The sequence below is a fragment of the Vulpes lagopus genome, chromosome 1 (genome assembly GCF_018345385.1).
Source record: "Vulpes lagopus strain Blue_001 chromosome 1, ASM1834538v1, whole genome shotgun sequence".
Classification (NCBI taxonomy): Eukaryota; Metazoa; Chordata; class Mammalia; order Carnivora; family Canidae; genus Vulpes; species Vulpes lagopus.
The window spans coordinates 140,763,546-140,893,552 of record NC_054824.1 but is presented as its reverse complement, the minus strand read 5'-3'; the positions used below and the strand labels follow the sequence as shown (position 1 = coordinate 140,893,552).

Genomic DNA, 130,007 nt, shown 5'->3' with positions numbered 1-130,007 from the left:
CAGAGGTCCCTGAGGCCACCACGACTCGCTGGCTCCCCCAACTGGGCACCTATGAAACCACAGGGTTCCCTGTCCTGGGGAGCACCCCCTCCAGCTCCCAGCGCTCAGGGGGTGTGCTTCTGGGGCCTGCGAGGGAGAGCAGAGGTTGGGGGTCAGGATTACAGTTCTGAGCATCAGGGAAATCTCCCCGGTCAAATAAGGCAAAAATAAGCTCCTAGGTTACCCTGAAGGAGAAAAATCAACCATAAGAGGAGTCAAGTCAGAGGGCCCCGTTTGAAAAGGAAAGGAGCCACACCAGCTTCCAGAGGTTCATAGCACCAGTAATGACCGTGACAAGAAGGGCACGAGCGGTTGAGGGTTCACTCTATGTGCCCATCCCTCATCCAACCATTGCCAAAGTCCGGGGAGGGTAAATGCCATTATCCCCATCTTACAGAGAAGGAAACTGAGGCCCACAGAGTTTAAATAACTCGTCCAACGTCTAAAAGCAAACTTTGTACTTTGACGTCCTCCGCACTGTTCCAACCTTCCCAACCGCGGCCCCTTGTTTGCCTTTCACTCACCGACTAACTTAAGCCGCCATCCGCAGGTGGTTAGGGACCTGGTCCTGAGACCACCTCCCTGCGGCACCCCTGCAGCCTTCTGCCTCAGTGGCCCGGCCAGGATGGAGTCTCAAGTCTCCTGGGCAGAAGCCCCTCATCCCCCCTCGCCCCCCCTCGTCCCTCCCCAGCCTCCCTGCTCGCAGAATGCACCCTGCTAGGCGCCGTGGACAAGGTAGTGTGGGCCCGTGGGCTTCGGGGTCAGCCAGATCCAGGTCTGGTTCCGTGCTTGGTCCGTTCCTAGATGGTTTCCCTTGGGGATGTGAGCCACCCTTTCTGGAGCTCAGCCTCCTCGCTGCAGGAAGGTGGAGGATGTGAGGGGGCTCGGCCGCGATGCACGTGAGGCTCTGCACCTGACCCACGCAGGCGGCACCCTGCCCGGCCCAGCCATCTCTAGTGGGGTTGGGTGGCCCGTGAGCATCTGGGGAGCAAGCGCCCTTCCCAGCTTGCACCAGGGGGGCGTCTTCCTGGCCGTGACATGGGAAGACACGGAGTGATGAGCATGGAGAGGACTGTTGGGTAAGAACGCTGGACCAGAGAGGCGGCTGACCAAGCTCCCTAAGTTCCTGCGCTGTAAGGGTCCACTGTGGCCCATCACTGTGGCTCTGTAAGGACCCCCTGAGCCGGAGAGCAGAGGGACAGTGGGGCGCCCAGTGGGTGCATACATGAGTTCATAGGTGTTTTTAAACCCTTGTTGATAATTCAGTGACTTCCTCTCAGTTCTTTCTTAGGCAGCCCTTGCCATCACTTACGGCCTTTCGCTGAGTGTTTAAGCCATGACACTGGTTCCGTACCCACCTCCCCTGAGGTCCCCCCGGCGCCTCCCCTGCTGTGTCCTGTCTCTTCTGCTGGCTCTCTGAACTTATCAGCCAGCCTTCAGTCTGGTTCTATCATGATGCAACCTATGCAGAGCTTTCCCTCCTCTGTGCTTCTCCTAGAATTTCTGCCCCTAGAAACTTCTCTGCCCCCTCCCTACCCACTCTGCCCACACTCTCACACTGGGCTTTCGTTCCTCCTCTATTTGGCTTTCCCAGCAGGCCACTATGTAGGTTGCATTCTGGGGAGCTTACAGCCATTTATATCCCTGCTCCTCACTGGACTGGCCGCCCTACCCCCTGGCCCTGCAACAGCTCTGGTATTGGCTTTTTATTTATTTATTTTTTAAAGATTTTATTTACTTATTCATGAGAGACACAGAACGAAAGAGGCAGAGACACAGGCAGGGGAGAAGCAGGCTCCCTTTCGGGATCCCAGGACCTGGGGATCACACCCTGAGCCAAAGGCAGACGCTCAACCACTGAACCCCCCGGGCATCCCCTCTGGTATTGGATTTTATTTTAAAATATTTTATGCTGCATCATCCCACTTGGGCCTGGAGATACTAGACGATGAGCTCAGGATCTGATCGTTGTCATTATTCACGACATACGGGTAGCTTGGCTTTACGCGTAGCTTGCAGCACCAGCGTTAGCTAGTGCCCACACTCGAGAAGTGTGCAGGTGAGGACCCCGTGAGTGTCTTCTGCATCCCAAGCAGGGGGTTTCTAAATGGAAAAGAGAGTGGGGAAGAAGCTCATTCTCATTCTTCCTAGCTGCCCCCCACCCCCCCGGGAGATAGAGGCCAGGATAGCAAGCCCAGGACACAGCGTTCCTCTGCAGTGTGTCCTGAGCCCACAACGTCTTCGTTTCCATTTGGTAAACAGTCAGACAAAAGGCATCAGACGGGCGCCTGATCTCCCAACTGGCCCTGTGCCCCTCTTGGGGGCCCCCTTTGTGGGAGGCCTTCCCTAGATGAAGAGCCAAGAGGCAAACTGGCCCACAGTGCAGCGTCTCTCTCAAAGCTTCCCGGCTTGCCCTTGCCAGGGGAGCTCGGGGGTGGATGGTGGCAGGAGGCAGTGAGGCGCCTGCATTTCTAGCCCTCGAGTGCAGTCGTGCAATTATTCAGTTCCACTGAATAGCTGGTTGTCCCTCCTGCACACGCAGAAGGTTTAGAGAATCTCTGTCCTAACCTATGACTTTTCTCAGCTGTCTTCTTTCCATCTTTTTTTTTTTTTTTTTAAGATTTATTTATTTTAGAGAGAGAAAGAGAGGGAGAAAAGAGACAGTGCAAGCAGGGGGAGGGACAGCAGGAGAAGGAGAGAGAATCTGAACCAGATTCTGTATTCAGTGGAGCCCGGTGGGGGTTGGGGCTTGATCTCATGAGCCTGAGATCATGACCTGAGCCAAAACCAAGAGTCAGCTGCTTAACCAACTGAGCCACCCAGGCATCCCCACTTTTTTCTGGTTTCTAATGTAAACTCAGGCCAGGTTAGGTTCCATCACGTAGGTCTCTGGTCTCCACAGCCAGTGTTAAAGATGTGCAGGTTGTGCCCTGCACAAATGCACTTTGTCTAAAGGGTACCATTAACATCCTAGTATTTATTGCAATGAAACTCTTGCAGGTGGCACTAAAATCTCTTGAGGAAAGGGGAGTCTGGCTGTCTTTGCACTAAGGAGCCATATTGGCTAGCAATGGTCCTGCTGGTGTTTTGTTTCTTCAGGATTAAAAAAAAATTCCCATTGAGAGACAATTGGGAAGGGGGTGCGGGGGGAGAATCTTTTCAATCTCTTCTGAGTAGACTGAAGAAGGGATTGAAGTGTTGGGGAAAATGAAAGTTGGAGAGTGGCATGGCCCCGTTTCCTTCTTGAGAGTAATTTAAAACTCATTCCATTGTTTCTGTGCCATTAAAGATAGTATGATAATGGCTCCAAGCTTAGGGAGTTGAGCTTTATTTAATAATTGAGCTGGGAAAAGAATGTGGGATGGCCTGGCACCACCATTGCCAATGGGGCTCTTGGCAAAGACGTCAGCCACCCCAGTTTGAGTGGGATGGACTGAGGTCCCTCCTGGGATTACAGGTACTCACTGGAAAGCATCCTGGAGAGACCTGGCAGGAATGCAAGGGGTGGGGTGGATGTGTTAAGTGAGGCTGCCCTCTGGAGCTGGGGAGGTGGCAGCTGGCTCCAGCTCCTCATACATATCCTAACCGAAGCTTGCTGAGTGCTGGCTGCACAGTTTTGTGGTTATCAGAAATGCTCCAGATCACCATCCTTTACTTAAAGCAACTGGCAGCCAGGAGCTGAGAAGGATTCAGAATCTCCTGGCCCTCACCCATCCTTCTATCTTCCTTGCCTCTTCTTTCTCTGCTGTTGGCATTGGCCAAGGCTAGGCTGGTGGCCAAAGGCAGAGCATCCTGACCTAGAGAACAAACTAACGAACTATTCATTGGTCAACCGGTGCAGAGGTGGACCATGATGCATCCTCAAGCTCTGGAGTTGAGCATCTCCTTCATTCAGCTCAGGTCATGATCCGAGGTCTAGGGATTGAGTCCCACATCAGGCTCCCCGTGAGGAGTCTGCTTCTCCCTCTGCCTATGTCTCTGCCTCTCTCGCTGTGTCTCTGATGAATAAATTTTAAAAAATTAAGATATAAAAATGGCAAGAAAACTGGAAGAAGGGTTCACAATTAATCACAAACTCTTGTTTTTAAAGAAAATGTGACAATTCCAAACACCTTTGCAAGCCTTAGTTGGAAAAATGCCCCATTGACTTTATTTCCAAATGGAAGAAGCCAAGTTACGACTCTGCTTCTTGGGACTAATGGTACCTTCTTCCAACTGAGATGTTAATTGTGGGTCCTGGGGATATAGAAACATGGGAAGAGGTCAGATTTTCCATTGCTTCATCCACTTTGTTTACCTACAGTCCTTTCTCCTCTCAGATTATTTATTTTCTCCCAACACCTGGATCAAGGGACATCTTTGAACAGAGGGCTGATATTCAGTTATGTCATGGGGCATGTGCTGCTATGTGTGAAGTCACAGAGTTGATTCCTGAGTAGGCTGGTTAGCTCACTAGCCCCCAAATGCATGACACACTGGACACCAGCCAGCCATACCCAGTGTCAGCCAAGGTCACCAAGTGGGCCAGGGGCATGTGGATGCTTGCAGAGAAGTCCCTCCTCCTTGTGGAGGAACATCTAAGACACAGCTCGGGCAATGTCATCTTTGAAGACAAGGGTCTGTGGGGTCATAATTAAACCCACACAAGATATTGATGATGAATAAATTAAACACTGTTGAGTGAAGGAAAAAAAATCCAGTAAGAAACTTAAACAAACACTCTGACAAGTGATGAGCAAAGCAATATCCCCATGTGGATTCTTAATGCCCGACATCACCCAGAGTTTTGGCTCCTCCTAACTCATGTTTTTGCAGAATCTGGGGCTTACAGAACTTCAGAGATGCTATGTAAGGCTGACCACTGATTTCTCAATGGCTTCTCACCCCTAATATTTGAAAGGGAGAAACTAGCTTTACATTAATATCTATTACAGCCTTGGAGGGAGAAAAAAGTTACCCAGAGGAAGTTTGGGGGCAGGTGGAGGACCCAGAATTTTGCTCGGTTTAGGATCTGAGATTTCTCTTTGCAGGGCTGGTGGGCAGCCTGAATCTTTCATCTTGATTATGGCAAGACATGAAGCACTACGTCTCTAGAAGAGCTCCAGGCTTTTTCTTCGCCTCAAATGGATTGCTTCATTTACTTTTTCCATTTGGTGCAGTCCATCCTAATATTAAAAAATAACCCCAATCCTAAAAGTAAAATCCCCACACATGGTTTCCTAGTGGACCACTCCCTTTTGTGCTGGTAGCTCTATACTAGGTAGAGGTCCTTTCTCCTATCATTGACCTTACCCTCAACCCTAGCGTGAGCCCCATTTCTCTGTTCAACTTGTGTTCCAGATCTCCTTGTCTGGGGGACCCACCCCATCTTCCTGGTTCCATCCATACACTCATCTATCCATCACCTCACAGATGCTAAGATGACTCAGCGATGACTAAGATGTTCTAATTTCAAGGACTTCAGTGAGCTGAGTTTTTCTCTTTCCCAACGAATCTTCCCCTCAGCTTCTATGTATATAGTGCCTGTAGCATTGGCTGACGCTTACGGCTCTTTTCTATGTATTTTTCCCTAGCAGCATCTCCATCCCACACCCTGTCCTATCCTGTTTCACCCTACTACATGGTTTGTGTTTAGCTGGTTTCTGGGAAGGAGTCCCTGAGGAAGAACTGAGAGGTACTGGTTCCGATGAGACTGGACTCCATCCATCAGCTACTTAATTGACTTAATTTACCAGAAGGGGAGCTGGACTCACTCAGTAACTCCCAGTCTTGCTTGCACATTGGAATTCCCGGGGGAGGGGGCTTTACAAAATGCTGATAGTAGAGCATCTGATGTAATTGGCTTGGGCTGTGGGAGTTTTAAAAGTCTTACTGATTCTTACACGCCAGTGAGGTCGAGAGCCCCTGGACTAAATCTAGTTCTGCTTCCTTACCCTCCAAAGCAAGGATGTGTGTCATAGTGAGATCAGCTGGATTTTGGAGTTTGATCGACAGGATTCAAATTCCAGCCAGCTAGCCCCCTCTGGGGAAGATGACTTCATCTTTCCAAGCCTTAATTTCATTACGAAATTAATGGAGATCAGTAATACCTACCTTGCCAAATCCAGAGATGAGACAAGATTGAGGCACATGATAGGCATTCAGGCACAGGTGATCTTTATCATTATTCCCATCTAAGGCACTTTCTACCCCTGACTTCCTTATTTCTGCTGGTCTTTGCCTCAGTTCTTAGGCTCAACGAATGGTTACTGAGTGGCTGATGGGTGGTGGAGCTGCCTCTCCCTCTCAGCACTTACTCAGAATAGGGAGGGTTTAACTGCGTTCACTGTTGGTGTCCTCAAGTCTGTAAGGCGTCCGCAAACTGGCAGCCTTGGTACCCCTGGGAACTTGTTTCAAACATGAAGCCCCACTCAGACTTGTGGAATCAGATTTTGCATTTTAACCAGATCTCCAGGGGATTTGCGTGCTGTTAACGTTTTGGAAGCACCCTCTCAAACATCCCCGTCCTTGAGACTTGGTGAAAAGGGATGGATTCAAATCCCCGGAGTGGCAACAGTTTACAAATTCCAATGTCTTGCTTGGAAACTCCATGGAGAGCCCAAGTGAGCCCTGTGGTGTTCCAGCTGGCAGCCCAGAGCGTGCTGTCACATGCTGGGCCAGTCGCCAGGGCCGCCTCCTGCAGAAGCCTCAGCATCCCCTGAGACTCTGGCAGGCCGCACCCTCTGCCTGGGGCGCATCGCTCCCCGTAGGCTTGGTGAGGGCCTCCGGGCCCTTGGTCCTAAGACAAATGATCACGGGGCTTGAGAGGGGGATGCTTGCAGGCACAGGGGCAGTTTCCTCCTGCCCAGGGAGCCCAGCAGCAGTACCTGGGGTCCAGCCAGCAGCATCCTGCCCGCCCGCAGGACGAGCACCCCCACACTGCAGGTGCAACCCCTATCCCCCCAGGGCTAGGGATCTTCCCTGAGCATCTTCCTTGGGGGCCCTCGCTACTTGGTTCTCCATCTGGGATTCCACCTTTTGACCCTCAGGGCCCTGCCATAATCCTCCCCTCTCCCCACCAACCCCGCTATACAAGTTCTGTGGCTAAAAGGCTAAACCACTTGTGTTGAACTGTATTTTTTACAGCCTACCTTACAGCAATAGACATGTACACCTTACCAACGACACCCGCCTTTCCATTTGCTGTCCCTCCTACCTGAGGGCAGAGGCGGCTAAATTGTCCCCCATTCAGACTCATTGTTTGCAGGAAGGTGGCTCTGTGGGCCAGGACTGCACTCCTTGGCACACGTCTCCTAGAGTGCTTCTCTCTTCTCTCACCACATTGCCCAGCATTTGTAATTACATAATTGTGCAAGCATATGCTTCACGGGGTTTGCCCACCAGACGGCAAGCTTCCTGAGGGCAGGGTAGGGGCTGGTCTTATTTGCTGCTATAGCCCTGGTTTGGGGCTCCGTGTCTGGCTCCTAGGGACCCTCACTAGCTATTCACCAAGTACACGGATGAATAAATGGGTAAATGACTCTGTCACTATGGCAGCTTGGAGGGCTAGGGTGATTTCTTGCAATGTACTGAGATAGATGCGTGTGTCTTTGGTGTGACACGGGTGGATTTCCCCCCAATATGGCCCTCAGAGCAGGGTACTACGGCACTGTGACTGGTACATGTAGTCCAGGGGCAGGGCCCCACCACCTCTAACACACGTGGTTGGCCCTTGATCATCCACAGGTCAATCGACCACAGGCACCAAACAGTCAGCACTCAAGCTTACAGGTCAGCCTTGTGGTCAGAGGCTCTGGCTGGCCTCTAACACTGTCCTAACACTGGGGAGGATTGAGCCCAGCTTCAGGCATGCAGGCAGGCTGGCCGGTCCTTGGAGCATGGAGTCATCCTGAGTTGGGTGAGTAGAAAGGAAGCCTGTGTCTTCAGGGCTCCATGGTAGAGGTCAGTGTGAGTGATCTGGGATGGTCCCAATCCTAGCTCTCAACCAGGCCTCACCCTAAGCTCAGGAAGCCTGAGTTCTCCAAAGATTGGGGGTGGAGATGGGGGTGGGGTAGGACTGACTCCTCCCTCCCCTCTCTACATCCCAGATCTTAGGCTGTAAAGTCACCATGCCTTCTCCAGTTCTCGGTCTTCCTGCTGACCTGAGCCTCAGCATCTTCTCTCAGGCTACCTAGGCCGTGCTCTGAGGCGCCCCTCTGCCTTGAGTTAGCTGCCATTGATTCATCTGCACTATCCCACCCCACTGTGGATGCAGGTCAGTCCTCGCGGCTGTAGTGGGTGGCACAAAGTATAAGATGGCTCTGTTATCTGGTGCAGCAACAAGACACAGGGAAATGTGAGTGCCAGGGCGAGGCTCTATGTGACCAATGGTCATGCTATGGACAGAAAGGCACTTCTTCCTTAGCACAGAAGGGATGTGTAAGAATCATTAGCTTACAAGGAAGCCAATCATGCAGTCTTCCAAGGAGGGACAGGATGCCTGTCAAGTTTAATAAAAAATGGGCATATTTTCGGGCTCTCTTAAATAATACAAGATGCTGTGCAATGAAGTGCTAAATTGTGAGCAGACACAGTCTTGGGCTGGAAGAGTTTGGATCCTATCAGTGGTGTCTGGAGTCGGGAGAGGGAGCTTCACCGAAGATACAGGCCTCGTAAGGCCTTTGACATCTGACGAGCACTTTAGTGAAGGCAGGAAAAGCCAGGCAGCCTTTGAGAAAGAAAACTGAGTGTCAGCCAAGAGAAACATGGCATCTTTGTGGGCTGTGAACAGCGTGCTGTGGGTCATGGTCTATCAGTTCAGCCCCCATGCAGGTTCACAAAGAAGGCAGGGTCCCAGCACACTTGTGCAAGGCATTTTGGGCTAACGCTGCACTCTGACATTTGCTTCCCTGTGATAGGATATACTAAGCAGGCACTGAGTCTCTTCCAAAGGACTCAGCATCAGAGGAAGTACGGGTGAGAAACATGCTACATTATGAAAGAAAAGATGTCTATGAACCCCTCTGGCCATTTAAAGTTGCAAAATCATGCTCTAAGCTCTAAATATGGGCAATATGAACTGTAGTATATTGGGGTCCCTCATGTAAAGAATACAAGTAATAACTATAATAAACCATAAACAAATAAGACACATTTTTAGCCTTTTTAAAATTTGGGAAGAACAGGAAAAAAAAAATGCCTGCTTCCTATCTCCCCGGCAATTATTTGTGATTCTCTGTAATGATAAAGAGCTTTCAAAACCTTTCTATTGATCAGAAGCCTCCTTAAATGTGGTGGCTGCTTGAGAACCTGCCCCTGAGGAGGATGTTTTTCTCACTGAGAAGTGCTTTTAAAAGCAGAGCCAATCTGGAATTTCTATCCACAGCCCCTCACCTCTCCTTCCAGCTCATATCCCAAGCTCCGCCTGCTTTCAGATCAAATAAAAGCTACCAGCAAATAAGAAGTGATAGTTGTCACTTTAAGAAAAGTCACAAAAACACCTGCTAAATCATTTGGATTTTTTAAAAAAATCCTTTATAATTTGGAGTTTCTCTGGAGACAGAGGTGCTGGAACAGGTTCTCTAAGGCTTTGCCAACACGAACCCTGTCCAGCCTGGGGGTTTCTTCCAGAATGGCTAACAAAGAAGACAATTACCCTGCCAGACAAGCAGACGTCCCAGACTTACAGGGCTAGGGTCTGGGACATTGGAAGTCACCGCAGGGGAGGGATGAAGGAACATCGGGGCCTAAGGGAGACATGGGGTCTGGCTTGATTGTTGACTAGGTTTGCAGACAGTGTCCAAGGCCAGACAGATGAAAAGATGTGGCTCTAAAGGAACAGGAGATGAGGAGCAATTGAAGGTTTATGCACAGAGCAGAGTGACAATTAAAGCAGCATTTGGGGAGATTTGCTGGGAGGGGTTCTCGGAGCCCGAAGGCCAGAGCTAGGCAGGTTGGCAGAGTTCACACTGCCTGCACTGGGCTGGGCCAAGGGGAAGGGGCTGCACACATGAGATAATTTGGGAGGACAAAGGGACCCAGGTAGGAATGGGGTGAAGGATGAGTGAATCAAACATGGTGTCAAGTGTTGGCGAGTCAGTGGAGCAATCAGAACTCACACCCACTGCTGGGAGACGCATCCCCATAACCACTTTGGAGAACTGCCCGGCGGAACCTGCTAGAGCGGGTTTCTGCACACCCCAGGGCCCAGCCACTCCCTCCCAGCAATATGCACAGACGAAGTACCTGCATCCATCACACCAAGAGACAACGCGCCATGAAGTCCAATATAGTCCGACCCCAAACAGCCCCAAATGGGAAACAACCCAATTGCTCGTCAGCAAGCAGCATGGTGGATAAATACTGATTTATCTGTACAGCGAGGGAATGAGTGCCCTACAGCCGCAGGCAATGGTATGCACGCATCTCAAAATGGGGAGCAAAAGAAGCCAAGCACAAAGGAGTGTATAGATCATACACTTCCAATTATATGAAATTCAAACACAGGCCAACCTGGAAGAAGTCTGTAAGTCAACCAGCACTGGGAGGGGGCCCAGGACTTCTGGGGACTGATGGTGTTCAACGTCTTGATCTGGGCACTGGTCACCTGGTGGTGTTAGTTTGTGAATATTCACCAAGCTATGATTTACGATATGTGCACTCTGGTGTAAGTCTCTTACACTTTACTAATGGTTTTGAGACGACAGTATGAGGTAGAGTAAAGGCAGTTAAGGCCCACTTTGTGACATGGAATTTGAGATGTCTAGACAGGCAGGTGGAAATGCCCAGCTTGCCGTGGGAGGTGCAACACTCTGGTCTGGACAAGAGTCCAGGGCTGGAGACATAGAATTTGGGGGTTCACCCAGAAGTGATGGGGAAGATGAGAGCCTTGTTATATTCTGGGGCCATGGGGGCTGTTAGAAACAGCATTAGGCCCCATGAGAAGGCAGGAGGAAGATGGGGGGTGGGGAGAGCCAATCATCAGAAGCCTACTCAGCACTTTGCTGCACCAGGACCCTCTGCTTGACGCTGGTAGCCATGACTTCTGTCCTTGAGGGCTTATATTTTGCTGGGGTGGGGGGTAGATTCTTTTTCTTTTCTTCAGGCAGCAAAACCTTTTAAAAGATAAAAAAGCAGAGGAGGGGAGAGGTGGGCTGTTCAGGGCTGGTGAGCAGTAGAGCCAGGCACCAGCCAGGCCATCCACCTGTAGGGCACGTCGTGCCTTTGACACCGTGGCTGCCATTAGCAGAGGGCATCAAGCCATCCAGGCAGGTGGAAAGTCCCGCTAGCAGAGCCTGGAAGGTCAACCCAAGGGGGTAGCAGGCAACACGCTGCCCACTACTCCTCTCTAGGCTACAGGGGCTTCTCGACATAAGAGGAATTTGTGCACACACACACGGAATAGCCACACAGGCTTGTGGCCCCACCGCCTCTCATGGGATGCTGGGCTTGTGCTTTTCCTATAAGCACATTAGGTTAGAAGGTCACGGTATCATCCCAAACGCCTCTGTGATGCTGGGGGCCAAGGTGATACATCAATAACAGAGCCAGTACATTTCCTCTAATGGCAAATACCAGATGGCAAATGGTAAGGCTTACCAAACACACTGACGGGAAACATCAAGACATTGGCAGAAATGTAGAAGAAAAATATATATTAAGATCACACACACACACACACACACACACACACACACACACACACACCCCAAGGTCCCCACCGTGACTCTTAATCATCACACACAGAACGGCAAGAGGGGCAAAGTAGCTGCTTCAGGCAAGTGGTAGTCCTTTCTCTAAAGCTCCTCTACCTATATTCAGGGCCCTTCGTCTGTAATAGGGTGCCACTCTACCCCTCCATCCGTAATTCTCATCACTCCTCAGTGGGATGACACATGGGTATGTCAGTTCTCCAGTGTAGAAGTGCCTGGGATGAAAGGTCCTCATTCCTACCCCAGTTGGCTTTGCCCTTCTAGAAAGTCGTTCTCAAGAGTCAGTGGATTGAAATCCTGGTTCTGGGGCTTTGAGGCATGATGATTTGAAGATGTGGGACAAGTCCCATTGGTTCTCTTCAGCTCCTTCTTCTTTCAAGTGGGGACGACTCTCCCAATGGTATCACTGGGAAGCCCCAACACAGGCGGGCACAGAGACGGCAGGCAACCAACAGTAGCTGTTCTCCAGCTCACTTCCATTAACCTGTACCTGGAATGTCCTTATAGTCAACGTGACCTTGTTCTTCAAACGTTGCTAATGGTTTCACTCCCTTAGATGGTGAGCCTGCCTCCTCTAATCCTGGCTCAGCTCCGAGGCTCAGGAGTGCCCACTGTGGGGTTCAGGTTAGCCGACGGCCTGGATGTTGCTCTGGAAAGGAACACAGTGTCTCCAGATCCCCGGAGGCTTCCTCAGGGGGCATTTGGCTTCTGTAACTTCTAAAATGTCTTTGACAAGCTTGTAATTACTCGCATATTTGAATCTTGATAGCTTACTTTTAAAATTACAAGTCTAAATAGTTAGAAATGCATTTTTAAACTGGATCATTGAGGGGCTTCTGGATGTTGCTAATATTCTGTTTCTTGGTCATAGGAGTACGTTCATTTACTGGAAATTCATTCACGAAGTGTTCACTTATGATTTTTTCACGTTTCTGGATATATGTTAAGAGAGTAGATTCGTTGTAGGCCGTCTGAGCTCTGCCACTTGACCTCATGGTAGGCTTTGCAGACTGAAGTGGAGTGACTGCTGGCGTGGCATGAGGGCAGTGGGTCAGAGCCTAAGATCCTTGGACGGGTCCATTCTAAGGCTGCTTCTTGTGGGCAAGGAGACCCCATCAACCTGTTATATAAGACAGATCAGCGATGTTGGAGCTGAGGCATGCACAGAATACCATGGAACTATTGAGGAAGGACACTTAGCTTTGCCTTAAGAATCAGAGAACTCCACATAAGATGCTGGTGGTACTTGAACAGGATATTGAAGACTGAATGGGAGTGTTTCTGGTGGGAAAGGTAAGGAAAGCATGATAAGATTAGTATGAACGGTCTCTATCGAGTAAAATAAGGTTTAGAAGCCACCCTAATGTGGAGGAGCTTAGTGAGTGTGCGTGCATGTGTGGTTGGTGAGAACAGAGGCTAGAGAAGTAAGGGTTCCCTCCAAGGCCCATGAACATGTCAGGACTGCTTGGAGGGACAAGGAGCAGAGGCTGACAGGTGCCAAGGACCAAGACCGCTCTTCCTGCCCCTTCTTCCTTTCTCATTCCCATCTTCACTGCCCACCAGTTTTGTCAAAGCCAAACTTAGCTTTGTTCATAATGAAATTAAGTATAAACAATAATAAATTAAATAATTTCATGCACATTTTATAAAATTCATGTTTGTGGTCACTTACATATCTCCAAAAACCTAACTGGTTTTAGTAAATAACAGTTTTTCTAAAACACAATCACAGTGTACCTAATTCTGAGGTAAACGTCCTGAATCCATTCTTTTGAGAATGGTTTCAGCAGGGTCTCTCTGAAGTGGGTTGTGTCTACCGAACGTCAAGTTCTGGTGTTCACATGGGCTGGGGAAAGGGCAGAGATGATCCAAAATTTCATAACTGAGTGTTCCTTGTTTGGCTCTATTAAGTTAATGTATATATATATATTTACCATTCAAGCTTCCCGCTTTCCTAGCAGTGCAGATCACTGCCTATGGTGGAATAATAGTAGCCAGGAGCTGATTGAGGAGCGTTACCTCGATGATCTCTTTTAACCATTAAAAGCAGGACAAGTAACAGGTTCATATATTTCCTTGTTGGGGTGAGAACCGCCCCAGAGGCATTAGACAAATTCTCCAGGGCTCACAAGTAATAAGTGCTTTTTGCTTTTTCCGCAGAAAGCATCCTCCTGGGGCCCAACATCCTTCAGAGGATCAGTGAGGTGTGAGATAGGTCTGAGATTGGAAGAGCACTCTGAATGGAGAGCCTGCCGGGGAAGGGGAGACGGCTTCGCTTTGGAGGTGCTCTGGCGCTCTCTGGTGACAATCTGGAGGTAGCACAGGCCAAGGAGCACACGGGGGAGCTTCAGTTCTGTGACCGCATTCCCTGGATGTGTCTACATGTTGCAGGGCATGGAGGTGGGCAGTGAAGATGAGGACGAGAAAGGAAGGGACGGGGAGAGCCGTCTTGGTCCTGGGCACCTGTCAGCCTCTGTCCCCCATGTCTCCACGGACAGCTTGGCTCTGTCCTTCAATCCAAGGACGAGCAGCAGTTCTCACACTTTGGGGAGCACGAGAATCACCCCAGAGCTGGGTGTGCGGCCTCTGGGGTCCAGCTCCAGAGCTCCGGAGGACTAGGTCTGAAGGGGCCCCGGTGATCTGTATTTTTAAACCCCATCCAGGTGATTCTGATGCAGGTGGTTCATGGACCACACTTTCAAAAAACAAAACAAAACCAAACCCACTGTTCAATATTAACATTGGTATTAAAAGTAGAAGTAGTAGTGTTTACCTAGGGGTTAGGAGGAAACGGGGAGTGATTGCTAGCGGGTAAGGTCTCTTTTTGGGACAATGAAAACGTTCTAAGATCGATGGTGGTGGAGACGCTTGCCCGGTTCTGTGGAAACGTATCCCTCCAGCGGGTGAGTTGTACGGCGTGTGAATTTTATCCCGATCCAGGCGTTCTAGAAAAATTCCCATAAAGTCTTTCCTCCCGAGAGGCCGTGGGAAAATCAGAGCAATTGTGTAGGAAAAGAAACCTTTTTTATTTCATTTTTATATTTTTTTCAATGGAGTCTTCCCCCTGGAAGAAGAGCTGCTGGCTGCCGGAGCCGAGCCGGTGCTCGGGACACAGCGGTTTTTGCCAAGCGCGTCCGGGAGAAAAGGCGGGGGCGGGGGCGGGGGCGGGGGCCGGGAAGGAGCCGGGAAGGAGCCGGGAAGGAGCCGGGAAGGAGCCGGGAAGGAGCCGGGAAGGAGCCGGGCCGCGCCTTCCAGCTCGCGGGGCGCGTTCGCACCGGGACCCGCCGCAGCCTCCGCCGCCCCGCAGGCCCGGCGAGCGCGCGGGCTCAGGGACAGGAAACAGTGGCTCGGGGGCACGATCACAAAGAAGAGGCACCCGGACAGGCCTCCGGCCTCCGCGTCCGCCCGTGGAAGCTCTGTTTACAGCTCGCGGCTTCCTCCCATTGTCGGGCCGGCCGCACCCCCGGGGCCCGCGGGCGCTGCGCGGGGCTCCCGGGCCGCCGCCTCCTTTGTCCCTTTCCTCCGCCCCCGAGCCCAGGCGGGCGGGCTGCTCTCATTGGCCCCTCGTCTGTCTGGCCCGCCCCCAGCGGTGACACCCACCAATGAGCGCTGCGCTCACGCTCACGCGCACGCCCCGCCCCGCTCCGGGGAGGGCCCCTCCGAGCGCGGCCGCGGGGGTTCGGGCGGGAATTCCGGCCGCCGGGGTCTGCGGGGCTGCGGCGCGGCTCGGCTCGGCTCCTCCGGTCGGCGGGCAGCCCTTCGGCTGGTGGTCGGTCCGACGGGCCCGAGCGGCCGCTGCCTGTAACGGGGCGGTCCCGGGAATCTGGGGTCGAGGCCGCGCCGCCTCGAATCCCTGTGCTGCTCGGCTCCCCGGCTCCCGGGTGCAGCACCTCTTCCCCGCCCCAAAGCGTGTCTCCGAGCACACGCAGTGTGGCCGCCGGTTATCTTCCGGTGAGTTTCCTGGTGTCACGTTCTAAAGGACTGTTCGTCAGAGTGTGGCCCTGGGTTACAGAGTGAGGGTCAGAAAGAGCTGGCGTTTTGTTTGAGAGATCTAGATTTAACTGAATCAACACCTCTTGGGGAGGCAGGGGTGAAAAAGAAAGCTCTTTGTAGTGGAAAACCTGAAATATGCATTTTCCACAAGCACTCCACTCTCCGTGCCCCCCCATTCCTATATACACAGTAGCTGGTGCCCCCCACCCCCCACCCCAGACCTGAATTCTAAGCAGGTAGAGACCAGGGGGGTTCCAGGGTCTTTGCTCCTTCCCACCACATCACTTAGGACAGCGTTAAGCTCCTAACAGGTTCTTAAGTCAGTACTCCTGTGATTGAAAAGAAAGCGCCGTGCTGAGCCGAGTAGTTCTCAAACCCACCTGCATCAGAAGCATCTGGAAGGCTTGTTCACCCAGATAGCTTGTGCCCCCCCCCCCCCCCCCCCCGGAATCTCTGAGTCAGTAGGTGCGAGTGGCACCTGAGGATCTGCATTTCCAACAAGTTTCCCTGGCGGTGCAGATGCTGCTCAACTGGGCAGCACACGAGTGTCTCCCTAAGAGTTGGGCGGCGAGATCGGAAGCTTCAGGATCACTCAGGGACTTGCAAATTGCAGCAGCTCAGACCCCACCCGGGTCCCTATTGACACAGAGCGGGCATCTGATAAGATCTTCAGGAGACCTGGGTGCACGTTCAAATGCAGGAAGCGGCACAGTTTAGTCCATTTGGACGGACCTAGGGGGCACCGCTACCTTTATTCTCATTTCATAGGTGAGGAAACAGAGGCTGTTGGAGAGAGTGCCTGAGGCAGTCACGTGACAGGGCTGGGCTTGGACTCGGCTCTGCAGACACCCAGCCCTCACCCTTAGCACTCAGTTTCCCTCTCTCCATGGAAGCCCTCCCTGCGCCCTCCTTCCTTCAGATAACAGTCCTAAGAGCCCAGACGACCGAATCCAGCCACAAGGAAATCCTGTGCCCAGCCATGTGCTGTGTGGTGTCCACATAATTAGGAGATGAGGTCCCTGGCCTCAGAATTTGACACCTTGTTTTGGGACTAAGACCCACCCAGACGGAACTATCAATACCAGACAACATAAAATTAAACCGGTAAGTTGGACGGTCAACATCACAGCTTATGTAAAAATTAGTTTGCCTAAAGAATATGGAGGCTACCAAGACATTTTTGCCAGATTCAGGTCACTGGTGTCTTCTGGCTCATTCCAGACCCTGCACCATGGAGCCCAGGGGTGCTGGGCCTCAGAATGGCAGGTGCCACCTCTCTGTGCGTTTGCCTCCTTCCTTGCATGTGTACCCTTCTCTTCACAGAATGTCACGTCGCTGCCTACACTGCCACGGGTGAGGGAGGGGTACGAAAAGCAGCGGGGAGCTTCGATGCTGTCGCTGTGGCACAGAGATCTCGGGGCTCCAGCGAGACATGACTCACGTGGCCCAGTGCAAAAATCAGTAAGGGTTTTGAGAGGGTGATGGAAGAGCATGAAAGCAACTGTGCAGCCCCTGTGACTGCACAGGCCCTGTGAGGTTGGCCCTGGCTCTGCGTGTGGGGGCGGCACAGACCCTATAGCACCTTAACCCGTGCATGGCTTGCCTACCAGGGGCTGGGGTGGCCGGCGGGAGAGGAAAGGGGGTAGACCTGGGGGACAGGAGAAAGTGGGGGTGGCAGTGCTGCGTGTCTCTCTGGGGTGACTGTGTCTGCCAGTGTCTCACTCCCCTGCACATGCAGACCCCGGCTCCCCCTCCGCGAGGGGATCAGTCTATTCCTGTTGAGGTCCTGGGGGCCAGGGTCAGGGGGCCAGGGTGGTGACCCAGGAGAGCGGGAGGCTGGGGGCCCAGGAATGGCACTGGGTCTCTCTGCCACAGCCCTGGGCTCCTCGTCCTGCCCCCCGGGTCCTCACCTCAGTCCTGGGCCCCGTGTTCCGGGGTGCCGAGCTCTGCACCAGCGCTGCCAGAAACCAGCCGCACCCCAGTGTCTCTCAGTTCGGCAATCAGATGGGCCCAGTACGATCCCACAGCTCCTCCATGCGCCGGGAGCACAGTGGAAATGTGTCAGCTCCAGGGGTTAAGAATTGCGTGGAAATAGGCGAACTCTGACCCCGGGGACAGGATACCCTTGGGTGACAACATAATGCTGCCGGGGGCCGGGGGGGCTCCACCTCATAACCCTTTAGGGGACCTGGTGCACCGCGGCTTCCCTCACCCTTGTTATCTGCTAGGGCACCCGTACTCCTGGCACGAGTGCCCCTCTCCACCTTCCGCTGCAGGGCGTCCCTCCTTGGCCGCACCCCTCAGGGAGCACTGATGGCTACTCCTGCCAGTGCCCCCCTCCCCAAGATTCTGGTGGTGTCGGCCTGGCCCCCTGATCTGCTCCCCTCACCCCCACGACCCTGCTCCCCGCATCAGCTCAGGCCACACTAGAGGTGATGCTCTCTGGAACATTCTGGTGGGGCCTCCTGATTCAGACAGACTCCTCCAGAAGCCAGAGCTGGGGAGAAGAGTGACAACTGGCCCCTGGCCCTGGCCCTGGCCGTTCACTGAGGGGAGGAGCCTCATGCCAGAAGCGACACCGCCCGTCCCTGGCCCCTTCCTGTTATGGGACTGCCTGGCCTCCCGCCACCTGCTTCCCCACGTTTCCCTGTGTTCTGCTCTTCTGTCTCTGTATCTTACCTCAAACATCTACCTGGCCTGGGCTTCCCGCACGCAGGGCTCGCCTGCCCACCTGTCTGTCTACCTGCGGCAGGACCGACTGCTCCTGGCCCCTTCCACTTCCTATCCCCGGGGTGGGGGGCTGGGGGAGCCCTGGCCCGCTCCGTACCTGCTCACACAGCACACCTGCCGCTTCTCACCGTGCCGCTCACTGAGGCCAGCGCTGCCCGTGCCGCAGGGCCGGGGGGACCCCTGCCTGAGAGCAGCAGCGTGAGCTGGGGGCGCCGCTGACCACCCAGCTGCTCCAGTGGCTTCCTTTCTAGGGCCCAGGCTGCGTGCCTGGCAGGTTTCCGGGGCCAATGCAAAACCTTGCTTGTCTGCTCAGCCTCCTGGGCCAGATGTTTCCTGTTTAGTGGTTTCATTTTTTTTTTAAATCTAGTCTCCTTTGGGGTGCAGGGCCAGGACCCAACAACGTGGAGGAAGAGGCAAGCATCACTTCTGAGGATTCTCTGTGCTTCCTGTGCATACCTCTTCCGCATCCAGGCACCTTGCAGTGCTTCTCGCTGCACCCACGGCGAGCCTACTGCCCCTTATCAAAACCCACTGGGGACTCTAGGATGGCGGGGGGCTCAACAGCCTCTAGAAGTGGCCCTGATTGGAGACCCTGGCTGCACAGTAGAATCCCTCTGGGAACTTTAAAACTACCTGTCCCCAGGCCCCTACTGACCAGTGTGGTCCGGGGTCAGGTGATTTGAATCCAGTCCCGGCTGAGCACCACTGTGCAATGATCTCAAAGTCTGGACCTTGACCCAGCTGCATCCGTATGATCTGAGAGTTTTCTAGAAGTTCGGATTCCTGGTTCCACTCAAATCTACTAAATCAAAATCTTTGGGGCTGAGGACCAGGGATCTGTGTTTTCATAAGAACAGTTGGTGATTCTTATATGCATGAAAGTTTGCAAACCAGAGCATTACAACCGGCAGAGCAAGGGGAAGGGATGACGGAGGCAGCACCATTTCTAAGTCTACACTGGTGATTTTCAAAGCACAGTCCTTGGTCCAACAGCATCACGCTGGAACTTGTTAGAAATGCAAATTCCCAGGCCCTCCCTGCCTCAGACCTGCTGAATCAGAATCTGGGGGTCAGGCCTAGCACTCTATTTCCCAAATGCTGTAGGTGATTCTGATGTGTGTTCAAGTTTGAGGGCTACTGGTTCACCATCCACCTCCCCACCCAAGACCATTACATGGTCTGGATCCAAACCCTGGAGGCTCTCTAAGGAAAGGATGGTGGCAAAGGACCTTTGTAGAGGCTTGACATTACTACCCATCAGATGATGACGTGCCTAGGGCTGGATGAGGGGTCTGTTCTAAAGAGTGCCCTCCCTAAAGACTATTCAGGGAGTGTATGTTGGGAGGTTTGGGAGGCAAGATTCAAGCAGCTGGCCTGCCTGAGATTCTGTGTATCCATCATGTGCGGGTGGATATAGGCATGCAATAGATCTCAGGATCCAGCCAGTGTGAGCAAATGGGCTCCATAGAGGGAGACTGAGTGGAGACAGGAGGTGTTTCCATTCCCCAACCAATTATTTCCCCAGGGCCACTAGGTGCCCATCATGGCTAGTTCTCGGAAGAGACACAACAACAAATACAACTGTGTGTGTGTGTGTGTGTGTGTGTGTGTGTGTGCAGATGTACTGATATATGCAGGTACATAAGTATTTGTGGTTTCTGTCTGCACACGTTTGTGTGTCTACACAGGTGGGTACATCTCTGTGTGTGTGCATGCATGTAACGTACTCCTGGGATAGCATGTGTGTATGTGTGTGTGTGTGTGTGTGTGTGTGTGTTATCTGTGTGGGTGTGTATACTACAACCACTATCCTCCTAGGACTTACAATCTAATTGGAGAAAAGACCCACATAATTGAAGCAGAGAACAGCTGTGTGGTATGCTCCATAGTGGTGACCTTAAGGGATTAAGGAAACAAGGGGCCTCTGGGGAGTTCATTTTGAGAAAGTTTTCCTAAAATATGTGAGGTAGGAGAGGAAGGAAAGGTCCAAATGGTGAATTGAAGGGATGCCTTGGTGCACCCCGACTTGGGTCACACCTGAGCTATGACCAGTGTCCAGCCAGTCCTTTCCTTAGCATTTTAAAGCTAAGAGGAGGTTCTGATCTGGCCCCTCTGGCCTGAACCTCCGTATTTTATTTTATTTTATTTTATTTTATTTTATTATTATTTTATTTTATTTTATTTTATTTTATTTTTAAGAGATTTTATTTATTTGTCAGAGGGAGAGAGAAAGAGAAAGAGAAAGCACAAGCAGGGGCAGTGGCAGCCAGAGGGAGAAGCAGGCTACCCACTGAGCAAGGAGCCTAAGGCAGACACTTAACTGACTGAGCCACCCAGGCACCCCTGAGCACCCACATTTTAAAGAACACCTATCATATCATGTCTCGGCCCTTCTGGGCATTTCTGGTCACTGGGACTGCCTGGGAAGTAGGGGTAAGACTGTGAGCTCCCCTCCCACCAGCATCGCACAGTGATGGACCCTGGCGTGGACTAGTCACATTCCAGGGATCCATATTTAGCGCTATATGAACACTGATCTTGGGGGGCGGGGGGGAGACGTCATCCTCATTTTGTAGGTGATATGCTGCAGGTAAGAGATTTACCCCCAGCCAGTAAGGAACAGAGAAGGGCTGGATTCAAAACCGGGGCTGTCTGATTTCAGAGCTCAGGCCTCTCCACACCTAACCTCCTGATTGACTCAGCCATGAGGTTTGATGAGCGTGGGAGGTTATGTGAGCTCCAATTTATTATCCCTGAGGTCCCCACTCTTTGTGAACTCAGCTGATAGTCTCCATGCCACTGCTGTCATTCTCGACAACCACAAAATTTCCCTTTCCCTCCACATTTTATCTGAGATTCTAAAACATTCGAAAAGCAGAAATATATAACATTATATACAACATTACTGTTGTTACTCTCAGGATTATGATGGTCATCTAATTTGGAGGCAAAGCACAGAATTATGTTAATATATGCAAATTATATCTAATATATAAAAATATGCACTTAAAAGTGTGGCCAGGGGCAGCCCGGGTGGCTCAGCAGTTTAAGTGCCGCCTTCGGCCTGGGGTGTGATCCTGGAGTCCCTGGATCGAGTCCCGCATCGGGCTCCCTGCATGGGGCCTGCTTCTCCCTCTGCCTGTGTCTCTGCCTCTCTCTCTCTCTCTGTGTGTGACTATCATAAATAAATAAAAATTAAAAAGAAAAAAAAGATTTTCTTCTGGCCGAGCTGAGTTACCCTTGCGGTAGTCCTTGCCCGCGATCGGCACGGGCCCAGGAAGGCTGCCTGCCTTGAACCTACAGAAGGGAGCATATCTTTTCGTTTTTATACTCCACGGTCTTTTCTCTTTTTTGCTTGTCTGAGGGCTTGCAAACTGTATTGTTGTTTGAAATGCGTGCGTTTTTAATTAATGTACGTGATACTGATCATAAATGTCACATTTGTGTTTTTAGCTCAGTACTAGGTTTTTATTTATTTTATTATTTTTAAAGATTTTATTTATTTATTCATGAGAGACACAGAGAGAGAGAGGCAGAGACACAGGCAGAGGGAGAAGCAGGCTCCATGCAGGGAACCCGACGTGGGACTTGATCCCAGGTCTCCAAGGATCACACCCCGGGCTGCAAGCGGCGCTAAACCGCTGCCCCACCAGGCTGCCTGGCACTAGGTTTTTAATTAAGATCTTTCAACATTGCTCTGTGGTCCTGAGCGCGGGTTTGCTGCGGGGGCTCCACTTTGCCTTCGCCTTCTTTGGCTCTTGCGCCATGGGGAATGCGGGCAGGAGTAGCCGTCCTGACGGCCGCTATGGAAGCAGGCAACACTTCTCCTGATGACCGTATCTGCTTGGGGAGGGGAATTTCTAGGTCACAGAGGGTTGTGTGGACTTAACGTGACTGAATACTGAGGACCTGCTCCCTGAGTGGCTGCACTAGGCAACTTCCCACCAGCATTTTGTGAGGATCCCAAGCTTGCTTTACAGTGTGATACGTGGCCTATGTTGTTAATTCTCTAGGGGTGCTTGAGAAAAACATGTGTCCCCTGCTTGTTTTTTTTTGGAAGGAGGATGTTGAGGGGGCAGATTTAGAATCCTACATGTAAATAATAACTCACACTTGCTAATTCCATCGTTCATATCTCTCATGTCTCTATTCATTTTTTGTTCTTTTGATGTATCAGTTTCTGAGGTTTTGGTAAAACCTACAATAATTGACTTGTTTATTTCTCCCTGATGTCCAGCCAGTTCTTGCTTGATGTGCTTGAGGCTGATTGTGTACTATATGTGTTTGTGATAATCTTGTACTCTTGTCCTATTGTTCCTTTCACATCATTCTTTCTTTTTTTTAATTTATTGAAACTAAACAAAAAAACACTTCACTCATTTCTCCCACCCCTCACCTCTCAGCTCGGGCAACCATCAATGTGTTCTCTGCTTCTATGAACTTGCTTTTTTTTTTTTTTTTAAATTCATTTATTTATTTTTGGATTCCACATATAAGTAAGAATATATGATATTTTTCTTTCTTGGTTGGACCTATTTCACTTAATATAATCCCCTTGAAGTCCATCCACGTTGTCACAAATGACAAGATTCCATTCTTTTTTTTATAACTGAATAATGTTCTATTGTGTATCTGTGGCACATTTTCTTTATTCACTCATCTATCAGTAGACACTTAGCTTGTTTCTATGTTTCAGCCTTGTAAACAATGCTGAAGTGAATGTGGGGGTGCAGCTATCTTTTTGAGTTAGTGTTTTTGTATTCTTTGGATACATACCCAGAAATGGGATTGCCTGGGTCATAAGGTAGTTCTATTTCTCTTTTTTTTTTTGAGGATCCTGCATACTGTTTTCCATAGCAGCTGCACAAGTTTGCATTCCCACACCAGAGCAGAAGGGTCGTTTTACCCCAGGTCCTGCCAACCCTTGTTGTTTCTTGGCTTTGATACTAGCCATTCTGATGGATGAAAGGACATTTCATTGTGGCTTTGATTCATATTTTCCTGATGACTAATAATGTATATATTTTTTGTTTTTTGACCTTTTTTTGCCTTAAATTTCACTTTTCAAGGTATTATGGTAGATGCCCCGAACTTTCTTTTAGTTCTTATTTATCTTATTGCATTATTATTATTTTTTTTGTTTAAACATTTATGTCTTTCTTTTAGATGTTCTTTTTGTGAACAGCAAATTGTAAAGCCTTTTTCCAAAAAAGCAACCTGAGGGTCTCTGCCTTCCAGTGGTAAATCTAATAGTTAACATTTTTTCAATTATATTATATTATTATTTAATAATTATATTATTATATTATATATTATTATAATTATTTAATGATTATATAATAATATTATTATTATATTAATTACATTATGTTATATTATGACCAGTTTCTACCTTCTGTTTATTTTTTATATTTACTGTCTTTTGAGGGATGGCTTATTTTTCCTCCTTTGCTATTCTCCATTGGAAAGATGGGACTTTCTTCTAGTTCAAAAATCATAATTCTAATTTTGTTTTCATGGTGAATGCCCTGATCAGCCTTTTATTCCTCCTTGTGAACTTTTTAAACTTACCAGTTTTTGTATAAGCCAAGTACTCTTACAGGCTCTCCGGCCTCTTTTGTCCCCCTCTCCCTCCTAATCATTTAATAGTCCACTTTAGATTGTTACAGGTACTTTCCTTCTATTTTTTTTCCCCTTTGGTCCTAATGAACAACAAGCATCACCGAGATGTTCAATCTCCCTGCACTTCTTGTATCCCTGCAACATTTCCTGGATTTGTTCTATCTGGATGCTTCCACCTGGCGTGCTTTCAGTATTAGACTTGCTGGGTAAGTCTTCTGAGCCTTTTTTAATGCCTGAGAACATATTTTCTGTCCTTGTAGATGCCTCCTGTATGTGGGATGGCATCTATGTGGTGTTGTTGCATTGAGCATTTCAGCCTAGTTTCTGAACTTCTGGTCTGGAGCCCTACAACAGTTCTCTTTCTTTCCAGCCAAACTGCCCTGGCCATGGTGTGCTGGGAAGCCGGCTATCTGGGTGGAAAAGCACACATTTGTAGTTTGTTGATTCTATGGTGGAAATATTACCTCCACAGCTGATTTCAAGCCATAGGTGTGATAGGAGCGGTGCACTCACTTGCACAACCAGCTCTCAGGGACTCTCTCCTCCGTAGCACCTAAATAAGGTGCTGATAAGACTTTTGAAATCCTGTGGCCTTCATACATTTTCATAGGTTGAATTCTTTTATCCCATCTATTCCCACCTTGCTCGATATCCTGGGCCAACTCAATTTGCTTTATAGATGAGGATTTTGAAATATTTAGAACACCTGAAGGGATTTGTTAGCGGTCACTAAGCAGAATGGTATGCGTGTGGAGGATTTCCTGGTCTTCATAAATTCAGATTATAATACTTTGGTGGAAAATGCACAGAAAGTGCTATTTTAATGGTTCGATGTCATCACTTAAGAGTTCTGGGGCAGCTGAGTGAGCTGTGAGCAGAAACAGCCATCTGGGGAAATCCCTGGTTGCTTGATCTTCAGAGAGCCACAACTCCATGGTCATTAAAATATAGCCTGAGACCTTCTTGGCCTCAAGGTGTGATCACAAACTCAGAGGTAGCCTCTGGAGTGTGACTCATTCCCCTTTCCCATATGGGTTTTGCTTCCAGCAGGAAGTATTCCGTTTTCCTGGAGAAGTCATAATGGCTAGATATGACCTGGTGGAGAAAGAGGCACCACAGTGCTCTTGGGCCGACAGAAGATGGCTGGGATCTCAGGGCAGACAGAGGAAGGAAAAGATGAACATAGACACCAGCTTTTTCCAAATGATGGATTTTGGTTAAATGTAATTCTTTCCTTAAAGCTGCATTTCTAGAGGCTGTGTCTCCTGCCCCTGGCCTTCTTTCCCCATCTTATGTCCTCATCCCACCATGCTAAATTGAGAATGTGGAAGGGTGTGGAGGGAAGGGTGTCCACTGAGGCACTGGAGAGGTTTATTCCTGTGCTGTGGAGGCGGGGTGGGAGGGCTGAGCCACATGGATTCCCACAAAGGGGTCCTGTGAGTTAGGAGCTTAATGCTGTAACCAGAGTAACTAAATAACAAGAGTTATTGGCCATTCAAGTATGGCTGGGTTTGTAATTTTGGAGTGCAAGACTAAAAGACTATTCCCTAAAAAGTGAGGTGTGTTGTTAATACCTGTGCTTCTACTGAAACAGAAAAAACAAAGACCTTGGTCATTTCAGTGTAATTCTCTCTGTAAGCAAATCAAACCATCTACTGATGATTTTTAACTTTCCTCATCTCTTGTCAGACACTTGCTTGACCATGAAAATCCCCTCAAATGGGCAATGTGTGAACAGGGTAGGTGAGCTCCATTTCAAGAAAACCCTGATACCACCTTGTGAACTTAACCATTTAATAAGAGAATGCTTATCTATGCTACAAAAGAAAACACATTTGTTTAAAACATGATGTGAGTGTTGAAAAAGATCGGTTTTCATCTTATGACATTTCCAGAAATATTTCTGGTATGTAAAGGAAGGCATGTTGGCATTTCCAGTGAGTTTAGTTTCCTAACCCCAAATCTGGAGAACATCTTCTCATGACCCAAGAATAAATCTCAGAATATAAACATTTTCCTGCCTTGTCTCCAGGTAAGCCCTCCATCTATTATTTACTGTAATTATTTGATAGTCATGCTCATTTTGTCAGTTTATGGGAGAGAGAGAAGAATCAACACTTCTGTGGTAGGAGGGACTGTAGAGTCCCTCCCTGTCATGAAACTAATAAGTCGAGGCTGAGAGCAGGGATGTGCTCACCCAACATGGCAGGAGCTCATTAGAGGCAGATCTGGGACAGAACCACCCCATTGCCTTCCAGGCTGAATCATGTACCCTGGCACTGTGCATGGCTCCATGAAATGACTGAGTTGGAAGTGCATGCCACCAATCACTGTCTCCTTGATGAGTTCTCTTTAGTGACATGGCTTATTTTGCAGAAGAGGGAAAATCCCCTCCAAGGGAGCTCTTCTGGAGTGAGCTATGGCTATGGAGTCTAAACTATTGTATCCTTGCTAAACGTTGTGCATCTTGGACCTGAGAGGTTCCTAAATGGTGACTATACATGCACGTCCCTATGCAGGGGAATAACTAGGGTGTAGGCTTGCTTGAAGGGAAAATCACAAAACAGACAAAAAGGGAAGTTGAATGGCCTTCAGCCTGGGAGCCGGGACAACCTGCTGAAGGCTGAGTGTTTTGGAAAAGGCAGCCTAGGAGACATCATAGGCCTGGTACTTTGTTATGGTTGATGCTCTTCTGTTCTTCTCCTGGGATAGGTAGTAGATGCGGTTGGCCTCTGGGTAGGTGACTTTGCTGAGTGGAAGCTTGTAGATGGCGGGGTTGTTGGTCGTCAGGAGCAGGAAGGTGAGTGCTGAGAGGCAGAAGGGCCAGGTGCACGGTGGTAGTCCAAACTGGGTGGGGGGCAGGGGAGACACATAAGAGAAGCCTTGGTTATATCAGATGCTTGTGCCTGTTTTGTCAGCCCTTATCAAGCCCCTCCATCCCTGGGTAGACGATAGATCTTTGTGAGCATTGATAGGAATAATACTTAATTCTTGACCAGTATAAATAAAATCATGTCAGTGCTCTCTGTCCACATTGTAGCAGGTGGACACACATTCTTCAAAATGCAGCCACTGGAACTGTATTATAATATGGAATGTGGGTTTATGTAGAAACCATGTTTTGTCTTGGGCTGTCTGGCCAGGCTCTACCTCCAACTCTAGGAACCATGACCATTGCCTGTCTTTTCCCATAGCCCCTGTTGAAGGAGTGGCTTTGGCAGCCATTTTGTAGCTCATGACCTTTTTCTCTTTGGTCACAGCTGATTGAACTAGAACAAGGGACTTGACTCAAATGCAATTTCCACAGGCAGATGGCCTGGGAACTGAATTTTCTTTTGAGGATTTGAACTAAGAGAGGTTGAGGTCTTGGTTTGAAATGACTGGAGAGCCAACCATTGCTGGGTGGCCACTGGGGCACTGTATGCAGCAGAAGAAACCCACTGCGGAGAGACACGGAGATAGAGCAGACATTTGGAGAGAGGCAGAGACGTGATCTCCTAGTCCCAGGGGCTGGTGGTGGAGGGCAGGAACCTCTCTTCTCAAAGGGATCACCCATTCCCAGCTTCCTTTCTCATGGGGTTGACCTGTTTTTTTATTCCTTAAGATGCCTTGAGCCTTTCTGATGTGCCTTCCCACTCTTCCTTGAGATCACTTGAGTGGAGAGCTTGTTGACAGGGAACCTGCAGACTCAACTGTGAGGCAGACCAAATCACGTTCCGTCAACCCCCAGCCCCATTTCATTTTAAGCAGTAAAGACCCTGGGTAAATACCATGGAGATAACAGTGCCAGTAACGTGTGTGCTCAAAGATGGCACTGCTGGATGGGGCCTGAAGAAGAACTATGGCAGCCAGAACTGTGGCTGTAAGAATATCAAGAGTAATGAATTCCATCCCGTGAGTCTGCCTAAAGCCCTGCTCACACAGCACAGTGTGTTTAGGGAAGCACCCCCTGGAGCCCTACAGTGGGAGACGATGTAGGTCTAGAGTCCCACAGGCCCAGATCCACATCTCAGCTCCAATCACCTTGTTAAAGGCATTTCATCTGCCCGAGACTTATTTCCTCGAGAGTAAAGTAGGGCTAACAGTGTCTACTTAGAGAGTTGGTGCCTAGTACATACTGAGGACTCCATAAATAGCCCTCAGCACGTGGCCATGAGTGTCAAGTAGAGGGTGGCATTGTGGAAGGCACGGGGCAGTGCATACAAGTGCCAGCGAGAAAGCAGAAGGACACAGCTCTTAAGTCCTCTCGTGTGTGGAGGGCTTGGATGGGCTCATAAACATCACTCGACATGTTGATCCCCTGTTTCTCGAGAAGATTGGAAATTCCTTTGGAGTGAGTCAATAGCCTGCACTTTTTTGTATCCCTGAGAGTGATCAACACAGCATCTTAAACATCTTAGGAATGCAGAAAGTACACTTGATTTTTTAAAAAAAAGCCTAAATTGGGTGGTATCACCTCTGACTCATCTGCACACAGAAGAAAGGACCAGCCATCCCTGAACAGAAGCCTCTGGTTTGGCTTCTCTTTCAGTACCCTGCCTGAAGAAGGCGCATGACACCTAGTCACCGGCTGGACAATCAGAGGTAAGGGTGGGTACCACCAGCAGGAGGGGAGGGCCTGGAGCACACAGGAGCCACAGAGCCCAGACTCCATGCTCTCCTTACCCGTCTGTGTTTCGAGGGCTGACCATTCAGCCCCAGCTCTTATGTTCCCACGGTGGCAGCTTGTGCCTTTAGACTTTCACTCACTCCTTCAGCATTTCTTGTGCACCTGTCAGGTGCTGGGTACTGCAAAAGGTACTAGAGCTAAAGACTTGACTATGACTGGGCCCCTGTTCTGAAGGAGCACACAGGCTGGAGTTGGAAGAGGAAGAATGTATACTAGGCTCGTCACAATACTGTATACACAATACTGAAGGCCGCGTGTGGGAGCAGAGGTACATGCAAAAGCCACTGGGGCCCAGAGGGGAATTCAGTCCACGGGGGTCAGGGATGGGGTCAGGGAAGGCCAATTCTCTTGCTAAGAAAATTTCTTCCTGAGCTAAATTCAATCTGCCCAATTTCACTGAGGATGAAGAAGGGATTCAGACAGGTGTGCATGGAATGCCTGCCTCCGTTCCCACCTTCAGGACCACTGGGGCTTTTCCTGGTGGCTTTTATAAAATGTGCCCTTGAACCCTTATCCAAAAGAGGGAGGCACTGACTGTGGACTGAGCCCTAATAGCTCTGCTCTGGGTCGGGGACCCTAACCCAGGGTTTGTGGGGCTGAAACTGGCCATGTGGCTCCTCCTGACTTCAACACCACCTCACACCAGGGCACAACCAGGAGGTTCTTGGCCTGCTGCACATGCCCATAGCCAGCAGTCTGGCTTCTCTCAGGTATGGCTGGGGCTTGGTTCCCTGTCTTCCCTGAGCTTTCCCTCATGACCGCCTCAACTCCTAGTTGTCAAGGGATGGACAAGGATGTACACTGGCCCATAAGCTGGTTGGGCAGTTGATCTATAAACATTAAAAAAAAAATTAAACCATGAGGATTTAAGGGAAGTTCTAGGGGATGATGCAAGAATTCAATTTACAAGATAATGCTCAGTTAGCCCTCTGTAAGAAGCTCCATTGGCCCAATGGCAATGGGGTCTGATCTGACCGATGGTTGACGTTTATGCTTTTTAAACCCAGTTCCTCTTGTGTAGCAGGTGCCAAGGTGGACAGTGTGATTGGAGATGAGAGGGATGAACTGGGGAGGGGTTCCCGGAGGAGAGGCTCGCACTGGCTTTGGGGAGCCCCCAAAACAGCTGGAAGGGCACAGTGGCGTGTTCTTAGCGTACGCTGACTCACCACGGACAGCACATTAGCCAGAGCAGCACCCAGGTAGGCCGCAAACAGCGCTGCAAAAAGAACCAAGAGACAGTCCAGTGACTAATGGACCCTCAAGCTTAGCCTGCATGTTATCTCCCCAGACATTCTCTGCCACAAATGCTATCTCTCAGATTAAAATTAAAACTTGAGTTATGTTTCTATTACTTGACAGCTTTGAAACATGTTAAATTCCAGGCAGGTGCTGGCACAGCTAAGACAGCAGGTGAACTTTGTTAGAAAGGGCCAGAATGGAGCGGTTACGGTTCTCTTGGGTTCCACCACCTTGCATTCTAGCAAAGGAACATTTAGCAGCATAAACCATACATGAAAATTTTTACTATCATGGCCAAGGTGAGTGGATCCCAGAAGCCCCTGCTGGAATAGTTCATCATGAGTTATTGACAGAATATGGGTTTCCAGGGAGGAGCAGCATTCTGTAAGCTTGAGGAAGACCACATGGGCCCACCGCCTTGTCTTCTAGGCTCCCCTTGTAGAGGGCATGGCTGGGCTGGCCACTGGCCAGAGCTGAATGCCAGTACGAGGTGAGGGGGGCTCTGTGAAAATGAACCAGTGTAATTGGGCTTTGCTTCTGAACCCCCAGTTTCTCAACTGAAGGCTGCCCAGTTGTCCCTAGCATATTAACAAGAGCAAATCTTTATAAGAGAGGCACTGGGTGCCCACAGCCCTCGGCATTCCTGTCACATAAGCATTACTTGAAGGTCCTGTGATCAGTGTTTGGGTGCTTCCATCTATCTGATGTAAATCACCCAATTCTATATATGAAGATGAATTTGGGGGAAGAAGAGTTGTTCTATCAGTTAGCTTCCATCACCAGCCAGGAGAGTAACAATCACAGAGACAGCCCCCCGAACTACCCCTAAACAACCATCATCTAGAAATTCTGTCCTCGTGTGGCTGAGCTCTTTGTTCCGTGAAAATAACTTCTACCATGTGAATCATTGAGCAACCGACCATTCCGAACAGTTTTAGATAGAAACCCTTTTATGACGCAAACAATCCTCCCATTTATTGCTGAATGGCCCGCCGAATTTTCAGGGTGGCTTTCCGCACAGGGACAGCCACACGGGAGGTGTGTGAGGTGCAGAGGGAGCTGGAGGTGGTCCCTACCGCAGGCAACGGCCAGGAGGTGGGTCTGCCAGGTGAGGACGTAGAACATGCCTCCTATCGCGATGCAGGCCAGTGTGCTGTTGAAGCCACACAGGCCGAAGTAGATGGACTCCAAGGGCGTTGCTATAGTGAGGGCTGCGGGAGAAGACAGGCATAGGTGCTGAGTTTAGGGGGATCTCACGGGGGCTCACCTGCTGGCCCTGGAAACCACCACCGTGCTCAAAGCCCAGACCGGCCACTCCCTTAGGCTTTTATAGAAAAAGAACTTTTGATCTTATTCAGTGAAAAAATAACTAAAATAAACTGATATGGCCATAGAACCACATGAGTACTAGCAGTGAAGTGTCGGGGAAGAAGAGAGCCTTCTAAGTAAGGACTCTACAGCCTTTCTAAGCAGTCCAGTCCAGAGAAGTTCCTTCCTCCAGCCAAGAAAGAAGACCTTTCTTTCTTCATTGCTATCTTAACGTTCTCTACTGGAGTATCATCCCTCGGGATAGGATGTAAACTACAAACATGCCTGGAATTAACCTCTCCCCGAATTTAAATTTATACTAAGATGTAAATGGTTAGCACTTCAAACCTTCCAGAGGCATGAGGACACTGGCACCTAAAGTGGGGAAAACAGGGTATAATGGAGGGAAAGTTTACAGGAGTCAGTGGGAGGAGGGGGAGAGGGTTATTAAAGACACATGTCACCATTTTCTTTGGAGTCGACTCCAGACACTAACATCCTTATGGCCCATCGGAAGAAGTGATGACACTAACCTGCTAACATCCCCATGGTGGAGCCAATCGCAGCGTGCAAGCAAATAAGAGGTGATGATATGAACAGAGCTATGAGGAAGATGCCTCCAGTCCAGGGGTTGTCGCAGCCGTACACCTGGCCGATTCCAACAGGGATGGCTCTCAGAAGCTGTGGGTGCAGAGTCGCATGTGGTTATAGAGGGAGACAACACAACTTGAGCCCTGGCTGGAAACAATTTGTGCCAAACCCTCTACGCCCATGTTTTGCAGCAGGTTTCCAAGATGTTTGTATTCAAATAGATTAACTCTAAAAGGAACACAGCTTTTTTGCTTTAATCTTGAGTTCTTAGACAATACGCATTCAGGATGTTAAGCTTCCTTTATTTAGAGACGTTAGTGTAAGGCACTAAACCCCCAGTGAAGAGAAACTAAAAACTTAAAATGAGGGAATAATCCATTACAAAAGCAAGAGATGTGTGATCAAAGGGTTTGAAAACCCTCTTGTAACATTTAAAAAAACACCCTAGAATTATGACTAGAAGGCTGAATATTATATGAAAAAATGGTCCTTTGTGTTTCCAAGAATAAGGTGTCTGGGTGATGGTCCCGTGAGTCTGTGTGAGCAGTTGGACTCATGTCCACAGAAGGGTCCCTGAGGAGGTAGGATCACGGTCTCTGCTCTCTTGGTTGGTACACCAATCAGATGGTGACTGGTGGGTGAACACCCTGCTTGCATCAGGCCTCCAGGGAGCTTGGGGATGGGGGACCCGTCTGCCAAAGTGAAGGGTTTGACAAGGCAGGATCCACTGCCTTATGGGCACTTGCAAAGGTGCTCCGGAGTTCAGGAAAAGGATCCTGAGCATGCAGCCTTCCCCAGCAACGGGGGTTAGCCCCTATGCTTTGGAAGTTGGCCAAAGGTTCTTGAGTTAGTAGAGTGTATAAAGGAGGGGGCCTCTGGGCCATGCAGGGTACACTGGGGTTTTCTCACCCCTCGGGCGGTGAGCTGAGAAGGAGCAGAGTTCCGGGGCCAGGGTGGCCATGTATTTTGAGGAGCCAGCTCTTCTCTCAGCCCATTGCTTTCTGAGAGGACTTGGCCCCTGGAGCTGTGCAGGGACAGGAAGACACGGCAGGAGCCTGTGGGTTGGCCTGGTGGGCCAGACTCAATCTCCTGGGACCCCCAACACAGAGAAGAGGGTGGGGGCTCTGGTATTACCATGTGGGCAAAGGCAGGCAGGTGGGGAGTCTGATGCAGAGGCAGTGGTGCTGGGCAGTGTGGTCCCAGCTGGTGGCCCTGTCCAGGGGGCCGTCCAGTGACCAAAGAGCCGAGGAACACATGGGTCTTTGACATTGTTGGGAGTGTTAGACTCTCTCTCTGACACTGACTTGGCCCCCCAATGCTCCAGGCTGTCATGAATGGTCAGAAGGACAAAACATAGGGGTCATTGTCGTAATCCATTTGATTGGCAGGAAAGTTACTTCTTAAAAGGTGACCAGCACAAACTGCATTTCTCTTTCCTAGAACTTTGGGGCTCTGAAGTGTCTGTATGACCCTAATTGTTGTTCCCTTCTACGAAATTCCTAGTTATCTTTTCCATTGGAAATGTGGCATAGAGAATGCAAACTTTCTTAAACTTGCCTTTTTTAACACCATCCCCCATAGGCAACACGTTAGAGCAATTGTGCCTTCGAAACTCATTGATGGGGGTAAATACCAGGAAAGGGAAGTATAATGAGTGAATCGCTAACCTTTTCTCACCTCTGGTTCATGAGGGTCCTCACATACACAGACGCAAATCAACACGGATGAAGCTAACACGAGTATTTCTCTTCCTAAATCATATTTCTTACTGCAAACACAGGGCCCTTTCTACCAGGCCATGCTGTTGTATACTATGAAATGCTAAAAGAACGTAGGCCTCATTGTTTCTGAAAATTCTTCCAACAAAGCCCAAGCGGCTTTGTGGTTAGATGATGGCCTGCCAATAACAAGGTTCCAGAGGGAGCCCTCGACCATGGAGTTTAGTCTAGTGTAATGGAAAACAGGAGAACCTCAGCGAAAACATGTCTTATTAATTATCTTGGCAGACTGCCAGAGGCAGGCGTTCTATGCAAAATCCTCGTAAAACACCATTCAAAGCTCTGATATGTAGACATTTCTTAATGGAGGGACACCTGCGCTTCACCGTGGGACCGTGCCTGAGAGAGCGAATGGAATCAAGTCTGGGGGTCAGAACAGAGACTTCTGTAGCCCACAGGTGGCCGTGTGATGTGTGTGCCTTTATCAGTGACACGGATAGAAGGGAATACACAGAATAAACTGGAGCAACATTGGAGGAAAGCCTCAGAAAGATTTTTTTCAAAGCAGTCAGGAGGCCAGAGGGCTAATGTTGACTCTGCTCTTCACCGATTAGCTGCATGACCTCAGGCCTCAGTTTCTTTCTCTGTGCTATGACAGTGTGGGACCTCAAATGGTCCTGTTAGCTCTCAGAAGGAGGAAGGAGAAGGGTGGTGGCTAACGAGAGGCTGCATGTGGAGCGCCTCACACTGAGTCGTGGTTCAGCCATTACCCGGGGAGGCTTTTGGCATGTGGAATCCGCAAATGCCACTTTGACATGGCTTTTGGACAGATGTTGCCCCCTGCCTTCCATGGTACCTACCAAGGGCACTTGGACCTCTGACCAGGTAATGTTGGGCACGGAGGAGGCGGGCTGCAGCAGCGTCGTGGGGAAGAAGAGGTTGTAGTGGCCGGTGGCCGCCAGGTACAGGGTCACGGCTATGTTGAAGGGCAGTGTGAAGACGGGGAGGTCCCACTTGCTGAAGATGGTGCCCAGGGCACTGGAGAGGATGGGGCTGTGGCAGAAACATAAGAGACTCCATTCAGGAGGCTCCCGCCCTGACACTAGGCTGAGCAGGAGTTGGGGAGGGCTGGTCCCTGTACTTTCCTGAGGACGGGGAGCCTGCTGGGTACGTTCTCTGAGCCTGACTGGCCCTGAGCCTGTGTTCCCTTGGCCTCCTCCCCGGGCCAGGCGTGGTGACAGGGCGAACGCCTGGGCTCAACTGCAGAGAGAGGGCTTTCTGGGGGCAAGAGCCAAGGCAAGGGGTCCCAGAAACTCCTTGAAAAGTCATATAGCTCCACGCTCAGGCTTGAGGAGAGAGGACAAGCTGGGAGAGTGACAGGGAGGGGAGTCAGTCATTCTATGAATAAATTCCTTCATTTATTCATTCAACAAACATTCGTGGAGCAGCCAAGAGCAACGAGCCTCCTGGCCAGAGTGCCCTGTGCTGATCTCTGGAGGTGAAGGGGAGCTGAGGCTGGCCCTCAGCTACACTAGGCTACACTAGGATGTTGTCCCAGGCTGGTCAGGGGTTCCCTAGGATGGGGAAAAGCTGGGGGGGGGGCAGGTAGGGGAGTGTGAGAAAGTTTCTAGAAACTGACAGCACGCTGTGGTATGGCTCTTCACCTATATGTGCCCCAGTTCCTTCCTCTGTACTCTGGCGGAAACCCCTTGACATGTTAAAAAGAGAAAAGTGAGGGATGGCAGGTGATACCATCCCCAGATCCCTGGGCACAGGGCTGTTGCTGTGTGACACGAGGAATTACTGCTGGTGGATGTTTCCCATGTGCCAGCTAAGCCAATGCCCCCTTAAAGTGGAGTGGAGACACGCGGAGAGCTGGGATGAAAAGCTGGGGGGGCCCTTGACTGTATCCACAGCCTCAGGAGCAAACTTACCAAGACATGGACATAATGATGACAGGGAGCAGGAGCCACCAGTAATAGTTGCCTCTGTCTGAGAACACGGCCATCAGTAGCCCCACCAGCACCCCATTGTAGCCGTGAAGTCCCGCCGCGATGGCAGACCTGGGGGACGTAGGAGGCTGGGTGAGGTGGGGTCTCCCTGGGGCCTCAGGAGGGGCACTGGGGGCACTGCCTTCTTGACTCCCCTTGTGACCCAGGTTTTTGTCAGTGGGGGCCTGACTGCACATGCCTTCCAGAGGATGGCCCCACTGGGCACAGGAAGGAAAGCCATCAACCCTTCCTGGTCCCCCTGGACAACGTGAAGCTGTTCCCAAATAATGCATGAGTGGCTGTGGTTAGTACTTAATGGAGGGGTTTCTGAGCTTGGAGGCCAGCGGGGAGGCGAGGGGAAGGTGGCCCATGGTCCCCGCAGGAAGCCACCTCTGGCCTTGTGCTTGAGTCTCAGGGCTCCTGGAACTTACCTGTCCTGGCTCAGGATGAGGGCTGTCAAGGTGGACACTATAGTGCCCAAGCAGCCCGACACGGCCCACCAGGGGTTCTGGACAAAGAGGCCCAGGACAATGAGGATGCCGCTGAGGGGGTTGTTCACAAACATCACCTGCGACGTGCCCCGGAGAACCCAGTCAAGGAACTGGAACACGGGAGATTTGTCTGAAATGAAAGCAGGGCAGGGAGTCAAAGTTAAGGTGTGCCAGGCCCGCGGGAGACTCCGGTGGGCGTGGGGGTGTGGGTGTGGGGAGCTTTGCACTGAAGGGGGTTCTCAGGGCACCAGCCCCCACTGCCACCTGCCACAGGGGAAGCTGCATCAAAAACCCATGAGAAAACTCTTTAGACCCCTCATCAGCTCTATGGTCTTTACTTTGGTTTTTAGGTTGTGGGGACAAGGTCCCCTGAGCCATCTGTGCCCCTGTGAGGGTGGCAAGAGTTTTCAAGAAGACGTATCCAAGAGGAAAGTTCTCAAGCTGCATAGAAGGTGTCAAAGCCACAGGCTCTGGGAAAATTGCTAGAGAGAACTTACTGGAACACTGAACATAGTTCTCCCAAGTGTCATCTGTAGGGCAGGCTTTTTTTTTTTTTTTTTTTTTTTTTAGAATGCTGATTCTAGGGACGCCTGGGTGGCTCAGCAGTTGAACATCTGCCTTCAGCTCAGGTTGTGACCCGAGATTGAGTCCCACATTGGACTCCCCACATGGAGCCTGATTCTCCCTTTGCCTGTGTCTCTGCCTCTCTGTGTGTGTCTCTCATGAATAAATAAATAAAATCTTAAGAAAAAATGCAGATTCTAGAATCTCATGCCTAAATGCCCCAGGGGATGTGTGTCAGCTCGGCTGCTATGTTCCAAAATGAGGGCTTGCACACTGACGCCTAGTGCACTCAGGTCCCAAGTGTCTGCATGTCTGTTGTAACAGCAAAAGACTCTTATCCCTTCTAGAAGACCCTAGACAGGGCCCTCAGTCTAATCTGTCAAGGCCCGTGGCATTGCACCTGCTGGGACGGGTGGCAGCGACACGTTAGGGGCAGGGTGGACTTACCTTTCAGCCCCTCGCCGCACTCCTTCATCTCCCCTGTGATGTAACTGAGGGCCCTGCCAACCCTCTTCCCGCTGGCTGCCACGTGGCTTTGAATCCAGGAGGCCTTGGATGTGCTCGCCTCCACCTTTATCTCCGCGCTGTCCTCCATGGTGTCCAGATCCTGTCCAGGGACAAGACAAGGGGCTCCCATATCCTGTGCTTCACACACTGAGCAGCCACCTTTGTGCTGGCTCGGGGACCATGCTAACGTTTTCATTGGGTATCTAGTGATACTGCTGCTTGGTGGTCTCCATGTTTCTGTGGACAGGAAGACCTTGTCTTGTTTGACGCGTTACTTCATTTAATATGGGCCAGAGCCTTGCAGTACAACGGGCACTGTGTTTGTCCTCATCCTGGGGGTGAGGGCTCAGGCATGGGTGGAGGGTTCTCATTGGCAAAGATCAAGGTCCAACAGTAGAGCTGATATCTAACCACATATCTTTAGGCTCTTTATTTAAACCATTACCACCACAACACCACGCTCTTCCCAGAAGAATTTATTCCCCACCCCCCAGCAGGTCGTGTCTATAAAATTTAACTATCCATTAAAATTAAACATGTGAAGATTCTGTTTCTAAAAAAATTGGTACTGGCTTGTTTCCGAAATGCTTGAATGCCCGATTTAGAGGTAGACAGATAGTAACTATGTCAAATAAAAGGAACATGGAACATGAAGTTTTATAAAGTAGACTACAAAAAACAGACTTTTTTTTTTAATCTCAGGTAATTTAGTTTCTAGAAATAACGAATTCAAGAAAAGTTGGCCTAAATCAGAGGACACCTTTCCCCAGTGTCCACTCCCTGATCTGTGGCAGGCTCTGTGGCCCGGGACCCTGCCCCATTTCGGCCACTTGTGACTCACCAGCAGCTCAACCGTGGGCTTCCGGTACTGATAGGGAGAAGGGTCTTTGGTCTGTCTCTCCTGGTGTTCGCTTTTTCCAAACACTGGAGTTAAGGAAAGCACAACATTAATTAGGACACCTCTACCCACCCAAGCAGAGCTCTCCAGGTGGGGCTGAAATACTCAGTATTTCCTATTCCACTTGTGGAAGTACAGAACCATGGCGTCTTGCAGCTGGAAGGCCTCTTTTAATTTTCGGTCAAGAACCCATTTGGACTCTCACATTAGGTGGAAAATGTACTTCCCCATGTAAACAGGACACTTTAGGGAGTTCTGAATTTAGGGAGTTCAGAGGCTGGCCTCCAGGGAAGAGGCTCTAAGTTTGTTCAACGTTTCTATTCCTCAGATAAGGACACAGTGCCTTGGCCATGATCTCCAAACTAGGGTTCCTTCTCCTACACCGCATGAACTTTTAAGCGTAGAAGGAAGGAAAACTTGGATGTTATTTCTCCCAGAGGATTAAACTGCCTGAACCATGCAAAGTGTGGGTTTGAGTTTGACCATGACTCTCTCCATCTGGATGACCTTGGGCTGTCCTGGTCTCGTGTTTTTGGATTTATTTTTATGATTTTAGCAGCAACTGCCAGTTGGATTAAGACAAGTGATGTCTACATCAATCCTTGAAACAGATTTTGTCATGTTCTTGTAATTCTAGGAAACCCTTGTGAAGTTGCTGCACACCTATTTTTTCATGATTACCAGATGAGTTATTTTTTAGGATGACCAAGTGTAGCAGGGTTTTATGCATCCCAAAAGAAGGCCTTGGCAAGCTTCGGCCTCGGTGCTCTGGTTCCCTCTCGTGGTCAAGTGCGAGGATGGCAGGCTGGGCTCTGAGTGCCCTCCCTGTAGGTTCAGACTGAACTGGCCGTTCTGCATTCAGAAGCCTTTAGGGCACCTGTGTGCTGGAAGGATGCATTGCTGAGCTCCCAGTTCTGAAGGGGCAGGGGCCGCAAGTACCTGTGTGGTTGGGAAGTTACACTATGCAGGGGAAACTAATTAATGTTGGAAGCTTTGAGATAAAGAGTAGGAGCAAAGAGTCCTCTAGGAATTGAGGCCTGTGTGTCTGTGTCTCCTGGTGGATCCACTACTTGTGTGTGGAACACCCCCATCATCACCTGCCCCGACCCGTGGCTGCCGTTGAGCAATTTCCACTAGCCCACGTCCCAGGCTCCTTGGCACTCTCCCCACCCCCAGCCCCCAGGCCCCGTGAGGGAGGATGTTTGGAGGGGGGTTGTTAACCTTCTGAGGAAGGCCGTACCTCTTCCTCGCCAAGCCAGTGGCCCCCACCCCCCGCCCCTGTCAGATACAAACTCCTGGGCTAGAGGGTCCCTGAGAAGTCTCAGTACCCTTTCTACCATGTAGTAGGACATGTTCTCCCTCTGCCTCCAGCCCTGTTTTCTGTGTTGGCCACTCTAGATGGTGAGAAACTAGGAGGCTTAGGTGAAGCAGAGCAAGAATGTCACAAACACGTCTTCTAGAAAGCATGTGAGGCTGTATGAAGGACACTGACTGGTCCTCCCCCGCCTTGTCCTTCACCAGCTGCATGACTGTGGGGGAGTCGGTTCGCCTCCCTGAGGTTTCAGGGGCAGAATTAGATTGCCCCTCTGCCCAGGCCCATCACATGGCTACTTTTGCATCTGACTAGCAAGGACTCCGGGCGAGCCCCTCCCTGGCCCCGGGCTCCTCCCTGGCTCATTTTGGCTGCCCCTCTTGGTCTGTGGGAGCCCCCTCCCATCCACGACTCTCCACCTGTTTCCTTGGCCTTGACATCTCGGTGGCCACTGTGGGTGAGAACTTTTTACCTCAAGCCCTGTCGGTATACCTGTGGTTTGTGGCTCAGCAAGAAATTAGACTCTCCTGGGGAGCTTTGGAAGATCTTACGTTGGCTTGGGCTGCTCCCCAGATGAATTAGATTAGTCTCCTGGGATGGGAGGCAGGGGATTCCAATATGCAGTCATGTTTGAGACCTCCCGAGTCAGCTGCTTATCCCAGCATCAGCATCCCCCCGGCCCCCTGACGGGTCTAGACAATGGGGCAGTGCTGTGGTCACAGGCTGGGTGTGAGAAAAACAAGCCTGGCCCTCGTGGCTCTGCCTACCGCTCAGTGAAGTAGGCACTGCCATTGTCCCCATTCTAGAGATGAGCAAATTGACCCGAGAGTGAAGGGGAAGCAGCACACACCTTTGCTCCTCCTCCGAATGGATGACCACTCGATGTGGAACACGCTCCTGGGCTTGGGGGGCACGGCCTCCAAGCCCTCATCGGCCTTCGTGCTTGCTGCCGCTGGCTGCTCCTTCCCGCCACCTAGCCAGGGGCAAAGCAAGACAGGTCAGTGTCCGCCCTGGCCTGTGCCCAGGGAGAGCCAAGCAGGCGGCGTGGGGACAAGTCACATGCAGAAGCTGGAAGGGCAGGAGCGGTCGCTGTGAGGCTGCAGGTAGTAACCACATCTGTGTCTGTGTCAAGCATCCAGTGTCTCTGCTCCCCCTGTAAACACTTCCAGTCCCTTTCCCCACAGGGACCGTGTCACAGACACCTACACCTGCCAAGACAGAGATGAGCTGGGCTGCCCTATTTCCCCAGCAGGGAACAGCTTGAGGACCTTCTCAGCTGGGCCTTGCCAGCCTGGCTGGCGTTCAAGTGCTGCAGCTAGTGACCTGGCCTCCCTCTGGAGCGGGGGCTGGGGCGGGTGGTCCTCGATGCTGACTGTGCTTTGGAACCACCAGGCTCTTTACCCGACGCCTGGAGAACCGAGTCTGGGAATGGGTCCTGGAGCTTCCTACCAACGAAAGTTTTTCAATGCCTGTCATATTTAAAAGGTGGCTCTGAGGAGCTTGAGCTGAGAACCACCGACCTGGGTTCTTCCCAGATGTGGTCCTGGGACCAGCAGCATCAGACTCATCTGGGAGCAGGTTGAAAATGCAGACTGTGGGGGGGGGGGGAGCAGAGCGTGCTCATCTCTTGGGACAGAGTTTCTCAAAGCTGGGCCTGGGATTACAGCATCCTGCTGGCTTGCTGCGGTCCATGCACCCATGTCCACCCCACGTAGATCAGTTGGAGTATTTGGTGGTCCCAGAGGTACACAGTTTTAACACTTTCTGCTTGGGATTCCAGGGCACTCCGGCCGCTGTGATCTAGTGGCCACCTGTGGTCTTGGTTTGGAATAATGCCTGGGCATTGTTGTCTGCACAAGCTGGAGAACCGAGGTGGGAATGGGTCCTGGAGTTTCCTACCAATGGCCATGTGACTCTCAGCCCCCAGTCCTTTTCTCAGCATTCTGGCTGCTTAGAGTCTGGTTCATGGGCCAGCTCCATGGACATCAAATGCAGACTCTCAGGTCCCATCTCAGACTGGCTGAACTGTAGTCTATTTTTACCAAGCTCCACAGCTGACCTGAGTGCACCCTTACATTGAGAGAACCCATCTGGATCACACCATTTGCACAAAAATGATTTTAGCAAAGCTCAGAACATAGCAAGACCCACACCCAGAGCATGTATGGGATATGCATGAGCAAGGAAAGGGGTTTTGTCTATACTCCCAGACTGAAAGGGCAAACAGGCAACCATGTCCCTTCCCTCTAGGCAGCAGGATGGGGAAGAAAGTCCCCATTCCAGCGTCCTGTCTGTGTGCCAGCGCCAGGCCCTCACTTCCTCCGTAACTCCAGGGAGAAGCCCCCCACCCCGATCCTATGTCAGACACACCTGGAACATCAGCCTGCCCTAGGGCCCCTCTGCAACCTCTGCCAGATGCTTGCTTCCTGTTTCTTGTAGTGCAGTGTCAGCGGCCCTGGCCACCCCTCCACCCCCTCCACCCCCAACCCCTGGCCTCTGGGCAGAGCAATATTTTGTCCTTAGTACCCTCGCCTGGGCATTGCATGGAGCTACAAGATCACCGTCTACCTCCCACGTCCAGAAAACTGAACCCACCTAAGCCGCACAGCTCATTAATTATGGCACAGCCAGGAGTTGTTCCCAGGTCTCCTGACCCCCCGTTTGAAGCTCTGTAAATGGCTGCACAAGGTCTGGCTCAGCTCTCATGACCTGGCCCCTCACTCGTAGCCCTCCAGATTCTGCAAGTGGCTCAGGGCCCAGGAAAGTGGGGCAGGGCCCATATTGCCAGGTGCTCCTCGGGTTGATGTCCCCACCACCAAAAGCCAAAGCAAAAAAGTATCTTTCTTTTCCTTGAGCACCTTTTTTTGGTCTTTATTTGGGGAGGTGACACCAAATACGGTCTGATCCAGGGGTGGTCGTGGGTCTCCCGTGGGTTATGATGGAAGGGCTGGGCCTGGAGGCAGCAGCCCTGCTGGATGTGCTGGCCAGCACTTGAGAATGAAAAGTGGGAACAGATGCCACCAAGAACACTGGAGGTAAAAATCATGAATTTCCCAAGGCTGTGAAAATACCTTAAAGCTGGAATGGCAGCAGTTTACCGCTATCTTTGGGACAGATTCTCAGGATTTTCCTAATGGGAAAAGGTGATTTCAACAATATCATGGGCACTTCTATCAGATGTTTTAGAAATAAATGCTTATCGATGTGGCGGGGAACAAAGAAAACAACAGTAACTCTGGCAGAGAACCCGTCACTCATCTCTGCATGCTGTTTCCAGTGACGTTTCACCCACTTGCAGCCATGGCTCTCAGAAAGAAGTAGGCAGACCCTCTTAGGCAGGCCTTGCAAGCTTCATCTATAGAATGATGGCAGATATTTTGGAGGGATACCCTCCGTTTCTTTCTCTTATTGTTTTGAAGAGAAGACGATGCTTGCAAAAGGCTCTGGAAAATAATTTTGCAGTGCTCTTGTGTCAGATACCTTTCCAGCGAGGCCACTTTCCTTGGATGGCACATGTTCCTCCACTTGGGCAGGAGGGCTCCCTGTCCTGGTGCACGCCTGGCACCTTACACCTGCCTGCACTGACTCTTACCTTTGCCAAGTGTCAACTATGTGTTCTCGTCTGTCACCTTCACAGGATGATGAGGTCCTTGGCAGCCCGGATTATACCCGTTTATCTAGGCTTTCCCAGCACCCAGCATGAGCCTGGGATTGGGTAGGCACTCAAGTATTTGCTGAATAAATTAATGAAGGATAATTATACCATGCACTTTAGTTTCTGAATGGTATAATGAATAATCATTGGATATTTTAGGGTATGAACTATTTTTAAGAAGGCCCCTCATTGTAATTGTTAAATGCTTGATAAATATTGAAATAAAGGTGAGCATCTTTCATTGGTTGACAAAAGTAATAGCTGAGTCATGTAGGGTTTTGCAGGTTATAGGAGAAGAGCTGATTATTTTCATTGGTACTTGGATAAAAGAAACGAAGTTTACAGATGGTGATACAATGCTCAGCCATCTGTGACCAACCAACCAGAAACCCAGGAATCCTGGGTTGGTTGGACAGAAGACAGACCATCGAAGACAGAGATCTTGCTCAACAGAATATAGGAACTACATATTACACAGGTCTGTTCTGTGTGATCACAAAATGCTAAGCCTTTTGTTCTATAGCCCAAGAGTAATTTTTTGATCATAATAACTTATTTTTTTGAAGTACTTTCAACTTTTCTTCCCCTAACGTCACGGCACACATAGAAAATAGGTGGTACAGTGAATAGATAATGTTTATGGCCAGAGGGCCTACACCCATGGACTCACGTCAGCTGCCCTGCTCTAACTGTAGAAGTGCCAGTTGTTGTCTAACTGTAGAGTGCCAGCTCTAACTGTAGAAGTGCCCCCAGGCCCACCTGGTTCCTTAGAGGCTGGTGGGTGCTCTGCCGGCCCAGCTCTGTGGGCGCTGTGGCACATGATTGGAAAGCTCTGCCCTCGATAGCCCGCGGGTAAACCTTAGTGGCTGAGTAACTCCATGGCCTGCCCACCCGGTGTAGGAGCCAGGCTCTCCTTCTCTGGCAAGCCTTATTAAGAGTCCTAGTGCATGTAGGGGCATGGTCCTTGCCTTCGAGGACTGCCACCATCCTCTTTTTTTATAGGCAGGAGTCCAGCAGCGCTTTCCTCCTGTTGACTCACAAAACAAAAGAACGAAAGAACAGTTATGAGGCACAGTATTTGTTCAGAGGTGCTTTTCCTGGACAGCGGCGCCCTAGAGTACTTCTGCCTCTACTGACATTGGACATACAGAAAATGTCAACTGTTCAAACACCAGAGTTAAAAATTTTTTTGTAGAGGACCCCATCTGTCACATACAATTTTGAAGCTTCCTGCCATTTCTCTGAGAGGAACTAAATAAACCCAGACCACGTATGACATTGTTCAGAAGAGAGAAACTGATCTCGTCCATCTCACTGAAAATCAGTCTTCACCCAGACAGGCCCAGGCCTGAATTCTTTCTGCAAGTTGTCTTTCTCAGATTTTGAACAGATGTTCCTGTCTCCTGCAGGTGGATCGATGCCATCCATACATCACTTGCAATGCCCAACATATGGAGCATCTGGAACCCACCATTAAGAACATTTGTCACCCCTCCCTAAAATTTGCCCCCTCAAAACCCCACTCCAAACTTGCCTGTGTATCATTACATTTGTGACACTCAATAAAAGGCCAAGGAAAGTTCCAGACCATTGCACACTGGCTTCTCTAGTAGCAATGTTTCCATATTCCCTTTCGCCATATCCTCTTCCTCACCCCCTTCCTCTCCATTATCTGTGGCAAGCATAGAGAATTAGTGATAGCATTTTCTTCGGATAAATTTGAAAACAGTCTCAGACTCCTTCACAGAACACTCAGACAACCAATACCAATTAGCTCGAGTTGGCACTTAAGAGTAAATTTATTTTCCCCTCTCTAGCCTTAAAGGAAGGTGTAGACACTGTACAAGTTTGAGAAAAGGGTTATATCAAGGCCAGTGTGTTGCTCTCAAGCAGAGGCCTGGCTACAGGCCCTTTCAAGCCTCACAGGATAGCCTTTCCTCAGTAAGTTCACCAGAGCTCACATCCTTTGATGCCAGTCTTAGAGGAGATCACATACCATACAAGGTTGTCCATTCTCTGATCATATAACTTCAATATCCTGGAACGTTCCAGAAACATCCACTCTCTGTGGCTACACAGAATATGTCTAGAGTAATCTAAGATGGCTGTGTAAGAGAGGAGTGCCAAAGAGATAGGTTATTAAGCTGGGATGTTAAGATGTTTGTGGATCCTGAGATGGTCTAGTTCTATTGGCATGTCTGAGGAAGGGGTAGAGGACCTGAGGGGAGAGACCAATATGCCAGGACCAGGTACCCCAGCCCTGGAAGAAGCAGGTAATGACTTGGGAAGAAAGTTTTCAAATTCACTGCATGAGCTTCCCACAGTTCAACTCCACATGATGCTGCCCTGAGAACCATCGTGATGTGACAGCTGTGGGTCACAAGGTTGTAGAAAGGATGACAAACATGTGAAGGCACATGCAGTGGGCAGCTGGGGAGGTAAGGGGGTTTAAGGGCTGACAGATTAACTTGGTTTCATCACTAGGTGAGCAAGAAGAGCTCAGAGCCGTGAGTTACAACCCCTGGACTTCTGCCCAGGCCCTTCTATCACAGGAACAGCTCTTTGGACAAACCTCGGTTTCCTTATCTACAAAGTAAGGCCTTTGAAGTCTGTCTGTTTAAGAGCTCTTCCAGCTAGAAGCTTTCAGAATCTAAATTCTCTTTAGAGTTTTTAGTAACCTTCCCGGTTTCAAGACTAGCTTCCCCTGATGCCCTAGCTCAACAGAAGAAAGGAACAGAAAAGCACCAGCCTTTTTTTTTTTCTCTTTCTTTGAAAAGTTAGATGGTCCTGTTGGCTGGGGTGTGCGTGTGTGTGTGTGTGTGTGTGTGTGTGTGTGTGTGTGTGTGGTTTATGGTTCAATTCTCTCCCGCAAGACCTCTTACCTGGGCTCCTGATTTCCCGCACAGGGCTGGAGGAATCTAGACCATTGAGATGTGGGAGGAAGCTTCTTTCCAATTGGGTGGTGTTTCTGGTCCTCAATTCCGGATGCTGGACTTTGCCCTAAACCCAAAGCCCTTCAGTTTCTGGGGACCTCCTGCCCATCCTCTTGCTGACCCTCTGGAAGTTCACTTTGCCTTCCCTGATCCTATGCCTGGCACACGTCTTCCGGTTGAGAAAGGGTATCATGGAGGAGGAGGAGAGAGGAAAGATAAATGTTCTGTAGCTTGCTCTCACTCTGCCCTTCCTGACAATAGATGACTTTCTACACTCCCTGAGGAAGACTGGCTCTGGCTACCATGGTTCCCCCACCTGGTTTCAGGCAGGTTTCCTTTAAAGGGACAGAGCCAGGGACTGTGTAATAGGAGCTTCCCTGTCCTCCTTCAGTTACTCCTCTCATTAGAAATTCGCTCCAGTACTTGCCTTTAAAGCAATCATCTAAGTGTTGTCTCCTCAGGGGGCCAATTTGCCTTCCAACCTCAATAAACTCCCTTAATTCCCTGTATAGGCAGGGCACAGTCTAGAGGACAGTACTGCCATCTCGATAGAAATTTCTGCACAGCCCAATACTAGATGCTGTCTTTTTGGCTCTGTGGAAATTTTCAGACCTTTCCTCCTTCTGACTTATGCTGATGGGTGTCCTGGGGACTCACCATGGGACTCTCTCAGAGCAAGAAGGGCATGACCTAACCACTGCCTCCAGAAATGACTTGAGGTCCATATATTAGGAAAGGGGACACTCCCACATCCCATGGGGCTATGGGGCCTGGTGGGCTGGAGTTTGAGGAGGGAGGCCCAATCTAAACATGTTTTGTTTGGCTTCAGGGTATGATGGGTCAAGCATCACTCTCCCTCCCATGCCCCCAGCCTGTCCTAGGTTTGTGAACCCCCACTCCACACACACACTCTCATTGATCCGGTGTGAAGCAGCCTATCCAGGTTTAAAACAAAACCTCACATTGAGGAAATTAGCTACACCCGAGTAGACAACCTCCCCACTGACGTCAAAGGCCCCCTTCCCAACATGCCAGGTGTTTTAGAACTGCCAAAGAGGGGACCTGATCACGGAGGTCCTCCTGAGGAAGGAAAGCAAACAAAAGCTGGCGGGCCCCACATTCCAGGGGCAGGTGTGGAGCGGACTAGAGATCAGTCCCCTGCACAGGGTCTTTACTTTGGTATTGCTAGTTCAGGGCCCATGGACGTCTGCCAATGACACCTTTCCTTGTCCCCCACCTGACGGCTCTTGGCTCAGTTCTGCATGCCCTATCCCTTACCCTCTTGCTCTGGTCTTTCCTGAGGGTTCCTGAACTTCTTGTTCAGGTATGCTCCCTCCAGCCCCCTAATCTGCCCTAAGGGTGGCAGGAAAGATGCCATCTGAGCACAACATGTAACTGGTTTGAAAAGCCTGGAAATAATTCTCCCTGAGGAGCCATTCACAAGTTCATATGCAGCCCATGAGCCACATGAGACATGCAGAGTATCTGTCATATATGCTAAGGGTGGGGCAATCAAGGCCCGTTCTGTAAGAGAGAAGATCAAGATTTACTCTTGTTCCGGATGAGTCTTACTGAAGGCTGCAACGCCAGTGGCTCCCTAAGACATCTGTCTATGCCTACACATGATTTCCTTGAAGGCTCAATCAGAATTCACTTCAGAACTGTTTTCTTCACAGTACTCATGGCTCCCTTCAACTCCACATATCCAATCTTGTAGAAGGAGGAGGGCTGCACTGATCACTAGGGGCTAAACTTGGAAAGGTCAGACTTCTCTAGAGTTCAGGTGGCATAAATGCATGCTGGGCTAGACATTCTCCAAAGAGCTACTTCATTTACTTCATTCTGTTCCCATAGCTTGTTCTGTATGAGGGGGCTGGGGACTCATAGTCATCAATTTACAAAGGGCAACACTTTCCTAGCAATCCTCATCTCCCTCCTTGGGGCCTTGCAATTCTAGTTTCACTAGGGACAGAATTGTTCCCTATGGATTCTTCTATCTTCTCTGAATGGCAAGAGGTGGGAAAAGTCAGGCAAGTAAAAAAATCTCACATAAAAACTGAATGCCTTTCAAGTTGCCAAATGAGACTGTGGTTTATTGAGTAGAAATCACACCCACACTTTAACTGCCAACTCTTAACTAATTTAGATTATAGTTGTCCCCAGACCCTTGCAACCTTTATGACCCAAGGAAACAAAGCTCAGACTCATACAAGAAGCACAAACAAATTGGGGCACATGGGTTTGATGTAGCCACAAACATAGGCCAGGAAGATTTGAATTTCCAAATGGGCAGATCTTAGAAGACAGACCCAAAAGAAGAACTTCCTGAGAGGAGAGAGTGACAGGAGGGCAATTAAAAGACTAGGCACAGTTGAGTGATGTTGGCACCTCAGCCTGCATTCACATAAGCATGTCGAGCATTTTGGTAAACTGACCAAGTGGCTAAAGGTCAAGCTATAGGAAAATCTGTAAGGGCAACAGTGGTATGCTCTTGGTTTATTTGATCTCCATATTATTAACTTTTTGCCACCTCAGTGATGCCTCCTTCTCATTCCTATGTAGGGATTCAGGGCCAGAATATCAGAGAAACTACTGTTAGAGGACAGAGGCTACATGGTCAACTGGTCTACCCCCACCCAAAGCAAGCATCCCCAACAGGTGTCTAGCCCTTGTCCCTGCGCCGCCGGAGCAGGGAACTCAGTGACTCACGGGATTATTTCTAAGTCAACTTCCATTGTGAAAAAGTGCTCTTCTCCACTGATTCAAAGTCTGATTGCTTATTAATCCCACTTAGTTATCCTTTGAAGTAATATTGAGTAAATTGACTTTTTCCACATTCATTACTCCACACTGCAGACAGCCATGACCCTAGCCATTTTTTTCTCTTCCAAGCCAAATATAACAGTGTCATCATCATTTATGATAAAATAAGAGGGCTTTAGACCTCATTTACCCACCTTAGACTCACCTAGCATGTCCTCAATTGCCAAAGACTCTTTCAAAGTACTCTACCCATTTTTTTCTTTGTATTCTCTCCTCCTTTTCTATCTCAACTATTCTCGGAAATGACTCCTACAACCTAAGATGCAAATGACTGATCATGCTTACTGTGTTACCTTCCCAGGATTGTTTATATTTTAACAGGTTCAAAGCGTTGAGCTGAGGGGATGGGTGGGAATGTTTGGGCATCAGGTAAGATAAAGGACAAGAGACAAGGCACAGAAATCTTTCTGGGACCCCTAACATCAAAAGCTTGATACTTTTCCTGAACAGAAGACCAATCCAACCAGATAATTCATTCAAGATAATGAAACTGGTGCTGTAAACTAACAGAGCCTAGGCAATCTGTTGTGTTACCCTCATCTTCACCTCAGGTGAGACTACTCACCCGGCCAGGCAAATTCCCATAAAATGAATTCCTTGAAGGCAGGAACTGGGCTGATTCTTTCCCGATTTGTTGTCAAGCACAGTCCTGAGTAACATATTAACAGTTCCTCATACATGTCTTCTGGATGAATAAGTGAATGAGGTCAGACCATAAGGCAGAGTTTCTAGGGGCTTCGCTCACGAGAGTTGGCAAGTGGCCTTGGGCACAACGGAAGAATAATATAAACATACATGGAGATTCAAGATTCAAAATCCCATAGATTTTCTGAAATGAAACACATGATTTTTGAACTAAAGAATTCAACTTATTTCTTGAATTGAAGAAAAGAAAGGTTACTGTTGGGATCTGAACTGGTGGCCTAGAAGATCAAATGGAAGAAATATCTCAAAGCAAAGCAAAAATACAAATGGTGAAAATTGTGAAGGAGATAAGCAACTTGGTGCAGAGCTCAAGGAGACTGAACACGTGGATAATAGGCATTCCAGAGATAGAAGGAAAAGATGGAGAAAGAGCAATAATCAGACAAATGTTAGAAGAAAAGCTGCTGAGCTAAAGAAGGACTTGACATTGTGGATTGAAAGGCAGGACTGATGAGACAAGACACACTCTTAGGCTTGACTTAATAAAATTCCTGAAATCTACTGATAAGGAGAGAATCTTATGATCTTTTAGAAAGAATAGATTACTTACAGAGGAAAAAGAATGAGATTGACATCAGATTTTTAAATTTGTAACATCTGGAAGCCATAAAATGGAAGGACAATGGCCATAGACAGCTGAAGAAAAGGCTGTGGCCCAAGGAAGGATCACCAGCCAAAATGCCATTCTTTTGCAAGGAAAAGAAACTTTGTGGATGTGCAGCGTCAAAGAACATGTCATCCATATTCTCTCATCTAGTATTTGAACAAAATACTCAATTCTCAAGCAAGAGCTCTAAACAAGTAATAAATGAATCAGAGCAGAGATCACAAACCAGGGAAAGGTGAAGAATAGAGGAAACAGTGATAGAAAGTAACATGTTCACTATATATCGTAAACTCCAAATGGACAATGATAGAATTACTGGGAATGTGGTACATAGGGACAAAGTAAGGATTCTTGCACAAATAAGAGGCAAGGGAAATAAATGATCTCAGCAAGATCCAGAGGTGGGTGATACTAGAGAAGTAAAAGTGTTATAAGAATGGGGGCTTCAGGGAGCAGAATAGTGAAAGTGGTATAAGGGTTTTAGTTATTTAGGGTTGGGGAAGGACCATCAGAGAATGGCAACTCTTGTCAGGGTAAACTATCTGGCATCTTGTTTTTATATAATAGAGAAATATACTTTTGATCATGAGTGTTGGGAAAGAAGTAGGAACATCTAGGGAAATGGAAAAGTAGACCTTCCAAATGAACAAAGAAAAAGATAGCAACAGGATCAAACTTGCAAAATGAGGAAAGTAAAAGCAAAGCAGTCATAACCAATAAATAGTAAAAAAAAAAAAAAAAAGTACGGTGGAATAGGTAAAACATACATATTGATGGCTATACTAAATAGGAAGAGGTTAAACTATCTTATTAAATTACAGATACACTAAGATTAGGTTAAATATAAAACATTGCTAAATGCTATTCTTAAGAAGTGAAAAGAAAATGATCAATGTTGAAACAAAGGGATAAGAAAACACTAGGAAGAAAGTAGGTATGGCAACTCTAATGCTAGATAAGTTGGAATGAGGTTAAAAGCATGAATGAGGATAAAAATTGGCAGTGTATAAATAGTGAAAGAGAACATTTATGAAAAATTAATGACTCATTTCCCATAGGCACCAAACAACGCAGCTGATAAATATATGAGACAAATGTTATAGAAATGCAAAGAGAGTTTCATGAAACTATATAATTTTAATTGAAAATAATTTTTTCTTTTTTTTTTGGTAGGCTTCATACCAGTGTGGAGCCCAATGTGGCACTTGAACTCATGACCCTGAGATCAAGACCTGAACTGAGATTAAGAGACACTTAACCAATTGGGTCACCCAGGTGCCCCACAGTTGAGTTTTAATAAACCCTTTTCAGAATTAAGATCCCATAGACAAAAAATAAATAAGCACATAGAAAAATTAAATGATGAAATTAATAAATCAATTTAATATGTATTTCCTTCAAATAAAAAATTTGCATTTTGCATCTCCAAAATCAACCAAGTCCTTGGCTACAAATAAGAATTCATATAATTTTAAAATAGAGGTTTTACAGGCCATCCCCTCTACTCATAATCTAGTAAAACTAGGTATAGAAAGTTAAAAAATATAAAAAGTCCCAAGTGCTAGGAATTAAGAAATCATTCTTAAATAATTTTCAGATCAAAGAGAAATCAAAACTAAAATTACAAACTATTCAAAACTGATCAAAGTAGAATACTTTATTCCCAAAACTACAGTACACAGCTATAGCTATACTCAGAGGAAAATTAATAGCCTAAAAAATGCCTTTGTTGTTAAAGGAGAAAGATCTAAAATGAAGAAATTTCACATTAATTTTAAAACATTAGGAAAAAGGAACATTTACATTTGAAAAAATAGGAAAAAACAGGAAAAAAATCAACAAAATAGAAAACAAACCAGAACTGGAGATAGGGCAAATAAATCTCAGCCTGCTTCTTTGAAAAAGTCAATAAAAACCTATCACAATGATGAGGTGAGCACTGGGTGTTATACTTTATGTTGGCAAACTGAATTCAAATAAAATTATTATTATCTTTTTAAACATTTTATTTATTTATTCATGAGAGACACACAGAGAGAGAGGCAGAGACACAACACAGGCAGAGGGAGAAGCAGGCTCCATGCAGGGAGCCTGATGTGGGACTCCATCCCAGGACTCCAGGATTACACCTTGGGCCGAAGGGAGGCATTAAACACCAGGGATCCCCTGAATTCAAATAAAATTTTTAAAAATCATGAACTTGATTAAGTAAAAGAAAGAGCAAGATTCCGTAAGATTGGAAAGATATAGCCATACATACAGGAGAGATTGAAATCATCGTAAGAGAGACTAATGAGTAACAGCATGGCAACAGTGTTGTAAATCTAAAGAAAACAGATTATTCCCTTGCAAACAAACTGAAGTTTGACCAAGAGAAAGTAGAAAACTCAACTATGTCGGTTATCAGAGAAATTAAAAGACGAGTCAAGATGGAAGATTTAAAAGTACAGCAGGACAAGAGTTTCATGGGAGACAGCAGCCCTCGTCTGCTGGGGAAGAAGGCAGATGGAAATGGCAGCAGAGGAGGGGCAAGATGATGAGGTCAGAAGGAAGAGATGAGGAGATCTGGGGAAGGGACAGTGGAGAGAGGGAGAGGGGCGTGTGTTAGGGACAGTTTTGGGCAGCACCTTCTCCACTGCCCCTGCTGCCCAACATACGTTCCTATTCTCTGTAATGACTTTATGTTCAGCCATATTTGTGTTCACTATTATGTGTCTACCTAAAAGCTGCTGTCTGGAGTTTGGGGCGATTGCCCCATTGGGGGCAATCCAATGGATTGGATGTGGCCCCCAAAGCTCTCCTCCCTTCTATCCTGGCGATTCACTCCTGTGCAATCTCTCGTAGGTGGTGTCTCTGTGGTTAAGGCCTCTGCCCCCCTACTGATCCATCCTACTCATCAGTGGGATGGGAAGGTGCTGGTCAAGGCAGGACAAGGTCACTCCAGAGAGCTCTCCAAACCTCCTATCACTATTTGGGCAACTTCAGAGGACCTCTGGGCATCTCTCCACGGCCATCGGTCAGGGTGACCTGCGAGGGGCAGACTTTTCTTAGAGGAGTGGGGATTTGCATTTCTGCCCCACCCTTCTCCATGCCCACAAGAGAGATGCAGCATCTGCCTGCCAGACTGGCTTAATAAGATTTGTTCTGCTCCAGGAGGAGCTTATTTGACCACATTTGGGAAATACCATCAATTTTCTGCCTCTTAGCCATAAAAGATTTTTTTTTAAACATTTCATTATTCCTAGACGACATCTCTTGGCAAGTGAATTCAGTGATTAGTAATACTTCATCCAGGCAGTTCTTTCTTATTTCAAATGAGTAGATGTTTTCCTATTTCTACATAAATATCTGGTCATATGGATCATAGTGTATTACAGAATTTCTAAGGCCCAGTGGTGTTTCCAGACTTGCTGGACGTGCTTTTTCCTTCTTCTGAATCACTTAGCTCTTACCCATTTTTCCTCACATGAATTTGGCAGCTGGCAAAGCAGTTTAACATTTAATTTCTATGGGGGTGGAAGCAGGGATGTGGGAGAAAAAAAGCAACCAAGATAGCTGTGACCTTGTCGACGACAGAGACGTGGGGCAGGAAAGGAAGGGAGAAGAGAGAATCTGGTCTAAGTGAACTGAAAGGATTTTTTTATATCCAAATAGTTTTCCTGTCCTGGAAATCCAATATAAAGCAGGGTTAAAACCCAGCTCCCATCAGATCCCATTCTTGGGGTGGAGCGTCTCATGGGCTTGAAGGAAAGGAAAGCAGATTTCTGGGCACAGTTTGTCCGTAACGAATGAATGAATGGGGTTATCTGGTTCTGTTATCTCTCGTTAGAATATTTGGGGGGGTCCCCCTCCATTTTGGGTAATTGAGCCCTGTCTGGAAGCCCAGCAGGGAACTGAAGCCTCTGTCCTCTGTAGAGAGGGATTCATGAATCCCAGAAGGGCAGGACCATCTGGCCTTCAAAGCTCCCCTTCAAGCCTGGGATTCTAGGAGCCTCCCTGCTCTTCCTGCTGGAAACTCCTTCTTCCTCTCATGGTGTGCATCTGCTGGCAGAAGTGAAAACAGAGTGAGGGGACAGAGGAGGGGTGGTTCCCAGACATTACTGTGGAAGGAGCGCCTGGTGTAGCCCATTGTATGCTGGGTCTGTCAAAGAGCCTCAGAGCAGACTTTTCTGATCCCGTCATACTAATCTCACTTTCCTAAAAATCTTCCACTATAACCCAGCAAATAAAGGCTATGTGGGTGTCTGTGGTAAAGAACTTGGTGGCGTCTTTTTGGGCCTGCCCTCTGCTCACGAGCTCCTGATCATTCTCATGGGGAGCATCCACGTCAGGCACTGGCAAACTCAGGCTTGTGGGCCAAATATAGGTTTTGCTTGTTTAATAAAGTCTTCTTGGAACACAACCATGCTCATGTCTAAGGCTGTGTCATGCTCCAATGATGCAGGTGAGTCTTTGCTAAAGACACAGTAAGGCCTCCAGAACCAAAACTATTTACTATTTGACCCTTTCCAGAAAAAGTTTGCTGAGCCCTGATAATATATATAAATAAAGACAATGTAGGCTAATGATGTAATTGGGAAGTCAAATTATGAACTTCATGGATCACAGTTTGTCCTTCTACTCAGGCTAACCATTTGTTTTAAGTATCACAGCCCTCATAAAACTTCCAACACCCACAAGCAAACAGGAAAATGAGATAAATTGCCCCAGCTTTTCGCCCTCTGAGCTCAGATACTTTTTTCAACCAGGATCTCTGCTCAAAGTTGCTGGTTTGACTTATGCTGAGAAATGCTTATCCTTCACCACTTTATCCTTTATAGTAAAAATCAGATACAGAATCTAACTTTTATTAATTGCTTCCTGCTAGAAGATATCAGCTTGCCCTTCCTCTGACCACTGAATGTGTGAGACTTCCTATTTAGACACCCCAGTGCCCTGATTGTCCCTGTTTGGACTTTAAAACTCTATCCATGTGAAATTCCTCTCTTTTATGTAAAGCTGGGTGTGCTCATCAGCCATTAGCTCAGTGCACTGATGCACCTTCAATTCTTTGCGTGTGTCTCCTGAATTTCCACCTACTCTGTGTCCACCTGGGAACCACTTAGCAAGTTCAGTTTTATAGCATCTATTATTCAGTTAAACATGCTCAAAGATCATCTTGTAATCATCTTTCCAAAAGACTAAATAGAAATGTTTTTAAGACAATGACATTTAAAGCACATGCCTTACTTCTGAAAACTCTGGCAAGCTCATACCAACTTCCTCTAATGTCATGTATGGATAGTTGTGGCTATTTGGGCAGAGAGAGAAACTGGCATTGGGGAAGGGAGGTACAGGTGTGTCTGGTTCTACACAGGTGCAAGGAGAGGCACAAGAGGTGAGTGCTGCGGTAGATTGACCCAGAGCTGAGACCACAGGGAGCAGACACCAGGTCCAGGAAAAGAGCATTTCTGGCTAGTCACCGCTGGGGGACTTCTCTTCTTCACTGCTCTTCATTTTCAGGTAGTAGATGCGGTTGGCCTCTGGGTAGGTGACTTTGCTGAGTGGGAGCTTGTAGATGGCGGGGTTGTTGGTTGTCAGGAGCAGGAAGATGAGGGTAGAGAGGCAGAAGGCCCAGGTGCCTGGTGGCACACCAACCTGGAAGAAGTAGCACCGGGGTCTGAAAGTGGTCCTAGGCTTTAGGGACCCTGGGGGAGAAGGATGGGGTAGGAGTTGAGGATGGGGATCCTTCCCTAGTGATGACATTGATTTTTGGGTTCATAACATCAGAGTAGCTGATCTAGGCATTTGAGATGTTGGTACCTTTGGACACAATCAGAATCTTTTAATGATGGAGCTGAACTTCAGCCTTGGGATGATTTCCCACATCTAGCCACACACAAACACCTCCATCTGCCCATCTAGGTTCTCCACTGCTGGTTGTATCACTCTTTTGCACACACACACACACAGCCAGGGGAACACAAATACAACTGCCAGTCCTTCTCTGGGCAAACCCTCGATAAACCTTGACAAAGACATTGACTAGCTACCGTAACACACTCAGTATTCTTCCACAAACTGCAAATGTCCTCAAGCCCTGGCTGGGGAATGGCATGTTCAGGAGAGTCCAAACTTACCACTGACATCATGTTGGAGAGGGCTGCTCCCATGTATGCACAGAACAGGGCTGTGGAAAAACAAGCACCATGTAGTCAGTTTCCCAGGGTCTGCCTCCACCTCTCCCCAAGGGCAGGGGTCCCATCCTGTCTCTAGCAGCTTCCATGTCTGCACCATACCCTGACATCTGGCATATTTGCTGGACATAACCACCATGGTGGTTATCTTTGCAGGTAGGTGTAGCCACTCTCCCACCAGATGGTGTTCCCAGGGCAGAGGTTAAAGCCTTCTCTCCCTTCCCCACTTTCATGCAGAGTCAGGGCTCAGTAAGCATCTTCTGTTTGTCCATACTGACCTTGGGGAGAGTCTGTCTGGGGGGTGAGGGGTCAGACTACATGAGCCCCCAACAAGTCTCCTCCTGTCCAAGATTCTAAGCAGCCACGATAGACCCCGCTGGACCTTACTGGTCCATGAGCTTGTCTTTACGAGCCAGGCATCTGAGTTCACCCTAGGATGTGGCCTCCAGGACAGTTAGGGGGGCTCATCCACACCCCTGTGCCTCTGAACAAGCTCCTTCTGCCCCTTTATCTTTGCTCTTTCTGTTCTGTGTCCAGAAAACCTTCTCCTGCCCCCTCCCAGCCATCCCCACCCTGGAGGTATTGAGATAAACCCCATGCTCCGCCCGAAGCCTTCCCAGATGGTTCTAGCCATAAGAATCTGCCACTTCTCTGAAGGCCGAAGGCAGTTACAATCTTAGCCTCAAAATATCTGGCACTTTTGACTCAAAGAATATTTACCAAGTCTACTGTCTCCCTGCTGGCCACTGAGGGGAATGCAAGGGACATGGAAGTCATTTACAGTCTCCGCAAATGAGTGGGGAAGAAAAACAACAAAAAAGCTCTTCTGGATGGTACTCTGTCCATTACATGTCTCTAATTTTGCTTATTAAAGTCCTGCTGTTAAAAAAAAAAATAAAAAATAAAGTCCTGCTGTTTACAGAGAATGTAAGCAACTCCAGAGCAGGAAGACTGGTGGAAAAGATGGGGGTGGGGTTTGAATCTTGCCTCTGCCCTTAATAACTGTGTTCTACACCAAGTTCATGAACCCTTCTGGGCTTCATTCTCTCACCTGTAAAATGGGCCGATAATTGATGCCTGCTAGTGGGCTTGGGAGGATTGAGTTCACAGGTGGTGCTGGGCTGCCACTGTAATAAGGCCTGTAGCCCATTTCATTTGGGATGGCATACTATTTGCTCCATGGGAATCAAGCTCCCACGGAATGATTTTCTGAGACTCAGTGCTCCCAGGTACATCATCTCACTGGGTCTTTCCAACAATCTTTTCAGATATCACGGCCTTAACCATCATGTGATTATACATTTCCTAATGTGCCAGATGTGGCTTCATGAGGATGTGGTCACCACTGCCTTGCCCATGTGTAGCCTAGGGCCTGGCACTCAGCGGTGCTCTATAAGGTTGTGGGATGAAAAGTCATTACATCAGAACACTGCCACTAGCACATTAGGAAGTGCATATGTGATCTTGTACACCTACAGTACTGCTGTAGGTGTGGTTGTGACTCTATTTGACAGAAGAGGCACCTCAAGTACCCCAGTGCTGGGACCCAAGCCACAGGTCCTTGTATTGCTGCTGCTCAGTTCCGATCAGTGGTCCCCCATGGGTTTCAGATCATCAAGTAGGGAGGGAAGGAAGGAATAGCAGAAGACTTGGCTGCCAGCTTTCCCCCAAATACCCACCACAGACGAGGGCCAGCAGGTGGGTCTGCCAGGTGAGGGCGTAGAACATGCCCCCGATGGCGATGCAGGAGAGGACACAGTTGTAGCTCCAGAGGCCCATGTAGATCGTCTCAAAGGGCGTGGCCACCGTCAGGGCTGTGGGACAAGGGGTAATGTTTCTGGGCAGTTCCAGGTCCCAGCACAAAAGCCGCCCCGTGGGTGGTGCCAGGCCTCAGGGTGGCTTCGCTCCTTCCATCTCCCTCCAGTCCCTCCCCGCCTCCCATCAAAGGAGCCTCTACAAATGGCATATGGTCTTCAGTAGCTGGAAACAGGAAGAGAGCAGTGGTTTCCAAATGGTGTTCTGAAGATTTCACACAGGGGTATGACTATTTCCAGGGTGAGGGGAGGTCAAGGCTTTGGGATTCTTGGCCTTCCCTACTCCTTTGGCCAAAGCAACTGCATTTTTAGCAAGAACATTTTCACTTAAGAAAGGTCTGCTTCCAATGGTGGAGGAAAAGTATGTATGTGCACATGTAGAAACATGGGGATAGAGAAATAATATAGCAGGAGGGTGGGATGTGAACAGTGGGTGAATCAGGTGAAGAATGTATGGGTGCTTTGCGTCCCATTTTTATTTTTGTAATTTTTTGGTAAGTTTGAAGTTATTTTCAAGTAATCTTTAAAGTTCTGCTTCCAAGATGTTTTTGAAAAATATTGAAATGAGCCAGCAGGATCCTAGTCCCACATGCCTAACTCCAATTTCTGGCTCTACTGTCCACATGTACAGACATAAATGCATATACACACATATGCATACATGGAGAAATATTAAGGCATGTTTGTCAAATAGTGACACAAGTTTTGAGATTTTTTTTTTTTTTTTTTTTTTTTAGTTTACTTGAGATTTCGAAGTGCTGGATCGTTTATACCCCGTGGTTTGCTGTTCTCCTTCTCTGAATTACCCTCCCCTTCCTCCCATTGCTCAGCTCCCAGGGGCTCAGTTAGCAGGCCAATCAGGTCTTCAGTCCCTTGTGTCTCTCCATATATCCTGCTGCTGCAGTCTGCTCCCTTCGGAGACTCAAGAAAGGGAAAAATAAGTCCCTATCCTTGACAGTGTTCAAAAACATCAGTGAAGATAATAGGTCTAGAGTATTTGCCATGTGCAGTGGTGAAATGACCTCAGGAAAATTATCCCAACGTCCTCCCTGCAGAGAGGGGGACTCTCTCCTACCTGCTAGCATCCCCACGATTGAGCCAATGGCTGCGTGCAGGCAGATGAGTGGCGAGGAGATGAACAGAGCCATCAGGAACACACCGCCTGTCCAGGGATTGTCGCAGCCGTACACCTGGCCGACCCCGATGGGAATGGCTTGTAGCAGCTGCAAAGTCAACAGAATCCAGGTTACTGGAGCGTGGGCACATAACGCAAAGCCCAGGCCTTGGGGTCAGGACTGAGCCATTCTTGGTGGGGGTAATGGGCTGGAACGGGGGATGCCGGGACCCTCCAGCATGTAAGAGAACTTGGGAGGAAGGAAACCAGCTGGAACAAATCACTCCTCACTCCACCACCTAGCAGGCATCTGGCATCCCCCATGCAAAGCAGGGCCCCCAACACAAGTGCTTCTGAGGGACACACGGCTTCTGCTGAGAGAGGAGAAGCTTTGAGGGGACCAGAGGATAACCTCTTCTCTAGACTGCGTCTGGCGCTTTTGGGGCCCTAAGGTATTTCCTTTAGACCTTCTAAAATCCTATAAGTATTCCAGGAATATTGGAAATATTTTAGGTCATTCTGATGATTGATTTAATCCAAGGTCACCCAGCTCATTGGTGGCAAAAGCCAGGCTAAAGCCTCAGAATTTGACCCTTCGTCTATAAGTGGTTGCTGTATATTCAGTGTTCCCTAGGGTATTTGGGGGCTCTGGGAAGGAGGAGGCACTTCCCTTGCTCAGGGAGCATTCAGCAGAAAGGTTAATGTGTGCAACAGTGGAACACAGAACAAAGCCAACATCCCTGAGCCTGAGAGCCATTTGGTGGTGGTATAATTGGAGATGGTTACTTTTGTGGCCAGATGGCCCTTTTCTGCTCAAGCTGAGCCATCCAGCTCTGATAGAGGAGGGGAAGAGGGAAAGGAGGGAGACTGGCGGGCCAGGGAGAGCACTGGCCTGGGAGCTGAGGGCTCCAGATTTCAGGGGGCTCTGCATGAGCTCATGGTTGATGACGGGTATGTCACTTCCTCATGCTGGGCTCTGGTGTCCGCCTCTGTAACATAAGGAGGCTGCCCTAGCAGATGATCTTCTAGCTTTAAAATCCTGCAGTCTTTACTTCATTCCTAGGTCATGTGACTTCTTTGAGGGCAAGGCTCCTTTTTGTCTGGGTACATATTAGATGCTTAATAAGTATGTCTTGCTTAGCTCAGAGGTTTCCAAACTTTGCTGTACATTGAAAGCAACTGGAGATCCTTAAAAAAATAAAATTGATGCCCGGTTTCTCCCCAGACATTGTGATTTAACTGGTATGTACCTGACCAGAGCCTCAGGAGATTCTAACATGCCATTGACTCTAGGGACCACTTGGTTAGTTATATGTGACCTACTGCAGATGTTGGGGGTTCATTGCACATCTTCCCTTGGGAGAAATTTTGTAATTTTTTAACAAACTGATTCAATTCCGGAGTCAGTGTGATTTCTTTAGAGAATAGTGTTTTGAGGAATTCCACAGAGCTTTTAAGCTTTGCCCATCCTTGTCTCTGGATGAGTGGCCTTTTGATCACCAGGCACTATTTGGGCCTGAGCCTATGGCCTTCTGCCAGGAGTGACAGGGTGGGGTGCCTCTGATTTAAAGGAGCCCTGAGAAGGCTCGGTGTCAGTTCAGGGAACCCAGCTTCATGTGGGGAACTGGCTAGAGAACTACTCAGTAAATACTCCATGACTTCTCCAAGTCTCAGGAATGCAGGATGCTGAGGGGGTTCTTACTTCCCCTTTCCCCTCTGGGAACACAGGTTTGAAGTGCAAGCAGTTAAGAACAAGAGGAATGAGGGGCAAGCAGCCACAGAATGGAGTCTGTGTTCAGAAAGCAGCTTCTTCTGCTGGGATCCATATTTTAGCTTGGTGAACTGTGGCCCTGTGGCCACCTCCCTCCCTGCTACCTCCTTCCCGACACCCTGTGGGGAAGGTGTGAAGGGCAGTAGGGTGTGCATGGAAATTTACTGAGCCCCAGGCCCCTTCCTGCTCTCTATTCCAGACAGTTCTCCAGTAACAACGACAGGCCTGACAAATAAAAAGGAAGTCACTCCCATGGTTGGTTTAAAGAGGAGATCAGAGGTGTGGGGATCTGCATGGTGGGGATGAAAAGGAGCCGAGTGTCAGAGTAGTGGCATGTCGGGGAGCTCAGACAGTGGGCTTGGGCTCCTGTGGATTTGCGTCCTGCCACTTTCTGTTTGTTTGTTTGTTTATTTATTTATTTTTTAAGATTTTATTTATTTATTCATGAGAGAGAGAGAGAGAGAGAGAGAGAGAGAGAGAGAGAGAGAGGCAGAGACACAGGCAGAGGGAGAAGCAGTCTCCATGCAGGGAGCCCGATGTGGGACTGGATCCCGGGTCTCCAGGATCACACCCGGGGCTGAAGGTGGCGCTAAACCCCTGAGCCACCCAGGCTACCCTGTTTATTTTGAAGATGAACAAGAAGCATCTCTTGCCCGTGGCTATCTCCCTTCCGTATTCCCCTTGGTGCTGGACTGCACAGCATCATAGTGGGGGTGGGTAGGGTCTCCGTGGGCCCTTCCCTCTGGCAGTGCCACATGCCCCTGGGGCTGTCACTTGGACCTGCCTTGAGGGGACAGCAGGTCTGGGTCCCTAAGACAATATGCCTAACTGCCAGATGAGGATCCCTCTGGGTCCTAGCAGAGTTAGGGTTTTACCCCTGCTCCCATTGCTGTTTTCCACTTGAGAGGGTGGGCTTTCCCTTCAATGCAGGGCACTGTCTTTTCCATCCTCTTGGATTTAGGCCCTAACCCTGACTCTAATCCTACTCCTGCCTGGGGCCCCCAGACAAACTTTAAAATGACAAAATCTTCAAAATTTTTGCAGCAGCATCTGCAGTAGGGACAGGGAAGATTTTCTTTTTCTGATGGCTTCAGAGCCGAGTGTGGCCAGCCCTGGAGGACCTGTGCTGCCTGCCTCGCCCTGGGAGCGGTGGCCCTGGAACTCAGCACATGGCAGCAGGGACATGCTGGGTATTTAAATATATGTAGACAATGGGCTTCGCTGGGTAGTAAGGGCTCAGGAATCAGACTGCATAAACAGGATTAAGGACATAGGTTATGTCTGCAAGCATTCAAAAGGCAATCCTGGAAACAATATTCTGAATTACACTAAAAAGGTGAGCTAGAACCAATGGGTGAAAGATGGAGGGGGATGGATTTCTGAGGAAGGTAGAGAATACTCCAGCACTTAATAAAGAGACCCAGGGAGGAGGGTTGGACTGCACCGAGAAGCAGAGGGTTTTGCCTCACTGTGGTTGCTCCTGGGAGGTGCCTGTCCTGCTTGGGACGAAGTGGGTAGCAGTCACAGCCTGGGCTCTGCATCAGGCTGCCTGGGTTTTATGCTCAGGCACACAAGCTGCAGTTGGACCCTGGTCAGCTAACCCTCTCTGTGCCTTAGTTTTGTCATTTGTGAACAGGGATAATGGTAAAAGTTAACAGCATTGGGCTATTATGAGGGTTGGTTAAACGATTTCAGAAGCCAAGGGCTTGGAACAGTGTCTGGTATGTAACAAGCTTGCCTTAGCGTGAGCTCTTGGCGATCTATGTTGTCCATTAACAAAGCCAAATGTTGCAATTCTATATATGTAATCTTATGTTAGATTTTTATTATATCGCCTCATCTCTGGTGTCTAGACATCAGTAGAATAAATGAATATGCACGCTTATGATAGTTGGATATAAAGCAGAGTTTCTCAACTTCAGTATTATTGTCATTTGGGGCTGGATAATTCTTGTGACAGGGAGGGCTGTCTTGTGCATAGTAGGATATTTATCGGCATCCCTGGCTTTTACCTACTTGATCCCAGTAGCACCCCTCCCCTCAGTTAAGATGATTAAAAATGTATCTGCAGACATTTGCCCTCTCAGGAGGACAAAATCACCCCTGCCTGAGAGCCACTGATACGGAAAGTACACGAAAACTCATCCCCATTTTCTACTGATGATATCTTTAAAATTCTAATTTTCTTTCCTTTTCTGTTTTTTTTTTTAAGATTTTTTAATTTATTCATTGGAGACACACAGAGAGAGGCAGAGACACAGGCAGAGGGAGAGGCAGGCTCCTCTCTGGAAGCTCGATATGGGACTCAATTCTGGGACTCCAGGATCACGACCTAAGCCAAAGGTAGATGCTCAACCACTGAACCACCCAGGTGCCCCAAAATCCTAATTTTCACCTCTTATTTTAGTGTCTTGCCTCTTCCCCCAACCATCCATTTTATTCAGTATTTCTCCCTGAACCCCACCATTGTGTATTATCAATTTAGCACTTGTCTGTGAGCTTGTTTACTATGTTTCCCTGTATGGAGTGGACACTTCAAAAGGGCAGACAGCTTGTTGTCCTCTTACTCCCTTATTCCTAGTGTCTGATAAAGTGCCTGGCACATAACAGGTCTTCAGTAAGGGTTTGGTAAAAGAACCTATGGAGGCGGCAGCAGCCCTTCCCTGTCCTATCCTCTCCCATGACGATCATCTGGTGGAGATGCACCTAGAGAAACAGGGAACCTAGGTAATCCACAGACTGGTTATCAAGAAGGCATGTGGTGGAAGCAAGGTCACCTGTCATTGGGGCACTTACCAAGGACATCTCCATCTCTGACCAGGTGATGTTGGGCACTGAAGAAATGGGCTGCACGAGCGTCGTGGGGAAGAAGAGGTTGTAGTGGCCTGTGGCTGCCAGGTACAGGGTCACCGCTATGTTGAAGGGAAGTGTGAAGACCGGGAGGTCCCACCTACTGAAGATGGAATTCAAGGCACTGGAAAGAAGTGGGCTGAAGATAAGAGAGACAAAGGGTGAATCCATGCTCATCCTTAGATCTACATTGTCTCTTTAGCTCTGGCCACAGTGCCACCCACTATCCCCATCTCCTTGGCATTGCCATTCCTGGCTCCTTGGAGACTCTAGTGGCCCATTTATCTGAGGCTGGGAATAAGGTGTTCAATTTAGGGGTGAATCTTTGAGAAACAAGTTTTTTAAAGTATTATAGTTTGTTTCAAATAGTAAACCTTATAATTTAGATCTTTCCTTATTTCTTAAACAAGAAAACGAAACAAAATGTCATCCTTAGAAAATATCATGCATTGCCTTTGAGATGTACAACATCATCAATATCATTGAGATGTACGTATCCTGGGCTATGATAACGTTTTGAAGTCTGGCCTTGTAGGAGGTGGCTGTTATGGCACAAATAGGTAATGCGTGGTCCTGGATTCAGCTGAAGTGCCTTGAGCAACTCTGGAAGTCATCACGTGAAAATGGAGCCTTCAGTTGTTTGTGCCCTCTTTCTGCTTGGCCTCTTCCTTAGGAAGAGCATGCATTTTGGAGACAGATGGAGCTGGGTGCAAATCCTAATGCTTATACTAACAAGCTGAGTGAGCTACATCAGGTAATGACTCTCCTTGAACTTTAGTTTTCTTGAAGGTATCAGCCACCGCAGACACCTGACACCCTGTGTCTTCCACACCCGGTAAACTGCTAGACAAAACATGAAGTCACATGATCTGGTTGACTGGTCTACCTTGATGACCATGGATGTCCAATGGGCATTTAAGACTGCCTGAAAAACTTACCACACAGCCCTGGCAGACTAACTCTCCAAATTGCTGAGACAACTATTTCACATTTTCACTTTCTCCTCAAACCTTCACTAGCTGCTTCCCTTTAGTTGAGCACCTTGCTCGACTTCATTAAAAAGGATAGAAATGATGAGATGCAAGATGCCTCATTTTTCCCAACCATAAGCTCCACACACTCTAATGGCCCGGCTCCCACAAACTTTCTCTCTGCCTTTGTCACATAATGAAAATGTCCTTCCTTCTTTATTAGGCCAATTCTTTTTCTTGTACTTCAGGATCCAATCTGTCTCTAAGGCTTCACTCCTGCAGCCTCAGTCTCCCCTTTTACCCTACATCATTCTTGTAAGTCTACAACAAGAACGTACACATTCTCCTTCTCTAACTCGATGTCCCCTTCAGCTAGTTTACCCCATTTTTCTGCTCCCCTTCATAGCAATTACTCCTCAGGAGATGGCTATGCCCAATCTTTCCTACCCCTTTCTTTCCTGAACCTACTCCCATCTGCTGTGTGTTCTCCCCATACCACGAAGTGGCTCCTGTCCACTTCACCAATGACATCGATCTTGCCAAATCTATGGCCGTTCCCTGCTCCCTTCATTTGACAGCTGGATGCTCCAATGGGACTGACGTACTTTCTGTGTGGGTTATCAGCACACTGCCCTGTCTTAGCTTTTCTTCCCACTTCTCCAGCCACTCCTTGTCATCTGTTCTTTGTGGTTCTTTCCTTCTTCGGCTAGGCATCTAACTATTGGAAGATCCTACGGCTCTGTCTTGGGTCTTCTCTTTCTTAATCTTTTTCTGAGTGATATCCTTTAGTTAAATGGACAAAATATCTTCCATATGCTTCTACCCTCCAAGTCTTGAATGTATCACAAAGTTTTGGATGTTACTTTGTCAACATATCTCTTTGGAAATTTAAAGCCTAATAATTATGTCTGACAGAACTCTTGATTTGTGCCCTGTCTCCCACCACTAGCCTGTTTTTCTCTTAGTCTTGTCCATCAAACCAGGTGCTCAGGCAAACTACAGGAGTCTACTGGATTTTCTTTTCTCCCCACCCACCCTGCACACCACAGCCTCCCAGCGAGTCTTGTTGCCTACACCTTCTTTAAAATATATTCCAAGCCCAACCACTTCTCACCACCTTCCTGTGTGTCACCATTGCCCAGACCATTCTCATTTCTCTGTGGGTTCCAGACGATGCTTCCAGCATCCACTCTTGCTCCAGCTAAAATTCATTCTCCACATGGCAAGACAAGTGGTTTGTTTAAATTTAAACCCTATCCTATCACATCTTTGCTTAAAACCCTTTAGCTGCTTCTCATCACAGTTGTAATAAAACCAAAAAGCTTACTGGATCCTCAAAGCAAATGGAATCTAGGTCTCACTTACTTTTGCCCTCCTTTCCTGCCACTTCTCTTTGTTCACAGGGGGCAAGCCCCTCTATGGTCTTATTTCCTGAACACAGACACTCCTTTGTTGGGGTCTGCACATGTCACTGCTTCTGCCTGCAGCATCCTGTACCAGATGTCCAGACAGCAGCTGCCCTTTATCATTTAGGTGAAAGCGTTAATGTGCCCTCTATGAAGTGGCCTTCCCTGACCACTCATGTCTGGAATCACCCTCTGTCCCCTAACCCTGTTTGCCTTTCCTCACAGTGCTTTTATCAAATCTTGACATGTTCTTTTTATTCAACTAGTTGGGGGGCATTATTTCTATCTTTGTCAAGAATTACATAAACTCCAAGAGGATGGAGGCCATTTCTTGTTCACAAGAATAGTCCCTGCACATAGCAGGCACTCAGCTAATATTTGTTTGTTGGATAAACCTGGAAAATGGCATTCCTAATACCTACCTTACAGGTTTTAGGTCCTACATGAATAGATTAGCGAACGCACTGAAATAGCAGCACAGAGTTGAGTGCTGGATGGTTTTCTGTCTTTTAACCTGGGGAGTGGGGGTGGGGATGGGGACACTAGAGACACACTGCCACCCATTGCAGCCTGGCCATGCAGCTTCTGGGAGGCTTCATCTGTGTTGTTGTAAACCACAGGGATGCAAATGAAGATAAGGAAGGTCTGCTAATCCTTACAAGGGGGCAGGTGGGGGGCACTGAGAAAAATCTCCACAGAAATGACTGCTATAGCTTCTGGTTCCAATGGTTTCATAAAGACAGAAACCCTAAGAAGAAACTTGAATTGCTCAGAATGCTCAACATAGTAATTCATTTACAAGTACTCCTAAAAAGTAATACAACAATACTTAAACTAAATTAAATTACCGGGTTTTAGAAACTCTAGAAACCGAAGAAAGATATGTTCTAAGGAGAGATGTTAAAAATGAGTCAGCATGTCTCGGAGCTGCAGGGCACGGTCTGGAGGACACGGGACACCTCAGGCTCCTGTCCTTTGGTACTGGGGCACAGGAGTGATAAAAGCCTCAGGCACCACAGACAGGCCACAGATGCAGGGTGAGCTAAGGCCTAGCATGCCCCTGGTCTCCACCAATATTTGTTTCCAAGACCCTTCCTCCTGACTTTTTTATTCCTTTGCAAAATGAGGTGACTGCACAGCAAGATCTTAACTGATGCTTCTTGTTCAAAGATTCTATGCTTTCACTACCGATAGTCCCCTCCAAGAGAGCTCTGATTCTGTCACAAACGAGTTTATAGCTTTATCACCTTGCTGAGGCCACGGTGTAGATGATTCCCACGTAGCCTGGAGTTTTATAGTTGCAGATTCTGGGTTCATCATCAAAAACTTTGTAAAAATACGATCTGGGGTTAAGTTACTTAACCTCTTCATGACTTGGTCTTCCCTTCTGTAAACTGGGGACAATTATAACCTGACCTGGCTTAGCATTGTGCCTGGCTTGTAGGAAATACTCAATAAATGTTAGCCTTTATTATTAAAACTATCATTCAAGGAAGATTATTAGCACAATAAAAAAACCTGTGCTCATTGCTGCTCTAAAGGGTCTCTCTTATTCCGAAATAAAAAAAATGATCTGATCTGCTTTGTTGCAACCAAATTCATGGATTTTCGCTGTGTCTTGTGGGACAAGCCAGCCTATGAAGCACTGGGCTCCAGGAGGGTTCATGTCCCTGTCAGGTGTAAGACACAACTTGGGGCCCTGTGGGTCTGTGAGCAGAAAGAATGAGCGTCTTACCAGGTCATGGCTGTGAAGGTCACAGGAATCAGAAGCCACCAGTAATAGTCCAATTTCTCAGAGAACACAGCCACCAGCAGTCCCACCAGCATCCCGTTGTACCCATGGAGGCCAGAGGCGATGGCAGACCTGGGGATAGGGGCAGTTACTTTGCATTTGAATTTGGTGGTGCTTATAGGGATTCCCCACCCTCCCCCCCACCCAGTACTCCCAGAAAAAAGTCAGCTTACTCCTGAATGAATGTTGGGCAGTCACATAGCTCCCAGCACCTTCCTCGATACACCCCCTCCCCACAGACCTGATTACCCTGCCATTCTAGGATTAAGTCTCTTCACTGCTTCTGAGCTCTCCCCTTGGCTTCTCAGGGGGGGTTTCAGATGGCTAAATATAGTGGGAGATCTAATAGAAACCTGAGCTATGACACTGGGGAAGGTGTGTGTGTGTGTGTGTGTGTGTGTGTGTGTGTGTGTAGGAGACAGGGAAGAGAGAGGAAGAGAAGAGGGAGGAGATCCCGCACTGCGTGAGGCTGTAATTGTCACCTGGCCTCTCCTGGAGGACAATGCATCCCTGAGTGGATGTGCAGGTGCCTCTCTCCATGGCAGGGCAGGCAGGGCCCTGGAGGTTGGTGAATCCAAGCCTGAGTCTATCCTTTCTTTTCATCTCATCAGGGAAGTCTACATGCACCTAAACTTCCCTCCCTGATGCTGATAAACACTGCCCTTGCCCATAGCTCTGCTGGCTGGGGGAATGGGGAGTGGGGCGAGGGATGGACTGGGCCAGGCCCTGAAGACCCCTGCCTGAGCTTGAGCTCTGTGTGCAGCACTCTATCCCCCTGTCCCTGACTTGAGCTGCAGCTCGTCTGTCTGACATCAGTGTGACCACAGGCAACGTCTGTTGTGGAATGCACATGTGCCAATGTTAGAGCTCTTCCCCCCCTCACTGTCTGCATCCAGTGGAGGCCATGGCTGAGGTCTGGAATGAGGGGAGCTCTCAGCTCTGGAGGGGCCAGGAGATGGGCTCAGCTAGACTGGGGGGAATGGGGAGTCTCTGGACAGTCACCGAAAAAGCTGAACATGAGACACTTGTGGGAGACACTTGTATGGGCCACTGGACAGTGTGTGGGGGGTGCTGCTCCCAAGGCCAGGATCATATGGGGCAGCTGGAGATAGGCAGGGGGCTCGCGGGCAAGACCCTTGGGGTCCAGAACGTCCTCAGGACTAGAAAATCTCTCTGTAAATAAGAAACCCATGTTTGGGAAAACAATTATTTTTAAGTGTGTTTGCAGTTTAGCTATATTTTCCCATTTCTGGTCAGCATTAGTAGCATTTAGTACTTTTTTGGTTTTAAGACTTGTTGCTTCAGGCAAACTGAGAAAAGCCCACTAGGGGCTGTCCTGTAGCCCTAGGGGCAAGGTGTAGTGGGAACAGTAGGAATTAAACAAGGGAGCACAGGGGAGACAAAATTAGGGCGACATCCATAGCTGCCCCTCCCTGGGGAAGTTCACTCCCAGAACACTTCTCTACTCACCCCTTGGAGGCCTATTGGCTTGGCTGTCAAAATGAAACCCATGACCTTACGTCCCCCTCTGACTATCAAGGATATAAAATTAGGTTTAGCCCTGGTGCCAAGAAGGTGTTTGCGAGGACTACATCCCATCAGGACGGTGCAGCAGTAGTGTCGCTGACCTGAAGCTCCTCTCTGGGAAGTGGCCTCTGGGCCAGTGGGGGCAAGGTAGCAGGGATAAGGGGAGACATAGGGCTGGTGGAGGAGGCAACGGGGAATAAGATTGGTGGACAGGAAATAGGGGTGGTCAGGGGGATGGGCGTTGGAGAGTAGGGGTGGTGGAGAGGGATGGTAGAGGTTGTGATGAGAACATGTGGCCGTGTCCATGCTTTGTTGGGGACAGTGGTGACATCAGGATTCCCTGGAAAGATGTGTGCGTGGATGCTGTAGGGCTCCTAGAGCTTTGAAGGTATGGTGTCAGACACGGTCTTGGCCTATCAGCAATGAAGCTGGAATCTTTTCGAGTCACTGTAGTAGCATGTGGAACATTCAGAATGGACTTCCCGTCCCGAACATGCTTAGAACATTGCCTGGGAGAGAAGACTCAGAAAAGTATTGGAGAACTGTCCCATAGAGTTATTGAGATATGTTCTGCAGTTGTCCAGTGAGAAAGGAGGGTTCAGAGAGCACTGGGGTAAATCAGGGGTGGCTCCCTGGGGGAGGAGAGATTTGAAACAATGGATTAGATAGAGGCAAAAGTGCTCATTCAGGAAGAGTGCTATGCTGAGTGGGAGATATGTTGGGGCCCATCAGAGAGAGCTTTGGAAGCCAAACAGGTCCATTCTTGTCTTAGCAAAGATGTTTGGGAGGACTTGGCAGGCATGGTTTGTGTCTCTGCTGTAATTTTGATGTCTGTGAAGCAGCTTTCTGAATGGCCTGGCAAGTTTTCCAGTTGATCATAATTGGGAGGAAAGTCAGAGATTCAGACAGTCAGTGCAGGAAGGGACTCTGGCTCCTCGAAAGTGAGCTAGTAAGTCACAAATCTCACAGATGAGGACGATGGGGCTAGGAGGGGCTGCCCATGAGAAGTAGGAATAGGGAACCCAGTGGTTGAAAGAGAAACACAAAATCCTGGCTGGAGCCTGTTTTTTATGTCACTGCACTCCAAAGAATTCGGTCTCTCAGTCATCCAATTTGGATTGGCCTCCCGGGTTGCTAGACTTGCAGTGGTCCCCCAAGGCCACCTGCGAGATGCATGAAAGGCTTCTCAGGGGAGACAAGCCGACTCACAAATTTGCCTTGGTGGCATCTGGAATGTCAGGTGGGCCTGGAGGAGGTGTGATGTTGGTTACAACACCATTAACTCTGATTACTCCCCATTCCCTGGGTTCACCAGGGTGCCTCTGGCCTTGCTGTTCATGCTGTCTATGTGACACGGAGAGTGTGACCTCAACCTAGGAGATGCAGGCCAAGTGTCCCAGCCCGAGCCCTGCTTCCTCCTGACTGCGGCACCTTAGGTGAACACCTTGCCCTTCACAGTCTCTTTTCTCTCACTTGGGAAGTGTGGATCCTCCTACCTTCACTGTCTGCCTTGGGAAGTGGCGGTGAGAATCACATGTAACAAGGCATGACAGTGTTTTTCAATCTTTTTCACAGTGACCCACAGAGGGAATATATTTGATAGCACGACCCAGTTCTCTCTTTCTCTCTACATATACACCTCCCCCACATACACAATACATCCCAACATTAATGAAACAAAAATTTCACAGAATATCTACTACATACTGATTACTCTAATCTGTTTTATTTTATCCTAGTATTTTGATTTAAAAAAATACTGCTGACAATTTGTGATCCACAAATGGATCAGAACCCCCCCCCCCAAGAATATAAAAAATAGTGAAAGGGAATAAAGGGGAGAGGAGAAAAAATGAGTGGGAAATATTAGAAAGGGAGACAGAACATGAGAAACTCCTAACTCTGGGAAACGAACAAGGGGTGGTGGAAAGGGAGGTGGGCAGGGAGTGGGGGTGACTGGGTGATGGGCACTGAGGGGGGCACTTGATGGGATGAGCACTGGGTGTTATGCTATATGTTGGCAAATTGAACTCCAATAAAAAAATAAAAAAATATGTAAAAAAAAAGAATCCCCCCCAAATTGAAAAACACTAAAAATATGGGCATTCCCAAACTTCTCTGATGATCAGAAGCATCCAGAAGGATCTTGTTAAAAACACCCCCTCCCTGGCCCACTGAATGGGACTATCGCAGGGAATAGAAGGGGTTGGCCTGAAGAAGACATGTTTCTTAATAGTCAGCCCAGATGATTCTAGCCATCAGGAAAGTTTGAGAACTGTTGGAACAGTGTCGGGCAAAGTCTGTGGAAACGGTCAAGTTGCATAAAATACTACTTGTTGTTGTTCCTGGACTCTGCAGCCCCTCCTCTAGCTGCCTCCTGCCTCTGCACCATCCTTCCTCTTGTCCTTTCCTCCTCTCTCCCACATCCCATGTTTCCAGCTCAAAGGCTGCCCCCTCTCATCCCCTTCCACCATCAGAAATGTCCGTCTTTTCTGAGCTTTCTGGTACATACTGTCTCATGTTATTCTGAGATATTTCTTGCCAGTTCCTCATCTTCCCTCAACTAGATGGTAGGCTCCATGAGGGAAGAGCCGCTTAAGTGTTCCTCTGCACCTGCCTCCCAGGGAGGGTTTCTAGAAGGATCTACAGTTCAAAGGAGCCCAGTGCTGTCACTTGCTGTGAGCAAAGGAGTAGTTTAATTCTGTTTGATTCTGTAGAGGCCTCCAGTGACCTGTTGAAAGTTGATCTTCAGGAGACTTTGGGCTGGCTGGTAGGATAAGGTTGGCTGATAACTCAAGTAAACACTTCTCTACCTGTCTACCTTAAGACCCCATGACCACCAATGACAGGGACCCACCTGTCCTGGTTCAGGGTGAGGGCAGTTAAGGTTGAGACCACTGCCCCTAGGCCCCCAGCAATTGTCCACCAGGGATTCTGGATCAGGAGCCCTATGAAGATGATGAGTCCACTGAGAGGGTTGTTGACAAACATCACCTGAGCAGTCCCCCTCAGGACCCAGTCTGTGAACTGCATGGCCAGGGGCTTATCTGAAAGAGATAGGCAGAAGTATCAATAGGGGGCAGCCGGTACTTCCCTGCTGGACCACTGGTTGGCGTGGCAACCAAGGCAAACAGGGATGCAGAAGCCAGGACATTTGTCTCATTTGGCCTGCCCCCCCACCCCACAGCCTGAGTTTCTGAGTGGCTAGGCAATCAGTCCACAGTGGGTGTGTTTTTGCCATACAGACTGAGGCACCGTGCTGAGACCAATTTAACGCCGTTCCAGCCATCAGCTTGGTTGGCAAGGAAGCCTCAGGAGCATTCCAAAGGAAATTTATTGGTCCAAGGGAAAGGATGAGGAGGGAAGGAAACTCTCTTTTCGTGTTGCACTGTATGACTCAGTTGAAAGCTGGTATCTGAGCAGCAAAGAAAGTAGTCTAGAGAAAAGACGTTGGAAAAGAAATGATATTAGTCCAGCTGTGGAATCAGTATTGAATTAAGACGTGGAGGAAGCCAGGTCTAGAAGAGAGGACATACGTTCTGCCTCAGTCTCTGGCTTGGTTTCTAGGACAGCCTATACAGGTGTGGGTAGGGAGGGTAGGGGTGTTTGTTGCAGTATTTAATTGAGGGAAACTAGGAGAAGAAGGACATTGAAAGGAGAGAATGAACCCAAAGCATGAGGGAGGGTGAGGTCAATATTTTCTTGGCACATAATACGTGGCTGTGGAACCAGGGAAGGAACAGCCATTGGGAAATGGCTCATACATAGCTAAAGTGGTAGTACTGTATCTACTCCATGTAGGGGCAAAGAGTTAGTTCAAATAACTAAAATCAGTGAAGTGCATTTAATTCTGAAACTATGGGAATTCCAAGTCAGTAGGGTACATTCGATCCACCCACAGCCAACTCAGGGTCAGAGCACTCCAGCTGAGAGTCTTCTCCATGAGTGAGCAAAGGAGCAGCTTCCTCCACCCAGGCCCAAGGGGGGTGCTGTCTCCCAGGCCAGCCTGGCTGCTTCTTCCTGGGGCATCGGTTTACCTTTCAGCCAGTTCCTGCACTCCTTCATCTCCCCTGTGAGGTAGCCCACTGCTTGGAAGAGGCTGATGCCCCCCATGCCTGCAGAGCCCCGATGGGCTGCCCCGCTTTCTCTCCTTTTACTCCTTTCACTGGGCTTTTCCATTTTTACAATATGGCTGTCTTCATTGGATGACCGGAGATCCTTTTAAGAGAAACCATGACAAACTATCAGATAATACAGCTTTTTTGAGGGCAGGGGTATTTGGGGATATGGAAGCTTGTCAGGTGTTCTGATAAGATAAATGATCCTAAGACACCTGTCCACTCTCTATTGCTGTCCAGAGTGCTGCATGCAGGCCAGCTCTTCCAGGACTGTGTACGTTATTTTTTCCAGAATAATGTTGGGAAATGAATAAAATAAATAGAATTGCAAAGAAAACAGTTACTTTATATAGTATATATACTTTATATACTTTTTAGCCTGTGATAGACATACAGGTATGGCCAATCCAATACCTATTATAATTTCAAAGTAACAATGAGTGAATATGTGAGGCCTTCTCACCCCAACAACTCAGGGCAACATTACAGGGCCACCTGAGATCCAAATCTCACCATAGGATTGCCTGGGGCCTTTATCGCCCAACTCTTCCTTTATAGCCCAACTTCTCCTTCTGCCTAATCCTGCTGCCCTTCCTCCTCTACAAGTATTGACCCCAAAGGCACATCCCAGTAGAGTTCCTACATGCAAATCTCTACCTCAAAGTCAGCCTCTAGGGGAACCCAACCTGTGACAATGGCCACAATCTCAGGTAATACTGATAGAGCTGTTGTTTATTTGCTATGTTTATAATTCAAATAAGTGCTTAAGTTCACTGGAAGTTAGTGAAATACAGATAAATTATTCTCCCCATCCAAGCTCAAACCCCCTCAATTCTATTTGCAGACCCCTTGGGCAGGAGTACTTGTTCTAAAACTACACTATCCTATAGCATAGCCAATAGGACATATCACTATTGAGCTCTTAAAATGTGGCTAATATGAATCAGGATGGTCTCTAAGTGGATTTTGAAGACTTAGTATGAAAAGAGAATGTGTAAAATATCTCAATGATACTTTATACTGATTATATGATAAAATAACAATATTATATATATCCATATATATTAGGCTAAATAAAATATAGTATTAAATTAATTTTACCTTCTTTTAACTTTAAAAAATGTGGTTAATAGACATTTAAACATACATATGTGGCTCACATTATATTTCTATTATACACTGATGGTCTATAGTCCTCCTTATATTAAGATTTCAGTGTCTGGAGGATACTAGTGGAAGTGATAGAGTAAGGATCTCCACAAATTCTCCTTCATGAAGGCAATATGAATTCTTTTCTAGTGCACATGGAACCTTCTCCAATACACAGCATATGTTAGGCCATAAGATAAGTTAAATATTTTTACTGGTAAAAAAATATCAGTAAAGTTAAAGGCACTGAAATAATACAAAGTATGTTCTCTCTTGTTTTAAAGATTTTATTTTTAAGTAATCTCTGTGCCCAATGTGAGGCTTGAACCCACAACCTCAAGATCAAGGGTTGTACACTCTACCAACTGAGCCAGCCAGGTGCCTCCAAAGTATGTTCTCTGACCATGATGGTGTGAATTTAGAAATCAAAAGCAAAAGGAAATTTGGGAAATAATGTGGCAATTAAACAACATGCTCCTAAATAATCAATGGATCACAGAGGCAAACAGAAGAGAAATTAGAAAAATACTTTGAGATGAATGAAAAAAAAAAAAACCCCACAACATACTAAAACTTATGGGATACAGCTAAAGCAGTGTTTGAAGGAAATTATAGGTATGAAGACCTTTGTGAAAAAAAAAAAAAAGAAATATCCTGTGTCAACAACCTAACATTTCACATTAAGAAACTAGAAAAATAACAATGGACTAAACTCAAAGCAAGTAGAAGGAAGGAAATAATAAATATTGTCATGAAAATAAATGAAATAGAGAAGAAAAAATATAGAAAATCCATGAAACTAAAAGATGGTTAATTGCAGTTATCAAAATTGACCAACCTTTGGCTAGACTGACCAAGGAATAAAGAGAAGATGGAAATTACCAGAATCAGAAATGAAAGAGGAGACATTAATATCAACCTTCAAGAAATAAAAAGGGTTATAAGGAAATGGATTCTAAAGAAATGAATAATTGTATGTTAACAGATCAGTTAACCTAGATGAACTGGATACATTCCTAGATAGGCACCAACAATCAAGCCGACTCAAGAAGAAACAGAAAATCTGAACTGACTGATAATCAAGTAAATGACTGAATTAGTAGAACAAAAACAAAAACAACAAACAAAACATTTCCTACAAAGAAAATCCCAAGTTCGGTTGGCTTCACTTACACATTCTGCCAAATCTTTAAAGAATTAATAATATTTTTCAAAGCCTAGAAGAGAAGGCAACACTTCCTAACACATTCTATGAGACTAGTATTACCCTAACACCACAGCCAGACAAAGACATCACAAGAAAGAAAATCACAGATCAATCTGCTTTGTAAATATAGATGCAAAATTTCTTGACAAAATACTACCAAGCCAGATTCAGTTACATATAAAAAGAATTATACGGCCAAGTGGGATTTATTCTCAGAATTCAAGACTGTTTCAACACACAAAAAAATCAATAATTTATAATATTAACCTAATGAAAGAAAAAAACCCCACAAGATTATCTCAATAGACACAGAAAAATCCCTTGAAAAATTCAACAATCTTTCCTGATAAAAACTTTTAACAAACTAGGGATAGAAAGGAAATTCCTCAACTTAATAAAGGGTATCTACTAAAAACCCCAGCTACTATGATAGGTAATGGCGAAAGATGGGATGCTTTCCCTTTAAGATCAGGAACTAGACAAGGATGTTGGTTCTCTTGTCACTTCTATTCAACATTGTACTGCAAGTTCTAGCCTGAGCAACTAGGTAAAAAAAACAAACAAACAAAAGGAACCCAGATTGGAAAGAAAGAATTTAAACTATCTCCATTTGCAGATGGCACATTCTGTTATATGGAAACTTCTTAAAAAAATCTATTTAAAAATTCAAAAAACCCCATTAAAGTTAGTGAAGAAATTCAGCAAGTTTCCTGGGTAGAAGATCAATGTACAAAAATCAATTTTATTTTTATGCCTGGGCAATGAACAATCCAAAAATATAAAGAAGAAAACTATTCTATGATAGTATGAGAAATAATAAAATATTTTGGAATGAATTTAACATAAAAGGCTTTGTGTACTAAACTAAAGGTTTTGTACAAGTGTTTTTATACTAGCAACTACAAAACAGCAAAAGGAATTAAAGACCTAAATAAATGGAAATATATCCTATGTCCATGGATTGGAAGACTTGTTAAAATGGCAATACTCAAGTTCATCTATAGATTTACTACAATCCTTATCAAGATCCCAATTACCTTTTTTTTTCCTTGCAGAAATTGAAAGTTGGATCCTAAAATTAATATAGAAATTCAAGGGTCTCAGAATAGATAAAACGATCTTAAAAAGGAAGAACAAAGTTGGAAGACTCATACTCTTCATTTCAAAACTTACTACAAAGCTACGGTAATCAAGATGGCATGCTACTAGCATAAGGATAGACATATAAATCAGTTAAATAAATTTGAGAGTCCAGAAATAAACCCATGTGCTGTGGTCAATTAATTTTTGATGGGAGTGTCAAAACAGTTCAATGGAGAAAGAATAGCCTTTTCAATAATAGTGCTGGGACAACTGGATACCTACTTGTAAAAGGTTAAAGTTAGACCCCTACTTGACACCATATATAAAAATTAATTCAAAATGGATGAAAGACTTAAATGTAAGTACTAAAGTTATAAAACTGTTACATAAAAAACATAGGACTAAATCTCCATGACCTTGGATAAGAAAATGGTTTCTTATAGATATGACACTAAATGTGGAAGCAATCTGATAGATAAATCAGACTTAGAATCACAAATTTTGTGCTTCTATCTTTGTGACACTTTCAAGACTGTGAAAAGATCTACAGAGTAGGAGACATTGTTTGTGAATCACATAATTGGCAAGGGTCTAATATCCAGAATATAGAAAGAACTATAACAACCCCACAATAAAAAGGTAAATAATTCAGTTGAAAAATGGGCAAAGAACTTGAGAAGACATTTTTTCAAGGAAGATATACAACTGGCCAGTAAGCATATGAAAACATGCTCAATATCAATCGGACATTAGGGAAATACTAATCAAAATCATAGTGAGATGTCAGTTCACCTTCACTTGGGCTATAATAAAAAAACAATGACAAGTTTTGACAAAGAGGTGGAGTGGCAGGACGTGTACACTGCTGGTGAGAATGTTCACTGATGCAGCTCCTTTGGCAGTGCCTGAAAATGTTAAACATTAGGTTTATCATATAGTCCAAGAATTCCACTTCTGGATATATATCCAAGAAAAATAAAAACACATGTCTGCACAACACCTTCTGCACAAATGCTCATAGTAGCATTTTTGTGACAGGCAAAGAGGGGAAACACCCAAGTGTCCATCAACTGATGAATGAGTAAATAAACTGTGGTATACTCATCCCATGAAATATTGTCTGGCCCTAAAAGGTAACAATGTCCCCGTTCATGCTACAATAAGGATGCCCCTGAAAACATTATGGAAAATGACAGGAGCACTTCACAAAAGCCCATATATTATATGATTCCATTTCCATGAAACATACAGAATAGGTAAATCCAGAGGGACAATAAATAGATTGGCAGTGGCCAGGTGTGGGGGACGGGGGACCGCAGGATGACTGCTAATGGGTATTCTGTGTTTCTTTTCGAGGTGATGAAAACATTCTGGAATTCACTGGCGGTGATTTTGGTGAACTCTGTAATTATGCTAAGAACCAGTGAAGTGTATACTTTAAAGGGGTGAATTTTATGATATCTAAGTTATATCTCAATAAAAAAAAAAAACCTTAGTGGTCCTGGGTTGCTCTCCATTGTATCAGTTCATGGAGTGTTAAAAGCTAGCATTTGAACACAGGTTTTACTTTAGGGAGACAATAAGGGAAGTCGAGGGGGCAGGTCTAAGGGGAAGGATTTGGGGGGACTGGTTGGAAGACTGGTGTGTGAGTGTGTGCGTTCTCTACCTGTCTTTAAAATCGTCTTGCACACAGAACCCCATTTACCATCTTAAGGCTAAACAGGACCAACCAGGGGTGTGACCTTGTGTTGCCCAGGGGCAGAACCTCCTTGGGCAGTGGCCCTTCCAGGCCATCATGCAACGCATGCCCTGGGAAGCTGGGTCTCCAGTGTCTTTCATCACCCTTCCTCCCCTTCTCTGTACCTGGGAGACCTGCTGGGAGGAGACTTCTCACCTTTTCCTCAGGCATCTCCAGGAGGGGCAGGGCCGGGTGTGTGTCCTGGGGGCTTGAGGGCCAGCTAGGGTTGGTAAACTCCGACTCATAGAGTTTGTATCTGCTGGAAAGAGGCTCCGGGAGGAGAGGGCTGCGGTGAGTGTGGGACATTTCTCTCAGGGCGTGGTCGCTCATAGGTCCTGCAACCAGAGAGACAAGGGGGACAGGAGTGAGTCAGGATGGGGCCCTGAGGGACGAGGCTGAGGCTGGATGGAGGCCACAGGAGGCAAGCGGGTCTGGGCAGATACATGTACGGGACCTCCTGTTGCAGTAGCCACACTGCCAAGGAGGCCTGGGGCCATTCCTTCACCTCTGTGGCCTTACCTTTCAAAATCCCCGCATTCTTTCCCCATCCACGGGTCAGTCTGTTTCTGCGGTGAAGAGTTCCCTGACCCCTCAGTTACAACAGGTGGCTTTTTTTTTTTTCTGATCGTGGAAATATTTTTTCTCTACCTTTCATAATATCCGTTGTGCTGTCTTCCTGTAGTAGTTGTAAGTATGCTTTCTCTTTGGTATGCACGGGTGGATCTGGGTCTTCGAACCCGGTAGGGATCTAAGAGAAACTCATTTTCTTACTTGCTCTGGGGCTTATATTGGTTATGGGCCACCTCAGTGCCTCCCTCTCTTCCCTCTGCCCTCAGTGCCCTTTCCAGCACCTTCCTCTTTTTCCTTCCCCTTGGAGGAACAGCACTGAAGCAGCAGCTCTCTATAATCTGCTAGAAGCTGTGTGCACCAGGCTGGCGGCCCCTCCATGCCGGGCTACCAGGACTAGCGGTTACACCATGACTAGCTTCTGGAGCATCCCCTGCCTGCAGGCCTCAGTGTCCTGCTCCACTACGGCGGCCACCCGGTAGTGCTCACTTCTTCCTCTCTGGCCACCTTAGCCCTTCTTCCCTTCTGTGGTCTCCTTGGGCTTAGTTAGATCTTCATTTACTTCACTGTTTCTTTGAAACAGCTCCTACCCAGCTGACTTGCATGGTCCCCTCTCAGTATGATCTAGAGTGTTCTCTATTGTTCCATGCTGCCTCCCTTGAATTGCAAGACAGCATATCGTAGGACGGTGCTTGCAGACCCCTGGCATGGGTGCTAGCCTTCCTCACGCTCACCTCTGCAGACACTGCCCAGGGATTGCTGGGCTCTCTTCCAAAGCGGAGGAAGTCCATTAGTGACCTTTCTCTGGCCTATTTCCTACTCCCGATGAAAGGAGTTCTTGTTCTTGACTGTTGCTTCCAGACCCCTGCTCCCCTTGCTGGTGCAGAAAGCCAGCAAGCTCCTACTGGTCACCTTCATCTCCACTCCAATAATTTTCAGCAACGTCAATGCCTGGACATTGACAATGACCTCACTGACATTAACTCATCATTTCCTTCTCTTACCTCACAGACCCTTGTCTTTCTCATCTCCAGGGACCCTCTCCACCTTTTCTTTTAAGCCACTGATTTCTATGGTCACCACATGGACTTGAGATTCACAAACTATGAAGTCTCAAAGTCTGGCTTTCTTCTGGGCTTGCAGCTCACCTGCTCAAGTGCACCCACTGACTCAGCACTTTCACATGATGGAGACCTTCAGTCCCTTAGCTCCACTGACCCCGTGTTCTCTCCTGACCTCCTTAACCAACCTAGACTTCACAGACCACCATCTCACCTCTCTCAATGTGCTTGCTCTGCCCTACCCACTCCCTCTCTCATGCTTGTGTGGTGAAATCCTGGCCAGGCTAAACCCAACCATCCATCTCTTCCAGGTTTTTGTCAAGCAGCTGAAGATTGCCTGAGAAAAACTGCCTAACTGGGTAGGCTGCCATCATTCTAGGATTATGCTTGCCATCCTCTTGGGTGGACTCTTGGCATTGCCTTTCTGCCTTTGGCTAGCCCAGGCTAGTTTCTGCTGCTGCTGGCCTTGCTATAAGACCTCCATGTTGGCAAATCCAAAACATGCTTTGGTCTTCATCTCATTAGACTGCTCAGAGCATCCACACAGTTGACCATCCCTCCTTTACATACTCTCCTCTTTTTGGCAATTTACATTGATCCTGTCTCTGGAAGCTCCTTCACACTGTCCTTGGCTGGCTCCTCCTGGAAATATAAGCATTCTGCTGAGCTCTGTTCTGGGCCATTTTCTCTTCATTGATGCTCTTACCCAGCTGACATCAGCTTTATCCATGGCTTTATCCCCCATCTGTATACCTATGACTCCCAAATCAGGTATTTTCAGCCTAGTTTTGAGCATTGGATTCACAGACTTAATTGTATGCTTTACATTTGCACATGGATGTTCCAGAAATAATATAAAGTTCATGCACTGAAATAGTTCATAATGTTCCCTTCTCAGATGCTGTCCTCCTTGAAAGGTGCCTGTTCCAGGAGGGCATTCCAAGCTACCCCTTAGAATACGCTGTTCTCTCTCTCCCCCAATCTAGTAATCTTACCTCTAAAATACACCTGAATGCCCACTGTCACCATTTGGCTGCCATCATCTCTTGCCTCTGCTCCAATAACTCCCAACTGGACACCCCACTTCTCAAATTTCTTTTCCATGCTATATTCCCTACGGCCATCAGTGCTGTCCTATCAGTACTCCACTCCACTCATGTCTATTCCCTGCTTCAATCCTGTCGCTACCAATGGAAAAATAGGCCTTAAACATGCACATGAGGCTCTGCACCACCATGGTCCTGTGATGCTTCAGGCCACCCTGGGTTTCTCCTCCCTCTCGTCTCTGAGCTCCACTCCCACCTCCTTTTAGTGCCTCGGTGTTGAGTACTTTCCACCTCAGGGCCTCTGCAAATGCTGGTCCATCTGCCCCAAGGACTCATACTTGCTCTTCACCTGGGAACTCCTTCCCTCAGGCATTGTCTCCATTATCACTCATCAGAGAAGCCTGCTTGGACCACATTCTCTTGTCACACACTCTTATGGCACTCAGTACCTTTCCTTACAGCATGTCTTGTTTTTTCTTTTTTTTGGTACCATGCAATGACTGATTTATTTGTATACTGTCTATCTTCCCATCAGAACTTAAGATGCATGAGGACAGTAATCTTCTCCTCTGTTCTGTTTATTGTTGTATCCCTAGTTCCTAGCACAGACCCTGGCACATAGCAGATGTTCAATAAATAAGTAGTGAAGCAAGGGAAGGAAGGGAGGAAGGAAGAATTGAGAAAGCTACAGGTAATTGCTAGAGTGGGAAAACTTCCTTGCAGAACTTTATGCATCACTATGGTCTCATAAGTCTTGACCGGTTTCAGGAGGGCAGGGGGGCCACCCACCAGCCCTGCATTTTTCAGGCAGAACTCCACCATGTATAATAGTTGTCCTCATCCCCAGAAGCTGCTCATTTAAACCACAGCTGATTTTTAGTGTGGGTTTGCAGACATCATTCAGATCCAACGCCTCTTTCTCACCACCACTGCACTGGGAGAGGGGCCTCTCCTGGACTTTGACTCTGCAGGTAGAGAGTCTGCAGTGACGTTCAGCCCATCCTGGAGGGGTTCTTGCTGGAAAGGTTTAGGAGAGGGAAAGGCAGCAAGCCTGAGAACCAGTGCACTCTCTCCCTCTGGTGGCCAAGGGTTGATGCAGCATCCTGGTCCCGTGCTTTGAGATTGCGTCTAAGCCATCCTGCTGGAAAGTGAGGGGCAATCAGGTCTCTAGACACATGAGTTGTGTGACACCACACATCTGGATGAACTAGAAATGTTTTGGAAAGATTTTTGTGGTGACCTTGGTGGCTGTGAATTTCCTTTAAAAGTCCAGTTGAAAAGTAACTTTTTCCCCCCTTGAGTGCATTTCCTTGAGTCTAAGATCTGTAGGATGATCACTGTTTAGAAGAAAACACTGCCAATCAAAATGGTAAGATGCAGACTGACTTGAAAGATGTTAAAATATGAGAACAATGTGTATCATATAGTCAAGGATCTATCTATCTATCTATCTATCTATCTATATATCTATATATCTATATCTATATATATATATAGTGATGGGGCTCAAGTATACAGGATTTGAGAATGGGTATATTCAGGATTATTTTATAGACATAAGAATTCAAACACATACACATACACACATTTATTCTTTATGATGACAACATTTATATACGATTCTTTTAAGAACAGGGGCTTGATCCTGTTGATTTCTGTATTTGCATTGCCCAGCAGAGAGCCTGGCACATAACAAGCCCTGAGTATGTGTTTAATGATTCCGGAAAGAATAAATGATTGTACAAGGGGAGTTACTCTCCAGAGACATCTCCTAAAAGGCACTTTCTTCTCTACCTCTGAGTCCCTCCTGTATGCAGACAACATTTGCAATTACGGACAGAGAAAGAAATCAATGCCCAGGAAAGTAAAACGAGAGAGTTAGTTCTCACATGGATTTAACGCTCTGTACTTTCCAAAGCAAGCTTGCTGCTGCATGATAGCAACAGGAAGCAGAGACCCAGGGAAACTAGCGACTTGCTGCAAAGTCAAGATTAGACCCGGCACTCGGCCTGAGCTCCCCACCCTTCTGTTCTTCCAACTGCCTTGTAGGGCATGGCCGGGGGGTGCCAGGGAGGGTGGCTGCCCCGGAGCCTGGGTCCAGGCCCTCAACCCAGTTCTATTTCATTAGCACACATAGCTTCAGCAGGAACAATGTGATTGCATCTCCTCTGGGGAACACGGCGTTTCTTTGCCATGGGAATGTTTACCCTGTTTAACTGCGGGAATTTTGGCTTTGGGGAAGGATTGAGACATGCGGCAAGAATGGCCTTGTAAAGAGAAGGTCGTTGTGTCTGGAAAGAGCACAGGCTCAGGAGCTGAGATGCCAGCTTCACTCCTTCTCTGCCGCCAGGGGCTCCATGAGCCTCTGTGTCTTCCTCTTCAAAGGGCAACATGGGACTCTTGAGGGCAGTGAGATTGCTGACTTGGCTCTTGGCATGTAGTAGGCGCTCAGTGATTTCTAGTTTCCTTCCTTCTTGTGCTCCCAAACTGAAGGAAAGATGGCCAGAGCAACCAGATGAAGCACAAGCTGGCTGTCCTGAAACAGAATGCCTTTCAAAAGTTTCCATAAGGCGTTGGCCACTTGTTAAAACTGGACGGTGAAATCCTTGCCTGAGCCACGTCCCGTCTGAAGGCGGCAGGCCTCAGAGCCCATTCCCAGATCAGCGCTGAGCCAGTACATTAAACCAGCTTCCAAGAACACATAATTATCTGCTTGGCGTGTTGACGCTCTCCTTGGCTGCCTGCACCTTCTCTTCTCCCTCCGAAATAGGGTTGGGAAGGGCTGTTGGATTGGGCTGACCTCATCTCTCTTCAAAAAGCCAGGTCTTGAATGCTCCCACTAGGAGGCTCCCCAAACACTAACTCCTCCGTTCTCTTTGTAAGAATGCTCTTTGTTGAGTTGAGTACCTCCTGTGTGCTCTTGGATGCCTCATCCTTTTTGTAAGAATGCTCTTTGTTGAGTACCTACTGTGTGCCCTCAGATGCCCCCCAACTCCCCAAGCATCAGCACTGGCCACACAGCATGCTCACATTCAGGCTTGGGCATCGGAGGGCAGGGACTGGGGAGTGAACAGACTTTCAGTAAGGAGGGAAGGAGACGGCAGAGGGGAAGTGGGGCCAGCTGTAGGACCATAGGGCAGCTCCCGGGCGGGCAGGTACCAAGAGACGGGGGCTTACGCTTTCATGTTGGGCGCTTGGCTGAGAAAGAGGGAGGAGAACACTCTAGGCCGAGGAAATGCCTAAGAAAATACATACATGGTTTATGTCGGGAAATCCCAGTTGGAGACCCTGCTGGAATGATGGAGGGGGTCAGAATGCAAAAAAGTGATGAGAGTAGGGGGTCAGAAGCCAGACTGGGAAGCATTCTCAGTTCCTGTATTTGGACCCCAATTCTTCTTCAACATTTGGAAGCCATGGCTCTGACTCTATTGTCCTAACTTTTAAATTCTTGTCCTGGCTCTGTTGTCTAAAAGACTATCTGTCCCTGGTAGCAATGCCAAAGCATGCCCATGCTCAATGGGGAGAGGCTGTGTCCTCTCTAGCACATTCTTGATGTCAAGGGAGAGCAGGGACTTGTGGTGGGAGGGGTTTCTTGAGTTGTTGGTGTGAATTACTGCAGAGTTAAGGCTCTCCCTCCTGTGGCGGGTGGGGGGTTGGCTATATAAGTGTGCCAGTGAACTTGTCATCCAGGGCTGAGTCTAGAATGGGCTCGTTTATTTCATCATCTATCCAGCTGAGTTATGGAGGTTGCAGCAGCTCTACAGAAGAAAAGGTGATTAGCCAGTTTTCCAAAAAACCGATTAATTCATTTGCTGAATTAATTTTGCTAAAGATTTTGCAATTGATACAATTATGGAAAACCATCTCCATATATTTCTACAACTTCATGACCAAAAAGGATATTCTTTGCCTCTCTCAAACAATGAAGGAATCCACTTCATAGTGCTTCTGACAGTTGGTTGGTATCCCTCGGTCCCATGCAGTAGGCTGCTCTCATTGTGAACATCTCTGTGTATTAGAAACCCTTAAATCTACCGAGCTGACATCCAGTGCCTGGGAGTTTTACCCAGTGCTGGTTCTAGATCCTTCCATCATATCTGCGTAGTAGACGGTACCCTCTTTCCTACGTGAGAGCATTTCAGAGATTGATCATGATCTTCCTTTCTCTGGAGCAGACCTCTTGACTCCTTCAATTTGGCTCATCCAACAAGGCCCCCAGACTCTCTGTCATCTAGAGAGGATCTCAGTGACAACAAGATCAGAGGCAGAGACGTGACTCCAAAAGGACCTTGCTGAGTCAGGCTGGGTCCCTGGGCCAGGGCTCTGCTGATCTCTGAACTGACCGGACAGCTGCTGAAAGGGAGAAATCAGCTGTTTGGGGCCAAGTAGATGCTGGAATGGGGGCAGAAGAGACCCACCAATGGTTGCTCAGAGAGGCCAGGGAGGGCATGAAGCCAGGAGAGGCCTGGTCCCTCGACAGACGGGGCAGGGAACAGAGGAAGGGAGCAGCCGGCAGCTGGGCTAAGGTGAGAGGTGCCTTTCTCAGAGCTGGCTCATGTAAGGGGTTGGCTGAGTGCTGCTTCTTGATGGGGGCTCTGAGTTTTTCTTGGCAGCTCCAGCCCAGTGAGTCTGGTGTGGCTGAGAGGAGCCTGACTCATTGGACCAGGGGTCAGGTTGGGCGGGAGGGGAGCCAGGAGGCAGCTCAGCCTCGCTGGGCCATCTGCAGACTGTCAGGGTTAAAGACGGCTGGTGGTGAGCGTGTTGGGAGTTCTATCTGTCTGGGTTCCCCTGCAGGGCCAGGGCTGGTTCCTGTAGCTGGGGACCTGAGCAGGGCCTGCAGTGGAGTAGGCAGAGGAGGCCAGACCTGCTTGGATCTCCTCCTTAGATCTTGGATACCCTTGTGTCTGGAAGCACATTCTGAGGCAGTCACCACACCCTTCTCAGCTGACATTCCTTCAGTGGGATGACTCTTTGATGTGTTGTATATCGAGTCCCTGCCTCACCACAGCCCCAAACTAGCAATCACTAAGCCGTCAAATTTCATTTCAAGGGCCTCTTCTGCATAAGTCTATTCTCTTCCTCCAGGTCAGCTCCTAGCTGGTCTCCCTGACTTCAGCTCCCTGGGTTGTCTCCACCTTGCCACTGGAGATGGATGAATTACCTTAAAACATGATTTGGTCATGCAGCTGCTCAGAAAGCTTCTGGGATGCTCCGTGTCTGAGTGGCTTGCTACTGGAACTGGGTGCTTATGGTTTTATGGTTTTGCTTTTGTTCTATTTTTTTTTAAATTTTAGTTTTAAGATTTGATTGATTGATTTGAGAGAGAGCGAGAGAGAATGTGTGTGTGAGCATGCAAGGGTGAGGGAGGAGCAGAGGAGGAGGGGCAGAGGGTGAAGAAGACAGAATCTCAAACAGACTCCAAACTGAGTGCAGAGCAGGACAAGAGGCTCAATCTCATGACCCTGAGATCACAACCTGAGCCGAAAACCAAGGGTTGAATGCTTAACCAACTGAGCCAACCAGGTACCCCTATGTTTTTGTTTTTAAAACAAAAATTTCTAGGAAGACGTTTTTGACTCTGCAGGTGGCTGCTTTAGGCAAGTCCCCAGGCCCCTTAAGGGTGACATGTCCAGTCTGTATGCTGGCTGGGGCTACCTGGGGTACAAGGTGAGCAGCACTGAGGGCAGCAGTGTTTGCACTCTCCACGGATCTGCCTTTGGGTTATAGGGCTCCACTCATGTGGGAACCAGTTTCCAGCTTCTCTGCACTGCACCCCTGTTCTGGGCAGGAGCTCTGCTCTGGGCTCAGGGCTGCCTCAGGCTCCTTTGGCTTTCTGTGTGTGTCGTTCTCCATGACAACCCTGGCCACACGCTGCAGCCCTGTCACTGCCCAGGTGCTCTCCTGACCCAAGGGCACCCTGACCTCTCTTCTGGCCCGTGCGGTGGTTAGGATGTATTTCCGAGAGCAGTAGCCAGACACACATGCACGCTCTATGAACTCATACATACGTGCATACACACTCATGTATGTGCACACATGCACACGCTCACATACCTGCACTCACACTATGAGCTCTGCAAATTCTGCACTGATCTGACCCTTTGTGTATGTGTTTCATACTCTACAAGGCATTCTCTTGTCAAGAACTGCATTTGAGGGGCGCCTGGGTGGTTCAGCCAGGAAGCATCTGCCTTCCGCTCGGGTTATGACCCTGGAGTCCTGGGAACGAGCCCCTCGTGGGGCTCCCTGCTCAGCGGGGAGCCTGTTTCTCCCTCTGCCCCTCCCCCCCGACTCATGGTAGCTCATTCTCAAATACATACATACATACATACATACATACATACATACATCTTAAACAAAAAACAAGACCCCCAAAACTGAATTTGTTTTCCTGAATGATCCCATGATGAGGAGAGAGGCAGGGTATTTTCATTTCGCAGGCCCAGAGAAGGGAGGGTACCCCCACCCCCCTTGAGGGACAGAGGAACTGGGAGCATTATTATGCTGCCTCCTAATGCTCAGGTCTGAGCTCGTTCCACAGGAGCATCATTGACTCCTTTGCTATAGGCCGTGGGCTCCACCCTGAGGGTGTCTCTCTAGTCTCAGGCAGAGCCTGGGGCCAGCGGGTCCTCCATTCTCCCCAGGGCCTGGCTTTCTGTTTCAAGTTTGGATTTAACGTGTACAAACACATGCCTCCTTTCAGGATCTGAGCCATGGTGTAAAAGTGGGACTTCGTGTGTGTCACCTGGGGCAGTCTGCAGCCCCGTTCTTCCACTTGGCTGGGACACAGTTCTCCTGGACTTGACCTCTCCGAGGACTTAGCCTGGCATGTCCTTTAGGCCCTGAAGCTACCCCCTTTCCTTTCAACAAAACCTTGATAATGTTTTCCCTGCACAGATGTGTATTTTCTAGAACTGACATTGATGAGAGTGTGGAGGCAGGGCTGTTCCTGGGAGGGCATGGAAATTGGGACAGATCCCATCAGGCACTGTCCCTGGAGCCTCTGGTTCAGGTACAGCTCAGAGTCACGGGACATGGAAGGCCTTCTGGAGACAGGGTGGAGGCATTCTGCAGGAATAAGGGGTGCTGTTGGGTGCGGGTAAAAGGGGAAGTTAAGGGGATGGCGTTGGATCTCAGTTCTTACCCGTAGCCTAAAGAGCCCCGGGGCTGGGTTCTCCCGGTGCAGCAACCCCAGGCCCTGGCCTTTATCCCTATGGACGGCGTTCTCCACATTCTGTAACGTGCCTGGGAGCCAGGGCAGGCACGGCTCACCCCAGTCACCCTTAGGCCTCAAACCTGGCCTCCTTTTCTATACGTGATGAACTGGAGCCCCTGTTGCAATCTAGTTGGGTGGAAAAACAACTGGGTGACAGGGGATGATGTTTCCAGAGCACTTTCCCCTTCAAACTTTGGTGAGCGCTCCTTTCTTTAAACCCCTAGAGCAAAGATTCTGGTTCTACCACACACAGCTGGCCTCCTCCTCCAGAGACATATGTGGTCTGGGATGTAGCTGGCACACTGAGAGCCTCAAAAGCTCTCTACGTGATGCCGATGTGAGGCCTATGTTGAGAAGTATGACCTGGACCTTTGGGGATCTGTCTTTGTGGCACACGGTTACTGCACGCTACTCAAGGTGTGCGAGTTGAGGACCTGCTGCATGTCTAAATGCCCTGTGCCTCTTTCTCAGATAAGGAATCTGCACTTGAACGAGCCCCCCAGGTGGCTCTGAGAAGCCCAGGTGAGGGGGTCTATCAGCCAGCGTTCTTGCTTGGAGGGGGCTCTAGGTGTGGGGAGCTACAAGAAGGGAGCTGGGGCATGCTGGGAGAGGGCCTGGGAACAATCTCCATTGTTTTAGAACTTGGGCAGAGTGGTGGGAGCATTCGGTAAACAAGTGAAACCAGATTAGATTTAGAAACAGGAAAACTAAAATGAAACCAAAGCTAGATTTATGACTTTAATTAAGTATCATTTACGCCGTCTATCTCCAGATGAAAGGTGGTGGCAAATGCCCCAATCCTTTCCATCATGAGTCTTGGCCTCTCGAAGCTAAATCCCTGCCTCCCACGCAACCTGCATAGGGTCTGAGCCACGGCCTACCTCCAAAGAGGCTGGTTTGTAAGCAGTGCATGAGTTCAGAAATAAAAATGTAGCACGTTGTTGAAAATACCTAAATCAGAGGCTCATCTTTGCCTTATACGCTCCTACAAGACCATAATGAACTTGACAGGATGAGCACTGGGTGTTATGCTAAATGTTGGCAAATCGAACTCCAATTAAAAAAAAAAAAGACCATAATAGGAGACAAAGGGGTCATTGCTGTGAATGGCCCCAAAGAGGACAGAAGCACGGGGTCGTGTTGAGGTGAGTGAGGGTCAGGAGGCTTTTGTGCTGACAGCCCCATGCATCCTCGCTGTGAACTTCAGTGGGAGGCAGGGAGGAAGGACCCCCGTAAGGACAGCAGTGATCAAACAGTATGTCTGTGCCACATCCAGGAAGACAAAACAGAGAGAGCCCCACCTGGACTGGAAGGTGGAGGTAGTAAGAAAAGCAGTATAGCTGGGGTTGGCAGGGAGGAAACCACGGAAGGACCAGGAATTACAGGTAGACCTAAGGGAAGTAGCAGGGGACAGGGAATAAGGAGGAAGGAGGACGAGAGGAGAGAAAAGGCAGAGTCACTGCGCAGGAGGAGAGCTTGAAGTCCTCGCCACAAAGGATGTGCTGAAAAGGGGAGCTGGAGAGGTGATGGGGCTGGGGAGACAGAGGGCTGCTCCCAAACCACTTGTCCTTGCTCTGAAGGGGCCACAGCCTTCAAGCTGCCAGACTTCCTGGCAAGGCTTCTCCCCCTTCCTTTCTCCCTTCTTGCATGAATCCTGAGAAGGATGGAGCAACAATCTTCCTGGAGAAGAGGAAGCAAGGTGATTGGTCGCACTGCCCTGAGTGTGGCTCCTGGCACATCATCTGGGCTTAGAGCTAGCCAGCCCTTGGAACAGCTACTTAAGGAGGAGGGCCAGAGGGAGGCTGGTGTGGAGATGGGGACTTATTTCTAGCTTTATCCCACCCTTTCTCCTCCTTCATGCCTAACCAATTTACCACATGCGCTTTCCTCAGATCCCCAAGAAGCCACTTGGGGTTACACCAGTTGAGTGTTAAAGAACACATGCATGTTGCAAATGGCCAAAGACATTTGCCAAGATGCTTGTCCGCTGACCCCCTGTGGCTTGGCCGAGGCAATGGGAGAGATAAGTTGGCTATATTTAAGCAGCCAAGGCTCTGAAGAGATGGAATGTGTCTGGGCATCACTGGAAAAATAAATGGAGTTTGTTGTGAAATCTCTGAAGACGTGTTTTCTCGAGAGCATCTGAAAGGAGGGTGAGTGGTGATGAGCAAACCCTACCGGGATGGTCACAGTGAGTGAAACCAAAAGAGGATGGCCTGGGGAGTCTGCTCACATTCTAGCTCTGCCACTTACCATGGTGCCACATGGGGCACACAGATGCCTTCTCCTCTGGGAAGCAGGCTGCTGATTACTACCTCATAAGACAAAATGCAGAGGGCCGAGGAGTGCACCACCCTGCGTGCTGAAGGTGTCAGCAAGTGTCAGTTTCTGCCTATGGCCTCCTGGCTTTTCTGGAGTTGTTCATAAGCTCTCGAAATCCTCCAACTACCAGGAATTTAATGAGAGTGGAATTGCTGATGTAAATATTTAGAAATGTTAATCTTCCTCAAACGCTAATTTCTCCACAGCAGATTCCATATTGAGTATCGCTCATTCATTCAAATGTGTTTGTTGAGTACCTACTATGTACTACCCACTAGAGATTCAACACTGAGCAAGCAAAATCTCTTCTTCTTCTTTTTTTTTTTAAATTTTATTTATTTTTTTTGACAGAGAGAGAGAGAGAGAGAGAGAGAGACTGAGCACCAGCAGGGGAAGCAGCAGGCAGAGGGAGAGAGAGAAGCAGGCCCTCCACTGAGCAGGGAGACCGGTGTGGGACGTGATCCCAGGACTCTGGGATCATGACCTGAGTCAAAGGCAGACACTTAACTGACTGAGCCACCTAGGGGCCCCAAGCAAAAGTCCTTCTTGCCTTCATGGAAACCAGAAGATACACTGTGAGTGTCCAGGGACAGGATTGCCCTAGTTCCCACTGTGGAGGTGGGTAGGGAATGAAGGTGGAAATAAGGGGAGCATCTTTCTGGTTGTCTCGATGACTGAGGGGTACCACTACTATTTATGGAGTGAAGGCCAGGGAGGCTAAATATGCTGCATTATGCAGGACAAGCCTATATGATAAGGGACTGTCCCCCACAAAATGCTCAGTGAGAAAATCTGGTAGGCCAAGGATGAAAAAAGTCATGAAAACTAAAAACGTGCCTGCTAGCAGAAAGATTTTTAATATCATCATTTTTCTAAGATCGACTTTTAAGAGATCTTTGAATTGAGTGTGAAGGAGTCCTATGTCCTGTCCTGTTTCTTTCTGTTTTTCAGAGTTTATAGTTACATCCCTCTTCTTCTTGGGCTTGTCCTTCCACATAATGATTGCATTGCCTTTTTGGTGATGCTCCTAATTCCTTCATGCTGAGGGCTGATGCAACTATGAACTAAGACATAGGATTCAACCAGGACTCCAGGACTTGCAGACCTCCTTGATCAGTGCTTTGCCTGTATAAGGGGCCCAGTTCTAGTTAGGGGTGCACATGGGGATCACAGATCAGGGGTGCACATGGCTCATCTGAGGATCCTAACCCATCATCTTGGCTGCACTGATTCTATACCCTAACCCACTAGGACAAGAGGCAGGTAGAGTACACCTCTCAAGACTGATGATGTATCTATAACATCTTCAAGGGCTTCTGAGGTTCTAAGACATAAACATTTGACGGGATAAATGAGATGACAATATCACCCACCCAATAATCATATTCCTTTTAAGCCCCTCCTTGTCATATTTATAAAATCATATTTGCCATGAAAATATCATCTATAGGAGCTTACTGGCACTTCCCAAATGCAGAAGTGGCCATTGTAAACACTGGGGAGCTTTCCTTCCAGATACCTCTCTACTCATATTCCTAAGCAGCAAGGGAAAGAGACAAAATTATTTTCTAGAACTAGGATCATGCCTTATGAGCTATTTGTTTTTGTTTTTTTTTTCTTTTGAGCTATTGTTTTCAAATAGAAAGTATCATATTTAGTTTTGTGTGACTATAACAAAAGAAAAATGAATTAAAGTGAAACCAGAGAAAGTGCTAAACTTCAGATAAATGTTTACTTGTCACAGGAAATATTTTTAGTTTTCATAACCTTTTAAGGCTAAGAAAACAGAAAAATCATTTAAAAATTAAGAAATTAATATCTTTCAAAAGGAAAAAAATCCAGGTTTCTGGGGCACCTGGGTGGCTCAGTGGTGGAGCATCTGCCTTTGGCTCAGGTCGTGATCTCGGGGTCCTGGGATGGAGTCCCACATTGGGCTCCTTGCAAGGAATCTACTTCTCCCTCTGCCTGTGTCTCTGCCTTTCTCTCTATTTCTCATGAATAAATAAATAAAATCTTAAAAAAAAATCCAGGTCTCATATTTAGGTGGTACTGATTGCCTCCTTGCTAGAAAAACCAGAACATTGATTTTCTTATGCTTTTATCAATTTTTACTAATTTTATTATTATTCTTACTTTGTCAGGGTTATACCATTTCATTCTATTCTTTAATTGCAATTCACAGTTATACATTTCTATTCCTATCTATTGAAGAAAGCATACCACACACACACACACACACACACACACACACACACACTCCTGAACATAAAAAGGAATTCAGTGATTATTACTAGTTCTTTTATTATAGTTTACACGTTCCCAAATTCTTATTGTGGGTGACATTTTATCACACACACATAGCACCTAATTCACATACATATATATTCACAAGAAGCTCCATAGATGCTTTATCTCTTGAGTTGCTCCATTTTGGGGAATGCCTATATGTTGCTCAAAGGACAAATTTATTCATTATTTACATATTTCCTGATGTCTAATGAGTGCACTCTAGAGCTAAAATCTTGACAAAGATTAAAGTGTCTCTAAGGGTATCTCACAAAGTTGCATTGAAACATTCAAAATCCCGTCCAAATCACAATGACAGCAACTGGAAGAGCTCCTCTACAGTATTAGGCCATTATAAGGTATGGCAGCCAGCCACCACGGTGGCCCTTGGTGACCCTTGCCTCCCAGTACTCACAGAGCTGACCCGTGTAACCAGCAGGACATCATGGGAATGAGGCTCTGTGGCTTCGGAGGCTAGTTTATTAAAGACCTTGCCACTTCAGCCTTGCCTTCTTAGGGCATTTGCTCTGGAGGAGCTGCTGCCATGTCATGATGGCGCTCGAGCAGCCTTGGGAGTTCCTCATGGAGAGGCAGAGACCTCCTGGCAACAACCAGCATCAGCTGGCTAGCTGCACAGCAGACTCTTCTTGAGAGCAGACTCCAGCTCCAGTAAAGCCTTCAGACTACGGCAACCCTGGCTGTCATCTTGACAGCCATCTCATTAGAGATCCTAAGCCAGAGCCACCAGGTAGGCTGCTGCTGCTCCTGGATTCCTGGCCAAGGACATTTTTATTATTTTAAGTTGGCTAAGTTTTGGGCAATTTGTTATACATCGGTAGACAACTAATACATTAACCATTAATATCGCCTCAAGGATCTAATTAGCCAGTCTCTTAGCAAGAGCCCAGAAAGGCATATTTTTTATGGAAGAAAAAGTTCTTGGGGCGAAGGAAGGAACAGACACTCACTGAACACCTTCTATGTGGTAGGTATTGTTACCTGTGTTTTCTTTTCTTTTTTCTTTCTTTCTTTCCTTTCTTTCTTTCTTTCTTTCTTTCTTTCTTTCTTTCTTTCTTTCTTTCTTTCTTTCTTTCTTCTTTCTTTCTCTTTCTTTCTTTCTTTCTTTCTTTCTTTCTTTCTTTCTTTCTTTCTTTCTTTCTTTCTTTCTTTCTTTCTTTTCTTTCTTTTTTAAAGATTTTATCCATTTACTGAGACACAGAGAGAGAGGCAGAGACACAGGCAGAGGGAAGCAGGCCCCATGCAGGGAACCCGATGCGGGACTCGATGCCTGGTCTCCAGGATCATGCCCTGGGCTGCAGGCGGTGCTAAACCACTGCTAAACCAGTGCCCTGTTACCTGTGTTTTCTTACCTAATCCTCATAACAAGCATGTAGGGCAGTGTAGAGGGCACTTGCTTACCCGTTCAGAGGTAGCCTGTTGCCACAATGAGATGATAGTTCATAAAAGAAAGATCTGTTGGCTTCAGGGAATCACTTTTCTATTGGTTGAGCCTCATTGGGTAGAAATGTCTCTTGGGGGAAAAAACCCAGCTCTGGCTGGGGATCAGTTGTGAAACACAATCACCCACTAGTTGAGGAATATACATATACACACACCCAGCCCCGTGGCTCACTTGGAGAAGTGCCAACTAGCATTACCTTCAAGGAGGTTTAATGCAGAGATAACATTTAAAGGTAGGAACAGAATCAGAAAGCAAAGCAAGAAAATACCGAAACAGTGAATGCATCTCATCGTTTGATTATTTGCCTGTCCTTAGCAAGGAAGGGCCTCTCATCTTGTAGCCTTAGAGGATGTGAAAGACATGAACCTTGTCCTCTAGGAATGGAGAGGTGGTTAGACACATAAAAAGCAACGCAGGATGTATTATCTGGGAGATCCCATGCTGGAACCCGTAGTGTGGCTTGCTCAATCCTTCTAGGGTACCTTACTGTACTCAAGAGGCTAGAAAGTTAAAAATCAAATTTCTCAGCTTCCCTTGCAGCTAAAATTTTAGGATAAAATCAGGGGTTGTCAGAGGTATTTAGGCAAAACTTAAAAGGTAGAAGTGAAGCAGAAGTCTTGCTCTTTCAGCTGTGTGTGTGTTGTTTTTGAAAGCAAGGTCATGGACAGATGATGTTTTCTGCCACTGTGCTTAGCCATCAGCTTTGTGGGGTTTGAGGGGTGGGAGCTAGAGTGACTTCATGATTCTGGCTTCTTGATTCCTTGAATATCATGGTAGGTTCTTGAGCTCAGTAGTTTCAGTGGAGGCCTTGGAGGTAGTGGCCCCTATGGGTCAGTTTTGTAGTGTTCCAGGAGTAATTTCTGGCCCAACCTAGAAAGCTCACTCCTACAACTCTGTCCCAAATTTCCTGACCCCACCCCCAGGTTCTTGTATTAAATCCCTTTCTGTTTAAAATATCTGTAGTGGTTTCTGTTTTCTGTACTGAACCCTGAGCAAGAGATGCCATAAGAAAGGAGATTAGGGCAGGAGATGGGAAAGAAGGGGTAACTAGGAAGGAATTTTTGGAGGAGCTAACGTTTTAGCTTAAAGGAAGAAGGATTTAAAACAGTCCAGAGGAGATGAGGGCTCCTGAGTGGGAATGATTACAAGAATCTGTTTATCTTTCCCCCATGTTGGTACCTCCCTAGCACCTTCCACTCTTCAGCAGGACGGGTTATGGTTTTTGTTAAGGCCTGCACTTGAATGGATAGTCACTTGGAGTTTCTGTTTGCCGTCATGGAAAATGTGTTATTTCAGTATGGGATTCAACACCCAGAAAACAGATTCTCATGGAGTCCCCTGATGGATCCTACAAAGACAAATACATCTGGAGAAGGCAGTGCCGTTCCTTTCCTGGTGCCTTCCTTCATCACCCTGCTGGAAACTGCACGGTGCTGTCTGGGCTCAGCTCCTGATCACCTATCTCCCTCGGGGAGGATAAAACGGAGGGACCAGGTGTTCTTTGACATGGCAAATCAGAAGAAAAATCACTGTTTTGGGAGTGAGGAGACCTGGGGTCTAAATTTAGCTCTGCTGCCTACCAGCTGTTTAACCTTGGGCATGTTTAGTGAATAGCCAAATCTTAACTATCTTGTGAATCTGCCCACTTTTCTCCATCTTTAAAGGCTGCAGCCTTAATTCAGACCATTATCATTTCTCCTGTTATATAACTCCTATTATCTTCACAATCCATTTTCCTTAGGGCATTCAGAATAATCTTGCAAGAATGCAAATTAGGTCACATCATCCCTTCTTTAAAAGACCGTTTAAGGCTTCCCAGTGGCCCCAGGATGCCCAAACTACTGGGCAGGACATCAAGTCTGACACGGTCTCAGCAGGCCTCCTCTCCTGAAGAGCCTGTATTTTGAGGTGAACTAGAACCAGTGGTTCTCAAAGTGGGACATTCATCCTGAGGGAGATGTAAGACACTCAGGCCATTGGGGTGAGGTCAGAAAATACTAGAACTTATGGGGTACCTGGGTGGCTTAGTCGATTGAATGGCTGCCTTTGGCTCAGGTCACGATCCCGGAGTCCTGGGATCCAGCGCCACATCAGGCTCCCTGCTCAGTGGGGAGCCTGTTTCTCCTTTTCCCTCTGCTGTGCTCTCTCTCTCAAACAAACAAACAAACAGACAAGCTTAAAAAAGAAAATATTAGGACTTCTATGTGTATTTTTATCTAAAAATTGAGATAAACTTAAGATGTCCTGGTTCAGATCCTTTTTCAAGTTGTCACATGTCATGTATGGACCTTGTATATCATGTGTGAAGGTCAGCATGCAAGATCAGGAGGCTGATGGCTGCCAATGCAGCTTCTGAAGTCAATCCTGGATAAGTGCTTTTTATTATCCAGGATTGGATATTATTATTATTATTATTATTATTATCATCATTCTGGAATAGAGTGGTTTCCCATGGTACTAAGGGATTTACACAAAATGGACTCTTAGGATTAACAAGATTCTTACAAAGACTTCAGCATATAAAGAAAGATTGATAGAAAAGCCCAAATAAATCACAGGAAAGTGCTGGGGCTATTGTTTCCTCAGTTCTGCTTATGTTCTGATTATTCCAGCCACATTAAAAAGTAAAGGCAATGACAACCTAATTAGCCATGACAAGAACTAGGCCCCTCAAATGTCAGGATTATGAAATCTAGTTTAAAAAGGATTTACATTTACTGTCATTAAAGATGACCCTCACCTAACTGTGTATGTGGCTTGACATACTGGCTGATGTACATACAGAAATATAATTTGTAATTAAACAAATGTATAGGGGGGTGCCTGTTCAAAAATATTTTTCTGGTAGAATTGCACAATAAAAATTTTGGAGTCCACCGAGCTAAGCCCGAATTTGGGTCTGGATTGTGCAAGGACTTGATCCTAGATCTAATACGTATCTTCTGGCCTAATGCAAGAATGTGAACCTCCTGGTTTTTGATGCTTTTAATGCATTTATAGAGCAATGCATTTAATGCATTGTTACTGTGCCGTATATTTTCAGTGGATTTTAAAGGGGTAGACTTCAAAATCTGGGAGTTTTTATCTGTAAAATCATTTGATTTAATATTATCTACTATTTACTGAGAATAATAAAAGGTCAATATTATGCACCGTACGAAATTTTGTCACTGATAGGATGGGTTCTGGCAACCTGCACCCTCGTGATGGTGAATTGCCTCCTGACATTAGGACCAATTGGATCACACACCAGTTCCATCATTAGAAGCCAGCGAGCAATGCCCTTTTTTGCTCCAGTCATTCTTGAAGTAATTTGTTTACCCCAGCCATCAGAACACAGTCAATAAACTGCAGGGATTGACAAAGTGGCACTGTACAGGCAACACGGAAAATTGGAAAAGTGAATTGTAGGTGGTGAGTGACTAGCAATAAATAATCAGCTTATTCCCGTTGCAGAAATGTCTATGACCAGGAGAAAATCTGGCCAGTGAAAAATTTGAATCAGACAAAAGTGGGCCACTTAATTCTGCATGAATACACTTGAGAGTGAATATGTTCTGATTCTCCAAGCAAGATGGCTCTTCACAATACTTGGTTTTGTTAAAACCATGTCTGCTGACACTTGGACTCTCTCCAGTTACCTGGCATCTGAAATTATACCTTTAGTGATTCACTCCTTTGAACTAAACACAGATGTCTTCAGGTATCCTCTTTTGAAGAACAAGCACCCTTGGGAAGATTTAGCACAGTGACTCAAAGGTCTCTTAGCGTGGCCTGGTCTATTAAATGGTCACCCCTGCAAAGGAGAGCTCTGGGACAGTATTAAGGCTCCAGGCATCCTGGGGAGGGGGGGGTGCAAGGTGGCGGGGAACCCGGGAAAGGGTGAGATGATGCTTGAGAGAAGGATAAAGGGTACAGAAGGAGGGTGCCAAAGGCCAGGTCGAATGGTTTCAGTTTAAACAAAGAAATCAATTTTAACTCTTTAGTTTGGGTCTAACACAGACCATGTCAAGCACTGAATTTATCATAATCCTCTGGACTTGGGAAGGCATCATATCTTTCAGAATTAATTCAGCATAATATAACAGTCAAAGGACTTCAAATAAATACAATCAACTTTTGGTTTTTAGCGAACCTGCCATCAGCTCGTTGGTTTTTGACAGGCAATCAGGGACACAAATCAGTACTCCCGGGGCAATCACACCCATTTTCTTATCAATTATGGACAAACAAGACAGGAAGGTGAATTTCTAGAAAGAATAGAAAAATGCTCTTCCATGCACCAAATTGTTGTGATTAGGGACTACCTGTCATACATCTTGCAGGATCCCATTTCTCATTGTTATTGTGGATGATTGAGCAGCGGCCATTCTGATGGAATCTTTTTGATGATTTCATTTCTGATGTTCACCTCCCTGCTTGTTCAACCTGCACATCTGGTCAATATCCTCCCCACACTGCACACAACTGATTGATTTAGTAGATTCAGTGGGAAAAAAAAATCAAAGTAGTTTGACAAAAATGTAGTTTTTTTTTTTTTGATAGAAGTTATTAGTCTGTTGCTAACTAAATTGATAGGTTACTTTTATCTTGTTTTTTTTTTCTTTTGTTTTTGTTTTTGTTTTCAGAAATAACAAGTTTAGCTGACTAAAAAGACCAGGTGTCTAATCGACTTGGCTGGTTGTACTGACAGATATTTGATATGACATCAATTGACTAAACTGACGGGAATTTGAATGAGTACAGTCAAAATGTTTGAATCCATCATCGGGGAGTGTCAACCATTTTTTGCTCTGGAGAAAGCACTCAAGTGTCTGCATTTTACCACGAGGAAGTACAAGCTGTTTGGCCTCAAGAAATAGAAAGTGATCCAAGACTCCTTTGAAAGAACCTGAGTGATTTTTTGTGTGTGTGTCTTCTGATCTTTTGCAAGAACCTAAGTGTGTTTGGGAAAGACCAGCTTATGTGCCCATTACAGTTACATGGTCTCCAGGGAAGGCAGACGCAGCAGAAGTGATTCTGGGCAGATTTGTTTTTCATATTATGCTAGAGACCTTACACTAACCCTGTTCCTGAGGTTTCCAGGGCCAGACCATGCAAAAGCAGAGCAGTAGGTAGAGAGGGTTTTCAGGTTTCCATAATCCATGTTCCTGCCACCCTACCCTGCCTCAGATTCTTTCTTCCACCTTTGTCCTCCCTCATCAGGGTGTTCAACTCTGCTACTGCCCCTCTCTGGGGAAAATAGTCTCTACTCCCCTTAAGGAATAGGTGACAAATCCCACTACTCAGTAGGCCTCCCCAAGAGAGATGACGTTGGCCAGGGAGTGACATTTTAGTTGAACACTTACTATGTCCCAGGAACTGTGCTGAGTACTTTACACATGTTCCTAACAACTACTAACCATTCCATGGCTCATTTATGGCCTTTTGACAGTTCATGAAATAACTCTCTTGGCTGAAGTTGAGAGCTGAGGTTCTGCAAAATTTCCAGATATGTTTGACTTGCTCTAGGCAGTGAACTGGATCCCAGAGAGGTGGGGTCTTGGGTACCATGCACAGCCACACATAGCCACACACACCCTCACACACCCTCAGCCAGCATCAGTTACTGCAGTGGCCGACGCAGAGGCTCTGATGGCTCAGACCTTTCAACCTGTTTTGCCAAACCAGGAACTTCTCTGATAAGACCAAAAGAAAGCTCCTGAGCTTGTCTGAGGAAGCACATGTCACTCGAGGTCAGCAGAAGAGACCTAAAAGTTGAGGGTTGCCAAGGCTTTTTCTTATCTTACTATAGATTTGGGTCCCTTAAGTCAAAGCTTACTAATGGGTCAGTCTGATGAGATCATTTGAGGAAAAGACTTTTTTAAAAAAAGATTTTTATTTATTTGAGAGAGAGAGCAGAGAGAAAGAGCACGAGTTAGTGCATGAGCAGGGGGGAAGTACAGAGGAAGAGAGAGAGAAGCAGACTCCCTGCTGAGGAGGGAGCCCCATGCAGGTATCCATCCCAGGACCCCAAAATCATGACCTGAGCCAAAGCCAGGTGCTTAACCGACCGAGCTACCCAGGCTCCCCAGACCTTTTCTTTTTCTTTTTTTTCTTTCTTTCTTTCTTTCTTTCTTTCTTTCTTTCTTTCTTTCTTTCTTTCTTTCTTTCTTTCTTTCTTTTTTCTTTCTTTCTTTCTTTCTTTCTTTCTTTCTTCTTTCTTTCTGTCTTCTTTCTTTCTTCTTTTTCTTTCTTTCCTTTCTCTTTCTTTCCTTTTTCTTTTCTTTCTTTCTTTCTTTCTTTCTTTCTTTCTTTCTTTCCTTTTTCTTTCTTTCTTTCCTTCTTTCTTTCTTTCTTTCTTTCTTCTTTCTTTCTTTCAAATTTATTTATTTTAGACAGAAAGCATGCACAAGCAGGGGCAGACGGAGACAGAAAGAAGGCTCCCCAATGAGTGCCCAAGGTGGGGCCTGATCTCATGACTCTGAGATCATGACATGAGCTGAAACCAAGGGTCCAATGTGCTTAACCGATGGGGTCGCCCAGGAGCCCTGTGGTGCAGACTTTTGATGACTTCATTCAGTCAACATTTAACTCAGTGGCGCAGATGTCAGGTTGGGCAGGGGGAGTCCTGGATCACTAGGGCAGAGAGCTAGCCCCATGGACTGAACACATATAAGAAAAAAGTCCCATTATAAGTAAGATGACATCAAAGCAGTATCCTTTAGAGACCTGAACAGTGAACTGGTTCAGACTTGCTCCTTTCTTACTGTATAGCCACGGGGTAGTTACATTACAAAGCGTGTGTACTGTCCTTCTTGGACATTCAGGGTCAGGGTCAGTTGCACAGAGCGGTGGGAAGAAGCTTGGGAAAGGAGGAGATGGATGAGAGATCCAGTTCTGGTCAGGCTCTCCTACTCGTTTTTTATATATTAGGTGACACTGGTGCTTCTCTATAAATGTACCTTTATCACTCCAAATTTCTTTTTCATAGTGCCTCCATATGGCAGGTTAGGCTCAAGCTCAGAGAGGTTAAGTGACTTGCCTAAAGCCACACAGCCAGTCAGCATGAGTCAGTATGATGCTGTAGGTTGGGGCATGCACTTTTTCTTGCCTTTTCTTTTCTTTTTTTAAAAGATTTTATTTATTTATTCATGAGAGATACAGAGACAGAGGCAGAGACACAGGCAGAAGGAGAAGGAGGCTCCCTGCGGGGAACCCAAAGCAGGACTTGATCCCAGGACCTCAGGATCATGCCTTGAGCTGAAGGCAGACACTCAACCACTGAGCCACCCAGGTGTCCCTCTTTTACCTTTTCTACACAGTGTAGTACTGTGCTGATCAACCTGAGGGGCAGCAGCCAGGTTTGGAGGAATGAGGGATAGACAGGGAAGTGGTAAAGAATAAGGCTCTGGAGCCAGATTACAAAGTTTGAGCCTTAGGCCCCCCCCTGCGCCCCCCTGCCCCCACCCCTGCCCGCTTTTCAGTATCATGACCTTGGCCTAATTTTAGGGCCTATGTTCTCCCATTTGTGGTACTATCTACCCAAAGCTGGTTCTGTGGGCATGTGACCAGGGCAGTTTTATACAGTCTTATGATTCAAAGGTTTGGGGTTTGTTGCTCTATAATCAGCATCTTGAAATTCTTAATAATTCAAACATGTTCAATTGTTCAAAATCTTAAATTTGTGTCTTGTAAGCGAAGTTTGACAGACAGTGGGCCATGAATGTGGGAGGCTTGGATCCTTGGCTGACACTCTGGCCTGCCTCCTGCTGCCTCTCCCTCCTGGCCCCTCACCTAGGGATTGCTGCTGCCTTCTGTGCTCAGGTGTGCTCGGGTGTGGGGAGGGGTATAGTTACCTGAGGCACGCAGCAGCATCTTGGCCCCTTCCTGGTACCAAGTGAAACCGGGCCAAGAGGTTGCAGTCCCTTGGGGGTCATCCATTCACAGTGGGCTGGAGTCAGGGGCTTGTGGGAAGGTGAGAAACCTGGTTCAGCTCCCCTATGCTGCCTGGGACGTGGTGCAGCACTCTGATGGCCGAGGGCAGGGAAGCCCGCAGGTAGTGGGTCTTTTGTGCACATACAAAATTGGTGGGGTGGAGTGGGGGGACATGTGGTGACACCTAGCAAGAGTCCCTGTGCCCCTGGGAGTGCAACATTAAATAGCAGATGAAAACAGCACAAGTCAGGAGAGAGAGGGAGGAAAGGAGGGAGAGAGAGGGAGAAAACCACCTGAGGAAGAATGAAAGAAAAAGTTTCACCTTTCAGTACCCTTAACTGCATGTTTCCCCTGCTATTTTTGAACAAAGGCCACCTGTTTTCCTTTTGCACTGGACCTCACAAATTCTGCGCTGTGCCTCCCGAATCCACCCCAGGGCTTGTTGGGGGGAGGGTAGATGAGTGAGCACCTGACAGTATTCGGGACAGGAAGTTGTGTGCACAGGGCTCAGTTCACTCTTGGCCATTTCCTGGCTGGAGCTGTGAGCCATGGTGAGGTTAGGTTCCCTTTCTTTGGAGAGAGAGGGCCATAGTCATGCTTCAAGGAGGGGGGAGTCCCTCTGCCCATCAAGCCTGTAATTAAACAGAATTTTCTGACCTCTTCCTAACTCCTGATGAGCTTCTTTAAATCGGGCCAGGTATTGAGTGGTAACTACTTTTGCAATAGTTGGAGTGGGCAGGGGCCAAGGCTCTGGCAGGCATCTCGCTGAGCCCAACTGGAAGGAAGCAGGGGGATCGTCATGTGGTCACATCCACTGTGATTCAGCTCATTTCCAGCATGATAATGAATTCAAGAAACGAGCTTCTGAAATGAACTCTCCATCAGGAGGGAGGCAGTAATTGTGCTGGTTATTAGCGATTACTCCTGGATGGGGGTTAGGGGTGTGAGCAATAGAATTAAATGAATTTCCTTTGAAAGTTCTGCTGCGCAAAGTAAGAGATATAAATGCTACATTATGCGTTTAAAATACCTCCTGGGTTTGGTTTATAGACTTGTTTATATTTATATATTTATTTGAATGTTTATGGCTTTCGCTCTGTCATTTCACATTGGTATCTCCATACTCATTATGGTTTTATGGCCGCCTTTTGGAAACCAGTGGCTGCACACAACACCAGCATGTGATTTGATGAGAGAAGGAGATCCAGAAAGGGAAACAAGTTTAATATTGTAGTTTGGGGGGTGGGGTGGGATGGAGGAGAGCCTTCCCTTGGGGTCAGAAAGTTAACAATGAAGCTCAAGGTCTGCATGCTTTAGTTAGAATCTTGGGGAGTCATTGCTTAGAAGGCCAAGAGATGGTCAAGTTCGGCTCCCCTCACCCCTCACCCCTACCCCCCTTTCCGCCGCGGGAAGATGAGGAAGTCGAGGCCTTGAGAGGAAGAGAGACTGATCAGAGATCTCATAGCTTATTGTTCAGGGGTCAAGACAGGGGCCCAGGTGTCCTGACGTCCACAGCTCCTCCATATCCACCCTCTTCCTGTCTTGCACACAGGGACGCTTCTCCACTGGGCATAGCAGCCACTGTGCTTAAAGCCCATGATACTTTCAAGGGCCCACAACATTGCTTTAATTTCTTTTAAAATCGGAAGGAAAAAAAACCCCACATATAACCCAGCCTGCATTATATTCATCTCGATACCAATGCAGTCATAAAATACAATTTTTAATATTTTTTTTTATGGAGAAAGGGACCTATGAAAACCAAATGCCTAGGGGCCCCACAAGCCATAAGGCAGCCCTGCCAATACCAACTGCCCAAGAGAGCCGTGGGGAAGTGCAGGGGGTGGGGAGCAGTCCACTGAATCCCCTCTGCCCCATCCACAGAGATGGGGTTCTGCTCCTGTCCCACCACCATGCCTTGTAGGCCCCCCACACTCAGATGCCTTTTTGTCTCTCTGCAGGGAGACTATTTCAAACAGGAAAGAGGAAGCTCTGAGAAATGCCTTATGATGGGTAGAGAGTGACAGATATAACCAATGCGGGTAAACACACACAGAGCAGCAAGCCCCTACTGACTAGGTTTTGATCACAAGGCACCTGATGATGTTCTGAGTCTCAAGGTCTCTACGGTACGGTACGTGTGAGCCACGACTGCCGTGTGAACGTTTGAGTGGCCCATTTAGTAAAAAAGGTTCCATTCAGTGAAAGGTGAGATCTGTTGGGTACCTCTGGTTGGGTATATACTGGTGGGCTTGCACCTCCTCAGGTCTGATCAGCCTGTGAGGCTCCCCGATCTCAGCAAAAGAGATCGTCACTCACTGCTATGGACTGAATGACTATGTCCTCCAAATCCACATGTTGAGTGTGATGTATTAAGAAGTGGAGTCTTTGGGAGGTGATTAGGTCATGGGGGTGCAGCCCTCATGGATGGGATGAGTATCCTTGTCAAAGAGACCCCATAGAGAGCCCCACTGCCCATCCCACCGTGTGAGGACATAGCCCAGCAGAGCCGTCTATGAACCAGGAAGTGGGTCCTTACCAGACACTGAATCTGGGGTGCCTTGATCTTGGACTTCCCAGGCTCTGGAACTGTCAGAAATAAATGATGGTTGTTTATGAGCCACCCAGTCAGTGGTTTTTGTTACAGTGGCCGGAATGGTCTAAGACACCCACCTGGGTGCTCAGGACTCTCTTCCTCTCACCCCACACCACAACATGCCAGCTCTTGTTAGCTCCACCTCCACGTCACATCTGGGACTGGCTTTTTGCATCACCGTCACCTCTGGAGCAGAGCCTAAGGCAGCAGCATCTGTCTCCTGGTCTATGTGTCTCATCTTCCTCCAGTACCTGCCTCCGTCAGCCTGAGCAGCCAGAGTGGTCCTTTGGATATGCAGCATGAGGCCCTTCCCCACTGAAGGCCCCTCCGGAGACTGCCCAGCTCATGCAAACACAAGCCAAAGTCCTTCTGCCTCCCACCTGGACTCTACCACCTGACCTCTGGCTACAGCTTTGACACTGTCTCCTGCCCCACCTAGGGCATGTTAAAGCCAGTCCTGCCCTATGACCTTTGCATGTGCCACTCCCTCTGTTTACACCACCTTCCCCTGGTGAGCCATGGCTTCTCAGGCATTCTCCAGACACCTCTCCACGGTAGCACACACACCACCCTCCTTCCCACCCCACCAACATTCCTCAGCACATTACCACCACCTGAAGCTCTCAAACCCCAACTTTGTTCCTATCCTTCCCTCCCCCTGGGATGAAGCCCCTTGAGGGTAGGAAGCCTGGTCTACTGTCAAATCTCTAGACTGAAAACAAATCGCATGTTCAAATAACATTTGCTGAATGAATAAAAGTCTGGGGCTGTAGCTGTTTTTTTTTTTTTTAAAGTTTCAACATCTGTCCATATGGGCAGTTTTTCTATTTTCATCTCAGGTTTGGATCTTCAAATTTGGTCATTCCTCTTCTGGCCCCTGCCTACATCTATCCCCTCATATCCTCTGAAGTGCATTCCAGAAATAGCCAGGTGGCTGGTCTCCTGGCCCCTCCTCCTTTGCCCAGGGAGGGTACTCCTGAGACATGTCAGACCATCCCTGGCCTGCTGAGCACCCTTGGGAGGCTACTGGCAGCCTCAGACCAGCATCCAGCCCTGCCTCTCACCCTGCCTGTCTTCCCTTCTTGGCTGCGTGGTTCTGTGTTTTTTTTTTTTTTTTTTTTTTTAGTTTCTGAAATGGGCCTCGATACCTCAGGCCATAACTTCTGTATACCATAATTTATCATGACAGTGGTATTACTCAAAACAGTTCTCAAACTGGAAGACAGAGAAGGGAGAGAGAGGGAGAAGAAAAAAACCACTCCCTACTCCAATAAATTTCCAACAGAACTACACACAGAAGAAGAATGTGAGCAGCCAAGCTAATGGAGGGGTGCTGGGGAAACCCTGCTGGCACATTTTGTCCACTAGCTCAGCTAGAATTTTCAGGACACCAAGAGCCCTATGGATGTTGGGCTGGGCACTGGGGCAGAGGTGGGGGTGGGGTGCAGAGGTGCTCCGTTCAAGGTGGGGGCAGATGATAGGCAGGTGGTTCTGTCCCAGAGTGTGGAGCATCTCCACGAAGAAGGGAAGGGGGCCCAGGGTAGGAGCTTCTCTCAGCTGGGGAGCTAGTCTTTGGGGAGGAGGCAAAGATATGAGTGGATGTCAGTGGAGAGTGTAGGCCTTGGCGTGGAGGTGAGCAGTATGGTCAGCTCCAGGAACCACAGAAACACAGAAGACACAGGGAAGGGGAGGGCGACAAGAAGGCAGGCTGGATGCCACTCAGAAGAGTGCACGGTTCTGTAGGAACCCTGTGGGCAGGTGCCAAGAAAGTCTTAGCCCCTGAAGAGTTGGCCTGGGTATAGAGCTTAGAAACACACTCTCCTGGCAAATGAGGATTTGGAGGCTGGGAGAGCAGCTGGGAGGCCCTTTCAGGCACCCGCTGGAGAAGTGATGAACAGGGAGAGGCCATGTGGACAGCCCACCCTGGGGATCCATTTGAGGTTTCAATGGGTTTGGCGGGCAGACAACTTAGGGGCCATTCCTGGGTGACTAGGACACTGGAGAACCACTTGAGAGCAGGAGGCTTCAGGAGGTGGTGGTGGGGCCTGATGACAGAGGAGGTGGGGGCTGAGTGGTTAGGAGGGCAGAGCAGTTGTGGCAGGTGGTTTAGTGTGTCATTGCGGCTGGGCCACCGTCCCTGGCTGCTCAAGCACCAACATAGGTGTTGGTACACAGGTACTCTGTGGATGTGATTACAGTCGAGGGTGCATCGGCTGGCTTTCTAAGTAATAGAGATGATCCTAGATGATCTGGGTGGATCAATCAGTTGAAAGGCCTTATGAACAGAACTGGAGCTTCCCTGAGAAAAGAAGTAATTCTACCTGTGGACAGCAGCTTCACCCTGTGCCTGGGAGTCCCAGCTTGCCCTGTGGGTTCTGGACCTGCCAAGCCAGCTCCCACAACCACATAAGCCAGTTTCTTGCAATAAATCTCTTCATATACTATGTATTGTCTCCTACTGGTTCCGTTTTACTGGTTGGCTCCCGACGATACAACAGCTGTGATGGCAGCAAGCCCAGCCCCTTGCCTGCCCCACCTCAGGCCAGGGTGCTTCCTTCCCTGTGCCTCCTGTTTCGGGAGCCTTGTGGAGCTTCAAGAGCAAAGATGAGTCTGTCAAGGGAAGGGCGTTAGGTACCTGCCCATCCTCTGTGTGTACACAAATACACCACCCGTCACTGCAGGATTGGATTCTTGCCTCTCAGAGACATCCAAACCCACCCAGCTCCGTGTGCCTCACTTTAGAAGATCCTCCCTTTCTCTTGTCCAACCCTTGGGCAATTCCCTTTGGGTCTGGCACATCATAGGAGAATCCCCGCACCGGTGTCTTTCTTTCTCTTTTAATTTTGTCTTCCTGCTCCCCAGTAAGGGTTTGAAATATATCCACAGTGTTTTTAATGAAGATCCTGCTCTACCTGCATATGCCTCCATTAACCAGAGTCAATCTCATCAGGAGTCCTGGGGGTGAGATCAATTCTGCTCCAGATAGCCGTGCCAATTTCCACGGTTTCCAATAGTATTTCAAACCTATCAAGAGCGCTTGGCAAGCCAAACATTTCCACATGGTTTACACACATTAATTAATTTAGCCTCATGCCACCATAGCGAGACAGGAGAGCACAGGTATAGTTTACAGGAGGGGGAGAGGTTCCCTGTGAACAGGGGAGAGGGGACCTTTCCCAAGCAGATGCTTTCCACCTATCCACAATGGGTGGTTGTCTTTTTCTTGGATGGAATCTGCACTGCTCAGCGGGAGAGCCTCCATGAAGCATGAGCAACACAAGCTCTGTGATCCCATTTCTGCAGTGTCTTCATGATTGTAGAGGGGCAAAGCCTCCTTAACGAGTCTGCTCGAGGCAGCCCACTTGATCTAATACTGGCTCCCAAGGACGAAGTCAGGCAAACTGAACAAGGATGCTGCCTGCAAGGCTGCAAGTGTGTGGGATGGGGCCGGGGAGGTGGGCTGGGAGGGGGAGGAGGCCGGAGGGAGAGAAGACGCTGAAAGCTGGCATTACCCAAATACTAGTTTTGTGCCAGGAAATGCATGAGAGTCTTCCTTGGGCCTAATCCTCACAACAATGGGCTAGGTAATTATTGCTACTTTCTTCTTACAAAAGGTAAAACTTAGGCTCTGCCTGGCTTTAAAGTCTTTGTTGTTTCCTCTATACATGGAAGGAAGAATTCAGTTGCCAAGCTTGAAAGAGGCAGTGAAGCTCAGTGGGGAGGACTTGGTATGTAGTCCCCACCCTGTGACTTCAGGTAATTCATGGAATGTCTGTGTGTCTCAGTTTAGTTAATGGTTAAATGGACAGACAGTTGTTTTGTGCAGTGGTAAAATGTGGCATCTGAAATAAGACTGCCTTGGGATCCCTGGGTGGCGCAGCGGTTTGGCGCCTGCCTTTGGCCCGGGGCGCGATCCTGCAGACCCGGGATCGAATCCCACATCAGGCTCCCGGTGCATGGAGCCTGCTTCTCCCTCTGCCTGTGTCTCTGCCTCTCTCTCTCTGTGTGTGTGACTATCATAAATAAATAAAAATAAAAAAAAAATAAAAAATAAAAAAAAAATGAAATAAGACTGCCTTATATTCTAGAATCTTCTATGTCACAGCTTTTTTTTTTTTTAAATAAAAAAAATCTCTAATACCTATCTTTTTTTTTTTTTTTTTTTTCTAATACCTATCTTATAGGGTTACTGATGAAATGAGATACTGTATATAAAGTGCTTGGTCCAGAGCTGGCCACACTGTTAAATGCAAAATAAATGTTAACTATTATTAATTCCACCTAGAGACACTGTAGAGATCATTTTTTTTTCAGGTCATTTTTAATGAGTTCCTGCTTTTTGCATAACCTTATGCTTGGTACTGGAATAGGTATACAAACACACTGAAAGGTTGTAAAGCATGCTATTATTTTCATATGCAAGGAAACAATTTAGAAACCTAGTTGCACAAGTAGATAAAAACTGTTGAATCAATGAGGTGGTCAGATTTTAAAGATCAATGCAGAAAGGTTTCACCTCCTAAGGTTTTAGAAGATTAAAAGTCTGGGCAGGGTTTGGAAAGAGGAAAGCGCTATGTTTTGGAGAAAGAAGTGTTCTTTTCTGGAGCATGGATAAAGTCTCACAGATGGGGGAGGAAGTGGTGGGTCTGTGTGCACATACACGTGTGTGTGTGCATGCTTGTGTGCACATCTAGGTATATGTCCCTGTGTGTGTGTGCATGTGTAGGTCTCTAGGTGTATCTGGAGACGTGTGCCTATTTGTGGTTGCGTGTGTCTGTACATGTGTAGCACACGTGTGTATGCATGCATCTGTGTTTTTGTGTGCATATCTATATGCACATGTGTGCATGTGCATAGGCAGGGGCACCGGGGGACGGATGTTGGGACAGTTGCCTGGATAGAACCTGTTCTGCTGTGGTGTAACTGTTGCCAGGGTGGAGTCCGGGTAACAGTGCATCACGAGGTCCATGTCTGGGAGTCTTACTTTGGTAGCAAGACTTAGGCTGTAGGGTTCTTGGCTTATTTCCTAGAGTTCCAGAACTGAGCACCAGAAGACATCTGATTCAGTCTCCAGTCTCTCAGGCTAGTGATATTATCCCAGTTTTCACAAGGCAGAGACTAGTGAGGTGTCAAGAATTATAAGGACCCGTATGACTGACCCCACTCTCCTAGGTCCTGCCCTCTGTCCCACCACCTTCTGTGAGCAGAGGTAACAACTGATTGGGGAGAAAGAAGAGAGGAGGTGTTAGGGAGGAAGGAAGGGACAATGTCTGTTTTGTTGTGGCAATCCTCACAACAAAAATAAGGACCCAAGGAAGTTTGGGGAGCAAGCTGTGAAGTTAGTAGAGACAACCTCAGTGCTGTTTTCTGACTGGAGGAGGACTGTTCACTCTGCTTTCCCCCATCCACTGCCCCAGTTCCCTTGAACCTTATATGTAATGTCCAATATTCTCTAAAGTGTCTTATTCTTAAAACCCCCATTGCTATAGTACGGTTCCTAGTACTCAGTATCTTTGCGGCCTTCGGCCTAGTACCCTGTACTTGAGTCATCTGAACCACAATGCTACTCAAACCTCTCCTCTCCTAGTAAATAGTCCATCTGTGTGCATTAACCCTTCCCTACACCTGTTAATGCCCTGACTCTGTTCTAATCCTGCACCCTTTCAGCCTATTCCACCAGCAAGCTGTGCACGGGTATTCAAGGTCCTCATCTAAATTACATTTTAAGAAAGAAACAGCACTGAACCCTTCATTTGTTGAGCAGCTCCCCTCTCAGGTGCTTTTTTGCACAGACAAATGCCTTCTTCACTGGCCACTCTTAGTTCCAAAAGTATTTACTGAAGGAGCACAGAGGCAAGTCGTCTGGAAGGGGGTGGTGCTAATGTTGCAGGTGCATAGCTAGCTTATTGTTTTTACTTAACTCCAGTACTGAAGATCAATAAAAATAGCAAAGTTTTCCAAAAATCCTTTTATTTTTCCTTCGCATAAGATTAAAGAAATGCATAGTCACCACATCTAAGAATATTATTCTTAGGATTTCAGTGTTATTAATGCTTATTACTGGGGATGGTTAGGGGGTGGTGCTGAAGATGATAGGAATGTTAAACCCTGCCTTCCCCCGGCCAACTTTTGCTGCCATTGCTGGTTTGGTATCCATTGGTGTCCTCTGCTCTATATCTGTACAATTTGGTAGAGTTGTTGCCAGCCACATGTGGCCACTGAGCACTTGAAATATGGCTAGTCCAAAGTGAAACGTGCTGTCAATGTAAAATACACACCAAATTTCCAAGACTCAGTACAAAAAAAGAATGTAAAATGTATCATTAATCATTTTTAATGTTGATTATATGTCAAAATGATCCTAGTTTGTATATTAGGTTAAATTAAATAAATTATTAAAATGAATTAAACTTGTTACTTTTTATTTTTAAATGTAATACATTTAATTTCTTAAACTTTTTTTTTTTTTACTAAAAATTTAAATTTACACATATGATACACATTGATGGTTCACATTACATTTCTACTGGGGAGCCCTGGTCTAGAACCCTGAATCTTTAGTTGTTCGACAATATGGGTTCCAAGTGTCCCTTGGACTCGGTCAGATTCTCTGGCGAACAGATCTGGGGAGTGTCTGATTTATCATCAATAGTCACTTTGTCATCCACCTACTCCTAGGTAGGTGGTAGGTGCCTAGCCCTTGTAAGGAATGGTGCTTACAGCAGCATTAAAGGTCACAGAGCTTGAGGGTCTGAAAGCCACCTCCGGGGAGCTAGGGACTTGAGCCCAGCTCTGTAGGGCTGGGTGTCTATTAGGGCTCCCTGCCCCTCCCCAGGCCACAATGCTTTGCTTCACCCTGTCAGGGGGAACCAGACTAGGGAGGCTGCCCCTTTCTGCTCTTCCATGTCTTGTTTCTCTAGGCTGTGCAAAGTCTTCTGAGCTAGTAGGAACACAATGTGTCAGCTGTGAGGCAGAGCTCTCACACCTTGCAGTCTCAGGGCTGGGGCAGCGTACTTGGCGAAGTGGGGGGAATCAGCCTCCTTCAGCTGCTTCCCAAGATGTAGGTGCGGACCAAGAACAGGGCAGCCAGGTTCCTGTGAGAGCTGTTTTATGGTGCTGCAGCCTCTGCAGAGCCAGGAAACGGGCTCTGTCTGATGCCCTGGTGTATGGTGTTGGCAGCAAGGATATCAGAATATCTGGATGTGCAGACAGCTGGCTGAATTTTTACTCACTGTATAGGCATTTATAGACTCATAGATTGGGATGGGAGGGAGGGAAGATTGAAAGGTGTTGTGCAATCCTTAGACAAATGGAACCAGGAAGGTTAAATGTCTGTCCAAAGTCCCCAGCAAGAATGTGGAAACTGCCATCCGGGGTCACTTCCTCTTGGTCAGCAGTCTTCCTGCCAGGATGTAAGAGAGGCGTCGGGTTGTTCCTGACCCCAGAAATCCCTGTATACTCATTACTGTCCCTGCCAGGGAGGTAGAGATGCTGGACTCTCTGGTCCTGTGGCACCTGGCTGGTGCTGGTGGTTGCAGAGATTTCAATCCCAGGGCTTCTAGTGGCCCCAAAAGCCTCCCAGTGAAATCCAGTGGCTCTACTGATAGGTGGCAGGCTAGCCTGGGCCACAGCTGTGGAATTGATGAAATGTCTCTGACCCTTCCACCTGCCTTCTTACGGGCGCCTCTTCTGGTGGAGAAGAGCAATCCGGTAGATACCTACAGCCTTGCCACTCAAGTGTGCTCTGTGGCCCACTGGAGTACCTGCAAGCTTGTTAGAAATGGGGAACATCAGACTCCTTCACAGACCTGCTGAATAAGAATCTGCATTGTAGCAAGATTGCTGGGGAATTTGTATGCCCCTTACATTTTGAGAAGCCCTGGTTTAGACTATTAGGGATTTAGGCTCACTGACACTCCGGGAGCTATTTACATATCCAAGGGTAAGGAGAAAGTGTGAAAGGTTTATTTCAGAAAGTACATCTCCAATGAGGGTGAGAAGGAGGATAATTAAGACCTCCTCTGATGTAGCTTTTTAGGTCTGCTTGCTTAGGGGTGGGGTTGGGGAGGATGGTGGGCAGTGTGAGAGCCTGATGGTTGAGATTCAAATACTGGCTTGGTCACCTGGGTCAGTTATGCGATCTTAGCTGACTGTGAGACTTTGGGCAATTTGCCTCAGATTTCTCACCTGCAAATTGGGGATAGTGGTGTCACTACAACATAGGGTTGTTAGGATGGAATGACTGAACTCATATCAAGTTCTTGGAACAGTGCCTTAGCATACTGTAAGCACTCAATCAAAGTCAGCTTTCATTCTGATCCCTTTCCATGCATGACACTGCTCCTGGCAGCTGGGCAAGAGATGCTGGGACCATATGACATTTCAGGGACCATTGCATGGATGACAGGTGGGTGATGACGTTCTGTGTGCCTTTACATTCCAGGGGTCTGGACTAGGGTGCCAAGACAGACTAGGGTGCCCCTAGGGTGGGGGAAGGAGGGCTCCACTTGGCTTCCTGGAAGGCAAACTCAGCACATACATGTGAACTCCTGCAATTGACATGTCCTGTGGAGGTTTCCAGAAAACAAAACGCACCTCCAGGGAGCCCTCACTCTGATCTATTTGAAAATAAACATGCTATAGTTTTATGATGTGAATTATAGTCCAATAGGAAATGAACTTAGGGTGTCCAACTTGTTTAGGGTAGACTGTTTCATAGCTGGGGGAGTTTAGGCCTGTGAGTTCATGCAAAAAACCATGCTGTCAGCAGCTCTGATCTGGGGCCAACAAAGAGAAGGTCTCTGTCTTGTTTTTATCTAGGGAGGTGGTGTGCTTTGGTGGGAAGAACTAAACTGGGATGCAGGAGCTCTGGGTTTTCCTTTCATGTGCTGCACCTTGGGTGAGTCCGTCTCTCTCCTTGCTGCCCTTGGCCCCTCAGCTATGAAACGATGGTTGGAATCCAAACATCCTCTGAGGATTGCTGGAGTGTCCTGTGCTCTGAAACACCCATCCCTGCAGGGAAACTGGTCATGGTCATATGCTCAGCAACTCGACAGGGAGAGGAATCATGGTGGCCACTTTCCTTTCTGGGAAGAGTCGAACCCTGAGAAAGCCTGGTGTTGCCAGGGTCTGAAGGAGCCCTCAGACCCAGACACAGAAATCTGCAACCTCTTCAGAATTCCCAGGCTCCTTTGTGCTTTTCTCAATAGAGCCTCCTGCCTCCCAGCCCTGCCCCAGCCTTGCCACTTCCCGCTTCTTCGGCAAGCTAACCAAATTCTCTCTTCATGGACAGTTCAATGGAAAGTTAGTCTGAAACGACAGTATATCATATTTCATGAATTTAATAGGGTTTTCATGATTTTACAAAGTGCCTCCACCAGACACTCGCAGCTGGAGGCGGCTCAGCAGGAGGCTGAAGCCCTGCATCTGGGTTTTTCAACTCTTGCCAAAATCCATTGAATTTGATCCGGAATGACTATGAATCTTTGGAATGTACAGTCCCTTTTCTCTTGCCTTATCCAAATAAAAAAAGGGGAGGAGGGGGGAAGGGGGTGCGGGGAAATGTCCTATGAGAATTCCATATGGAAACACTAAACTTGCATTATAAAGGATTTCCTATAAACAAAATCACAGTCAGAGATGTTGGACCCTCACCATGTTGAAAACAAAGGGCCCTTGTGTGTGTGTGCGTGTGTGTCTGCCTGCACTTTAAAACATATACATGTATTCATTCAGGGTACCTGGCAGCCCCCTTCCTCTCTCTAGTTAACTCTCCCTTTCCATCTTCCTCGCCCCCCAAAACTAGCCCCAAACTCCTAACAAGAGCAAACTTTAATCGTTCTGCGCAGTAAATCCCCTACAAATAAATATCCAGGGCAACTTCAAACGCGCTAAATTGGAAGCACATGGGAAGAACTGCACAGTCCTGGCTGAGGCTGCAGAGCTGTAATTTACTGTTATGATCTGCCATAAACGTGTGCCATAATGAGCAGAGTTTGGGTTTCCCTTCTGCGTATCAGAAAAGTGCAGGTTTGAGGTTTTTTCTCGCGTTCTTTTTTTTCTTGTGCTTTGCATTTTGTTCGGTCATCAGACTTCACATTTACACCCCTCAACCCTCATCTGAGCGGAATAGGGCAGCCACCACCTAAACAGACCTTCTCCCTCTAACCTCTTCCCATAGCTCCCCTGCTTTAAACCGTGCATGACTGTCCTGTCTTTCCCTCTGCTGTAAAAGAATTATGGTTTAGAGTTTATAGGGTTTAAGAAAATGTGTTCTATCACCAGAATGGGAGAAATGAGGCTAAACCACCTCTGGGCCCTCTAATGGTCTTATCACAGAATTATAGCTGGAGTGGGCTGCCAGGATCTTGGAGAGGTCATGAGTTCCATCCTCCTGCCTCCACACTGCTTTATCTGTGGTACCAAGGTACACCGAGGTTCCCTTCTCCTCAGAGATCACCCAGAGAGGAGCTCCTGTAACATCCTCTGGCAAGTGAACCCCACCTCCAACCTTACAATATAGGAAGTCTTTCACAAGTCCTATGGAATTCACATGACTTTAGGCCATTTCTCCTTATTACATCTTGGGGGATGGCAGACTTTTGGATGTCATCCTTTAGGATGACTTTACTGGGGAGAATGCCTCCGGCCCACTGGGTGGGGAGGAACTCTTTCTGGTTTCAAAAGGGAGGAACCCAATGCCAAGTTCCCTTTGCACGGAACTGCTGAATGCCAGGCTTAAAATGGGCATCAGAGGCCAACCAGTCCAACTGCCCCTGTGAGCTGGGGACCTTTGACTTCCAGCCTGGACCCAGGTCTTTCCAGGAATCAGGAGTCCACCATCTCCTCAGTCCTTTCCCTCGTGATCAGAAAGCTGCCTCTCCTACTGAGCCCAGATCCACTTTCTATTTCTCCCTTTTGTTGGTCCTCATTCTGTTCTCAGGAGCTACACAGAAGAATTTGAATACCTCTGAATGACAGTCATGTTCATTATCCTATCATATTATTATCATATTTATGTGCTATCATTATCATGTTCATATCATATCACCATATCCATTTATCATTATCATATTCATCCCTACTTTTCCCTTTACATGGATTAAAAAATAACCAGGTTTTCAGCAACCCCCCCCCCCCAACACACAACACACATTTCAATATATGGTCTGGACCACTCAGCAGAATCTTGGTTTTTCCTTGTTCTACCTATAAAATGGGGATAATTTTGCCATTTTCTCTTACTGTCTAGAATGGCTGCAAAGATTGCAAAGCGGTTCAGTTTTATCTCCTCTGCACCGAAGCAGTACTAGCATTGGCTGGTGGGGGTGGGGGGCCTCCCATGGCTTCTGATCTTTGCTATTGGCCTCTGCCTGTGAGCCCTGGGCCAGCCACTTCACCTCTCCGAGGGTTGCTTTCTTCCTCTGGGATACTGGAGAGCTGGATTAAAGGACTTCCAAGATCCCTTCTAGTTCAACAGGCTCACAAGGGCAAGCGTTCATGCCAACTGGAGCCAAAGGCCTAAAAGCTTCTGTATCTCAGATCCTATTGCCTGCCCTCTGCTCATCTATCAACCGATGCCAGCAGTCCACTAGACTGAGGAAAAGAAGGTATTGTTTTGCCTGCTGGGAGCTACCTTCTGATTCACGAGACAAGAAATACACAGAGGACAGAGTCAGAGGATGTATAGCCATGTGCCTCAAAGGGTATCCTGGAAAGAGGCTCTCATTCCCAGGATTGGCACACTGCGTATGTGTGCCTAGGAAAGCTAGGCATTATAAGTAGCAGTTAAGGTACTGAGTTTATGAGTGAACTACTAAAAAGATAAAGCAGAATAATGATTTTTTTCCCTATGACGTTATTCCCATCCATGCACATTCTACTACAGGTTCTTAAAGTGGTAGATAATAGGGGCAAAGTTATAGCTGGCACTTTATCTCCCTCCAAATCCCTGCCTGGTCCCCTCCTTCACCTTTGGGCGCCCTACTCAGCTTGCAGGCAGCAGTAACCAAAGGCTGCACACCACTGACTCACTTGACTACACTGGGGACAGAACCCATGAGCGCGACTGGAAGATCAGGGCCTCAAACGGTACAGTTTACTGGGGCATGCGGGAGGACCTGGTGGGAGCTCCCATTGAGCGTCACTATTGCCATGGCCTGCCATTCTTCCTCCCTTCTCATTCCCCTACAGAGTATTCTCCACCCAGCAGCCTGAATGAGTGCTTGAAAATGCGAATTAGATCAGGTTGCTTCTCCGTTCTGGATCTTTCCATCCTTTTCCATCACCCTAGGAATACAGTCCCAATTTACCAAGGCCTCCACAGTTCATGACAATTGGCTTCTAGCTACCTCTATGACCTTACTTTCCACCTCTTCTCCTTTCATGCTCTACTCTTTAGCCACACTAACATTCTTAGCGTTCCTTGGACAAGCCAGGCACACTCTTGCCTCAGAGCCTTGGCACTGGTTGGTTGCAGGTGTGTGGCTCACTCTCTTACTCTGAGGTCATCTCAACACCTAGAGTAGTACTCCCTGCCATTCTCTCCTGTAGCCTTCTTCACTTTTTCATAGTATTTATTACCACTCAACAGTGTATTATATGTTTATTAGCATATTTGTTTATTGCTTGTCTCTGTCATAGGAGGACAGGGAACTGTCTCACTTGCCTCCATACTTCCAACATCACTCAATAAATACGTCTTGAATGAATAAGTGAGTGAATGAATAAAGCCTTGCTTTTTTCCCCAGTGACAGATGTTGTCATAGGGAGAGCCTTGAACCTGCATAAAGTGTGAGATGGGGTATAACTGGTCCCCATTCAAGAGGAGGCAGTCCAGGTACTCACATTCACATGGAGCCATCCCTGCATTGGATGGGCCATCAGAATATCTCCTAAGAATAGCTCATGAGGAGGGAGAAGGGACAGGTGAAGCCTGGGGCATCTCGAGTAGGGTGGGAGTGGGGTCAGGACTGGAGGAGACACTAGGAATGGGAGGCTGATGCTCACCAGTCGGAGAAGAGCACCCTGACTGTTTCACTTCTATTCTCTGGGCTCAGAACTCCAGGAGGACCAAGCTGGCTGTACCTTGAAAGGGGAAAAACATAATTTGCGTATGCCTATGAATAGAAGGCTTCTATAATCTTGGCTGTTAATCTCTTTGTTTCAAGTATTAATTTTCATTGATAGGAAGTTATAATCTTAGAATGTTAGAGCTGGAATGGTATTCATTCATTCAACCAGTATTTGTTCAACCATTCATTCATTCATTCATTCAACCAGTATTTGTTGAATACCTGCTATGTGCTGTTTTAGGCATGGGAAATATATCCAGTTAAGGAAACAGACACAAATCCCTTTTCTTTATAGAGTTTATATTCTAGAGAAGGGAGATAAATATCAAAATACATAAATAAAAATATGCTAGGAGGTGATAATTATATGAGGGAAACAAAAATATAAACAGGGAGCTCACAGAAAGGTGTCAGTTGAAGGTCAGGGGGCCCATAAGAAGGCATCACGGCTGAAGCCTAGAGCAAGGGGAAAAGGTGGGGGACAGTGGTGTCAGAGAGGTGAGGTGGGGGACTTTGGCTCTGGGGGATGGAGGAAGCCACGGAGTTTGCTAATAGAAGATGACATGATCTCTTCACCTGGGTCATGCAGATGGACCCTTTCATTCTAGTGATAAGGAAAAGGCCCAGAGAGGTAACCTGACTTGTGCACAGCCTATTTCTGACAGATCCAAGAAAAGAACCCAGGTTTTCTGGTTCCTAGTCTTTGCATCTCTCCATTAGGCCTGCTACTTCTGATCTCAATATCCTGGCATTTACATTTTTCTAGAGCATTTTCATAGACGTCACTTTGTTCTGTCAGAAACAGAATCTGCTGCCAGATTCTCAATGTCAGATTACAAAAGGATAAAGAGAGCTACAGAGGTGGTGGGATTTTCTGAAGGTCACAGAGCTGAGCTGGAGCCCATGACTTCTGATGCTTAGGCCATTGCCTTGGGGTTTGCAGACTCTCTTTTCAAAGATGAAGACCTCACATTCTTCTCCTCAGGCTCTTGTGTGGCAGCTTAGGTCCTCCACTAATCAATAGGAGCATTTCTGACCACTTTCCATTCACATTTAGCTTCTGAAAAGTCCAGCTTCATTATTTGTGCACCCCTACTCCCTAGCAGTCAGTGATGGGAGGAACAGTCTGGGAGGTTGGGGAGGCGATGCAATTTCTGACGCCAAATTGGCATGTGGAGCAGAGAGGGTAAAGTGCATCTGGGTGTTCATTGGCTCCCTTCAATCTTATACTCTGAAAGCTGGAAAGACGGTATAGTAATTAATAAGAGCTCAGGATCCTGATGGAGCAGCCATATGGGCCAGAGGGGCAACATATCTGCCTCTTAAATTAACCTAACCATGGGACTAGCACTGTTTCTGCCTAAAGTTGTAAAAAGGCAACAGTATTTTAAAAAAATCATTGACAATATCCTAAAAATGACAGATGTCTATGTCATTCTCTCTGTGTGTCTCTGACTGTGATTCCAGACTTGTGCTGTCCCATGCTGGTAGCCACTAGCCACATGCAGTTAGTCCCAGGGGAGATGTTGCAGTGTCAAATACACACTGGCATTTCAAAGACGAAATATGAAACCAACAATGTAAAATAGCTTATTAATAATCTTTTGTAATGGGGGTGCCTGGGTGGCTCAGTTGGTTAGGTGTCCGACTCCTGATTTTGGCTCAGGTCATGATCTCAGAGTTATGAGATAGGGTCTGGAGTTGGGCTCTGTGCTCAGTGAAAAATCTGCTTGAGATTTTCTCTCTCCCTCTCCTTCTGCTCCTCCCTCACCCCTGCTCTCTCTCTAATAAATAAATAAATCTTTAGAAAAATAATCTTTTGTAAGCATTAGATGTTAAAGTAATATTCTGGATATACTGAGCTAAAATACTAAGATTAGTGTTGGCTGTTTCTTTTTATAATTTTAGTGGGACTACTAGAAAATTGAAAATTACATACGTGGCTTTCATCCAGTAGTGGGCTGGAACCATATGGCTCATGGGAGCCAATTGTGTACCCTTCTAGCCAACACTCTGTGTCTAGTGAGTTCACAATGGTAGCTTGCAATCAGTCATGGTGGGGGTTTCTACACCAAGGAAATCGGCAAGTACTGCAATTAGGCTTTTTTTTTTTTTTTTGAGAGTTGGTTTATCAACATACCACTTCTCACATTATATTTCTCAGTTCCATTCTAGATGTTTCGTTTCCTAAACTTTATTTTCTGGGTTTGATGGTTGAGTATGGGAGTTTGTGTACTTTCCCCTGTCTCTTTTCCTTAGTGTCTGTATTATATCATTCATCCACAATCACTGAATAAGTACTATGTATAAGGTGTTGGTTTAGACCACAGAGATTTATGATGAATAAATCACACTCAGGCTCTTGGGGCACTCAGAATCTAGTGGGAGTGGCAGTGGTGATAGAAGTTGGAGCAAATTACCATAGTAGTGGTGAAGGTGGGACCCAGTGCACAGGACAGTCTGCAATGTCTGGATAGGGGTGAGAAGCAGGAAAGGCTTCAGAGAGGAAGGGCTATTTGAATTGGGTCTCTAGGGATGAGTAGGAGTTTGTCAGGAGAGATTCTGGGAAAGATCATTCCAGGTGGGATAGAGTTGGCACAGCATGGAAGACAGGAAAGGGGAGTAATCTTAGATGGGATGGGAAGATGATTTTGGAAAACAAGAGAGGCTTTGTATAACATGCTAAAAAGCCTCACATATATTTTCTCTTCTCCTCCCATTCCCCAATATCTCTTTCTACCAGTGGAGAACTGGAATTGAAAGCATTTAACTTTTCAAGCCTCATCTCCTCAGGGGCCAGAGATTCCATGCCCTGGTGGGTGGTAGGGAGATAAGACTGGAAGCCCCACACTCAAGGCCCAGGAGTAAGGTAGACTCAGACACTCCATGTGTGGAGATTGAGGGGTTCTATTTAGTTTTTTAAACATTCCTACAGGGTTGGATGGCTTCAGAACTTATTGGGATGTGTGTATTGGAGATTCAGAGAGAAGATGAAGTAAAATCTCTGCTCGTTGGTGCCCGTGGCAGAATGGGAGTGACACAGGGAACAGCAAAGTGTAGTAGTAGAAAGAGCACATGGCTAGCGGCTTGCTTTGTGACCTGGGAAAATCATCCCCTCTCTGGACCTCAGTTTCCTCATCTTTAAAATGAGCAAGTTGGACTCAATTCTGTGTGTTTTAATGTTTATTATATTTGTTTATTACTTCATATTTTCTCTTAATTTTAAACATGTGACTAGAATATTTTCTATTTCTCATAAAATAAAGGCTACATGAATTTATTTTGCACTGATATGGCTTTGGTCAGTATCACAAATTATTAGTTGCACATAATGGAAAATAGAAACCTTTCTTGTGTCTGTACTTTATACCTCTGTGCCGATATGACTGGCAATACCAAGACCAAAAGTGTGGAATTTCTAACCCTGAGCAAAGGGATTTGCACATTTTCCTGGAATCTCTGGTCCTATATAATTTCCTTCTTAATTAGTCAGGGGCTGTCTTAGTCTGTTCTGAGATCAGCAATTGTCCTATTTGGTGCCAGAGGTAGAGACTGGGTTGCCTGGACCAGATGTCCATCCTGAACCCTTCCTTTTATCATCTCATGGCCAAGGGGTTCTTGCTGCTTCCAGAATCAGTGGGCCAGGAGCAAAAGTCTTCTAAACTGGATGGCATCTTGCATATTATATTGGACTCCCTTTTTATCTATAGCTCCCCCTTTGGGTCAGTCACTCTGCTCACATCTACCAGAAAGTGCTTCTAAATGATATCTTTTGTCTTGCTTTGTTTCTTCTCTGCCCTAGAGCTACCAGTGGCATCTTGGGGGTGACAGAGCACACACTTCTACTGGCCTCAGCATTGCTTCTCCAGCTTTAGGAGGCCTATCATCTTCCAGGCTGCTCCTCGAGACTCTCTCTTTTCCTCACCTTGAGGAATCTGATCACCACAGCTCCAGAGATACCTATGGTTTCCTTTCTGCCATCTCAATTTTTTTCAGACTCTGGAAGTTCTCTCTTCATCTCCCTTAGTCTCTTTCCTGCACACCTCCAAAGCATCTATAAAACACTTGCTGTGGGTCCTCTCTGTCTCTCCTGTCTGTATGTTGTCTTATAAAACAGGCAGTAAGTCTGAGAGTGCAGGGACCTCACAGGTGGAGGAGCGAGGTAGGACAGCTGCCTGCCCATAAATGGACTGTGCGACACTGGACACAGTATTTTACCTCTTAGGCAACCTCAACTGCTTTGTCTGTAAGATGGAATAATACTGCCTGTCCTCCTTCATTCTTGGAGTTGGATGTCTCATGGGAGAGTCTGACATGTGTATAATAACTAAACAATGAACCGCATGGTGGCAGGGTCCTACAACTCACAGCACTGGGATCACACTTCCTTCCCTCAAACCCTGCCATTTAAGGGAGTCCTGAAGGTTATTCTGACTCCAACACCATGTCTGGAATTTTGGCTGGGAAATGTGGTGCTAACAGAGGGGCAACTGGATTTATTAACGTTCAAATCTAAAGCTTCTGAGTTGTGAGGAATGGGGAGGGGGCCCATTAGTCCTTAATGATAGGTTGTAGAGACTCTATTATGGGAGGTGTGCTGGTTTTAAAACATGCTCACAAATTCTTTGTTACGCTTCCATCAAAAGCTGGAGTCCAATTCTCTTCTTAGATTATGGGCTGGCCTTAATGACTTGCTTCTTACAAATAGAAAGTGACAAATGATACTGCATGACTTTTGAAGCTAGCTCATAAAAGGCAATGTTAATGTCTACCTGGCTCTGTATGGCTTTCAACACATGCCTTTGGAGCCCTGAGCTACCATGTGCATTAACTATGTTTTTTATTTTCTGTATTTTGATGCTTGACATCTGGAAACTTGCTGACCCTGGAGAGATTGCCCTCATCAGGATTAGGGAATTCTTAAAGATGGCAAACAACTCACCTGCGAGTGCAAACTAACCAGTCAGGGCCCATACCCCCCAACTGCCTCTTTTATCAGGCTCTCATAGGGCCACTAGCCACCTGCTGTAATCATTCTAGGGCCAGGTACCAGACAACTGAGGGGCAGCTGCTAGAAATTATTCGAACTGGCCAATCCGACAGCTGCATACTCTGTCTCACCTGTTCCTTCCCACAGAAATATAATATAGGCTCTTGCCTGCATCCCACCCCTCTCCTACTCCCTGACTAATCCTGGTGCTTCTCTATGTGGGTCTCCATGCATGGTCCCTTCTTTTTAAGATCTGTCAGTATAAAAAACTATCTTTTTAACAGTAATTGTTTCTTAACCCACTGACCTCATCATACTACATAATGATACAACCTTTATTTTGAAACACCGTGTAAGAAGTCTGGGTACCATGGGACCATGGTGCTGCAGGAACCGTGTGAAGAAATGATGTAGAGAGGAAGGGATGGCTGAGGAGCCCCAACTGTTAAAGCCTTCCCAGCCCAGATACTGGATATGTGAGGGAGACTTTGAGAAGACTCCTGCTCCAGCCACTTTCTGACTACAAACTCACAGAAGATCCCAAGCAAGAACCACCAGCCAACGACAGAGCTATGAGAGGTAATCGTATTAGATGACTATTTTGTAACACAATTTGGATGTTTTGTTAGAGAAATATAGGTATCTGAAATAGAAGGGTGATCAAAGTGAATGGATCTGCTGATTACATTCTTATTCCTTTTGACAGCCGAATCCCTGCTTAAGCCTTTTCAGAATCATTTAATTCCTGAAATTTGAAATTCCTCCAGTTCTAGCAAGATGCCATAGACTGCCCTCACTTCCTGCCCCACAACACACAGAGCACCAGTAATATCCCTCTCATACTGCTCAGTGCAGTGCCTCAAAGAAAACATCTAAAACTATTTAGAAATATTTCTAGGGGCACCAGGATGAAATCTGTAGCTCAGCATGGTCAGTCAGAAAAAAAAAAAAGGCGGGGAGGGGGAAGAAAACAAGACAAACTAGGCTTTCAAAGAAAATTGAGGATCTGGAGAGCCTTCAACTATTTTGATTTATAGTTAAACATTTCTTGAGATTGAAGTCTTGATTAGCCCAGTCCTCTCAAGTTCTGCCTTAGCCCTGATTTATGGGAAAGCCAGGCCCGAGCAAAATGAAAGCAAAATGAGGTATTCTTTAAAATTACCTTGGAGCACTTGAAGGAGGGCACAAGTGCTAACGTGGAGATTAAAAGGGAAGTGATGAGATGAGTTTCTGAAGCCCTAGATCTGCAGATGCCTGGCAGTGTGGGGAGGGGAGCCTGTGAAGGATGGGCTACAATCTCTGCAGGTGAGACCCCTGCAGGATGCTTTGTTTGGTTTGGCTTGCCATAGACTGAGCTCTCCATCAAAGGGTGGATCTGAGAGCTCAGGCTGGCATTTTGATTCAGTGACTCTTCCATCACCAGCTGGAAGGGAGAAACTTCTAACATGGAGAGAACAGTAGGGGCATGGAGGGAGGGGGCTGGCTGGCAGTGGGTTGTGATAGTAGAATTCAGACTCACTGTGGCTCAGGGGCTGAATCAGTGTTAGATCAGGCGAGAAGAGCCCCTGATCCAGTTCCCTACTCTGACTGTCTTCCAGCCATGCTTTCCACATGGGCAGGAAAGCCATGGGACCAAGATGTGCTCACCTGGAGCCCACTGTCCTCTTCTAGATTTCATCATTAGTTCCTGGGATCTGTAATGCCCTGACATAATGGCTCCAAGCTCGCTCCTAGGGGCTGCACGGACCTCCTTCTTGGTCCATCCTTCTGAGGACAGACTGCATCCTGAGACTTGATGGATGGCCAAGTGGTGGCTATTTACAGGATCCTGTGGAGGCGCTTGGACACACTGTCTGGGATGTTCACATGCCTGAGCATAAGGCCTTTAATATGTGGGTGGAGCCAAGGGTGGAAAGAGAAGAGAGGTATATGGCAGAGGCTGGAACCTACACATTCCCAGGGCTCTAGGTTTGGTACAGAAAATGGAGAATTCTGAGAATTTTAAATTGAAACTTGGCTTTCTAGGCAGATATAAAAGTATATCTATCAATGGAGGAGGAGGGAACATATTGTATTTGACAGTTGTTATCTTTATTTATAACCCTTACATATGTAGCCATATGGCACATGTGGGCCTCCATATGTACTCTTGCCCTGGTCCTGTGAATATTAGGAAAGGTCTGTGCAAAGGGCAGAGGTAGAGTGTGCTATTGGTCTGCTGTGTCAGCTGCAGGGAGCTTGGGCTTTCTCCAGCCTTATCCCTGAGGTTGTGATGGTACTGTTTTCAACCTTAACTTCTCTTAGCCCCAACCCCCACCCTCCCCAGCTGGAGGCAACAATGGCTATTATCATTTACAGGAAGAACCCTGAAGACTCATAGAACATTCTGGGCCCAATCTACCTCCTATCACTCCTCTTTCCCTCCATGAATCTTCTGTGTGGTAGCATAAACCTCTTCACTGCTCCTTCCTACTCTCTTCTGCCCCGACCCTGTGCCCCCTTCTCACAAGTAAGCAGGTTCCTCCTCAATTTACTCATGACACTTTGCTTCAAGTACCTTTCCTCCTCTTTTCCACCCATCCAAACTCAACCCATTTTTAAATATTTAGTTTATGCTGAATTTCTTAAACTGTGTCTATTCATTAATTAATTCGTTCAATGACTAATCAGTGAAACTCTGGCATGTATCAATTCCTGGATTATAGCCATCTGGACACGTTTTTCTACTCTAACTCATCCTGATCTTGATTTTCCTAATTTCTACTTCAAGTAACATCATTACTTCTAGATTTTAACAAAATCTCAATATTGCTTTCTTAAATTTTCTTACAGATTTTATATCTAAACTGGATGACATATTTGTTGTGAGCATGAGCTCTCTGTTGGGCCATTTTCATATCCCACTCATTGGTTAGCAGTGTTTAACAGTATGAAGTGGATATGCAGCAAAGACCCATTGATTGAGTGACAGGCAGATTGATGGAAGAACCAACTGATTTGCTGCCAAACCCCCTTCCCTGTAAAGGAATTTGGGTGGTCTGGCTTCCATTGTCTCCTTGCCATTTTTTTTTTTTTATCATTCTGCTAGATTATTTCTAATCCATTTTGCATCTATCATGCCCGAATTTATTTCAACCCCTTTGAACATATTGATATTTTGGCTTGAAGTCTTAATAACAGTGATTTCTTTATTACAAATATGAGTTTCAATTTGTAATTTATACCAAATTACTCTTATAGACAAGCATGTGTTGAAATAAATAGGTTAAGTCATTTATTATTTCTTATTATTTCTTTATGATTTGGGTTTACTTTTATAACATCTCTTCTACTAGGTCTGAAGTCTCTGTTTCTATCTTTTTTCTTTTATGAAATAGCTTGGATTAGAATGGTGGTCCTCAAAAATGTGCTGCCTAAGCCAGTACCATCATCATTTTCGGAAATTGCTAGAAATGCAATTATCAGGACCTGGTCCAGATCAACTACTTGAACAAGACTTCTAGGTGATTCTGATGTATTAGCTAAAGTTTGAGAACCACTCTATTAGTTGAAAGAACACTGAATGGGCAGGGTAGACCTTGAATTTTGGCTCTATTATTAAAAGGCTGTATGACTCATACTGAGTCTTAGTTTCCTCATGCCAGTTCTTCTGCTGTCTTAGTGTCTTTAGGGATAAAAATGAACTATTCTTCTTTTAGGTTTTTTTTTTTTTAAACTGGTGACATGGTGAAAATAACAACAATATTTACTTCACACGGTTATTCTAAAGATGAAATAATTTGAGTTTTTATTTTATTAAAAACAAAGATCAAATGATTCATTGTATGCACATTCTTATAGGATTCTCTCTCAAATCTTAGAATTCTTAGGGGAACCCAAATTCTCATTATTTTACATTGTATTACACAGCAAGAAATCTTGGTTTCTACCACATGTAAGTGTTAGAGCCCACTGGGAAATGTGCACACACATGCTCATGCACATATTTGAAGTGTCCGAATAAATGGTACTTCCAATAGACAATTAACTCAAGAGAGGAAACAGCTTCTGTAGTGGTCACACAGAGATTTGTGCATGTCAAAGATGCTTTTTGAGTTAAGACATACAGATTGGCTACAGAGAGACAGATTGGGGGAAGGGCACTTTGGATCAGCCTGGTAGGCACCAGGATTCGATATGCACACTAAGATGGGGATACAGTGGGGGACACTGAGTACACCAGCTACCAGCAGTTGGGTGTGTGTAGAGAGACATAGTGGAAGAAAATCTGAAGGGGATGCTGAGGCCAGTTGTTGAGGATCTTGATGGTAGGCAAAAGAATCTGGAAAGTCTGAGTGAGGACTCTAGCATAGGTCACTAGTCATGATTTAGATCTCTCCAGGGTCAGTAGGCTATTCACCTGGTGATGTGCTGGAAGCATCTGATCACATGCTTTCAGGAAACAGCACTGAAGTCTGAGGCCTGAACCCTTGAAACCTATCTTGGGAACTGCCTTGGCTGGCTCAATGGAGCGATTCTGAATGCATATGTATTAATTAACTCCTAATAGCTTTAAAGACTAGGCCAGCCACAGTTTCAGATACCCCTGAGGAAAGGAAGCAAGTTCATCATAGCAGTAGTTCACAATCTTGGCTATATAGGATCACTGGAGAACTTTAAAAAATCCATATCTGGACCCCACCCCAGAGATTTTGATTTAATTGGTCTAGGGTGGGGTCTGTGTACTGTTATGTTTTAAAAGCTCTCCAGGTGATTCTGAAGTGTAGCCAGTGCTCTGAACCATGGGCCCTGGAGAGTCCAGCAGATATAACTGTAGGTCTCAGATAATGTTTGGTCAACCCCAATGATTTGTAACATATTCTGCTCAATGAGGAACTGTTTCTGTTGTCTCAGACATCAGTCGTCTCTGATTTTTGGTGGCTCTTCAAATAATGCAGCAGATTGCCATGGTTTTGGCAAGCTGGGGAGTCTGGCAGACATGAATGATCTTGGCTGGTGTATTAAAAAATACGGACCCAGAAAAGAAAACATAAGGTGAGGTGGAGCAGGGGAAAGGACTCTGTGTAGGAAATCTGAAGACTTCTACACAACACCAGTTAGGAGTCAGGAACTACAGATCAAGACTGCAATTGTAAAAACATTGTCTGATTTCCTAGACTTTACAACCATCACATGTTTATTTTTTATACTTCCTTCTGTAGCTCTATAGAAACTACCAGTAAATCTTTGGAATTGAAAAAGGATGGCAGGCTGTTGTCAGGGCCTGAAAGGAAAACTGGAGGGCTTTGTGGCACAGTGTCTTAGAAGAAAGGAACTCTCAGGGCAGCGCTGGGTAGGGACTGTTTTCAAGAGAAAAAGAGAACATGGCTGCCTGGAAGAGAGCGAGAAATCTCTTGTGGCTTCATTGCACTTAGAAGTACAAGTGACCCAGCACACAGAATTTATTAAAGAAATAATTGTCGAACTGACATGTGTTCTAGGCCTGGCCTCCATTCTTTCTGGGTTGTGTGTCCTTCCTTGAGCATCTTCTTTATTCATCTAGTATTCCTCTTCCAAGTGGGGTAAATTGTAACCTAATTTCCAGTCTTCAGGAAGTACCCTAAAGGCATGAGCAAATGAACTGATAAACTTGAGGAGTCTAGGATTAGAGGTTAAAGTGACATGGCTTTGATGACATCATTTCTCCAAGTCTCAAGTTTTAGCTGAAACATCCATATATGATGTGCATTCACTCAGTCAGTCATTCACAGTTTACTGTCTATGACATCCATCGCACTACCCTAGGAACTTGGCACTTGACAAGGAACAACCAAAATAAAGAAGACCCCAGTTTCATGTTGTTTCTTTTCTAGTGGAGGGAGACACAATAAACTCTGTAATTTGTTTGTGTTTGTTTAATATAAAAACAAGAAAACATTACTTATAACTTCAAATTCCTTAATACTCCCTCTGCCCTTGCTTCATAATCTTGGTGTCATATGAGGCTTCAGGAGGAGGTGCAGGGCCCAGGGCCCTGTCATGGTATACTACCAAAGGCATGTGATCCCACATGGGAGAACTAAGTAATAGAATTTTACTCAGTTCCATTAAGTAAAGAGATGGAAGTCACTTGGTTGGGAGACTTCAATACACTGTATAAATATAAAGGATGAATACGACGTTTAAGAATTTTATATTTCAAATTATGAAATGCACTGTGTGCCAGGATATGGTGAGCTATGAATTCTCTCAACTGCTGTCTTATTCTCATGTGACCCACAGACCCCAGTATTTGGGTACATGTGGGCATGGGATGACTTTAGAATCAGTTGGTCTGCTTTGGGACACACAAGGAAGGAGCTGTGCCATGGTGTTTTAACATCCACCATTTGGGTTAAGTGCCAACCACCAGATTCCATGAAGGGCTTCTTTTCAGGATGAGGATAGGGTGAGGGTTTGGGGAGACTACAGATAGGTCTTCAAGAACATGTAGAATGTCATGGAACTTTAGAGCCAAAGGGTAGCTCAGAGTGGTTAAGTAGCAGGTTCAAGATCACAGAGTTAATAAGGGGGTGTAGCTGGAATGGGACAAGACAGCTAGTCTCCTATACTTCCTCTCTGTTAAGAGATGTTAACTGCATACCAGCCCATATCAACCCCTCGCCAGCTGGTACCCCTCAAAGCCACACAC

At 47.1% G+C, this 130,007-nt stretch overlaps 1 protein-coding gene across 2 annotated transcripts; it reads right to left on the bottom strand.

Annotated features, from left to right (window-relative positions):
• Nucleotides 1-25,710: 25,710 nt before the first annotated feature.
• On the bottom strand, nucleotides 25,711-79,131 carry SLC14A2 (solute carrier family 14 member 2). 2 transcript variants are annotated; one of them, XM_041762192.1, is made up of 19 exons: nucleotides 78,958-79,131; nucleotides 73,544-73,724; nucleotides 72,364-72,553; nucleotides 67,923-68,051; nucleotides 63,757-63,949; nucleotides 59,151-59,298; nucleotides 57,941-58,075; nucleotides 56,205-56,254; nucleotides 55,548-55,722; nucleotides 40,213-40,335; nucleotides 37,994-38,076; nucleotides 37,093-37,252; nucleotides 36,022-36,211; nucleotides 35,534-35,662; nucleotides 34,460-34,652; nucleotides 31,824-31,971; nucleotides 31,059-31,193; nucleotides 29,910-29,959; nucleotides 25,711-26,921 (listed from the first exon to the last, which is right to left on the bottom strand). In XM_041762192.1, exons 1-19 carry the CDS (start codon nucleotides 79,129-79,131, stop codon nucleotides 26,721-26,723), a joined length of 2,787 nt encoding a protein of 928 aa, XP_041618126.1. In that variant the 3' UTR covers nucleotides 25,711-26,720. The 2 variants fall into 2 exon arrangements, with proteins under 2 accessions (XP_041618126.1, XP_041618215.1); XM_041762281.1 differs by lacking the exons at nucleotides 55,548-55,722; nucleotides 56,205-56,254; nucleotides 57,941-58,075; ... (4 more) ...; nucleotides 73,544-73,724; nucleotides 78,958-79,131 and adding an exon at nucleotides 45,900-46,628 and having other exon boundaries at nucleotides 25,744-26,921.
• Nucleotides 79,132-130,007: the final 50,876 nt, after the last annotated feature.

What these genes read in the sequence shown, in the direction of transcription:
- SLC14A2 (XM_041762192.1), bottom strand. Translation starts at nt 79,131, where the DNA reads ATGAGCGACCACGCCCTGAGAGAAATGTCCCACACTCACCGCAGCCCT. An exon ending in CTCATCCTGAGCCAGGACAG is followed by an intron (nt 35,663 to 36,021) that starts GTAAGTTCCAGG and finishes TACGTCCCCCAG; the next exon opens with GTCTGCCATCGCGGCGGGAC. An exon ending in ATCATTATGTCCATGTCTTG is followed by an intron (nt 34,653 to 35,533) that starts GTAAGTTTGCTC and finishes TTTCTGCCACAG; the next exon opens with CCCCATCCTCTCCAGTGCCC.